The sequence below is a fragment of the Vigna radiata genome, chromosome 10 (assembly GCF_000741045.1).
Source record: "Vigna radiata var. radiata cultivar VC1973A chromosome 10, Vradiata_ver6, whole genome shotgun sequence".
Taxonomy (NCBI): domain Eukaryota; kingdom Viridiplantae; phylum Streptophyta; class Magnoliopsida; order Fabales; family Fabaceae; genus Vigna; species Vigna radiata.
The window spans coordinates 17,659,033-17,802,880 of record NC_028360.1 but is presented as its reverse complement, the minus strand read 5'-3'; the positions used below and the strand labels follow the sequence as shown (position 1 = coordinate 17,802,880).

General features: G+C 31.4%; 16 protein-coding genes and 1 pseudogene across 32 annotated transcripts in view; 8 read left to right on the top strand and 9 right to left on the bottom strand.

Annotated features, from left to right (window-relative positions):
- The window catches only part of LOC106775556 (cyclic dof factor 4), a 1,845-nt gene extending 353 nt beyond the window's left edge, over nt 1-1,492 (bottom strand). The window contains exons 1-2 of one of the 2 annotated variants that reach the window (XM_014662700.2): nt 841-1,485; nt 1-140 (exon numbers count right to left, since the gene is read on the bottom strand). The exon at nt 1-140 is cut by the window's left edge and continues 353 nt beyond it. In XM_014662700.2, coding sequence (XP_014518186.1) covers nt 121-140; nt 841-1,285 — 465 coding nt within the window. In that variant the 5' untranslated portion in view covers nt 1,286-1,485 and the 3' untranslated portion in view covers nt 1-120. Of the gene's footprint in view, nt 141-450; nt 519-840 lie in introns of those variants that run through there. The other variant, XM_022787228.1, reaches the window with a different exon arrangement.
- Nucleotides 1,493-8,244: 6,752 nt separating this feature from the next.
- LOC106774948 (protein trichome birefringence-like 19) lies at nt 8,245-10,412 on the bottom strand. The gene is made up of 2 exons (XM_014661972.1): nt 9,954-10,412; nt 8,245-9,278 (listed from the first exon to the last, which is right to left on the bottom strand). The coding sequence occupies exons 1-2, from the start codon at nt 10,410-10,412 to the stop codon at nt 8,496-8,498; spliced, it is 1,242 nt and encodes a 413-aa protein (XP_014517458.1). The 3' UTR covers nt 8,245-8,495.
- Nucleotides 10,413-15,622: 5,210 nt separating this feature from the next.
- LOC106775450 (protein trichome birefringence-like 19) lies at nt 15,623-17,197 on the bottom strand. Its single transcript, XM_014662574.2, has 2 exons — nt 16,535-17,197; nt 15,623-16,408 (listed from the first exon to the last, which is right to left on the bottom strand). Exons 1-2 carry the CDS (start codon nt 16,958-16,960, stop codon nt 15,632-15,634), a joined length of 1,203 nt encoding a protein of 400 aa, XP_014518060.1. The 5' UTR covers nt 16,961-17,197; the 3' UTR covers nt 15,623-15,631.
- An 18,307-nt stretch (nt 17,198-35,504) lies between these two features.
- On the top strand, nt 35,505-41,792 carry LOC106774454 (protein LIGHT-DEPENDENT SHORT HYPOCOTYLS 10). 2 transcript variants are annotated; one of them, XM_014661453.2, is made up of 2 exons: nt 35,505-36,559; nt 41,448-41,792. In XM_014661453.2, exon 1 carries the CDS (start codon nt 35,994-35,996, stop codon nt 36,543-36,545), a length of 552 nt encoding a protein of 183 aa, XP_014516939.1. In that variant the 5' UTR covers nt 35,505-35,993; the 3' UTR covers nt 36,546-36,559; nt 41,448-41,792. The 2 variants fall into 2 exon arrangements, with proteins under 2 accessions (XP_014516939.1, XP_014516938.1); XM_014661452.2 differs by having other exon boundaries at nt 35,508-36,559; nt 41,460-41,792.
- Nucleotides 41,793-43,322: 1,530 nt separating this feature from the next.
- Nucleotides 43,323-48,750, bottom strand: LOC106776106 (trihelix transcription factor ASIL2). Of its 11 annotated transcripts, XR_002669792.1 has the most exons (6): nt 47,565-48,750; nt 46,649-46,735; nt 45,452-45,588; nt 45,253-45,379; nt 44,798-44,855; nt 43,323-43,628 (listed from the first exon to the last, which is right to left on the bottom strand). XR_002669792.1 is itself a non-coding variant. In XM_022786549.1 (4 exons), the coding sequence occupies exons 1-2, from the start codon at nt 48,454-48,456 to the stop codon at nt 44,809-44,811; spliced, it is 939 nt and encodes a 312-aa protein (XP_022642270.1). In that variant the 5' UTR covers nt 48,457-48,750; the 3' UTR covers nt 43,323-43,628; nt 44,671-44,706; nt 44,798-44,808. The 11 variants fall into 11 exon arrangements, 6 of the variants coding, with proteins under 6 accessions (XP_022642270.1, XP_022642267.1, XP_022642268.1 ...); XR_002669789.1 differs by having other exon boundaries at nt 45,253-45,588; XR_002669790.1 differs by having other exon boundaries at nt 44,818-44,855; nt 45,253-45,588.
- An 11,023-nt stretch (nt 48,751-59,773) lies between these two features.
- On the bottom strand, nt 59,774-61,999 carry LOC106775429. Its single transcript, XM_014662552.2, has one exon. The coding sequence runs from the start codon at nt 61,867-61,869 to the stop codon at nt 61,282-61,284; it is 588 nt and encodes a 195-aa protein (XP_014518038.1). The 5' UTR covers nt 61,870-61,999; the 3' UTR covers nt 59,774-61,281.
- A 6,114-nt stretch (nt 62,000-68,113) lies between these two features.
- On the top strand, nt 68,114-69,761 carry LOC106775972 (peroxisome biogenesis protein 7). Its single transcript, XM_014663241.2, has 2 exons — nt 68,114-69,301; nt 69,528-69,761. Exon 1 carries the CDS (start codon nt 68,337-68,339, stop codon nt 69,291-69,293), a length of 957 nt encoding a protein of 318 aa, XP_014518727.1. The 5' UTR covers nt 68,114-68,336; the 3' UTR covers nt 69,294-69,301; nt 69,528-69,761.
- Nucleotides 69,762-75,587: 5,826 nt separating this feature from the next.
- Nucleotides 75,588-77,144, top strand: LOC106775974 (abscisic acid receptor PYL12-like). Of its 2 annotated transcripts, none has more exons than XM_014663242.2 (2): nt 75,588-76,204; nt 76,801-77,144. In XM_014663242.2, the coding sequence occupies exon 1, from the start codon at nt 75,658-75,660 to the stop codon at nt 76,201-76,203; it is 546 nt and encodes a 181-aa protein (XP_014518728.1). In that variant the 5' UTR covers nt 75,588-75,657; the 3' UTR covers nt 76,204; nt 76,801-77,144. The 2 variants fall into 2 exon arrangements, with proteins under 2 accessions (XP_014518728.1, XP_022642553.1); XM_022786832.1 differs by having other exon boundaries at nt 76,737-77,144.
- A 702-nt stretch (nt 77,145-77,846) lies between these two features.
- On the bottom strand, nt 77,847-82,072 carry LOC106775636 (splicing factor 3B subunit 1). Its single transcript, XM_014662777.2, has 2 exons — nt 81,163-82,072; nt 77,847-81,077 (listed from the first exon to the last, which is right to left on the bottom strand). The coding sequence occupies exons 1-2, from the start codon at nt 81,908-81,910 to the stop codon at nt 78,049-78,051; spliced, it is 3,777 nt and encodes a 1,258-aa protein (XP_014518263.1). The 5' UTR covers nt 81,911-82,072; the 3' UTR covers nt 77,847-78,048.
- Nucleotides 82,073-86,320: 4,248 nt separating this feature from the next.
- On the top strand, nt 86,321-88,452 carry LOC106775638 (P34 probable thiol protease). The gene is made up of 5 exons (XM_014662779.2): nt 86,321-86,832; nt 87,022-87,254; nt 87,334-87,471; nt 87,566-88,084; nt 88,176-88,452. Exons 1-5 carry the CDS (start codon nt 86,358-86,360, stop codon nt 88,311-88,313), a joined length of 1,503 nt encoding a protein of 500 aa, XP_014518265.1. The 5' UTR covers nt 86,321-86,357; the 3' UTR covers nt 88,314-88,452.
- A 5,409-nt stretch (nt 88,453-93,861) lies between these two features.
- On the top strand, nt 93,862-97,932 carry LOC106775637. The gene is made up of 5 exons (XM_014662778.2): nt 93,862-94,193; nt 94,538-95,704; nt 95,809-96,804; nt 96,893-96,996; nt 97,411-97,932. The coding sequence occupies exons 2-4, from the start codon at nt 94,670-94,672 to the stop codon at nt 96,920-96,922; spliced, it is 2,061 nt and encodes a 686-aa protein (XP_014518264.1). The 5' UTR covers nt 93,862-94,193; nt 94,538-94,669; the 3' UTR covers nt 96,923-96,996; nt 97,411-97,932.
- A 1,882-nt stretch (nt 97,933-99,814) lies between these two features.
- LOC106774946 lies at nt 99,815-104,351 on the bottom strand. Its single transcript, XM_014661971.2, has 7 exons — nt 103,590-104,351; nt 102,043-102,441; nt 101,803-101,879; nt 101,625-101,661; nt 101,186-101,393; nt 100,274-100,604; nt 99,815-100,181 (listed from the first exon to the last, which is right to left on the bottom strand). Exons 2-7 carry the CDS (start codon nt 102,374-102,376, stop codon nt 100,059-100,061), a joined length of 1,110 nt encoding a protein of 369 aa, XP_014517457.1. The 5' UTR covers nt 102,377-102,441; nt 103,590-104,351; the 3' UTR covers nt 99,815-100,058.
- A 6,392-nt stretch (nt 104,352-110,743) lies between these two features.
- On the bottom strand, nt 110,744-115,586 carry LOC106774586 (plant cysteine oxidase 5). Of its 3 annotated transcripts, none has more exons than XM_014661623.2 (6): nt 115,440-115,586; nt 114,915-115,244; nt 114,592-114,755; nt 114,331-114,478; nt 111,254-111,457; nt 110,744-111,151 (listed from the first exon to the last, which is right to left on the bottom strand). In XM_014661623.2, exons 2-6 carry the CDS (start codon nt 115,012-115,014, stop codon nt 111,027-111,029), a joined length of 741 nt encoding a protein of 246 aa, XP_014517109.1. In that variant the 5' UTR covers nt 115,015-115,244; nt 115,440-115,586; the 3' UTR covers nt 110,744-111,026. The 3 variants fall into 3 exon arrangements, with proteins under 3 accessions (XP_014517109.1, XP_022642665.1, XP_022642664.1); XM_022786944.1 differs by having other exon boundaries at nt 114,915-115,188; XM_022786943.1 differs by lacking the exon at nt 115,440-115,586 and adding an exon at nt 115,305-115,426 and having other exon boundaries at nt 114,915-115,188.
- Nucleotides 115,587-118,943: 3,357 nt separating this feature from the next.
- On the top strand, nt 118,944-124,599 carry LOC106775007 (protein MALE DISCOVERER 1). Its single transcript, XM_014662027.2, has 13 exons — nt 118,944-119,391; nt 119,599-120,016; nt 120,126-120,258; nt 120,424-120,495; nt 121,288-121,431; nt 121,929-122,030; nt 122,129-122,190; nt 122,280-122,732; nt 122,949-123,142; nt 123,259-123,391; nt 123,489-123,646; nt 123,737-123,919; nt 124,010-124,599. Exons 2-13 carry the CDS (start codon nt 119,917-119,919, stop codon nt 124,268-124,270), a joined length of 1,995 nt encoding a protein of 664 aa, XP_014517513.1. The 5' UTR covers nt 118,944-119,391; nt 119,599-119,916; the 3' UTR covers nt 124,271-124,599.
- A 2,160-nt stretch (nt 124,600-126,759) lies between these two features.
- LOC106775013 (protein DOG1-like 4) lies at nt 126,760-127,909 on the bottom strand. The gene has a single exon (XM_014662035.2). It carries the CDS (start codon nt 127,863-127,865, stop codon nt 126,960-126,962), a length of 906 nt encoding a protein of 301 aa, XP_014517521.1. The 5' UTR covers nt 127,866-127,909; the 3' UTR covers nt 126,760-126,959.
- A 3,838-nt stretch (nt 127,910-131,747) lies between these two features.
- On the top strand, nt 131,748-136,621 carry LOC106775011 (CBL-interacting protein kinase 5-like). 2 transcript variants are annotated; one of them, XM_022786592.1, is made up of 2 exons: nt 131,748-131,870; nt 134,840-136,621. In XM_022786592.1, exon 2 carries the CDS (start codon nt 134,852-134,854, stop codon nt 136,163-136,165), a length of 1,314 nt encoding a protein of 437 aa, XP_022642313.1. In that variant the 5' UTR covers nt 131,748-131,870; nt 134,840-134,851; the 3' UTR covers nt 136,166-136,621. The 2 variants fall into 2 exon arrangements, with proteins under 2 accessions (XP_022642313.1, XP_014517519.1); XM_014662033.2 differs by lacking the exon at nt 131,748-131,870 and adding an exon at nt 133,965-134,090.
- Nucleotides 136,622-140,500: 3,879 nt separating this feature from the next.
- LOC106774945 lies at nt 140,501-141,300 on the top strand (annotated as a pseudogene).
- Nucleotides 141,301-143,848: the final 2,548 nt, after the last annotated feature.

Sequence of the window (143,848 nt, the reverse complement as noted above, 5' to 3'; positions counted from 1 at the left end):
CACCGAATATTTTTGAGGTGTTCACATCTTCACCACACGCTTTTCTCTCTAGTTTTTGAATTCTTCTTCTTGTTCCTACTTAAGTCCACCATGTTCTCTGCTTTCAATTCGTAGATCATTTTATTCACCTTCATGCTCACCTGCACAAACAAACACTTCCTTTACAATTTATCATCAAAGTGAATTTTAATTTTAATTTATTTCTATAAAATTGATTTGTAAAATAAAATATACATTTATTTATATATTATAAATTGATTTTGTGGATGTAGACTTTTCATACAATATTTTCGACCATTCACAACACTTTTTAAAGGACAAAAAAAAACTTATAATTAGTCACATTCATAATATGTGAATAGGGCAAACCAATAAAGGTTCACTAATTTTATACTATTTGAACTGGATAGTGATGTACATATGCCAGAAGATGAAAGAAAAATTGAAAAAAAAAAAAAATCGATGTCATTGGTTATACCTATTGGATCTCTGAATATAATTACTTCTCCAAATTTTATCTATATGAGATAAAAGAAAAAAAAAATGTTATTATTCATATCCAACAGCTTATTTCACTCTTATGAAATAAATAAATAAAAATTCTTCTTAATCTTGTAACTTTTACCAAATATGGTGAACGCGTGTGTGTATTTAATTTCCAACTGTGTATGTTTAATTATTTTTAACATGGAAAATATGATGAATTTTAGAGTGAAAAAACAAATTTACATATTTTCTAAATTCATGTACAGGAATGCATAAGAATCTTCCGCCGCTTGGCCGCCGCCGGAGAAAAAGTACAGATAAGATAAGAAGAGCGTGAGACGGATAACCACCCACCTGATGGAGTCCTCCGCCGCTTGGGCGCCGGGAAAATTGGGCGGAAATCAGCGTGAACCTCTTCCGAAAGCAACCTATTTCCCATCTCAAACTTGTTCTCATCTTCGGAACTTTCATAGACAGCCCCATCGGGGAACTCAGCGGCAGCATGAGACGGCGGCTTGCCCTTCCGACGGCCGGCTCCGACAGCGACGTTTCGGAGGGCGCCACCAGCAGTCCAATACCTCTGGCAGCTCTTACAAAAATGCCTTGGCTGATTAACGTTGTAGTTATTGAAGTAGCAGAATTTAGTTTCCATGCTCTTGCATCTAGGACACGGTATTATCTTCTCTGTTCTCTTCTCCTCCCTCTTGTATTCCCTTCCTTTTTCTCCCTTCTTGACCTCCTCAGTGTTGAGTCTAATCATTGCGCCAAACAGCTTAATCCCTTGAGATTCCTCAGCCATTTGTAACAGAGAGAGAGAAAGAGATAGAGTTTTTCTTTCTTAACTGAGAAGGTTTTTGTTGTCGCTGAGGGAAGAATTATTATGTAAGTGCTTAGGGTGATATATAAAGCGAAAAGTGTTTGTTAGTTAGTACAATGATAAAAGCAGGGCATGAAATCCACGTGGTACGCGCCAAAAACTAAACTTAGGTGGGGTGTAAAGTTCTTTGTCAGAAGAACAACTAAATGCAGCAGAAAGCTTAGCACTATCTTTATTTTCTTCACATAAGCTTCTATAAATAAATAAATAAATAAATAAATAAATAAAAATAAAATTATTATTACGTAATAGACTTAATTAGCACATATGTTCTGTTGAGAATTGTATATTTAACTGAAAAAGAAGGTGTGGAGGTCAAAGTATTTTTAGGTAAGAAAATACATCCAAAAGTGTTTTTTATTTATCCCCTGGAGTTAGTCTACGTTATGATCATGCAGTGCTAAAATGTCTACAAGGTGGGGCCAGTCCAGATAGATCGCTTGCAAAGTGTCAAAAGGCAGTGGAAAGGGGATGCATGTACTCGCATATATATAATATGAAAGAAAGAAGAAACTTGTTGTAGCGAAATTCTTCAAGTATTCTATTTCAAAAAGTAAGGTAGCTCAAAGATCTTACTAGCTGAAAAGTATTGCCTTTTCTCTTTCCTATTAGTTTTCCTAAAATAATTCAAGAACAAGATTATAAAGGCATGTCCAATATTAAGTTTGCTTTTAGACATCAATGGTTTAATGCAATGGTACCATTCTACTATTTGCGTACAGTGCCACATGTATGTAGAAAAGTTCCAAAAGGAAATGTCTAGGTGAACCTTTGAACAAATGGATGTTTGCCGGAAAAGGATATTGCTAATTAACACCATCTTCTTAAAACTAATACACTATTTTTTTTCTTTCTTTACATAATTAAGATACTTAGATATGCCATCTGGATGTGACATTTCGGTTCGTTGGTTCTCCTTGCCCCATCACTCTATTCTAATCTTAGTAATAACTGATTTTCACTTAATCTTCTAAACCTTAGTTTCAATGCCAATATTTCCTTTAGGGTTATGAGACAGACCAATACGACATCGTCTTTATTGTCCATTTGGTTCAAGAATAATGAATTGAAAACAAAAAATTTCAAAAAATTAGCCTCCTTTTATTCTCTTCTCTTCTTTTAAATTATACAAACTTTTTTCCCAATCAATTTCTTATCAGAAGCAAAGATGTTTTCTTATCTTTTGTACATTTCATACTTTCACTTTGAAAAGCTGCTTTAAATTTGGAATTCTTCACTCTCTCCGAAATCAAATATATTTAAACTTCTATCCCTCCTTTAATATAGAGATTTGGTATTTTTCTTTTCTTCCTTTCCTTCAACATCACCTATATAAAACTAAAATGGAGGGAAATAATTATCGGGAAAAAATAGACAAAAATAGGACGACTTTAACTAACTACATGATTTCTACTGTTTTATTAATTTGACTCTACCCGGTGTTAATTTTTCTTTGTTTAGCTTTATAATTTAGATCGATGTATTTTGAAGAAACGATCAAGTTGTTTCAATTTACCTTAATTTATATAATTTTTTTTACAGTACAATAGATAAGGATTAGCTATTTATCATTCAGACTGACATTGACCCTGACTGCATATTAATACTAAATTTGAAATTATGGATTAAACTAAAAGAATCCCACTTCAATTCATAAAAGGTTGATATTGTCTAATAGAATATAAAGTAGTAATCAGATCGAGATTTTAAATTCATATAAAAATAAATTATTTTTGAAATGTTTAAATGAAGTAAAAATATTAGAGATAAAATGATCGCAATCGGGTTAAAGATACGATAGTGATTAATATGAAATCTGTAGGAATTGACGTGAGATTCCAGCATTGCATATCTCATACGATTTTCCTGCCTTTCTTAAAAGTTGAAACCACTTTTATATGTAAGGTCAATTAAAATTCTTCATATTTTTCAAACAATAGAGATAGTGCATCCTTTTAACTATATTGAAATGGAAGTATTTAGTAATTTTGTCTTTGATGATAACTTAAACTTTCTATTTCTAAAGTTAAATCTAAAATCTTACTTAAAGGATTAATTCACTTTCATGCAAAGAGTATGGAAAATTAAAGTTAAGAAAAAAGCAATTGTACATAATAAACTAAAAATAAATAAATAAATACAAGTTTGGTAAGGAGAAAGAAAATGACATTTTAGAAGGACAATTCACATGGCTTGGGATAAAGATAATGTGTTTATCTATCTCTCATGTGAGTTGGGAAAATAAGTAAGCTAGATATGACTTTTTGAGGCTTTTGAAAAGGCAGAAAACATCATAAGAAATGATGCAATTGATTGAATGAAGATGCATGCTCCTGATGGTATTTGGTATGTACATATATTATTACACAGTAACACTGTTACATATCACACCAAACACAACTTTTTCAGGTTCCGACGGTCCCTTTTTCCATCAAATACTAAAATTTAGTGTCTGTGGGTCAAGTTCCCTTTTGGTACGCAACACTTTTTTTTTAAAATCATTTCTTCACTAAAGGAATCTTTATATTATCAATCAAAAGTTATCTCATTTCCAACTCATTAATCTGTTTTCTAATTGCAATGCAGACAAAGAACCACCAAGTTGCTTTATTCTAATCAAAATAATCAAACGTACTTTTTCTTTCCGAATGCTTTCTAAGTCTTTATATATTTCAAAGACTAATAAACTTTGATTGCGTTTTCTTCTTAAATCAAAGAACCTTTAAAAAACCCAATGCCAAAACCAAAATTTTAAAAACCAAATCCTTTATCATTTAATCATCGTAAAAGGGTTTTTCTTTTAAAAAAAAAAAGAAAAATAACAAAACAAATTCAATTTAAAAAAAAATTGATATGTTTATCGAGAAAGATTTATTGAGTAAATACAGTATCAATACGACGTGAATCTAATTCATATAAAATATTAACATTACTTTTCAATCCAAAATTCAAAGATAATAAATTTGTGGGTCTTCTATCTTGTAAATAAAATTTACTTTCTAACATTTACCAAATGTGAAACTTCCATCAGTTTTTTTCACATTGTTACACTTAGTGTCAATAATAAAACAAAAATAAAAAATTGAATTATTTGCATCATACTTATGAATAGGTGAATGAATATCATCTTCTCATTGTGACTTTTCTTTTATCACATAGGTTGGCATGTTTAGACCAATTTTAATTGTAAGAATTTAAAAAATTATTAAAGAACATAAGTGATATACCTGAAACCAAGTACGAATATTATATTATTAAAACATAAATACTATAAATACAAAAGGTTAATAATTCAAATTTGATTTCAGAAAAATCATAATCTCTCTTTCAACATTTTTTCTTCACCTTCTATGAATTTTCTTTGGATTATTTATGAGAAATTCCCTAATCTTTTGTATATCAGAGTTCATCATAAGAATCATGGTGAAAAACTAATTAAATTTATCTGATTAAAATTTCTCTTTAAGTGCATGTTTTTCATGAGAATAATGGGTTTTAGGAGCTTAAGCTTGAGCTAAGAAACCTCATTAAGTAAGGAACAATCATTTAGTTTTTTATAGTACCCTAAATTGGATGATATGAAAGTGGAAGTTACTTGGTCATTATATTTTTTATTTATGTGTATGTTTTGTGTATATTTAGTAATTTGTTTTAGGTTGGGTATTGGAATATCAAAACAAATTAACCAAATCAAGTTGGTTCATATTGATGCTATTTTTTAACCAATATGAACTACTTTGTTCGAATATGTTTTCTTAATTTTTTGAATTATGTACATGTTATAGCATTATTTTAAATATAAAATAAATATTATAACATTTTTACTTCTTATTTTTAAGGAAAATAAAGTGGTTCATTAAGTCATAATTTTTATTTTTTAACTGCATATGGAGCAGTTTTCAATTTTGTTTAAATAAAAGGCCTATTTATTTTGAAAGTTGTGATGACTATACTTTATATAAGAGAATGGGTTACTCTTAGTTTTGATCACTAAACCTACTCCTCTATTCAAAATACACTCCATTTTTTTCATTTTTACTTCTACTGTTTTTGATCTGAATGTGTTACTGTGATGTTAATATAACATGTTTAGATCAATTTTACACTCTGCTATTTTATCACGTTGGATAAACTTTTAAACATAAAAATTTCTAATAGTTTAGACGTTGGGCAAGCCAAATTCCTGCTATGTAAAATTCATGTAATTAAAATTCCAATAGGTGTAGACATTAGACAAGCCGGAAAAATAATATTTTCAAAACTTTATAAGAAAATAAGTTTTTAAATGTTTCTAAATGTTAAGTTTAGTTATTTTTCTTTGTTTTGTTATCAGTGAAAAATTATGTTTATGATGACAAAGTTGTGATATGAGATGTGGTGTGCTGTGAACATAACTACTTCTAGTGAGAAAATATTATACTAAGATGATTATGTTATATATTGAAATTGGTGAGACTTAGAAGGAGATAATCCTAATTATATATTAACATTGAACTCACTTAGAGAAAAACATAAGTGATGAAATTCGAGAGAGGATTCGATAACCTAGTATGTAATATGAAAATGAACCGTGTCTCACAGGTCATAGGAATTTATACTATTATAGCAATAAAACAAGTTCTTATTATTTTAATTTAGTTTGCGATGACAACTTAGTAAAAATAATATGGCAAATGTTAATTCAACACATAAATCTTTTGGAAAAAGAGATAAGTGTTGTGAAATATAATGTCTGGAGTTTACTATATATCTAATTAGGTTGAGAGATTAAACATTTTATTTCTTAATGTTAAATGAATTTCAAAGTATATGTCCATTTCAAATAAATATAATGTGTATGAATTTCATATGTATAAAGGTTTTTAAAAACTTTAACTTACCATGTTTGTAATATCGCATATAACATATGAATAAAGAATATTCCAGACAAGTAGTCTTAATAGTGACGACCTTATCATCAAGAAAATAAATTTATGTTTGTAGATTTGTTTACTTTTTTTTTGAGAAAATTGTATATTTATATATGTTCTGATTTCTTATTAAAAATAATAAAGTTTTATTTTAAAGAACTTTAAAGGAAAATACATAAATATATGTCAATTAATTTGGTTTTGAAAATTAAAAAAAAAAACTCTTTTATATCTTCTTTATTATAGTTATGTGTGTTACATGCTGGAAATTCTTTTTTAAAACACACATACATACGTGTATATATATATATATATATATATATATATATATATATATATATATATNTATATATATATATATATATATATATATATATATATATATATATATAATTAAATTTTCTGAAATAGTTATTTGTGATAGATAATTTTTAAATAATAATTTAATCTAACAAAGTTATTGCTTGTTAAGTAATTCTAATTGTTTATTATGATAACCTTTTTCCTAGACAAAATTTTATTTTGTAAATTGTTTAAATAACTCGTGGGACAAGTTTGGCATGATTCTAAATTAGAGAACGATTTATTACAATAAAAAAATTGTTAGAGTAATTAAAATAGAACATTTTTTTCTTATTGAAAATAACTATAGAGATTAAATTTATGAGCTCTAATTACACAATGCAAAAATTAAAACAAACCACCTATATTTTTTTTACCTTTAATCAATTACAATTCGAGCAAATTTGTTTCTTTTAAACCTTAAAAATTAACAACTCTCTCATCACTTGTTTATTTTTCTCATATTTCTTCATCACTCATTCATTTTCTCTTTCTTATTACACAAAGACAACTTTTCCCCCTCCTAACTTCCTTTTCTCATCTTCAACATTAGTTGTAATTGCTATTTTTGGCATTTTGTGTTTTTCTCTCTTTCACACACACATAAATGCATATACGCATGACCACATTAATTAAAAATTTTCATCCGTATTTTAAAGTAGCAAGAAAAGTAATGGAAGATAACATAAACACTGATGGATAATGCAACGTAATAAATTTAGTGGAAGTGACCATGAACTCGGAAAAGGTGCGAAGTCTAAGAAAAATCCATATATAGTTAAAGTTAGATGAATTATGTGTGAATGTGGAATGTTTACAAAACATTACTTATTGTATTCACACATAATTCTTAGATCTAAATACCTTTACTACAAACATATGCATCAATATGAAATATAAATTTGAACAAGTTTTATGGTTTTGTGCAAATTATTTGGATTATTCTAAATATTATAGGACCACCAATGTGTCCCATTCCAAAAACATGAAAAAAAAATACATGGATTATTCTAAATCCAGAAAAAATACAAATGAAAAAGGACATATAAAAACAAGGTGGACCAAAATATTTCTATTTTTATTTACACATTTAATCTCACTAAATAAAATAAAATCCTAATGATCATTGGGTATGAAGCTGAACCTATTTGTAAAAGTAAGTAGCTTAGCTCTTTTCGGCACTATTTGATCATTTAAATTTTCAAATTTTTAAATATCAAGATGTGAAAATGGTACCTTAAGGATATGTTCGTTTGAAGGAATTGTCCTCTTCACATAGAATGATGAGGATCGATTAAAAAAAAGTTGTATTCACTTCTAAAGAAATGAAATAGAATGATTCTATTTTTTTTCAATCACCATAACAATGCGAAGATTTGGAAAGAATATGAGTGAATTTCATCTTTAACCTTTGATACATAATTTTCATACTTTAATAATAATAATAATAGTATAAATAATAATAGTAATAATATAAATAATAACAATTATCATTTTATATTACTTAATAACTAAGATAATTTCATAATCTTTAATTTTTACTAATTAAATAATTTTTTTTATTTCTCACATTAGTCAAATTCTACACTAATTTTCATAAATTTTACTTCCAAATCCACTCAAATAAAAATGAATTAATCCACCTTTAAATTCATCCATTCACTCTCTCTCAAATCATTTCTCAAACACACTCTAAATGTTGATCAACAAAATACAAGATTAAAAACAACTATATTTTAAGAAAATCTATTCAAAGATACTTTTATAAAAAAATAAAAGTATATAGATTTTTTTTTTTCAAATTTAAGAGAAATTTTACTTTGAATTTATTTACGACGAAAATAAAAGTATACCCGGCGAGGCAATGAAATAGAGAAGATTTAGAAGGTTGAGATTGTGATGAGACGGAGCAAGAACTGATTCCAGGTGTCAATAGGGCCAGGCATGCACCAATGAACGCAGTCGTTGATTCTGACATTCGCATCCAAATTATGTCCATACTTATCAGGATGTCCATCGGCTCTCATAACCATCACTCCAGTTATGTTCATCAAACCAAAACGTAACCCTTTCTCTCTCCCTTCGTTTTCGGCAACCCTAAACTCCTCCACTTGAATCTCGTAAATCTCCTCAAGACCGTATGGTTTCACCGACGCACTTTCTTCCTTTGTGATGGGCTTTGTTCTGTTACAACCCCCACCTTTGTTCCACGCCCCGTTCTCAAAATGGTTCGGCGAATGAGTCACCAAAATCACCATCCCCTCGAACCCTTTTAGGTTCACCACCGTTCTAAAAGCCGTTCGCAATGCGTTTCTGTAACCGTACAAGTTTAGCGGGTCTGTCGTCACGTTATGGCACTTTTGACACCCCACAACCCTGCCCTTTTCGTAGAACGTTAATGGTCGAAAGAACCATTGTCCTCCTGAGAAAATAACGTAGTCGAAATTTGCAATGTGGGTGGTCCAAGCTTCATCAGCTTCATCCAAGTAAAGGTTCTCGGCGTTGGAGAAAGAAGTGTCGTTCAGGTATTTTTCACTGGACTTCACCAGAAAGGGGGACCACAGTATTGCAACAGTGAAGTTATAGTGTGCGTAGAACCACCATTTGAAATATTTGTCATCGTTCAAAGTGTATCTGTCTGTAATGTCTTCTGGCCGAGCAACCTGAAAGAGTAGCTTCGCCGTTAGTCCCACACCGAGAATAAAGAATTTGAAAAAAAAAATATATAATTAAGCCATCAAACTAGCCCTACGTGTATATTTTGTACTCACAAAAGTAAATAAAATTAAAGTTTTAGCATTAAAACGTATGACTTATTTTTTAGGTGACTTGTTGTAAAGTTTTATGTTCAATTATTACGACGGATAGAAGAAGGCTTTCAAATAAAATACTAAAATTTAAATTTATATCCCAATTATAAATTGATTTGTAACATCAGCCATTAAATTGTAAATGCACGTTTTAAAGGACTTAATCAATGAAATTCGATGATCTTACGAATAAGTCAAATTTCACATTAACTCGTTGATTAATGTGTAATTATATCTAATAAAATGTTAATACTAAACATTAACATGATTTAATAATATTTTAATTAGTTAATAATATAAATTTATTACAATGAAAATACATGGTAACCATCTGTTTTAGAAAAGAAGGAAATCAAACCCATCAAAACTAAATGTTCATTCTTTTTTTTTCCTCTTTCTGATTAAGCACTGACAATTCATAAAAAGAAAAAATCCACAACTATTGAATTTTTGCATGGAATTACCAAGTTAGAGAAGGAAATGTTTGAATCCGAAGGAAGATGGTTGAGAATTTAAAAAGAAACTTACACTATTTAAGAGGCACAACAATGACTCCATCTGGTTCCTCCCAACGGAGTCTCCAACAAAAGCCATGGACTTTCCGCGAACAAGCTTGAGAAACTTTTTGGCATCAAACAGTGGAAGCTCACATTGGTCAGGTTTCCACCTCCATTTGAGGAAGTCCCTGTCGGGTCTCCCATTCATGAAGCAGTTTTGCTTGTACGTTATGAAAGGGCAGCTTTCATTGTCATAGTAAGGCCCTCCAGAATAAGCCACCCAGTTTCCCGAAAATACGTTGCAGGTCAAATTTTCTGTGCTTTCCAAACTGCCATCATGATAAAGATTAGAATATGATTCATGCAAGTTCATGATCAGAGGAACGAACAGCACCACCAATAGCAGGGTCAGTGGTAGTGCCAACGCTCCTTTCGGAATGCCTTTTGCTGCATAATTGCTTTTCAATACCTCCAATACCTCAATTTTCATGCTTCTCATAAAAACTAATAAACTTCTATCAAACTGATTATATATAGTTGTTAGCATACTGTCGGTCCTTGTTCCTTAAACCATGTTCCTATTGAAATGGTGCAATTAGAATTAATGTACATAATAATAAATTTGTGACAGGTTTGTTGGAACCGTCTTGGTGATTACATATTACATGGCCCTCTCTACCGAACTACTTGGTTAAGAGGGAAATAATAATAAGATACTTTGACACTTGTAAAGGGAGAATATTGATGATTTTGCTTCTACTTTTTTATTACTGTGCTTTATTTTATTAGATTAGGTTCTCTGTCGTGACCGTATATTAAACTCTAATAATATACCCAGCCAACAAAGAATCGACGGAATTTTAAATTTTAATTTTTTTGTTTCTAAACAATCTTTAAAGTAATTTAATTATTTAATTATTAAATAGTAAACAGACATCCATTTAATATTTGAGATGTTTTATAAATTATTTCAATATTTGAAAACTATTTAGTTTTATTTTTTATATTTGAAATATTATTGTACTATACCTAATCAGAGTTAATTGTCATTCACCGATAATTATTAGATATTAATGGATCAGACTGTCTTTCCTTTTACAAATATACATATTAATTATTGATTATTGGGTTTGATTGTCTAAAAATATACTGCATTAATGGTTAATCAATGGACTTAGTTGTCACAAGCCTTACAAACTTGAGTATGAGAGTGTCTTCTATAAGTCAACAATTTAAGTTCTGGAATTGAAGATCAAAAGAAAACATAACAAAGAAGGACGAAACTGGACAAATGTAACCGAAACAATTAAGTATATAATCCGTTTACTTTAGATTTCCTATTTAGAGTCATAGAAACATTAGCAAAACGTGAAGATAACGCGATTAACATGGTGAGGAGTTTATTTGTAGTGTGGATTAAATTGATTTTTTTTTTTAATTCTGTCTTTAAAGTCAAAATATATTGTTACCTTTTTTTTTATTATTTCAAATTTTTACGATGCTTTTGACGCAGAAGCCATTCTGTTATCCAAACACTGTCAATGGTTGAGTGTGGGACTCTGGAAAAGGAAATAAATTAGAGGTCAGAATCAGCCCAACAGTTCACGTACTAATGTGATTTAATTAGGCTTAATTTGATGTTAAGTCAATTAAAAAAGCTTTTGGTAAGAAGTCTATTCGGTTGATTAAGAATCTAAGTCATGCTTTATTTTTTTTTATCAAGGTCCTTTCAAAATTATTTCTTAAGAAACAATCTTATAAGATTTATTTTTTAGCATTGTCTAACTATTGCCTCAATTAAGGTGGTTATGAATAAGTTCATGGACAAACTTGAAGTGAGTTTGGATTGGAAAACGATTTCAGATAAAGTAAGCGAGTTTGGGCAAACTATTGTCTAACTATTAATTATTAACTATTAATTAATAATCATTAATTATTAACTATTAATTATTAGCCGTTAACTATCAATTATTAATTATTAACTATTAATTTTTAATTATTAATTATTAACTATATATAAACCACATTAACCTATTTTATCTATGAGTAATAATATCATGACATATTTATACATTCATTCGATACATAATATAAGGATAAAATGATCTAAAAAGTATACAGTTTTGTAGTTTTTCAAAAAATAAAAGAGTAAAAAATAAATAAAGATAGTATCAAATAAATTTAAAATATTTAAATATGTCAAATAATCATTTCTCTTTACCCATAGTATCTAACTATATATTAAGCTATTGATAAATGAAAAACAATGACTCAACCACCCTTTCACACACCTCCTTACAATTCCCCCCTAATCTTCTCTCTTCAATTCTAATTTTATTTATGATATTGTTTACAAACATGTCATACCAGCTAGATGAAAGTACAATATATAATTTTGGTACAAAGTAAGTTTATTTTTATTTTATAACTATGTTATTCCTTATAATTCAAACTAATTAGTGTTCAATTTACTTTTTTTATTATGTTCCTTAAGAATGACAACATATTTGAAGACAGGTATAAAACTTTCACAAATACTAGATATACTTTGATTAGAAAAACAATGATACATATACATATAAATTTATTATTTTTAAATATTCCATCAACGTCTATCATTTTATTTTATTTTATTTTTCTTCCTTTTATATCATGACTTTTATAATATAGTATTTTTTTTCCTGTAGCAATTATTTAGTATTTTTTATGTTTATGTATTTTGGTAAAGTATCATTGTGGAATACCATCCCAGTCCCAATCTATGAGTTGCTTTGAAATTTATTGAATTTTTTATACTTTGCTATTTGAGATTAAATTTTCTTTGAGTTGAGGTGCAAAATTGTATGGTAAGTCGGTCTGCGTAACACATACGGTTTTACTTCCGTTGCAAATTTTATTCTCTTACTCATTTTAAAAATTTGAACATTGAAGTAAGTTAAATAACAAAAATTCCTAATGTAATCATTTTAATATCAAGGATGAAATTAAGATAGAGATTTTAAATCTGATTATCTTCCAAATAAAAAAATTAATTATGATTAATTACTTGCACTCTATATGAAGAGTAGGAAAAAGGATTGTTCCCTAACAAATTACAATATGAGATGCACCAAAGATAGGAAGAAATGACAATAGGAAGAAATGACAATAGATCAAGTACATATAATGGGTTTTTTTTTCAGTCAATTTGTAATAAAAAAATCTATCCCGATGAATATATGTTTAAAAGGTATACTTTTAAGTTTTAAAAAATCAAAGAATATTCATGAATACTCACATATATTTAAAACATAAAATTTAGAAACTTTTAAAATATTATGTAGGAACATCTTTTGACCCCTTCTGTGTGTTAGAAGTGGGTCTAACCATAACTCTGATAAGATGTTAAAAACTGGGTTTAAGATCTAACTCAACTGTACAAAATCGGCTTGTAAGATGGGTCTACACTCTACTTATATATTATAAATTGGACTTATCTATCGATGTGAGACTTCCAACACTGTGTATGTATATTCATTAATATTTAAAAAGTATTTATTTTAACTTCATATTTATGAATAAAAATATAAAATAGTTGCTATATTTTTTATATTAAACATGAATCAACTACTAATTTTCTCGCAAACATTATAATACCTCCATGCAATTTTAAAACTTCTAAGCATTAATTAAGAAAAACAAAAAATGAATGCTTGTATATAATTACATTAAAATAATCTCATATTTTTAATATATTTATTAAATAAAATGGGTGAAGAAATAGTATATTTATTTATTATAAATAAAAATATAATTTCTTTTAAGAAAAATTTAAAAGATAATTTTGTAAGTAATTTAGAGAAAATTATTCTAAAATAGCATTGCTACAAAAAAATTATTTAGATAAAATCTATTTATAATTTTTATCCAAATAACATTGAGATAAAATTTAGTTACTGAAAAAATCAAATTTTAAGTTTTAGTCCATCATAAAAAAGTTAGAATTTGGTTTCGTGAGAAATAAACTCTTTCCAAATTTTTCATTTTTTTTTAAAAGTAAAATTGTATGAAATTTTTAAAATTAAAAATATAATAATTAAAATAGTTACTATTTTACAACGTTTCTATTTAAATAGTTTTTTAAAATGTAATTAATATTTAATTTTTTAAAAAAATATCAGAAAGTAAAACTAGATATTTCAATATTTATTTAAATTAATATTATAGTGGCATGTTACAATTATCTATTTTTAAGGTGTCTTATTCATTAAATATAAATTTTTATGCAATGAAATTTTTTGATTTAAAATAAGCAACATTTTAAGTTGTTTTATGAATAAAAAGTACTTAATAATAAATACAAAAATTAAGTCATAATCTAAATTAATGATTTAATGTAATATTATGAGTATGTATTTAATGTTTCAAGTATATTATAAACACAAATATCTTTTATTAAGACGATAAGAAGAAGTCATAGACCTAAATTAGCAAAACGAGTAAAAAGTAATACAAACCAAGACATGGAGATTTTATTGAAAGGAAAGAAAAATATTGGCGATTACGTTAAATTATGATAAAATTACATGGCTAAAAAATAGTTATTCTGAAAAAACTTCATGATTTTTTTTATGAAAATAATTTTATGCTCTTAGTTTTTATTAAGTATATTAAGAGTACAGAACATATATAACCTTGTAGAGCAAAAGAGAAAAATTGAAAATAATCAAATCTAAATTCAATTTACAATGAAAACTAATTTCCTAATATGTCCTAATACCTAACCTTCCCTCTTTTTTACCCTCTCTTGATGGGTAGTGAATGTGACAAAGACCCAATCTGATACAAAATTATCAAAAATTATTTAATGAAAGGTCTTGGAAGATGAAACTGAAAGAAGATAAATGAGTAATAACATATTTGAACTAAATAAAACACCATCATATGCTCTGCCACAGATTTTACCACACAAAACTAGACATGTATATTTATAAATTTATTATTATTAAAATATATTTTATTTATTTATTTAAATTTAATATTTTAAATGGAATTTATCAAAAATAATAATTTAGAAAACTAAAATTTTATAAAATGCTATACATATATGGTGAATAGTATGTTATTTTGGTAAAAAAATAAAAATAAACAGTTTTCAGTTGGAAAAAATTCAAAATCCCTATGTCGGTATTCATTGCCTCGGTAATTGCGTTGCAACACTCTATTCTATGCTCTGTTCAAGCAGTGACTCAGTGATCTCACAATATAATAATAGAGTTAGCACGTGTTGGACGAAGAATATCGAGGATCTTGTGCTCCATAATGATTGAATGACTCATTTAATTTCTCATCGCAAAATGCGCTTCTTTACTTCAAAAACAGTACCACCATTTTTCTACACCCATAGTTGGAACTATACTTGTTTCACCACATCAGGCTTTTTGGGGCAGTTGAGGTTATTAGGTTATCTGTCTTTCATAATATATTCAGCCAACTAAAAGTTCGAAGGATTAAATTAAGACATCAGGGATTTAGTGGAAAATGTTCAATGTTTATTTCGGACCAAACAAAAATGTATTTTCTAAAAACAAAACCTGAACATTATACTCTCTCCATTTTAGACCACTGCTATGAGAAAATGACAAATACAGTATTGTTAGAAATGGTACGCAGCCTGATTTGAGAGCGAAACAAAAATGGTATTAAACAGCCAGACCAAGCAACTATGAATCACAACATGTTATTGCGTTTTTCACCTTCCAATTTCATCAAATACAGCAAAAACTCATTCCAAGTGTCAACAGCACCTGGTAAGCACCAGTGAACACAGTCATTAACCTTCTTATTCCCAGGCTTAAACTTGCTGGGGTGTCCATCGGCCCTCATAACCATTGCATCAGTTACATCTATCAAACCAAACCTCAAACCCTTTTCTCTTGCTGCATTCAATTCCTCCACTTGTATCTCATGCAAGGCCTTCACAATGTCTCCACTCTCATACACCCCTCTTTCTTCCAAGCTAAAAGGCTTTGTCCTGTTACAACTTCCTCCTTCATTCCACGCGCCGTTCTCAAAGTGCTCCGGAGAGTGACTCACCAAAAACGCCACCCCTTTGAACCCTTCAACGTTTCTCAGCGTTCTAAAAGCCGTTTGGAACGCCTTCTTGTAACCGTAGTAGTTCAGCTCTGTCGAGTTCTGGCACTTTTGACACCCCACAACTTGCCCTTTTTCGTAGAATGTTAATGGTCGGAAGAACCATTGTCCTGTTGAGAAAACCACATAGTCAAAATTCTTGATTTTGCTGCTCCATGCTTCGTCTGCCTCGTCTAGATAAAGCTTGGTGGCGCTGTAGTAAGCACGACCACTGGGATCGGAGTCATTGAACTTTACTAAAAAGGGCGACCACAGTGTTGTGACAGTGAAATTGTAATCAGCCACAAACCACCATCTGAAAAATATGTCATCATATGATGTATGCTTCGCTGTAATATCCTCAGGATGTGCAACCTGACAGAGTAGGTGAAGAAATAACCACGTCTATGAAGCTAAAGTTACCGATAATCACAATCCAAAAAATCAATAAAGCGGAAAAATAATCTAATTGTGATTCCAAGTATAGAATTGCTTACTTACAGTATTTATTAGGCACAGTAAAGACTCGAGTTGATTTCTTCCCATTGAGTCTCCGACAAAGGCGATAGACTTTCCTCGTACTAGCTCCAGGAACTGTGTTGCATCAAATGGTGGAAGCTCACACTCATGAGGTTTCCACCTTAGTTTGAGAAAATCTCTGTCTGGTCTTCCATTCTTGATGCAATTAAGCTGGTCTAGTATGAAAGGGCAGGTTTGATTAGAGTAGTAAGGTTGCTGGGGATATGGGACCCAATCTCCGGAAAAAATGTTGCACTTTTTTGTTTGGTTTGTTTCCAAGTTGGTGGTGGCATAAGTGTTTGAAGATGGTTGCATGAAGTTTCTGAGCAGAGGAAGGAGTAGCACGATGAGAAACAGAGTGAGGGGTAACAAGAACGCACCTTTGGGAATGTTTCCGGAGGCGTACATCTCCGATGTCTCTGTCAAGCTCTTGATTAATGAAGAAACGCTTTGCTAAATAGCTTCTAACCCCTTTCTACCTTTTGGAATGTAGTGATCTACTCTGAAGCTGTTGGTAGTAGTTAACTGCTTATTTTATTGCAGATATTTCTTCTATCTGTCTCTTGATTTGCAGCTGGAACCAACATTGGAAGCTTCACCTTCTTCAAACTTAAGCTTCTGTGTAGAAGCAAGTTACAAGTTACATTGGTTTTCTTCTACTCTTTTTAATTACAGAAGACAAGAGTTTATCAACTGGTAAAGAATTTATTTATAATTTTTTAAAAAATATATTCATAATAATGACAGTTTTAATAAAATTAAATAAATTTAAGACAGTAAATCTTTATTTTATAGAAAATTATTCGATTTTTAATTTTTAGGATTTAAGTATTTTGTAAAAAAAAAATAAAAAACATCCTTTTAATTAAGTGTGTGCTTTTAATTCTTCATATGCACTAACCATGAAAACAATTCTTTTAATTAGCGTAATCTAATTCCAGTGCACCAATTCCATTTGAAATCTTTTAATCATAGAACTCACTTATTTTTTCATTTTTTTATTTATTTTATATCATTGAACAACTTTCCTTTGACTTTTTCACCTTACTTTTGGCTCTTTCTTTTCAATTTTTCATATTGAAAAGAGTCTAAAGGAAAATGGTAAATGATAATATCTTTAAAAATATTATAGTAAGTTACACAACTTTTACATTACTTTTGGCTCTTGCTTTTCAAATTTTCATATACTTCACTTTTATTAAAAAAAAAGTAAGGGAAAATGGTCAAATAATACATATCTTTATAACACTATAGTAAATTACAGACATAACGAGATTTTCTTGAATTATCCTGATATTTTAGTGTTAAAAAATTATTATACACAAAGTTTTGTTTTGTTTTAAAAGTATTATATTATCATATCATACATGTGTGTGTGGTTTAAAAATCTAAAAAATGTAGTCCAACTTACTCTTTTTACTAGCGTATTTGTTAACACGCTCTTTTTGAGTAATTATAAGTGAAAAACAATTTTAAATGCAAAAAACATATAATTATTTGACATTTAAGAATTTTCTTTCATGGTTATATAATTTAAAAAACAACTAATTTAAAAATATTTGTTAACGAGATTGATTTGTAGAGTATTTATTTATGAAAAGTTCGACAATATTTTGGACCGGACTGAATATTTTCGGACCACTTAGACTAAGAAATGTTTAATGTTATATACTATTGTTTCTTTTTAGCAAATATTAGTATTTTAGTTATTACTTTATTTTAAAGCAATTGATGTTTTAGAAATTTAAAATCTTATTAATTATTTTTTATTATTTCCTTATTATTACCCATCATAAGTGATAAAAACGTCAAAAATCATTTTTCTTTCAAAATTAAGATCAAAACATTTAATAAAGATATTTTTAGTTCAAATATACATATTTTTTATACGATGAAATATTCCTTCGTATATGTAAAATTCATTTTAAACATTCATAGCTATAGTAAATAAGTAATGCAGATACCGATTTTGCTATATTCTTTATTATTAGTAGTTAAATAAAAAGTGGGAGAATTAAGTTGGCTTCATTTTGATTTAATGATTTTATAATTTTTAACAAAATTTAATTATTAAAAATACGTTAAAAGAGTTTGATAGTAACATTGACTCATGATTTTTTTAGGTGTAATCATGTTAGCTTTTGCATAAAAAAAAATGTAGATTGGCAATTGCTTTCATTCAAAATTACAAAATAAAAAAATGTGTCGTAAGCCATTTTTTATGCCGATAAAAAATAATAATGATAAGCCATTTTTTATATACAAAACGAGAATATGTTTAGGAAGGAAATTAAGAGAAATTAAGTGAGAATAAATCATTTTTTCTTGATAACTAATTATAGTCAGGGCTCTTTTTCCAAACTGTTGAGCAGCGTAAAAAAATGATTAAGAGAGAGATTAGTTTTAATAGTATTTTATTTGGCACGTGACACAACTTACATGGCCAAAAATATTGGATCTTGATTTAGTTGGATTAGGTATTTTCTGGCCGAATCCTTGCATCACTGTACCCAATTTTCTCTTTTATTTTTTTTTAATTTTATATGCAAAATAAAAACATATAATAAATTATTATTTATCTTATTTAAACGGAAACAAAATTTCATTTTTATATCATAAAAAATATACATGTCAATTAATTAAAAGATAGAAAAAATGAGTAAGAATATAACAAAGGGAAATTAACAATAATTAATAATATCTTGAATTTTGAAAACAGCAGACAGACATAAATACAAATTTTCTAAAAAGAAATGAAAAATAGAAGGAAATAAATGTGGATACGCATTTCAATATCAAAACATTACTCATTTCGACGTCGCTGCTGCCAAACCACAGAATAATGTTTAGAACAGTTGATTGGTACTGCATCACTGCCTCATTAGCTTCTTCATTCTTTCACATTCAATCAAACATATTCAAACTTAATCCACACATCTTTTCACGAATCCATGATTTCCTAACAGTAAATTCTGCTCTTGTTGGGCCTCTCCCAATGGGTCCATTTAGAATACATGGACCTTTCAGTTGGGGAGCGTTTAGAGCAAATTCACTGCTAATAAGTTGGGCCTTGGTTAATTTCCAAAATTTGTATAGAGATGCAAAATCAAAAAACCTACACACCAGTATCAACCAATACTATGATCATTGTATGTTCTTATTCATCCTAGTCACATAACATTAAATAAATAGTAAGTTTGATATGTGATTACTAACATTAAACTAGTATTCTAGCAAGCTATGGTAATTCCTAGCCTTTAGAAAACAAGAAAGATATATCTGTAATAGGCAATGAGTTTGGTTGCATGGTTTGGATTTTGTAATTAGCATTTTCTTTTTGAGGATAAAGAAAGCAGGTAATAGGTATAGGTATATATATAAATATAGATATATAGAAAGAGATATGGTATGATGATGATGATGGGAGAAGAGACATTCTTCTGAAAAGACAAAGCAGTGGGAGATTTGAGTGAGTATGAGCTTTCCCTTTTCTCTTTTGAAGTTAAAAACGAAAATTAAGGGGGCCATAGAAGGAATCAGTTGAAATTTATTTTTACACATTGACCTTAAACCCTTTTGCTTTTGGCTCATACCCCAGTTGTGTTTTCTGTTTCAATGATTGATGAAAGAATGCAGTAGAGTTTTGAGATGCTTGAATTATCAGAAGATGGGAAATTGGTTATTGGAAAAGCTGACGGACGACTTTAGGAAGAATAAAAGAGTGCAGCATAGGATAGCATAGCATAGCATAGCATAATATAATATAGGATAACATGTGGGGTCTGAAATTTCAGCAATTAATTGGAGACAGGTCAGAAGATGGTGGGACCCACTTCATGTGGTCTTGCTATTCTCTCATCAATTAAAAGCATTCTTCTGATAGAGACTGCGTCACTTCCCTTTTCCTCAGAATTTGAAATGGTAAAGCAAACTCATATTCAGTGCATCACGCATAACCTAACTTTTATTTTTCCATTTGCATGGCTACACATTACTAAATTAATAGCCCTTAAATATAAAGCACCCTAATCGGCGGCCAGAGATCTACCACCTAATTTAAAGTCTCCAATTTTGGTTTATATTGCTTTCAACTAGTCTTGTCTATCAATTATCTTATTATAACTAAATCCTAATCTTTCAACATTTCATTTTTATTTTTATTTTTTTAAAACGAATTCACCATGATTGCTGAGACTTTTCCTTCCCATCATATATTAAATCTATATCATCTAGTAATGATCAATATATACTAAATAAATCATTTTTAAAAGTAGCATTTCATACCTAGATTAACTTCTTCATTGCAAGAAAAACTATTCAATAAATCTACATGATTCAACATTCTAATCAGATGACAAACATCCAACTATAGTGAAACAAATAACCCAAAGTTCAATGATTTCTATAAATTATAACACAATTTCTATAAAGTTAACTTCTCTTACTAGAGTTAACTTACTGTTCATTGAGTTAAACACTTTAACAGATAAAAAAAATTCGATTCTAAGAAGTTAAACTATAAATTAAACACTCAAAATAACCTCAAATTTGCTTGAATGCTTGTTTTCTCTGTGAACTTTACATGCAAACTAGATTTGTAGATTTAACCTTTCAGCTTTTATTTCTTTCAATTTGAAAAATAGTACTTTTACCATGGATATGTTAAGATATGTCAAATATTCTATTAAAGGATATTAGGTAATCAAACATTATGTTAATTATATTTTAGATATTATTATAATTTGTGCAGATTTGTGCACATGTTTTTCCTTTAATAGATGAAGGATTATAGGATCCTTGTATGTATATATATGGTACTCTATTCTTTGAAATAATACATCAGAATTATTTTTTAAAAAAAAAAAAGCCGGTTTTGTGGGGTTGAGTTAGGCCTAGAACCCACTTCTAACATGGTATCATAGCTATGGTTAGAGCCTATCTTAGCGATATTTGTTGGGCAGATTGTTCCACCCAATATTGGGCCGTTATCGGACCACCCATTAATATCTAGTCTCATGCTCGATATGTATATACATCGGCGTGAGGGGGGTGTGTTGAAAGTCCTACATCGGATAGAGATAAGGCCAATTTATAATATATAAGTGGGATGCAGACCTCACTTTACAAGCCGGTTTTGTAGGATGAGTTAGGCCTAAAACCCACTTCTAACCGGATTAGTAGGAATGAACTATATTCAAACCTGAAAAACTATATCTGTGCTAAATAATGTGATTGCAAACTCGTGATTAGTATGTAATCTTCAGTTCTGGTGAGATTTCATATGTTTTTATGAAAATAATGATAGTGATTTCACATATATGTATTTATGAGGATAGTACTATCTGCAGTGTTTTCTTGATTACAAATACGCATCTTTGAGATGAGACGAGGCATGTGTTCTTTTACTTATTTCCTCATATATTATTGAATGGCCTTTGCAGGAATTGTGCAACATGATGCGCTTTTGCTGTCAAAACACTTGATGACACGTTGGAAATTTTGTAGCTACACCAAAAACAACATAAAAAGAAAAGTTCAAACACATTTTTAAATTATATTATTAATTAGTTTGAACAAGATGAATTCATACCCAAATAACTAATATTTACCAGTAACGATTTGAGTAATAAAGAACATAAAAAGAAAAAATAAATTCAAATATGGAGTTTTGAATATTAAGATAACAACATACAGGTTTTTTCATATAAAGTTTAAATATGTATGAAAAAAAAAACAAATTTAGTGGGTAGAGTTTTAAAATTGTCATTAAAAAAATACTTTTAAGACGGGTATATATAATATAGGAGAGTTTAAGCTCTAAGCAAAAGAGACATTATATTATATTAATAAGTAACTAAAACTAATTAATTAATATATATTTACTTCTGAGTAGAATTGATAACTGATGTTAAAAGTTTATATTTTAGACTCATCGTATTTAATATTAATTTTAAAATTTATTTTATAGTGTGTAATTTTCACTGCATACGTAAAACCAATTCTCCCTACATTTTGTTATGTAATTGTTTTTCCATCTGAATGTTTTGTTTGATAAGGGAGGTACAAAACTTAGTGTTGAGGATAAAGCACCCATGTTATTATTATTAAATATAATGAGACTAGCAACAGGAATGAAATTGGTAATGGAGACTTGGAGTCACACTTCTCCATACTATAATAATATAATGTAACAAAAACATATTTTTACACAGATTTTTTTTTTTTACAATATTTTAATATAATATATTTGTTATTTTTTTATTGGTTCATTATTTATTTATTATTATATTCTAACGTATTTTAAATCTATAAAAAAACACCTGTGTTTCAAAAATCTATATTAATATATCATTGTTCTACGATTTTACGTTTTTATTATATATTTACAATTCGTACTTTTTATAAGAAAATTTATAATTTATAAGATATTTAGATTTATTAAATTTGAATTAAGCTTTTTAAATTATTTTATTTTTTAAATATTTTGTTTACATAAGATAATTTAAATTTAAAATTTTTTAATATTTGTTGTTTGGATTAAGTATTTCAATTTATTAGTAAGGTCATATGCATATAAAATTGGGTCACATCACCTTATACCAAAGTAAAGTCTAATCGACTTAAGTTCATATCAACTCAATTTGGTTTGAGCCTAACTGAAACCAAGTAAATTTATGTATTAATCAAGTCATGTTGGTTTTGGTCTAAATTGAGTCAAGTTTGTTTGGGTGCAAGTTGAGCAAAGTAAACCTAGGTTCAATTCGAATCAGTTTATCTCAAACTAAGATCAAGTTTAGTTGGTTTGGATCCAACTCGAGCCAAGTCAATTTTAGTACAGGTCGAGCCAAGTTTATCCAGACTCATATTAAGCTTAATTGAGGTAGACTTGCATCCAATCGAGTCAGGGTGAGTACATGTTTATTTGTGTTAGGACTAAGCCATGCTCAATCAAATTAGATTAGACCTAGGTTAGTCTTACTCCATCAAGATCGGTTTAGGCCAAGCCAATTAAAATCTAGTTAAGCAAGGTCAAGTCAAAGTTACTTGGTCTAAGTTCGATCTAGTTGACCCGAGTGAGCGAAGTCAAGTGAAGTTAATACGGATATAAATCAAGTTAAGTCAATCTAAGTAGAATTAGGATGACTTCATGTTAATATGAGACTAGAACAAGCAACATTTAGTTGTGGTGACCTAGGCTCAAGCAGGACCTTGTTCGATCACAACCAGGTCGAACCTAAAGTTGACTTGAATTTAAGTTAAGTTAACACAAAATCACGTTCAATCAAATTGGGATAGACTCATGTCAAGCCAAGTTTAATTGGGTCTAGATAGTGTTAGATTAAACCCAAATTAAACCAAGACAAATAAAGTCAAATTTACCCAAACCAAATTGGACTCATATTAGATTGTAACATTACTTGAGACCATATAAAACGAAATTAAGTCATTTTTATGTTACAAATTATATTTACCTTAGTCGAATTAGATCTACTTGGTTTTAAGTTAACTCAAATTATAAATATTAAAATTTTCAAATTCTTGCCTTTTTATTAAATTTGAAATTATTTAATTTTATGTAATTCAATTACTAATGAATTTCTAGAATTTTTTTTTTCATAATTTCTTACCAAACCATAAAACATTTAAATCCTCTAAAAAAAATAGTTACTTTCAAAAATACATTATTTTTAAAAAAAAGTTATCTCATTCAAAGAACTTATCCTTGAAATAAATAAAGTCAATACATTTGGTCGAGTACTAGTACACTCATCTCAAACACAAATGATACCATAAGATCCAACGTACTGTAATATGTAGGGAACACGATTCTTCTGATTGTGTATTTATTTCATGAGCAATGAAGCATGACGTACACATGATTATATCCTTTTAATGTCAATAAAATGTTTTATGCCTCCGGTAAATGGAAACATATAATCTCTCAAATCATCTTAAATACTTGTCCTTATATCACATTAATCAATATTTATAACATATATCATATTAATATATAACTTTTTCGTCATACCAAGATAATTTTTGATATTATTAAAAGCCAGCTTCCATTATAGAGGTAATAACCATGTGAGTAGATTTTGTAGGTCTTTTAATGGTTGTTGAAAAACTGGTAAGGGCATACTTGTTATGATTCATTTCACTCTAAAGGCCAACCATGAAGACTTTTTCCATTGTTTGGTACAACGAAGACACATAATCCTGTAGAAAAAGGTTCACGGACACATTTTGTCCACATAGAAAAGGATCATCTGATTGGACCCTCTTCATACAGACACCTCCACGAAGCAAAATGATCATACCATTCAAAAGGCTGCATCTTGTCATCATCTTTAAATTAGCAAGGAGAGAACAAACACTCCTACCAAATTAAGAATCTTTCATGCTCTTTTTTTAACATCCAGGTCAGAAAACAATTTTACAAATATATTTTTAAGAAAATAAATAAATAATTTTACCCATAAATTAGAGTTATCTTACCTATAACTATTTTATAAAATCCTTACTTTTAACTTGGTGAAATAAAAAATCCTATAAAAATATTGTTCAAACATAATTTTGTATTGAAATTAATCGATCATAAAAAACTATTATACAACCCATTATTATTTTGATCTATCTTCAAAAAAATTTACTAAAGGGATACAATATTAATGAAATTGAAGTCCAGTCTATATAAAATATTGATACTATTTTAAACTAAAACATTAATGTAATAAATTTTAAGACAATTTTTAGGATTACTATTATTATGGGCATTGAGATTCAAAGAATTAGCTTAACCTCAAGAATGAAACCTAGTTTCTTGGACCATTTTTGTACTATAAAAGACTTCATCTTGAAAAACAACAATTTTTTTTCTCATTTCAAATAATTCAAATGACTGCAAAGCACATTATTTCTCATTCGAATGTCTTAATTCTCCACTCCCAAGGACAGTACTCATATCATCCATTTGTTGCAAAGAAACCAAACACTATAAGCTTTTTTAAAAAATATGTTTAACAGACTATTCACCAAAAGGGACATATGTGAACTACAATGACAACATTTTGGTTTTTAGGTTATCTTCAATTGGAAGCCTATTCCCGAAGAGGAGATTCCAAGTAAGCACAACACCTTTGGTGAGACTTTCCAGTTCCACAACTTCTGAAAAGTTGCTTGAGACAACTGTTATCCATTTTTAAGGGATTGAATACACGGTAGCCAAATCTTTTTTTTTTTTTATCCACATTTTTAATTGACATTGTTAATTGTTAGTAATTGGTTGGAGTTCAATTCACAACCTCTCTCACTCAACTTTCTAGAAAAATAACTTCTACCTTATATCTCCTAAATATTAATAAAAGAGTTTAAGAGATAACTTCTCTTACCATCTCTTCTAACTTTATCATCAAAGCAACCTTATATTTCCACGCAATATATAGCTTTCATGAACATCCTCCCCTCGTATCCATATATATTTGTAATGATGTATTGACAATTTCTAACTTAAGATCCTCTAACACTAAATTCAGAGTTCTCATCTTCAAAATAAAGTTCACTCTCGTGCCCTTTTACCCAAATTCCCATACTGCTAAGATAGTGTGATTGTTGTTTTGAAATTTAAATAACCTGTAGAGTTTCTCCGTCATTGTTTTTCTCTCTAAACTATTATATTTTATCCATCTCTTATCCTTCCGTGAAGATAATTCATCTAAATGGATTATATATATCTATAGAGAAAGTGTTACAGAACAATAAATAACGTAAATACAACAATATTCAATGGAAGAATCATATTACAAAATCTTATTTAAAAAAAAAAAACTCAAAAGTGGTCGGAAGCTAGGGATCAATTTATAATTTGTTGTAGTATAAAAAATAAGAAAGAAAAATACGAAAGGAAATAAGGTTGAATTTGTGAATGTAAAAAAAGCGATGTCTATATTCTTTGAGTAGTCTGGTACTATATATTCTTTCTGTCAATACTAATAAAGAAAAAAGAAGAAAGGGGTGGACATATTCTTTGAGTGGCTCTGGTTTTCTTTGTTCAATGTATTCTTTTTGGTTAAAGAAAGAGAGAGAGAGAGAGAGTGGTGTCTAAGGTTGTATGATGAAGCCAAAATTTGTCAATGCTAATAATTGATTTTACTATGTATATGTGGTGCACGTGGGCCAATTTACAGAATGTTGTGTGCTTTTTCTATTCTTATAGGTGCCGCCTTAAGGTCTAAGTTTTTTAATGTTGTAATTGTAATTTGAATATGGAAGGTTGGCTGGCGGGAATTGAAAATCCAGTAGGAGCACCTCCACCAAATCTCATTAAACCCAACTCGTTGTTATTGTTCAACATTAAGTGAATTTTCTTTTTTCCTCATTTCATTTGTTTTCTGCATTTTATGTTGAGTTTGTGTTTTTCGTTCACATTCCACAGCGGCGAAGTCTTCATTGGGATATTTAGTTGTCCTCATTTTTGCTGATTGAAATTTTTGGTTGGATTGATATTTTTGCAACATGAACTGAGTCCTTAGTGTAGAGATGAAGATGATGGACTTCTGCCTCTATATTTTTGTATGAGGGTGAAAATATGATGAAGAAAACAAAGGTTAATAATGATAAGAAAAAACTAAATAAAAAATGGAAGAGGATAAAGAAAAAAAACGAGAACCAAAGGTTAATGTGAATGTTTAAGTTTAGATTCATAACTAAAATAATGGTAAATCTCTATCATACATTAGTGTGGATTAATAAACTAAATCTATTAAAAAATTTAAAACAAAAAATGTTAATATTTGGTCAAAAAAATTTAAGAATTAAAGATATAATTAACCATATTTATTTTTGAAAATTTTTAAATTATGTTAACTCTATTATAAGTTAATTGCCACACACTCTCTTTACCGTAGCAGAAGAAACGGGAGAGAGAAAAATAAGGTAGAGAAAGTGAAGGTGGTACCCGAAAGTCAAGAATTTGCTTAATTTAACCAATATTTAGTGGCAAATGTGGTGGGCCTCGCTTGTTTTATATATTTCTTTTCTCCTCTCAACTATACGCTGATAAGACATTGGGTGATAGAGGACTCAAAATCTAGATTTCCCCGTCTACCCTTCTCCATTCTTAAATGTCTCGTAAAATTAAACAATTTATAAGAAAAACAGTCATAAAATTATCTAATCTGAAACTATCATATTACAGTAAATTTCCTGACTTATAATAATTTTATTAAAAGTTATATAGAAAATTTCACTACATTAATGATACTATATTTTATAAGTTCTAAATATATTTTATAAGTTCTAAATGTTAAATGTTACTTTATAAGATATTTTAAATATAATGAATAAAATAAAAGGAAATATTAAATTGGTGGATAGACAAAAAGAAAATCATTAGTGTTAGAAACCAGATAAATAGAGAAATAAACAAAAATTTAAGGTGATTCGATTTATAATGTGTATATTTATATTATACTAAAAAATATATTTATTTTAGTGTGTTTTTTAAGTTTTACATGAGATTATTTATATATATAGCAAAACATCTGATGTTATTAAGAGATGGAAACTAAATCTAGCTACAAATATAGAGGCTCCAACATGACCTATTATATGTCCTTATCACGAATAATCCTTCATCTCAGTGTCTTGAACTTCGCGAGCACTGTTGTTGGTGTAATAGTGTGCTTGTGAGACAAAACAAATACGTAAGAGGAGCTTCTTTTGGCAGCAGAACATTGACATGTATGTGACTTCGACAAGAAGCTATGGAAGTGAAGGCAAAGGTGAAAGAAGAAGGAAAGAGACAATTGATGAGGGAAAAGTGTGTGTCCAAGAGGAAATTCCTAGCGGCTTCTCCGACAATGCAATTTCTGTGGGTAGAATTCTTAACGATGCCACCTCGTAAGACAGTGATGGTTGTAATGCTTTTTGATCTGTCCAAAAAAACCCTAATTCACAATGAAGACCTTAGGGTTCTGAATAATTCACAATCAAGTTTGAATGTATGTATGCATTTAACATGCTCTGTTATGACAATGAAGTTTGAATGCTTGTTCAACTTTGAAGATGGAAATGGTGGTCTTGGAGACGGAGAGAGACGTCAGAACTTTTTATTAATCCTCGCAACAACATCTCCCAGGTCAGGTATATTCACATCTTTTTTTTATTAAAATAATATAATTTTGAATGAAACTTTATTTCTCATCTCAAAAAAACAGATTTTTAAAGAGACATAATTCTCCTGAAACTTTATTGTTTAGCATTATAAAATTTAAAGGCGAAAATTCATGGAGAATTGAAAGTCTCTTTTATTTGGTTATTTTAATATTTAGTATTAAGTAGGGTAGAACAGGGTGAATTGCATAAATGATAGAAATGAAGGAGAGAAAAGCATTTAAAGCTTATAATTTGATTTTAGATAGTGTCAAAGGTGGTCCTAGCTAGGTGGTGATTAATTTTGGCTTACATAATAGAGTTGTGGGTCCTAACCAAACGTGTGAAATCATGCATCGCCATAAAGTCTCACAACAATCGCCCCCACAAAAGATCTCCTCAATATATATATTGACTAAGTGGAAACATTTTTTTTCTTTTATACAATTTTATATTTTAATTTCAAGGTATAATCAATTGCCTTTGCTCAATTATTCAAAACCCATATTAAGTTATAACACCTTCCTACAGTAAAAGAATATATTTTTTTCTTTCCATTTTTAATAACGCAACTACTACATTTCATTGTTTAATGAGACATCTAAGAACCTATTTATTACTTAATATCGTTCACGAGTATGTTTGTTCAATTGAACGAATCCTGTAAAAATACGTAGTTACCGTGGGAAGATACGGACAAACAATAGTATTCTTTAGATAAAACTTAAAAAAAAGAAGTTAGTGTAAAACATGACATCAGACAGTGATAATCATTATATCTTTATACATGAATTTGTAAAAAGTGATATATTTAATAATTATTATTGGGGGATTATAAAAATATGATAGTGTATAAACTATTTACTCATTTATTAAGCATTTGACTTCAAATAACATCATTAAAGCTCGTGTTTTATAGTACGGTATAGGTTTCAAATAAATTTCAAAGCACAAAAACTTGAGTTTCAATGAAATGAGATGAGAAGGAGGAGAACAAGGGACAACAATGCAGAAGGAAGAAGACCTTGTGACAGTAGTGGAGGATAACAAAACATGATACGTGGTATCTCAACGACGATGGAGGAGAACTAAAGAAGAGATATGCTGAAAGAGATGAATAACAAAAGAAAGATACGTCATAGATTTAAAACATATATATATATATATATATATATATATATATATATATATATATATATATATATATATAGTATTAATTATCATCCAAAAACTTATATAATATCTTACCATAAATTATATCGATTGTTAGAATAATTGATGTAGTATGTGATACTATATACCTCACAAAAGTAAGTTTATTTTATAATACTACAATACTAATCTAACAATTCATATAATAAATAAATTTTTATTTATAAAAATCTCATTTATTTCTTTCGACAACAATTTTCTTTAACTTGATATTGTTTTTAGATGTAAAACAAGAAAAAAAAATGAAACAGTATCCGTTAATCAGTGTTAAAATCTTATAATAAAAATAGATATATAACCAGTTTCTACTTATAATAATGTAAAACTTAAAGAAAGACAGTAATTAGATAAGAAAAACGCGCTACTATTTTTAATAAAGTCTCACATAATTTTACGAGATAATAATGTGCTTTTAAAATAATAATAACAATAATTAATATACATGAAGACGTCACTCTGATATATAAGAGAAAAATTAATTAATTAATTATTATATTGACTAGTTTAGAATCAATGAAAATAAGAAACTAATTTAGAGTTTAATTCAAAAATAAATTATTTTTTTATTTATTACAAAAGTTATTTTAGATAATATAAATTTTATTTTATAAAGTAATATTTAATTTAATTAATATATCTAATAATTTTCTTGTGATATATATATATATATATATATATATATATATATATATATATATATATTCCTCCCTCTTTTCTATTAAATTAACGAAAAAAAATTAATAAATAACAAAAATATATTTGGCATGAAGGTTCTGGTTGGCTTCGAACAAACGGTTGTCATATCTTGTTAATTTACATCCCATACTTATAACATTAGACTTATTGACATAAATTGACTCCGTATTTGTAGTTACTGAGAAAAGTATTTTGCTTCTTATAAACAGTTTGTTTACACAATAAATTATTAGCATTTAAAATAAATTATTAACATTCAACAAACAAATCATATCTTCTTTAGGTGGAATGATTAGGCACCACTAATAGTAGATATTGATATATTCTCAAGGATTTTTTTATTCTGAGATTGTTGGGTTATTAGTTATTAGTGTAAAAAAAATACAAATATTAGAACATGATATTAAAGAATTTGTAGTGAAACTAATATAATAAAAAAATATTTAAAAATTACAAATACCAGAAAATATATTAAATTATTTGTGTAAAGAACATACAAATATTATTAGATCAGTTTTGGTTATAGGAAAAACTGATTTTAAGATGTAATATGTCGATTTTAAGAAAAAAACTGATTTATTATGTGTCTTTTTCTAAACCTAACGTCAAACTCTTTTCATTTTCTTTTTTTTTTTCTTCTGTGATGTGCACCCATTTGTTGTAAGAGTCGGTTTGTTGATTGTCGAAGTTTCCATTTCACTCCATTGAACTTTGTTGATGATAGAATGCACGAAAACTCTTGTATTGTGTTGTGTTGCACAGCACTTCAGGTTTATATTTTCCTTCCAGCAATGCAGACTGTGTGCAGGTGTAGCAGACCTTTCTTGTGGAACCTTTTTAAGAGTTTTTCTCTTTTAAAAAAAGTTAAGCTATAGTTGTCAAATTACCTACCTTGAGAATTTCACTTTCTTCTCTAGTTCATTTTTCAGGTTCACTTTGTAACATTCATTCAAATCCAATTCACACTTGTTTTTTGCTGTCATGTGTTCTTTCAGCTGATGAACTTGGATTTAAAGTTTCATTTTCTTCATCAAAACAAAGCTCCATACAAATATGCTGTTAATTGTTTAGTTTATGTGAAATAAACTAATTTGTTAAGAAAAACTATGATTTCATTTGCACTGTAGATTTCATACACCTGAGATATTATATAAATGGTTTTCTTGTAGAGTAGCAATCAATAATTTATATTGTAATTCATGAAATCTTTAGCTTTCAACATCCAATTTATCGATCAATCTATCTAAAATAAAATTATTAATAATGTATTAACGATAAAATTTATTAGTAAATGATTTGGTAATAAATTTTATCGATAAATAAAAAATTAATTAATAATTACTAATAATTAAAAATTTATTCATACTTATATGTCAATAATAAAAAAATATCTTTTTATCAATAAATATCAAGATCTTCTCCTTTTCTTACATTTCTTCTTTTTCTATTTTTTTTATTTCAGTAGTAATTTGTTTCGTGCATTTAAGTTTTTATAATTTTTTTATTCAATGTAGTTTATTTCATTAATTTGACATTAACATGGTTTGAAAGTTTTACTTATCAAGATTTAAGTTTATCACATTGTAAAATTTAGGTTAATTTCTATTAAAAAGTGTTACATGTCAAAATTAAAAAAGAAAACAGTAAAAATTGAAATAAATTTTAATATTTGATATACATTTAGATTTTGACATGTGACATTTTTAAGTGATATTAATATCAAGATAGCAAAAAGAAACTATATTGAGTTCTTTTACAAAAATATGGATTAAATTGAGTTGAAAATAAATGTAAAGATAAAAAAAATCAAACACCTAAATATAAAAATAAAATTAATAATTAAAGTTTTTCCTTTATCATGGTCATGTTTAATATTGTGCGTGTCATCTTTTATTCTTCTTTCTCGTTCTTCTTCTCGATTCCACCTTAATGATTGTCATTGACACTACCATCATAAAAATTGTTATTACATTCTTTTTCTTGTTTTTCTATTCTTCTTCTTCTCAATTTAATATATAACAAATATTTTATAAAATTTTAACGAAAAAATTAATACATATTTTATTGATAGATTTATCAAGAAATTTTAAAAAACATAATTACTAACGAGTTTATCCATAAATAAAAAATAATTACTAACAAAATAAAAAATTTATTAATAAAAAAACGATGATATTTATTTTACTGATAAAAATTTATATTATTAACAAAAATTATTTTGACAATAAAATTTATTTTTTCGGTAAATTTATTTTTTATCGATAAAATATCATCTTAAGACAATTTGATCTTAAATTTGTCAAAGTGGCTCTTCATCGCATAAATCTCTTTATCGCATTTTCCCATTCTCACCTTCTCGCATATGAATAAATACAAACAAAAATGACTCTCTCAATTCATCTGCATAAACATTACTCATCCAAATACAAATATAATAATAAAGTAGCTTTTAAATTTCTTCATATGTTTTTTATTTTTAAATTTGAAAACATTGAAAGAAGTGCTGACTGAGGTTCCCACCATCAGAAGCACCAACCACAAGCAATTAATATTTTATTGAAAATACAAAAAAGTTAAATTAATATAAGCTTTACAAATTATATATTTCTCTCTATAGAATTAAACAAGCATCTTAATATAATATAATATTATATAATATAATATAAATAATATAATAAATATAACATCGTATAATATAATAAGAGACTAAAAACACAATTAATAAAAATAATTAATTTCTAACTAACTGATTGAAAAAGAATTTAGTATTCATTGGATGAATTTAGTCATTGAGAACATTTAAAGTATGAAAAAGGTTCTAAAGTTCAATATATTTTTAGTTTGATTTGAGTAGTTTTCTAAATTAATGTCTATACACATTACTATGCTTGATCTATTTTTTTCATATAGTTGACCTTTAATCAAACTAATTACATTAAGTCTATAGTATAAAATAATAATTTTTTTTTTTACTGATAAACCTAAATCAGTTCTGAGATCTGTCTGGTAAATTGTCAGATTCTCTTTTCAGTGGCCTCCATATATTTTGTTTCAACATTAAGATATATGTTTTGTGACTATTAAATGACATATTGAAGCTAGTTCGATTAGTACACAAATAAAAATATTCATTTTCTCTCCAAATAAAATATTTAATATTCTATATAATGTAATTGCATTAATAAAATATTTGCCTAGATACACAGAAAATAATGAAGTATTAAAAATATAGTGTTTTTTATCAGAGATATCATCACATCCTTTTCTTAGCTCTTTGATAAAGAAATTCATTAAATTGTTCAAATTTTGGGAGTTCATTTATCTCTTTTTTTCTTTAACATTAAGACTCTTCCTTAAAGAGAAGGTTCAAAAATTTCCTTTAAACAATAAGGTATACATTCACATGAAAGATACATAAAGTTATAAGTAACTTTTGACTTGCAAGGTTATAGTACATATATTCATTTTAAAAATAAGAGTAGTCAACAAAAGTACATTGTTATATGCACATGTAATAAGTTCACTTCCTTAATTCGTAGGAATGTGGACCCAAATAGAGCAACTAAAAATCTTATGGCTCAAGATTTAAGAAATAAAGAATCAATTATATAGACGTTATATCCATAGAAAATAGCATAATGCTCATTTAACAACTTTAGCAATTAATTATGTCCAACACTATTACATATATACTAAATATATTACTTGAAAATATTTCTCAAAACATTACTTATAATATATATGACTCAAAATACTATTAGGATTGCCATAGTCAAAATGTTTATTTTTAATTAATTTTTCAATTACTAAAACGGGTAAGATGAATTAGTTATGAATTGTCAATTGAAACATGTTAGAAATACAGGTACATAAAAGTAAATTCAAAAAACTATAATGTTTAAGTAACTTTTTAAAAAACAATTAACTAATATGAAAAGTTTGGTTTCACTAAAGCTAACATTTCACTATAATTAGTTATGCGATTTGTCTGTTAAAAATGGGGTTTTATTTTCTCTAGATAATGACCATGTGAATATGAACTTGACTTGAAAAGTGAAAAACCTATAAAATTTATTAGGTTAGATTAATATTTTTTTGAATATAAATCAAGTCATTTTTTACTTAGTCTATTTAATCTAAATAATCATATATAGATCCAATTCGTCCATACAATTTCAGAAACATTATTTTAGAAAATGATAATTACTTTTGAAGAAATTATAAAATACGTTATTAAAACATGTCTATTATAATTTATATATTTAAAATTAAAATTAATTTTATTATTATAACTCAAATTTTAAAAGATATATTTTATTTTTAGTTTTTTTATATGACGTTTTAAAAAAATTGTTTTACCTTTTAAAGTTGGACTAAATGGTCCATTCACCCAAGAAAAGACTAATAAAATGTATCCATTTAATGACATCTGATGACCATACTCACAAATTTATTAGGTGATATTTTGGAGCAAATCATAATAGGCTACTTATTTTATGACCTTTAAGTTGTTTGCTAAAAAGTATCCCACACAATTTACATTTGTATTTATATAAATCGCAGCAAAGACATATAACGTATGACCGTGATTTTGATATATATATTGAAAAGTGTCATGGATTGGGATAGAAATTATAGTGGTTATTAATTTCCGTTATTTTTTTGTATATAAATTTTTGACTAAAACGTCATATTTGTTCCAGTAATATATTTTTTTGCTGATAAAAAAAATCTCATAATTGTTTTGAATTGCAGGAACGAAAGCAAAGTTGCAATTACTGTGTAAGTGAAAGAAATTCCAAAGCAATTAATATTTGAACACTTGAAGCATAGCATATAGGAGTGATATAGTAACCTTTGCATATGAGCAGAAATAAAAAGATAAAAAATAAGAGATGTAATGTTATTAGCTCAGAAAGCACTGATGGTTATGGATAACCAAGTTGATTAGTAGTGGACTAAATCAAATCAGACATAGTTGGACTACAAGCACCAAACCACACCGACTACGCGGTAACACACTAATTCTAATTGCCATCTTTCAATTACACAAAAACAATAAAATAATTATATAAAATATCATGAATAATAATAATAAAAAAAAAGAAATTATGATTGATGGTTAAAAAATGAAGATAGATATATATAAAAGTTAGTGCAAATAGGTAAAAAGTGGAAATAGAAATATGAGAGAGGAAAAGGGGAACAAAAGCACCTTGAAATAGGGCCCATAACATGTCCTCTCAAAAGACCCCAAGATGTGATTTTCATCTTTCTCCACTGCACTAACACATTCTTTTCTTTCACCTCTTCTTCTTCTTCTTCTTCTTCTTCTTCTTCTTCCACCTCTCCTGTCTCATACCTATTCCAATTTTCACTCACCATGTCCACCCAAATGCACAACCAAGCACCCTCATCGTCAAGGGCTGTCGTCGCCGTCGCCTCTGATCAGCGCCATCAGCAGCAGGTCCCCGCCCCTCTCAGCCGCTACGAATCGCAGAAGCGCCGAGACTGGAACACCTTTGGACAGTACCTCAAGAACCAGACACCGCCAGTTTCTCTTTCCCAGTGTAACTTCAACCACGTCCTCGAGTTCCTTCGTTATCTGGACCAGTTCGGAAAAACGAAGGTTCACCTCCACGGTTGCATCTTCTTTGGGCAGCCCGATCCGCCGGCGCCATGCACCTGTCCTCTGAGACAGGCATGGGGGAGTCTTGATGCGCTCATCGGACGGCTTCGGGCGGCCTACGAAGAGCACGGAGGGTCGCCGGAGACCAACCCCTTTGGCAGCGGAGCTATTCGCGTGTACCTTCGTGAGGTGAAGGAGTGTCAAGCAAAGGCAAGAGGCATCCCTTACACCAAGAAAAAGAAGAAGAAGAACCAACTTAAGGGCCCTCATCACCCTCCCAAGTCCCTCAAGCAATTGGCTACTTGAGATCGATATCGATGGTAATTTCTAATATCAATCATTCATTTCTTTCTTGATTTTTGCTATGTTTTGAATTTATATGCCACAATTCCCTTCTCTCTGTAGATAGGACAAACACTCATTACCTGTGGGTCGGTAGGTAGATTAACAAACCTCATCACTATATATATATATATATATATATATATATATATATATATATATATATAAGATAGACTCATACTACAATAATTGCAAAATTTCAAGCTTTTAATAAAATAAACTATGTTAGCCATGGAAATACTATGGAGTATACAACTATACATAAAAGAAACCCTAGAAGCATGAGACAAAGAAACCCTAAATTCCCATGGTGGATTGAGAAATTGTTTGAGTAGAGTAACATAGCAGCTAAAGACGGAAAAGAATAATAATTAGTCTAGAAAGGAAACCCTCTCTCTCTCTCTCTCTCTCCATTGTATCCTTTTCACTCTCTCTTTCTCTCTCCTATCATTCAAAACACTGTTATTGCAGTTTCCTAATTAAATAATTCTCAGGTAGGCACTTTATGCTGATTTTGGCCCTATTTCTGATTATGCTTGATGTTTTTGCTCCCCATGGCCATGCCAGCTTCACATATACGTTGCATGTTATTCATACAAACTAACGTAGAACCTGAAACGTACTTCAATTCGGTTATTTATTTTAATCCAATACATGCTTTATAATTAATAAAACCGAATCCTTCTCTAAGACCATTTGTACGGTAGTGTGGTCCATAAAAAAATTGTGTCACATTACAAACAAGGTAGACAAAAGTTCATTTTTATCTCTTTGTCTCTCTCACCATCCACACAAACGTTGATGGACATCTCTGTGCTTATAATGTGTGTAGTTATTCCTGAAGAGAGATTATACGAAAATGACCTAGGACTTTTCTTTTTGTCTGTCTCTCTACCGTATATACATGTTGTCTCTTCCAAAATACCATCCACAAGTATATTCACAAATATTCTCTAAAAAGTAGAAAGGAAAGTTAAAATGTGAATCTTTGACTTACAAATAATAGTAAAAGTACATAATTTATATAAAGAGAAATAGATTAATCATAAACTCAACTTACAAGATTGTTCTGTCGGAAAGATATCTCCCTGTCTGTCATTACTATGTGATTGTGCATTAATATGTCTGCTTCTGAGAGTTTTAAAACTATTAGCACATATACTAACTTAAATTTTCATTGGGACACATTGGTTGGTATAGTGTCTCTCCCTCTCTGCCTCTCTATTGGAACTTCTCTTCGAACATCTTGAAAAACAATGTTTTCTTAATTACCGTTAATTTCAATTTCTTACAAGAACATAGAGGAACTTTTCTTCAATTTTTATCTTACTATAATTATGACATAGAGTCAGAGAAGTAATAGAGTATAAAGAAACAAATATTTGGTTGAAATGACCTCCACTATTCATCGTTGTTGTCCCATCACGTAGTTGAATGTTGGGTTCCTATAAACTCTGTCTCATGGTTGGTAGAAAATTGTGTTCATGGCAAAGCATAACAAGATAGATGATGATTGAATGATATTCCATCATGGGTTGATTTTCAGCCTAGAAAGGGGGAACATTTACATACACTAATTTTCTTATCTTCTACCTCATTTTTTCTCGTATTTCTTTACTTTCTTTTACCTTACTCATTTCTCATTTCTCTTTCTACATTTTTTTATTTGTCTGAATTGGTCTGAATGCAGTGTAAAACCGAACCTGAACTTATATTTTAACTTATTTTGTTTGGAATTACAAAAAAAAAAAATAGTCAATTTGAAAGAAATAAAAGAAATTAAAACCATAGTTATAAATATTTATTTTTATATTAATGAGGTAAAATATTAATATTTAATCATTTGTTGCTTGTTTTATTTGATATTTATCTTTTTATAATTCGTTCGTGTCTATGTATATGTATGTATTATATGTGTGTATCATTAATTTATTCACCTAAAATATAAAAATACTTATAATTAAAACCCTTATTAACACTAGATAACACTATAATAAAATGACTGAAAAAGAAGGAAAGGATAAAAGTAGTAAAAAAAATAAGTTTTTAAAGTCTAAAGTATATTAATCTAAGAGTTAAAAAAATATCAGTTTGATTGAATTGACTTGATTTTGAAAAATAGTTTATGAGAATTATGGTTCCCATTTGAAGTGATTAAAAAGACAAATCAATTTAATGAGTTTATCAAGTCAATCTATTCAAGACATAATGGGAGACTATGTTGATGAGATATATGTTTGCTTATGAAGTAATAGTTCTTATTTATATTTTCTATATACTTGATAGGTAAATTCCTTTTCTCTTAGTCGGGAAATAAATATATGTGTGAACTTGTGTTCATATTTATATTTGTATCCGTATCTGTTTAAATATTTATTAAATACTGCTTTTATAAAACATTCAAATAAAAATAAAAAATACTTAATTAAATATATCTTATGTACTAATAAAGAATTATATTATGTAAATTTTAAATAAAATAGTAAGCAAATTAAAAAATATAGTAACTTAAATCTAAAATAGATATAATGAATATATATATATATATATATATATATATATATATATAATCAAAAAATTTGAATATACTTATATTTAAACTATGTCACTTCAATCTAAACAATGTTTGTCAGTATAAAAATATATTGAAACAATATTTATAAATATAAATTTATTTGTCATCATACCACAACCCATCTCAAAATAGTGTGATAAATGTTAATGGAGACAATAGTTGATTAAAATAATACTGCAAAGTTTAAATTTAATAAGTTAAACAATCTTAAATTGCTATATGATTATTAAAAAACATTAATATTTGTAATATCTTAAAAATGTTCTTTTTACCTATAGATGATAGTAAACTGAAGATGTAGTAAAATAACAAAAAGATTATTTTTTACTATGCCAATACAGATATTTGAAAACTTACAAAATTGAAATAAATATGGTTAAATATATATTTTATTCCTCATATTATTCCTCATATTTGTTCTCTATTCTAAATTAGGTCTTCATGTTTTTTTTGTCCCAATTGTATTTTAATATTTGTAAATTTGAGGCAATTAAGCCCTCTATGTTAACTGGCCACTAACGTCGTAGGCCAATTGAGAGGGCTTAATTGTCTCAAATTTACAAATATTAAGATGCAATTGGGAAAAAAAAAACGGAGAGGACTTAATTGTCTCAAATTACAAATACTAGAATGCAATTGGGACAAAAAAAACATACAGACCTAATTGAGAATGAGAAATAAATATGAGGATTAAAACATATATTTAACCAATAAATATCGGTTTTTATTATTTATGACTATGAGAAATTAAAATAAAAAAACAATAAATTGTCATTATCCATATGAATAGTATTATTAATTATTGCTAAAGGTTTCTCTTCCCATAAATTCGTTTTCCATTTTAAACGTTAAATTTTTTTATAGGGAACAACTTCCTATAAATATTAAATTTAATATGCTGTGTTTGGAAATTATGTTATTACTAATGTTTGATGTTATAATTAATGCCTTGAATGAACAGTATGTGTGAGATATTCTAAGTACATACATTCTTTGTTGGACACTGAACATATTCTAAAAATAAATTATATTTATTAACAGGTTTTCATTTTGGTTAGCCCTTATTAATAGATGTTAACTGTTGGTTTAACTATTACTATCATATACTTGTAATAAATTGCAGGCTTTAATCTATTTTTAAATATAAACAATGTTAGTGTACGGATATATCATTTAATTATGAATTAAAAACGTTAATATATATAACTTCATGAACAAATCTTTTATTTAATTTTATTTTAAAAATATATCTTATTACTAAGTAATGTCAATGCTAATATAGAGTATTTTTTTATTATTAGAATATTACATCTTAACAATTGGCTATAATTGTTTAATCTTAAAAAACCGAGAGACCGGATTCGTTATTATATTTGTATAGAAATTTATAAGACAGTCGATATATATATATATATATATATATATATATATATATATATATTATGTATGCATAAATAAATTTCCTACACATATAAACTATTTATGAAAGTTATGCATCATACCGTTAATTAGCATCTATAAATATGCTTACAGTTTATTTATTTTTGGTTGAATGACAAAAACAAACTGTTAGTATATAACTTTTTGTTTAGATCACTAAAGTCATGTAAATTTTGGATTAAGAAAATTACAGAGTCGGTTAGAATTGTGATTAGTGGGTTTAATAAATTAAATAAAAATCATGAAGTGTTGCAAAATGAATAAATAAGAAGAGGTTGTAACTATAAAGTAGTGGATTGTTTCTATTAAAGGAATAGGTTTACTAAAAAAATACAAACAATGATATCTAAATCTAATCATATAAGGAATTAACATTATTCTATATCCAAAATATGAAGACAGAAAATTAACGAGTCTTTCATCTTTATATAATGTTTTACTTTATTATTTTTATTTAATGTGAAATTTGCATTTATACTTGAATATTTAACAAGAAGTTATTATGTAAAAGTATAAGAAATTAGAATCAAAAGTATTCTGAAAACAAACTGCATTATACATAATGATGAAACTTCTTTTGACACCAAAGAAGTTGGACGACATGCACCATAATGTCTGATTTCACCTAAACGTAAATTACTTTTGCATGTTTTTGTGCATATTTGCAGAAACAAAGATTTAGTTTTTTCGAAAATGCTTCTATGTATTGCAATGAAATGTTTATAGTGACTTCTCACTGAGATCATGTGGGTAGAGAACTATATATATAGATAGATAGATACTATAATATGAAAAGGGGTGTGATTGCGTATTTGTATAATATTATTGTAACAAGTGACTTTGCTAAGCAGTGTTGCATGCAGGGGCCTGAGGAAGACTTACTCGAACTGGGGATGTAATATGCGAAAGTGAAAGAAGATGTCCTAAAAGTATCATCATTTTGCTGCTTCGACTAAAAATTATGACAGGAAAATATTGAAATCCCATTACTTAATTAGTACGTAGTTCTGAACATAATAATCCTTTTGGAGCAAGTTTGGTCTGAGTAGGTCTGAAATATATATATATATATGTTCTATCTTGTAAGTTGTTATCACATATTAGACCTCTTCCCCAAAATAGAAACGTTGAGGATCGAATGGATAGATTTACAGATGTTTACTATTTCATACGGATCTTATATATCCTTTCTCACACATCTGAAAGCTGCCGTCCCAATATTATTCAATAATTAAAATCTTCATCACAATCTCATAACAAAACATGCACTTGTCCGTCCCTTATATAATTCTGAAGCAGCAGTCAAAAATGAGATCTCTCATATGTTTCTGCATTTCAGGCATTGCATTGGAAGAATTATAATTAAAGATTAAGGAAAATTATAGGCACTGAAGTTTTCAACCATTCCCCCCCTCCCCCGTTAATTTTGGCTATTCAATTTGCCTACAAACAAAGTGTATTAAACGGTTCTTCATGCATATATGTTAAAATCACTCAATTCCCTTTCGAGTTTATTAAATTTCAAGTTTGAATTTTAGTTAAATTGTTGGGCTTGTTATTATCTTATTTCATCGTCGTACTTGTCTCTATATTCTAAAAAAAATGAAATTATGTAATTGAAGAATCATCATGCTTATCTACACAATATTTTAATAGTGATAGGAAAGACCCACTCTACTTGTACGCAATGACATAGATGTTATTAAAAAGCATGTGTATTTCATTGTCACCAAAATTTCAGTAAGATTTAAAACTTTACTAAACATGAATTTTTAAATTAAAAGTATGATTTTAGTTATTTAACTTTTACACAAGTTCAACTTTTAACTTATGCAAATCTTTATCCATGGGAAAGAAAGATCAATCAATTAATAAATAAAGACAAAAGTTTAGGGTTATCAATCATCACCTTCAATGAAACACAACTCATATCCTAAGAAACTTAACTAATTAAAAATAAGAGGATTCAAACCCACAAAAAAATTTAAACTAAGTTTTCTAATTAAAGAATTTTCTACACTTTTAGCTTGCATGTCTCCCGAAAGGATTAAAAAAAAGACTATAATCCTATATACTAGTATGCACGAAAAAATAAAAAAAAAAAAAGCCCTTGCGTAATATATGCATATATGGAGATGTCGTACTTTTGAGTACACGAGATCGGAAATGCAAGCATGCACCAAGGTGTTTATGGCTTGTTTGTATAATTATTTAATTCTTAAGCTTTTGAAAACTATTTAGTTTTTTAAATATGTAAACTACTAAAAAAAGTAGTGACCAAACAAATTTCGTTTCATTATTTAGCATTCCCAACTCGAGTTTTTTGTAAGGATGACGAACGAGCTTTTCCAAAATCCAAACAACCCATGTAGGCCACGAACAAGTGGAATAGTAGATGAACTTTGAGAAACACCAATTTTGACTTGGACTAAGGTGACAAATGGTTATTCAACAATTAATATACATTGCCTATGTCGGAGTAAGTTTTTTAAATAAGGGCTTATATATCAAACATGAGCAGAATAAATGAGAAATTTTTGGTAGAGTTCGAACAAAGTACACGCATACCGAGTTTGTTTTTGTTAATATTAGCTATCTTTAAAATAAACATGCAAGAAACTTTTTATACTTCTTGTTTATTTTCACTTATAAATGACAATGGACACTATGTTGTTTTGTTAATTACCTGTCTAACTTATCACAGCGCTTTGAAAAAAGAAACCAGGTAGTGAAAAGGGAAATGGGAGGGCATTTGGCATAAGAGTGTTATACATTGGAGCAAATTCTATATCGGAGCCAAATTAGGCCTAGCACAGTCGCTGATTTAATTTATAAGGACTAATAACAACAAATAAAAGGCTAGCTAAAAGAATCCAAAATTACTCCAGGATAAATTTCTATAGGAGATATTCCCTCATGACAGTATATCAGCTGAAGATATGTACTTTTCCCACGACTAGACCCAAACCAAGACAGCTTTTCGAGCACCATCATCCAACCATCGCCCACTTCACCAGGCTAGCTATACATATCTGCAGCAATGAACAATTTTGTCAAAATAGTTCAGCAGAGCTGTGAGAAGTGTATATTAAGATATGTTCAATCTGAAATTATCAATACTTCTTTATATACAAAAGGTTTAGAATGAAAGAATAATTCATAACTACAATTATGGTATTATGGCACTAGTTAGATAGATCAGATCGTAGATCACCAAGATTCCAACAACCACAAAATAATTCCTGTATGTTTCAAGTCAAAAGAAACGGACACATTTACATAATTGTATTGAAACAGCAAAAAATAAATTATTTCTAAACTGACACCTTATCTAGAGCACCTCGATAGGGATGCATGCAATCAATTGAAAGTAAAAAACCCAAATGCCTTTGAGTGGTAATATTTATCCACAGGTAATAATCAAAGAGTATAAAATGAGATTGGATAAGAATTTCAGATTTTTGTAACTAAAGATATCCATGAAATGACACTTATTCCTGAATGACTAAAACCAAACAAACTTGGATTGATTAGTAATCTGAAGCCGTTGTCTCGCTGAGCTCAGCAATATAAATATGAAGTGAAGCAAGGTTACAAATGTTTGGTTTTCTACTGTTGGAAAGGAACCTAACGCACATTTTACCAATATGCAACTAGTTCTTGGTTTTCCATTTACATGCTTAGAAATGAAAATGAAAAACACACTGGTAATCATCCCACCGAAACCATGGATCACGCTGTCCTTGCTACTCTTAGAGAAAAAGTAACTAAACCCGCAAAGATCATCTGTAACTCCTTATTTGTTGAAATCGCATTACTACAAATCATGCAAACATTAAAAACGGAACATCTTATTGGCATTTTTCTTAAACCCATAACTCCTAGAAAGTTGACATTTAGTAGCACTGGCCTGAAAACGAATCGAGTGAATTTAAAAAAATTACCATTTCTCAAGCAAAAAAACAAAAAAGTCCTTACGTCGTCGTATTAGTGATATAAGTTATAATCCTAACACATACAATAAGAAACAGGGTAGAAAAATAAGACAACCTCGATAATCAAAGGAATCTTTACCATTTTCCTCACTGTTGATTTTTATGAATATGACGACTGAAAACAACATCAAAAGAAAAGTATTACTGGTTTCCAGTTCTCTTCTTTTTCTCCTACAAGAAAATCAAACTTGGACAAAACCCCATACCTTCCAAACCATTAACTCACCGTTATCCTCCTTTCTTCAAGCAAATAATGTGTCGTACCTATTCATTGTTCAACAGGAAGATATGTCCAAATTATATATTTAATATAAGAAAACTGGAGTGGTAAAAAGGATAAAATTGGGGAAAAACAATTGACCAGAAGCCAATCCAACTGAGGGGGTTCAAAGCCATCAGCAAGCCACAGTTAGCATCAAACTTTCATCTACACACTTACTGTTCTCAGCATAGGACCATACTAAGGATCTAGGTCATCATTACTTCAGTACAGGACAAATGGAATCTAGCTGAGTTTTAATTCATCGATATTAGAAGCTTCTCTAAAATAGTCTCCTGACTTTTCTAGTATGAAGATTAGCAAGCAATAATCAGAGGACAAAGAAAAGAGCTGCACCATGCAGAAATAAGAAACAAAACAACCAAGCTACAGATTGGATACCTTGATCCTAACCTAGCTTTGCACGTCCGTACCAATAGGGATCATGTAGCAACTGGAGTCATTAACTCATCATCGACCCATATTTAAATGAAATCTATCAACTTGAACCATAGTAGTATCTATCGAACTGAGTCAATGGGATTAGTTTTAATTAAAGTAGTTTTAATTAAAGGACATTTGGTAAATCAACCTCCCAAACCTTTTATCTGTGTCTCAAGCCCATTCTTTAAAAAATCCGGCTCACTTCATACAGATAGAAAACCTGGGACATGTTACAGTGCTTGTAGTTGCACCTTTCTTGAAGATTTGAACAGAGCACATAATAGATGCCGCTTCCTGCCAGACTCCACCATTACCTACCTATGTTGAGAACAGATGACAAGTACAAATAACTAGAGAGGACACTGAAGGTTTTCCTTTGAGAATTCAAACCACATGGACAGCTTGGGAGCTGTATGACATAAAACATAACTCATAACTGAGTTGGAATGGAACTGGACTGAGATAGGTTTGTGGTGAGCACATAAGAAATACTCAGAGTTCATATCAAGTTCCTCAGTTCCGTAAGATCACCCAAATACAACATTTAAAATGGCTAATTTTTAAATTAAAATAAGTGACTGTATTAAGCTAGAAAAAAAAAATCCATGTTGTAGGTAACAAAGATATAGAAAAAAAAAAATCAAAACAATAAATTGAGCTAAATTTGGAAAGGGTTGTGCCTGCTTCAAGATCGAACAAGTGGCACATTCACTAACCAACACATCGCTTTGGTTTTAGACAACACAGGCTACATTTTCAAATTCAAACTAGTACCTATATCCCTATATTGCACGGCTATAGGTACTAGTTTAGACATTCTTAACCCGTTGTAAATAGATGACCAGGCAAACCAGAGAGCAATTTGTACAAGTTCAGTGTTCACTGTCAATAATAGCAGACAATTACTCCTCAGTTGCTAAAGAATATACAGGAGAAAGTTAAATTCATTATGACATTTGTGCCTTAACTTTGCAAAACCACGAGTTCAAATAACAACAGATTCAAGAATCACAAGGGACCTTAAATTTATAAAGTTAACTCATTAAAGTCGTTTTGTAAAAATGGAGACAAAATTGGAAATCCATTTTTAGTTATACTAAATAAGATTAGTAAATAACATTCATAAAGCCTTTCTTGGTGTAGAAGGTATGGCATAGACAATATTTCTCAATTTGGCCGAGAAATCATGTGTCACCAATTGTGTTATTTTTAGTCAACATATAATTGTCATCATATTCCTAATATCCATCTGCTAAAGCTACTGCATGGTAGCGGTTTCCTATCCCCTAAATCAACATCAGTGTGCCACAAAATATCCAGGAGTTCGATCATCAACATGTTTCCCCCGATTTACCTTACATATTAGTACACAACTACCCAAAACCGCACCACATTTATGAAAGTTGAAATATAGCACACATGTACCACACATGGTTCAGCACTGCATTTATAAAAGCAGAAACACAGCATCAATTTACCAAGATTGGCTCTATTTCACTCAGATACAAAAGGAAAGGGAAATATAACATTAACAACAGCCACTGAATGCAGAACAAAGAAACAAAGCTTTGAATGTAAGAATCTTCCACACACTACTAACACAAAGAAAAAGTATGCAGACCTAAACGCATCTGTATACAGAAGTTAATGAGCAATACATGTGATTTGTAAGGTTTGAACACCATTTTAGTCCACCAAACACTAATGAGTCCTTGGGTTTATAAAAAATTCAAGCTAACTTACAGATTAAGAGAAGCCATACAAAAAGAATAACGTTGGACCCTTCAGTCAAAAGCTTTAATAGACCACCCACATTAATGTCAATGTCACCATAAGCTTTAAAAAGTTATTATAATACTAAACCAACATCAGAACTCAGATAAAAATGTATAGCCATGAAGACAACCTCAACTCAATGCTTCAACCATTTATATAGAAAAACAGTTCATAAAAAAATATCTCAACATAAACTATGATAACCTGCCAAAACGAAGTACTAAAGTGAACCACTTGCTAGTATATTTAATTGCAGAACTACAAGAAACAACCAATTCAGAGCATTCAGTGAACCCCTAGAGTCTAAAACCATCATACAAAACCTATTTTTCTTTTCCCAAAAAAAAAAATGTAATTCACTGAAGAATCCCCTGGCGACCCACAACCCTCAAGTTCAAAACATAATTGGTTCGTTGAAAAACCATACACTAAAACGTACAACGCGGATCAAATCAAGCCAAAAGGAAAAAAGGTAGAAAGAAATTGTATCTCACCGTTAGAGCCAGATCGTTTCCCGCGCTTAATTCTCTCGAGCTGAACCTGTGTGTCCATAAACATCTGCATCCTCTGAACTTCGAGATCTTTAGCAAACTGCATCCTCTGTTTCTCCAAATCCACCATCTGCCTCAGCTTCTGACCCTCCACTCTCTCATACACTTCACCAAACCTCTCTATCGCCTTCGCCAGCCTCCTCATCCCTTCCCTCTCCTTCTCCCCTTCCTCCACCTCGCTCCCCCTCCCTTCATCTTCGTCCTCCTCCTCCTCCACATCGTCCGCCTCCTCCTCTTCCTCTTCCTCCTCGTCTTCGTCAGCCTCCGCAGCCGCCGCAGCCGCAGCAACAGCGGAGTAATTCCTTCTGAAATAACCCTCGTCCATCGCCGCCGCAGCGGCGGAGCGCTTCTGAGGCAGCGCGACGGCCGTCGGTGTCACCGCAATCGCAGGCGAGGAGGAAGGGTTCTTCCGATGCGGAAGCAGCGGAAGAGCCACAGGCGGCGAAGGAGACGGCGAGGAGGAAGGAGGTTTCTTGGCGTTGAAATTAGGGCCAATCAGAGCATCCAATCGTTCGTAGAATGGCCAGGAGGAAGAGAGAGTACCGTTGGAGGACGAAACCCTAGCCTTCTCGATCTTGTACTTCTTCTTTATGGTATCGATGCGGTTCTTGCACTGGACGTCTGTGCGGTGCGTCTTCTTGGTGTGTCCGTGGAGCGCGTTGACAGCATCGGCAACATCCTGCCAATCCTTCTGGCGGAGGTTGCCGCGGTTGAGCTCGAGGTAGCGTCGGCCCCAGGCGTCAACAAGCGTGGAAGAGGCCTCCTCGGACCAGCAGTCCTCGCGAACGGGGACGGGGCGCGACGGCGGCGCGATGGAGTCGTTAAAGTCGGGCATCGGAAAACGGAAATTAGGGTTCGGGGAAGAAGAGAGAGAAAGAGAGAGGGAATGCGGAAAGAGAAAGAAGAGAGAGAAAGCGAAACGGCAAGGCGAAAGAGTGGGAAGGGTGGGGGATAATACGGTACGGTCGCCGGGGAGGGGCGCGTGTTGTTGGGGGAACCCCCAGTGTGTGAGTGGCTCGCGTCATCGGATCGGCTCGGCTTGACCGCTACAACTACTATCGGAAACACCCAATTATTTTTCTGTTTTTTAAATTTCAAATTTATTAATTAATCAATCAATTCATATAATGTTATTGTTTATATTATTATAGATTATAATTTATAAATGTGTGGGCAAATACATATTATTCTAATTTTTCAATGTGTTTTGAATTTTTAGAGGGTGAAGGTTGGAGAGGAAGGCCAACGCGCGTTGTTGCCGACTTGACTTGCGGTGTCAGCTTCAAATTCCGTTTGGCATTTTTCTTCTTTTTTAGATTTTATTTTCATATTAGTAATAATTTTGAAACAAATAATTATAATTAAGGAGAGAGATAGAGTTTGAGATTAAGAAGATAATTAAGATTAAGATCAAGGCCTTAAGCTGCCAGTGGATTGGTGAAGATTGAAGATTAAGATTCAGTGGATGCAATATATACCTTGCGTTGTCTCTACACTCTCTTTTTTCGATTTTCTTTTGTTTTCTTTTCTTAAATAAACATGTCAGCTGTCCGTGACCACTCCGATTTCACAGCAATTATTTATTTTTAATTAATAATTAGTATTATTTAATTTTATATATTTTTCTTAAAGAATACCTGAATTAATCAAGTAATTCATTTTTTAGTCAAAATTTAAATCAAATATTAAATTAAAATAATATTTGTATAGTAGTGCAAAATGTTAAATTTAGTTATGAATGATCTTATATAACTAGAATTTCTTTTTAAATAAAGTTATACTCGTTCACAAAGCAGAAAGTTAAGACAAAAACCATGTAACTCATTTTTGTTTTACTACTTTACAATTTCAACTTATTGGGTCATACTCTTATTTTTATATATTTTTTAAATAAAAAAATTATTTTAAATTTTAAAGTGAATTTTTGTCTAAAAAAAGAAATAATTAGTTATTTTAACTATTTAACAACACAATAATTATAAATGTATTAATAATAATTAAGACATTTTACTATAATATTAAAAGTATTATTTTAATCAATATTTAAAATATTGATTAATAAAAGTGTTACTTAAGATTATATAATCAAGCCTATATACTTACAATTATTTTCTTAAGTTTGTTTTAAAAAAATTGTAAAAAAAAAGAATATTTATAAACATTTAACTTTGTTTTAAAAGCAGTTAGAAATTATTTTAATTAGTTCCAATTATTTAAAATTGTTAAAAGTACTTTATTAAAGTTAATAGAATACGAAAAACAGGCCTATTAATGGCTATATGTCATGTCATTATTTACTATATTCACCACTCTGAAGGTCTGAAATTTCTTGAGTTTCCAACTCAGTTGCACAAAAGAAAAAAATGTGAATTCTAGATAGAAAGGAGTTTTCATAGATGAAATAGACTATTGGGCATGAGATAAACATCAAGTACAATCATGTGCTATTAGTGACTTCTCGTTTTTAAGTTGAAGGAGAGACATTTTTGGAAACAATGGCAATACCTCAACTTGTGGGGTTGGATCCTCATCAATATGAATCTATGACAAAAAGGCCTGTGTTAAAAAAGGTAATATAAAAAAAGTCTACCTAATTAAAATGATAACAAAAGTCTCATAAATTAATAATTATGATTAATTCATAGATAAAATCAAATTCAGATAAAAATAAAGAAAGTTCATTCCTACTCAACTCAAAATATTTGGAGTCTAGAGTCAAGTATACTTTAATTTATGTTTATTCAAACTATCAAGTTCATCTCAAACAATATTGAATTGGTGGAATCCAAATTAAATTGAATCGATTCAATTTCATAAGTTATGTCAAATCTAAACTCTTTTTTTTTATTAAATTACAAAAGATGCATCTTCAAAAGATCCATACAACGAAGATGTGTACAAAGGGACAACTGTCTTAAACAAGATTGGTTTCAAACTTGAAGGAAAAAAATTCGGAACACTAAAGACCTAGACAATCCTAGGAGTATATTTCGAGAAGAGAGAGGAAAAGAATGAGAAGAATAATAAGGAAAAGAGGTCTGAAAGCAGAAATCGAGAATAAAGGAAGAATTTAAGTTTATACAATTTTAATTAACGTCATTACTTCTTAATGTGCAACTTCTTTATTAAATCGGATCTAAATTCTAAATTAATAATTAAATATCCTATCTTAGTAGTCAATCTCTTAGTAGTTCATATATTTAGATTGCATTGCTTGAAATTAGATACCTCAACCAGTGTGCTGTAAAACTTGTAGCTAACAAAGTAACAAGTTCTTTATAATGTGAATATGACAAGTAATATATAACATGGATTACTTTTCTACTAAAATTTAGTTGTCTCACTTTTATATAACTTTCTTTGGAAAAAAAACTAAAACTAAAATCAAACTGTTATAGTTTAATGTAATCAATTATTATTTAAATTTTAATAATAAACAAGTAGTTCAAAACTTTCATAAGAGAAAAAAATGAACAATTAATTTTGACATAATGTTAAATTTCAAACTCGACTTACATTTACGGAATAAAATTATGTTGGTGCGTGGTAAAAGTGGAGGAAAAAAAAATTACTTTGGTTATTTTGTATCTTGTTATGTTAGGTTATTGAATTGGATTTAAAAGATATTATTTTTAAAAAAAATATTGTATTTTTACAATAATGAAATATTTTTTATAGAATTTTTAAATTAAGCTTTTGTCACTTGAATTTTAAAATATTTATAAAATATGAAATGATTAAATGTATTGCAAGAATTTAAAGGATTTTATAAATTAAAAATCATAAAAAATTTGCATAGTTACATTTTTTGCAATGAAATCTTTGCGTATTATGTTATCATGCAAAGTAGAGATTGTAGACGAGTCTATAAGATAGCAAAAGATGCATCTTTAAAAGACGCGTACAAAGAAGACGCGTAAAAGGAAGACACGTACAAAAGGGACAACTGTCTTAAGCAAGATTGGTTTCAAACTTGAAGGAGAGAAGTTCAGAACATTCAAGGCCTAAACAATCCTGAAGCATATTTAGAGAAGGAAGAGAAGAAGAATAAGGAGAAGAGGTCTGCCAACAAAAGTGGAGAATAAAGGAAGAATTTAAATTTATACAATTTCAATTAATGTCATTGTTTCTTAATATGTAGCTTCTTTATTAAATCCCATCTAAATTCTAAATTAACAATTAAATACCCTATCTTAGTAGTTTATATATTTAGATTGCATTACTTGAAATTAGACACTTCAACCAATGTGCTGTAAAACTTGTCTCTAACAAAATAACAATTTCTTTATAATGTGAATATGACAAGTAATATATAACATGGATTAGTTTTATACTAAAATTTAGTTGTCTCACTTTTATATAATTTTCTTTGAAAAAAAAAAACTAAAACTAAAATCAAACTGCCCTAGTTTAATGTAATTAATTATTATTTAAATTTTAATAATAAACAACCACTGGTGTATGAACAATTAACTTTGACATCATGTGAAATTTCAAATTCAACTTACATATACAGAAAGAAATTATGTTGGTGCGTGGTAAAAGTGGAGAGAAAAAAATTACTTTGGTTATTTTGTATCTTGTTATGTTAGGTTATTGAATTGGATTTAAAAGATATTATTTTTAAAAAAAATATTGTATTTTTACAAGAATGAATTTTTTTATAAAATTTTTAATATATTCTATATTAAGTTTTTTGTCACTTGAATTTTAAAATATTTATAAAATATGAAATGATTAAATGTATTGCAAGAATTTAAAGGATTTTATAAATTAAACACAACAAATTTTGAATTTTTTACCGAAGGCCGATAACAGTCGGTAATAAAAAACAGCCGCCGGTAAACACTGATTTTCGACGCTTCAGATTTTTTTTTCCTCCCAACGTTTTCTAATGGCTAGTAATGTTCATGTTTAAGACAGAGGGGATTGACATTACAGAAATCTTCTAGCTATCACTCCAAGACAAGATATATGAGAGGAAAAAGAAGATGTATTTTGTATTATCATCAATGTGAGTGCATCACAATGTGGTGTCCACAATTCTTGTTGTAAACGAGGAACATTTAGCTAATAAAGTGTCCGACTCTACAATATACAATGCTTTGGTAAGGTCTATTTTGTAGATTCTAAAAGGTTCAAATATAGACCGAAGGCTTGCCCTTGCCTTCTAAACCAAGAACAAAACAAGTTTTAGTTTCTGAAGCAAAAAGAAAAAAGAGAAAAACTCCAAATAGAGATGAAAACCAAATCCAAAAAACATAAGAGGCATTGGAAAGCATAATGGCAGGAAGTGGAAATGGAAGAAGTGTCACATGATCAGCAGGATTCAAATTCCATTGCAAAAAAATTGTTTTCGTCCTTAATAATATCTAACCTCGTTCGATCTGCAGACAACCAGATGGCTTATTCGTCCAAGTCTAGAGCTGTACCAAATCTCCACCTTGTTGAACGAACCAAGGAGTCCTTCTTCAGCACCGTCGCCTCCTGCTGCCAACATTGACAAACCACGAAGCCTTCACCGACCACCAAACCCTATAGTCCTACCACAATTGAACTCTAATGGAGCCTCCTATCCACAACGACGTCATTAAACCACAAAGAATTCCAGGCATGGGTCAGATTGGGGGAAAACAAAAATTAAGAAAGGGATTCGTGCAAGGAATTGAGAGAAAATGAGAACGCAAATACTCACCTCTTCCTCACAAAGCTCACTGCGAAGCACTCCTCCAACAATTTGCTGGCCAAGATTGATGCAAAAACCATGTCTTTCAAGTTTCAATGGAGAAGGGTTTAGGGTTTTCGTTTCCTTCANAAAGGGACACACATTAATTAGGTTTGGTGTTTACTGATGTTGCAATGAATGAATATCTAAGTTGGGTAAAAATTAATCGAACACATTACCGAAGGCTCCTTGGCCCTCGATATAAAAATGAATCGAACACATTGAAAAATCATAAAAACTTTGCATAGTTACATTTTTTTGCAATGAAATCTTTGTGTATTATGTTATTATGCAAAGTAGAGATTGTAGACGAGTCCACGATGGTGAGAAGATAGCAAACGATGCATCTTTAAAAGACGCGTACAAGGGAGACGAGTACAACACGTATAAAGGAGACACGTACAAAGGAGACGCGTGCAAAGGGACAACTCAAGGGGAGAAGTTTGGAACACTCAAGGCCTACTTTATTTCAGCTAAATAACCTCTCCTTTCTAAAATTATATATATATATATATATATATATATATATATATATATATATATATATATATATATATATATATATATTTCCTATTCACTTTTCTTCTTTACTTTTAAGTTCATTCTCTTCTTTTAATCAAAGCATAAATATTTCCTTTAATACCATGCTCAGAAAAATACAAGAATCATATTACGTATATAGGAATCAAGCATTATATCTAAAAGCAAATTTTAAGGTAGAACTAAGACAAGTTACTTAAGTATCCATGAAAAAGTCAAAAACTAGAAGACAAGTAATTAACTTGAGAAATTGGTTACTAGGATAAGAACTTTTGTTAAAAATAAAAATAAACTCGGTTTCACTATATATCTCTCTCTTCCACTTATTCACTTATAATGAATGTAGTGTACCTACACATATATTTCGAATTTTGTATATATATAGACAAATTTGAACAAAAAATTACGGATGTACACAAAAAAAATTCAAAATTACAGATCTAGACAAGTTGTGAAAGGTTCAGACGACTTCACCTTGACACATGAGTCAGAAGTGAAGTCGTGCACTCCTAAAACAATTCCAGACCTTGATAATCTATCAGCAAACCTTGTAATCGATTATAGAATGTTGAACTCCTGTGTAATAAACAAAATCTCTCTTGTAATTGATTAAAGGTAATTGATTACCAGATAGTTTTAATGTTAAAACAAAGAGTATTTTTGGTTTTATGAACTATTTTTTTGTTAATTATTATTTATTAGTAGAGTTTCCATTTAAATTAACATTTTCATTATTACATTATTACCATTTAAATTAACATTATCAGAGCTTTTATTTAAATTGTTAATTATATACAAATTAATATTTTTATTATTACATTTAAATAGAAACGGTAATAATTACTAATTATATATAAATTAATATTTTTATTATTACATTTAAATGAAAACTGTAACAATTACAAATTATATATAAATTAAAATTTATATTATTACATTTAAATTAAAATTATAATAATTACTAATTATATACAAATTAACATTTTTATTATTATATTTAAATTGAAATTGTAATAATTACAAATTTAAATGGCAACCATTTAAAAGAATAAAACTCTAATAATTACTAATAATTAACAAACATACTTTCTAACAAAAAACTCTTTGCTATTAAAATAAATATGGTTAAATATGCTTTTAGTCCCTCTTCGTTGATTTTTAGTTATAGTCCCTGCATGAAACATTGATGGCATTTCATCCTCTTAGTATGAAAACTCGTATTTTTAATCCCTAAAAACAGACGCCGTTAGTTTTTTTGTGATGTGGCTAACGGCACAGCCACGTCTTCTCACAGTTTCAATGTTCTCTGTCTGCCACGTTTCTTCTTTAACTTGTGAGATGATACAGACACAATCAATCTGCACGCGTCGTCGTCACTTCCTACCTCACTTCCCCCAACCCTCTCCCTGCCGTTGTCACACCCATCGATTCCGAAGACATTGTTGTCCATTTCCTCCACCAACCCATCTGCTCCAACGTGGAAACACAAAATCACTTCTTCTTCTTTGTCTTGAATTTGGTTTTCTGCATTATAGATTTGGAAATCCTGGTTCTGCGCATTCTCTGGTTGAATTTGGTTTTTTGCAGGTTTATTGTGGTTGCAGGTGGTGGCTTTTCACGAAGAAGGAGAAGACACAATTCTTCAACTTGGTTAAAGATGAAATTTTTATAGGGAATTACCGGGAAATTTATTTTATTTTTTTTAGGTTTAATTTGGGTGGCTGAAGAAAAATGGAGTTTATCTGATATGTGGTTGGGTCTGTGTGTTAAAGTAAAAGTGTCAGGGGAAATTTATGTGTTTATATAATTTTTTTTATTAATTTGGGTGTTTGGGGTTGAAATGTTCATGTAGTGTTTTTGAATCTGCATAGGTGAAAGCTTTTTTTTTTGGGTTGCAGGTTGTGCTAAGTTTGGAATGCAGCTTTACTTGCCTGAAGTGAAATAGTTATTGTAGTGAACATCGATTGAATCTTTTCTTTTTATTTTTTATTTTGCTTGTGTTCTCCTTCTGTTTTACTCTTACTACTACTGTTTTTGCTCATGGCGGTTTCAAAATTTTTGGCAGAAGAGTGTGAAGCTTTTTTTTTCTTTAGAAATCGGTTTCCCCTCGCAATTTCACATACCCTCTTCCCCTTTTTGCGATTGAACTTCCACACAACCCTCCGAAGAATCCACATCCATATCGACCTCCAAAAGTTTTTATTTTTTCGCCGGTGACGGCCTGAATGAGACAGCTCCCCATCGGAAAAAGAGTTGTTGGTGGTTTTGGTTTTAGTTTAAGTTTAGGTTATGGTGGCCATGAGGGTGGCACCGTTGGTTGGCCTGTGAGCGTTTGATGGCGGCCATGAGGGAGTCAGAGATGGGGGATCATGGTCGGAAGAGAGATGGCAGACGCGGTTAGTTAATCCAAATGCTAAAGAACACCAACGTGGCAAGCAATGGTCAATGAATGTGGAAGAATACTTAGCTGTGTCGTTAGCCACATCACAAAAAAACTAACGGCGTCTGTTTTTAGGGATTAAAAATGAGTTTTTATACTAAGAGAATGAAATGCCATCAATGTTTCATGCAGGGACTAAACCAAAAATCAGTGAAACTTGAGGGATTAAAAGCATATTTAACCCAAATATATAAGTATTTTTTATAATTTTTGAAGATGATTTTTGTTTATTTTATAAATAATAATTTTATTGGAAATAATTATTTTACTTTAAAATAATATTAGAACGGTTAAATTTAAAAAGTTGTGACTTGAAAAATAAAACTCGTAAGATAATTATTTTAATTTTAAAAAATAATATTTTTAGTAAAATTTAAAAAAAATGTGTAATTATATATTGTTAATTATTAATAATGATTAGAATTTCTATTTAAATTGTTACCATTTAAATTAGTAATTATTACAATTTCAATTTAAATATAAAAATAAAAATGTTAATATGTATATAATTAGTAATTATTACAATTTTCATTTAAATGTAATAATAAAAATCTTAATTTATATAAAACAATGTTAATTTGTATATAACTTAAATGGTTATAATTTAAACCGTAACAATTTAAATGAAAATTCTAATAATGTTAATTTAAATGGGAATTTTAATAATTACTAGTACTTGTCCACAAAACAAAGAATATTCTTTATTTTAACACTAAAACCCTTGGTAATAGATTATTATAGGTATGTAATCGATTACAAGAGAGATTTTGTTCTATCATATATGAGTTCGGCCTTTTCCAATCGATTAAAAGGCTTGACAACCAATTATCATGGCCTGAAATCGTTTTAGGAATACACGACTTGACCTCTAACTCATGTGTCGGGTTCATTTGAAGTCGTTTGCATCTCTCATAACTTGCCTAGATTCGTAATTTCGAAATTTTTTTGCATACATTCGTAATTTTTTTGTTTAAATTTGCCTATACGTACAAAAACCCATATATTCCCAACATATATTTGTGTTAATTATTTTTGGTTGGAATAAATTCATAATATTTGTGGCATACAAATGAAATTGCGACAAAGTAACACGTTTGAACTGTAAGGCACTAGCTATGGTCTGCATTACGCTTACCAATCTCCAACAATATTATAAAGTACGTGTTATATTTGCATAACTATCTCATCAACTATTATTCTATATTATACATTTCCAACAGGGAGACATGAAAATTTTCATGAAGTGCTAAAATAATAGTATGGTACTATTGTACCATTGCTTTTATAATAGTCTATAATATTGAAATGAATTCAAGTGAAAGGTGGAGACATAGATCTTTGTAACTCTCAGCTTAATTATGCGCAAGTGAGGCGCCGCTAGCACATATGATGATGATACACGATTCCACATTTTCGTATTTCCCATTCTTATATATCATCATCCACTAACAATAGGAAGAGGGAAGAAAAACTATATATTTTTTGATAAATGTAAATGACTTGGGGACCAATGGGTAACCCACATACCAGAGCTTTCTAATCGTAAAATCAATTTAGTTAAAAAACAACTTTTTACGGTAATAAAGGTGTTAAACTTAGACATAGGAGCTTATGAATAGTTACTCATACGGTGAGTAAGTGATCACTAATACAATCACAATCATTACACTAGTGTAGAAAGGGTTTTACATGTCTGTTATTTTAGGTTTTTAACGTCTTTTTCACAACTGACGTCATTATGGGTACGTTAATGGGACGTCAAATTTCCATATAACAGACATCTATACAGACGTCAGTTAGTGCCATGTACGACATCAATAAACGTCGGTTAAGACCTACTCTAACGTCTAATAGTATCATATAGACGTCGGTTGGTGGTGTGGGAACCAACCGACGTCTAAGAGCACTATAAAGACTTCAAAGATGTCACTAACCGACGTCTAAGGTCAATATAGACGTCGGTGTATGCATTAACCGATATCTAACATAATCGTTGTGTTTTAGTGCAGTTTTGTTCTTGTCTTTGGATAGCTTAGTAGCACACTCTATCTTTGCTAGTTTCCCCCAAGAAAAAACTTGTGTCTTTTGAATTTCTCATGACATTTCAACCCAAAACCGAACCTGGGTTCTTACAGTTCCATTTTCAATCGCAAGAGAGAAAAATTACGGTGAAACGATAACTAGGCAACGACCCAAAGTCGTTTTTGGGTCGAAACGCCATAAGAAATCCAAAAGACGCCGCTTGTTCTGGGAGACCGCTAGCAAAACATGCACCAAAACACAACACAAGGAAAACAAATTTTAATCAGTTGAATCAAAAGATAATCGATGAAAGACTAATATAATCGGCTGAACAAAGTTTAAACGGTTTAAATAAAAAAAGACGCACCTGGAATGCAATGCCGCAAGAGAGAAAAAGGAGAGGAGGAAGACGATGATGTTTGCGAAACTGCGAGTCTGCGGTTTATTTAACATGAATTGAGGCGTCGGTTGCTACAGAAACCGATGTCTATAGTCAGCTAGACGTTGGTTATCTCACTAATATGACGTTCAAGATAACTTTTAATCTGCTTTTTGCATACACCTTAGACGTCAGACACAAGGGACGCCGACGTTTACGACACTGATCGAGATGACTTTTCAATTTCGATCAGGGAAGTAGACGACGGTTGTCCTGGGGTGCCGACGTCTATAACATTTTAGACGTAGGTCCCCTACTACTGGACGTCGAAGTGTCTGCGAGTTTGGTGAGTAGCATTAATTACAACCACATAGACGTCGTTTCCCCAGAAACCAGACATCTATATGGCAGAAATTGACTGTCTTCCCGCCTTCCTGACAGACCCATTGATGTCAAGTTAAGGGAACACAGACGTCTATAGCATTATAGACGTCAGTTATTTGTTACGTGACGTCTAAGCATCTGGGAATCAGGTGAAGAACATTAATTGCAGCCAGATAGAAGTCTGCCCCCCTCACAACCGACATCAATGGGATAGAAAAGACTGTCTTCTCGCCTACCTCAGGCCCTTAGACATCTGGTTAGGGCAAAATAGACGTCTATTGTATTATAGACGTCGTTTGTCCTAGAAACCGACGTCTTGTTTACCAACTTATTTACGGTAATGTCATCGTCCATTAATATATGTCGAACTATCCTTTAACCGACGTCTTATGAGTGACATTAAACAGCGTTTTTGCACTTGTGTTAACAGTTATTTTTGTCATTATCACACTAAATATCATCTTTGATAGTAATTTTCAAAATCAAACGTTGGTGTTCCTAAAATTTATGAAAATAAAGATGACTATATGTTTTATGTGATTTATGGTGCTAAAGATATGGTGGAAGGTGCATAGAAATGAAGTAAAGTAAAGAAGAGACAGAGAGAGGAAGTACAGAGAAGATTCAGACAAGGAGGTTAGTGAGTTCACCTGATCCACTCGCAACACTGACATCCCATGAGACCATCACATTTCAATGATTCATTCATTGTTTTATTGTTACATGGAGCAGACCCTCATTGAGTCGCTTACTCTGTGCCAACTTTTTTGTTGGCCCCAAACATATGGTGGGGCTTCTGAGTAAAAACCGCATATATGCGTTCGAATCAGAAAAAAGAATCTGAAATAAATCAGAATCAGAACCAAACAGAAAACAGAACGCGGAACACAACACAAGCTTCCCTCAAGGCTCAATGATCTGCCGTCCAGTCAATCCACCACCCCAGAACTCCACTGTGTAATCAATCACCTTTACAGGATGCCACACCCACTAACCTTATTGCTAACTCATACTCAAAAACAAAATGCTTAAAGACACACATTACAATACATATATCCACTAATTACTTTACCAACGCAACATTATTAGATATTACAATTTTGGTGGAAAGCACACTCTCAAAGTGATTTCCTAGCATGCTTTGCTCTTTTCATGATCCAACCCACCCTTTTCTTTTTCATTTTTTTGCCCTTAGTTTCTGCCCAAGTACACCGTGGCTTTATACCTGCTTGCTTACACATCCATGAATCTCAGGGACCCCAAAGATTTTTTTTCTCTCTCATCAAACATAAAATAAATGAAAAGCTTTCTCCTTGAATTTATTCATTAGCATTATTATACGTTATATTTATATATTTATGTTTAAAGGGTGATGCAAGCATTACGTCACCATCTCGCTAGCGTTGGAGAATGACTGACACCGTCGAACACTACAAAATTGAACGAGGGGAATAAACGTGAATGGATTACTCCGTTGTTAGCAATGGCATAAATTCTACCATACGTCTCAATCACCTTCCATTATGATCTAATACAGAACGACGAATGCCCCGAAAACCAGACACAACAGGAGTGGGATCCTTTTCTCCCGTGTTTCAATCATACACTTGCTGTGTCTACTTTTCCATCTGCAGTACTTCAATTCCAACTCCAACCCTTCATCGTAATTCATCAAAAGCTAAAACAAAGTCACATAATTCCTTCTTATCATCCCTTCCTGAAAATTACAAAATTATAGCACACCTCCATCGCTCATGCACCCTGCCAACTAAACACCAGCAACACCCCCCTTCAAAATCATGATAAGCTGATAACGAAAGCTTAAAAAAATGTCAATCAGTAAAGTTGAACACTTGTGATCGGAGACTTTTATTCAAAACGATCTCACTCCTCAAAATCACAACGTATTATCATCTCATTACTTCATATACCAATATCGTCAGCTACTCAGATACAAACTGACCTCTTTCAACAGACACGTATTCCTATATATTTAACCCTATACGATTAAGAAAATTGAAACGAAATTGTTTAGCCGAATTTAGAAAAAAAAAACGGGTTTTTGAAGTTTGGAAGATGGAAATATATATGTTGGTATAGCATGATATAATATAGGGAGAGGCTTAATTAAGATATTGAATAATTAAGGATGAAGAAGCTTTTACAGTAGTTATATATCAGGGGGTGACTCGGAAATGCTCTCCAAGTGAGGCCTCCAAACGGCGACCCGACCTCGTCTTCTGTCTCTCTGCGTAGAAAGCTTCTCGGAGAGTATTTCAGTCAAGTAGCGATCGTTCGAGACGAGCAAGTTGGCCACGGAGATGGCGTCACTGTTGTTGTTGTTGTTGTGATTGCGGTTGTGGTGGATTCTCTCGGCGTGGTGGTCCTTCCTTTTCTTCTTCCCGGAGGAGTGTCTCTGGCTGTGGTTCTTGTCGGAGGGGGGAGAGGGGAGGGGCATGAGGAAGTAAATCTTGCCGCGCTGGAGGTCAGCGTCGGGAGGGACCACGACGATCTTGGGAACGACGCCATCTTGGGCGGAGGGCGAGGATGGTTTCTTGAGCACGTGTTTGGGGTGCGCCTTCATGATCTCGCTGGCCTTGACGGAGCCGCTGATTTCCTCGACGCGGCCGTTGGAGTGCACTATGCGGATTACGTCGAGTGCTCCACATGGAAGAATGCAAGAGATGCAACACCGTAAGGTGTTTCTCATTATTTCCTGTTCTGCTCTCTCTATTTCCGTTGGTAACGCTACTATCATAGAAAGAAGAGAAGAACAAGTGGCGGGAAGACTAGAGAGTAAGAGGGTGGTGGAGGAAGAGATGGAGAAGAGAGTGAAGAGAGAGAAAACTTTGTTTTGAGATTGTGTGGTTTTATGTTTTAGTAATGCAGTGGGAATAAGTCACATAAAAGAATTTTGAAGGAGACGATGATGCCTTTTATTTTCGTTATTATCTGAAATATATTTTTTATTAAAAATTATTTGAGATGTGTTAACCATCACTTCAAACACAGTTTAGTGTGTGCTTATTGAAGTTATATAATTTGATCTTTAGGATAATGATTGTTTGACAATTTTTTAATAATAGAGCATCGTTTAAATTTATTTTTAAAAGTACCAGGTATATGTGTTGTAAAAAATAGTTTGTTAAAATAACTTTTTTCCTTATTTTTATCCATGGTAGCTGGGTGCGGGATGAAATTGATGGTGTGAATAATTGCAGAAGAGTGTGGTGTTAGGAGACGAAAGTCCTTGGTTTTGTGTGGTGTTGTGAAATGAATAGTATTAGGTTAGGAATGGAAGGTTGGTATAGTGATATGAGTGGACACATGGCACAGTGAATGATGGGACTGCTTAGGAAGCAAAAGCTTATAAGCTTTTGATAGGGCCATTGGTGGATGTGCGTGTATCAATCAAAGGTTGACACTTGTCGGCCAATAATGAATATTTACACTAAGTTTAGGTGAGTGTGGGGTCAAGGAGAGAATGGGAAATCAAATGAATTAAAAGGGTAAAAGGGTAAATGAAGGCCTTTTAGCTTAGTGAGTGAACTGCTTCTACTATCCAAATCCCTTTCACATATTTCCTACATATATATAATATATATTTTCCCTTGGTTAATATATTATTATGTTTATTATTTGTACCTGCCACAATAATCTATAGTATATTATAAGGGAAAGTCAATTAATTACTCCAACCCCGTTGTTCTGCATCGCTTCTATATCCTCCAACAAATATTCTCCTTCTCCTTACCTTACCTATGTCGTTAGTTAGATCCCTTAGCTCGTCTTTCCTTTCACACCACCAATTGTCAATATTATTATTTTATTTTATTTTAAAGCATAATATATGTATATATAATTTATTTAGTATTTGTATAGGTTATACAACAACGATTCATAATTAGATGGCATTGTAAAAACTTTTGAATATCTAATCTAACTTTTATCTACTGTCTATATAATTTGAAGATTATTGATCTGATTTAAACTATAAGAACTTGATTAAGACCCTGAAATTAAGATGATGTATACGTTGATTTGACATATGTTTATTATTAAGTGAATTTTGAATGATCTCATTAAAACTGAATTTGATTCAGGGTTATTTTACATGAATTCTACACAATAATAAAATGTGCCCCAAAAAAAAAAATCTCTTGACAATATTCTTCTTACATGTGATGAAAAGTGATTCATCTGGTTATAAAATAAAAATTAATATAAATTTTTATTAACCAGAAAAGTCAACTAAGATTGCGCATGACCTCAAATCTCACTTTACAATGTGTTTATAGACATGTTTGGTAGATTATATATATTTATATATTTGTATACATAACTTAATATAGTCAAACTGTATCTTTGCTTTCTGTCGATTCTTTTCTATTTTCACAACTCTGACCATTTTATAAGCCTTTATGAATGAAGGAAGGAAATCAGATTGTAGATTTCCTGGAAGGCTTTTTATTTATGCCTTTGAAATTAAAGTTTAAAAAATAACTGTCTTAATATTTATCTAGAAAATATTATGGACAATTTATTTTTGATTTATATATATTTTGAATTGAATTCATAAATGCTTTTTTGTCCATTTTTCTATTCATTTGCTTGACTTTTTAAATTTTAAAGATGTTTTCCACCCATTTTATCTCATATTTTTCTTTTAATTATTTCTCCATCCATTTGGATTATTTTTTGTACGATTTTCAGCTCTTTTTGTATGTTTTTTCTCATGAAAATGTTTTCTTCCCTCCATTCTTGGCTATTTTCACTATTTTGTCCTTTTGGTTTGAGAAAATTTTCTCACTACGTTTTGTTCACGATTTTATTCTTGAAGCGATATTGGAATTGTGTGAAAATGAGAACATATTATTCTTATAATATATACAAATAATTCTTTGATTTAAAAATAAAAGATGAAAGGAAATGGGAGTTGAGAAAATAATATCTTTGCTTAGTTTGATCAAAATAAAAGAGAGAAAATGACACCTTATTTAATTTGGACTATGAAAGAGAAGGAAAATACAAAGGATTTATAACTTTGATATTATAATTTGTAGAATAAAATATAATTTTAGAAAAAATTAATTTGCGCAAACATAAAAGCTTTTTATATTTATTCTTTCGTTCGGATGATATGAAAGAAAGTAAGGAAGTGAAAAATAAATAAAATTAAAATGAAAATGAGATTCTTTGAATTACCTAAGAAGGAATATACATAAATAAAAAACAAGACAAATTTGTTTGCTATTAATATAATAGAAAAAACAAAAATGATCGAAAATTCATTATAAATAACACATAGTCTTTCAAAAACACCTATTATCAAAACAATATAATCCATCATATCACATCTTCACTTTTATGTTACAAATCAACCTAAGCTTTTTCTTATTTCTCATTATCACAAAACTTTCTCTTCAACTCAACGCATCACAAAACTATCTCTTCAATCAATGCATATTACATCATATAATATAATCATGTACTATTTTTTTTGGTACATTATATATTAGTCAAGAGCAAATTGCGCGATCATTATTGAAATAGAGACTGCTTTCATAAAAAAAAGTACAAGTTAGTGGAGTTATGTAAATATAAAATATTTATACATAAAAATTCATCAAATAGCCAGTTATACTAACTAATTAAACGATAGGCAAGAAAGTTTATATGATTGAGGGTTCATTAAAATAAATTAAGGAATAATAATAATAATAATAGAGTGAGTAAACTAATCACGTAATAGCGAACTTTAGTCTTTATATTTTATGAACAAACGAGAGAGTCCCAAAAAAGAAAAACAAAACGATCTAATAATAGTGAGTGTGAAGAATTGAAAAGGCAGTGCATGAATTATTGATTGGGTAATTTGAAATATGGTTCGAAAATGGTGGAAGAGTGAGTGGATATTAAGTTGTATAGATAGAGTGTTTGAATTGTGTGAAAGGACATGTTTTAGTGTTTAGCAATTTGGAACGTGGAGCATTATTAATGAGTCTAATTAGAAACACTCCAAATCCAGCCAACTAAATCAATCAAAGTGTTTCAGAAATCAGGGGATTTTGCTTAGTCACTGCCCCACAAGCAGCTCCTGACAAATTAACCACTTTTTATTTCATGCTCATCAAATTATACATATGTTCTTTGCTTTTCATATAACAGTTGAATCTATCTCAGAGGAAGTTCATCAAATAAACTGATATTTGAGTTTAACTACATAAAATATTAACATCACCTTTTATTTAAAACCTTAAGATAATAAATTAATAGATCTTTCATCTTAATATAATATTTTACTTGAATTCCTAATAAACATAAGGTTTAATAGCCAATTTAGTCCTCACTTTGGTTGAAAAATCTCAATTTAGTCTCTCGTTATAAAAGTGTTTTAAATTAGTCTTAACTTTTAAAATAGTGGATCAGATAGGTTCCTTCTGTTAAATATAAGTTAATGAAATTAATGGATGATGATGTGACACAACTTAAAGCTAAGGAGGGATCAATCTAACACATCAGTTTTAAGCTGTGTTACATCATCATCCATTAATTTCGTTAACTTATATTTAACGAAAGGAACCAATCTGACTCACTATTTTAAAAATTAAGACTAATGTAAAACAGTTTTATAACGAGAGACTAAATTGAGATCTTTCCATCAAAATGGAAACTAAATTGACTATTAAGCCTAAACATTCCTAAGAGAAAAATGGACAAAAATGCAAGCAGTGGTATAATTGAAGTTAACAATGACACGAGAATCTTCTCCATTAAACCAATCTGCACTTGCTGATTAAGTTCTTGAATTAATTCATGATATTGTCATATTGAGATTTTGGAATTGTTGAGACCCCACGCCAGAAACAATGGGATGGGGGTCTTGTCAGTTTGGCCCAATGCTCTTAAATGTTGACCGTTGTTGTTATTATTATTATTCCTTTTGGTACAAATTGGCGGATAATGAAAATTACATGGAAAGAATAGAAAGGAAAAATGATACCTTCTGTTCTCCAAGTAGTTTGTTTTAATCCAATAAAAATAAAGAGTGGTCCTTAAATTAGTTGGACATCATTTTAAGCATTCATTCGGATATTATTTTAACCTTTGTTATTATAAATTCTTCTTCCATTATTGTTCATTCAATAAAGAAAACCAAGTTGCAAGCACCAGGAACATACTTGGTCACAAAAATTGAAGGCTTGATGCGTATGCTGGTGTTCAAATGAGCTTAAAAATCCATTGAAAACTTTAAAGTTGGCTGTCTTAATTATATGTTATTTTATTTGGTTTTAATCTATCAATGTGACCTCTATTCTCAGGTGAATCTTCAGCTTATATAATTGTCTTCACTTAATCATTTCTAACTAATGTGAATCACATTCAAATGATTTTCCATATTTTGACTCGTAAGCCACCTTATCATTATCAAGATGAAAAAGTTATCCCACTCTTTCCATCCAAGATATGAAAAACCTACCCTACTTGGCGTACTTCCTCTCACTTTATTTTACGCAGGCAGAAAATTGGACGTATTTATCAATCTTATCTATGGTGGAAATTATTATTTCAGTTTACTCAAACTAGGCCGAATCATGGCACAGATGATACCTAGGTGGATGATTTTATTGTTTTTTATAAATGATGTCCAATTGTTATAAAAAGTTATTACTAATATAATAATAATTTTAATTTCATTCATGATTACTAATTTGTTAGGAATGATGTAGATATTAATTTTTTTGAAACATTAAACATGAATACAAATAACAAATCTTATAAAAAGAAAAAAAATCAGTGACATTTTTAAATAATATTTTATAATTATGAGTTAAATTAAATACTTGGTAACTGAAGTTAATTTAGTATTTAATAATAAAAAAGTATTCCTAAGTACTTTTAATTTATTTTTGTTAGAATGATTATTCGGATTGAAAGATTTAAATATAATTTTGCATGACAGTAGGAAGATGGTGTTAAAAAGGAGAACTTGGGATGGAGGGAGAGAGACACAGGAATGGGATTCAAAGTGGGGTGATAATTTTACTCGATTGGAGTGCTAATAGAAACTCTCTTAAATTCATTTGCTAAGGCTTCTTCAGTTCAAAACCCGAAACTAAAAAACAAAATTATAGCCCAAAAGAATTACTAGTCTCCGTTTACAAATACAGAACTTAGGCTTACATCTTCTCCCTCTTTCTGGTTTCTTCTTACATTCCACGATTTTCTTCTTGCACCCCAAATTTCAAAGTAATGTCCATTATAATTCTACATATATAAATTATTAAATTGATTGTGTAAATAGTAATAACATTCTTCTTCTTCAACTGATTTTGTTTTCAACAGATCTCGTTTTTGTTTGTTTTGGTTGAAGCAATAAAGATATGTATGTATTTACTTCATTCTTCTTCATACATTATTGTTTCTCAAGTTTTTTCCGTTAATCAACCAAATTTTGGAGATTCGGTTTAAGAGTAAATACCATAAAGTTTGGTTTAGGAGTGTATTGAATTTTGAAGTCCAATTTTATAATTTCTTAAATTTTAAAATCTCCCTCGATTTTCAAATCTGATTTTGTAATCTTTTAGATTTAAAAATTCAGTTTTGTAATCTCTTAGATTTTAAAATCCAATTTCTTTTGTTTTTTCATTTCATGTGTTCTGATTTTGTTATTTTTTTAATTCTAGTTATTTAGTATGAATTTGTTGTTGATTTTTATTTTAATTATTATTCAATAATATGAGATATTATTAAACTCATCTGTGTGGAGAGAGGTAAAACTACGATAGAGGTGAGTATGACCATGAAAGTGATAGTGTGTGAGAGGAGAAGATGAAAAGGTAAGGTGAGAGAGTATTCATTGACTTTAGACAAATTTGGGAGTGCATAAAGAAAAAATGTAGGTGCAGGAAGAAATCTCCTCCTCTTAATTGTTTTTTTATTCTATACTTTTTTTTTAAAAACCAAAAATGTAAGTTAAATTCACAAGAAGGATTGATTATATCTTTTTCTTGAAAACAAATTAGAAAAAAACTGGAAAAAGGAGAAGAAGGAGAGAGGCGTCTGAAGGGATGAACCTACCCAAAACCAGAAGTGGCTCTTGGATCTTGTACTGCACTTCTTTACAAATCACAAACTAGTCAATTCATCAAAAAAGTGCAAAATCTCACAAATCCAATTTCACTAATCACACTCTTAGTTCATCAGTTCATTCTCACTGGAACCATGCCGGTTTTCAAAACCCCCTTCAATGGCTACTCCGTCAAGTTCAGCCCCTTCTACGAGAACCGCCTCGCCGTCGCCACCGCCCAGAACTTTGGTATCCTCGGCAACGGCCGCCTCCACGTTCTCGTCCTCTCCCCGGACCCCTCCCTCCCCATCGCGGAGCTTGCCTCCTACGACACCGCCGATGGTGTGTACGACGTAGCCTGGTCGGAGTCACACGACTCCATCGTCATCGCCGCCGTGGCCGACGGCTCCGTGAAGCTCTACGACCTGGCCTTGCCCCCCACTTCCAACCCGATCCGCTCCTTCCAGGAACACACCCGCGAGGTCCACTCCGCCGACTACAACCCCGTCCGCCGCGACTCTTTCCTCTCCTCCTCCTGGGATGACACCGTCAAGCTCTGGACCCTCGACCGCCCCACCAGCGTCCGCACCTTCAAGGAGCACGCCTACTGCGTCTACTCCGCCGTCTGGAACCCCCGTCACGCTGACGTCTTTGCCTCTGCCTCTGGCGACTGTACCGTCCGCATCTGGGACGTCCGCGAGCCCGGGTCCACCATGATCCTCCCCGCCCACGACTACGAGGTTCTCGCTTGCGACTGGAACAAGTACGACGAGTGTGTCATCGCCACCGCATCCGTAGACAAGAGCCTGAAGGTCTGGGATGTCAGGAACTATAGGGTTCCGGTGAGTGTGCTTAATGGGCACGGGTATGCCGTGAGGAAGGTGAAGTTCTCACCGCACGTGCGGAATTTGTTGGTGTCTTGCTCATATGATATGACGGTGTGCGTTTGGGACTTCATGGTGGAGGATGCTCTTGTGAGTAGGTATGATCACCATACGGAATTTGCGGTTGGGGTGGACATGAGTGTGCTTGTTGAGGGGCTCATGGCTAGCACTGGCTGGGATGAGCTTGTTTATGTGTGGCCGCATGGCACTGACCCTAGGGCACCTTAACATTATAGGTACTTTTCTTCTTCTATCAGGAGCAGCATGTTTGAAAGTTAGTTTTAAAAACTTTGATTTTCTGATGTTATTCTTTGATTTCATATTTCGTGTGACTTGAATTGTCTTACTGTTTTTACCATGGTCCATAATGTGCTGGCTGGAATTTTATATTTGTCCTTTTTAGGAATTTCGTTATGTTTGTATTATATCTTGGTTAAAGTCCTCCACCCCTTTGTTTGACAGAGTGAAAAATGAATAGAGTGTTGGATAGATCTTTTGCACATTCAAACGAGCTACAAGTTACAGAGTACGCAAGATTCACCAGTGAGGTGCTCTGAAAAGTTGAATAGTCTGGTACAGTGGTGAATTACGGATGCCAACAGGTGGATATGCAACTTTGTTACTATCTATATTCTTTTTAAAATCTTTGATAAAATTATGTTTCTTATCATGTTTGAAAGAAAAATGTAAACTCCACATGTCCGTGTCAAGCCTCCTATCTGAAACATCAAACAACCAAGATTTCTAAATAACGGGTATTGTAATGAAAATGTTGGTATACGATTGAAATATAAGGCGAATCTTTAAAGAAAAAAAAAATCATAAAGCTAAGAGATTTTTCATCTGACTTTATATAGACTAACATGCTGGCTTGCCAATAGTTTGTGGAAACATTTAATACGTTCAACCATTGAAGATGACAATTTATCTTATCACATTGATAATTGTATTATCTTATTTTAGAAATATCAGTATAGGGGAAAATTGGTAATAAAATTATCAAATAGGTAATTGTATACAGGGGACTTAGGATTCTTGATTAGGTCTTCTTATTAGTGTTAATGACAAGATTTCAAATGTATATTCAATTGAAAAGTTATTTCTCATAAAGGAGAATGTATTTACCAGACAATTAAGTTTTCTCTGGGGTGCATACTTGGGTTAGCATATTTTCTCTCAAAAATAATTTATAATATAGAGAACTGTTGTAAGACAGTCTCAATATATTATTCTTAACATGTACTCCATCATCGGTGAAAATTTAATGCAAAATACCAAACCCGGATTAAGACCCTAAAAGAGAAGTGAGAGTTATCAAAATTTGTAGTTTTTAATAAATTTTAATCAATAGTTGAGAATGTGTTAAAAAAAATGTGTATTAACAAGTGTTTAATGATTTGTCTATGATCAAAATCTTTCTGAAAGAGCTTTTGAAAAATAGGAACTTTTCTTCCTAAATGATGTTATTAAGTAGGTTTAAAGTCATGTGTATGCTTTAAAAAATCTATCATCAATCTTTTTTCCTTAGAAACAAATACTTCAAGTATCAGCTCAATGATGAAAGATATCCGCTTCATTACAATAAGAGAAGGAAAAAGGACCATACAGAAGCTTTTAATCATGAGTTGTCCAAATTTCAGGTAATTAGTTATCAAAATTCAAAATACGAATATTCTCTTTGTTATAGTTGCTATATTACCCACAAGGGTAATATATTTATGTGAGATGTCAAACATGATCAGCATGCTATAGAGGATTGGTAAATGGCAACTCACTTTGGCTACTGGAACCCTTGATAAAAGAGAGATGGGTACTAGACTAACCTCCATATACTTACGATTGGTTGGCTTATGAATTCCCAAATCTCAAAATATTACACAGGAGATTGTAATTCTGCATAATTGGAAGTTAAAAGTTGAAAACAAGACATTTAATAAAGAAATAATTATGTTTAAGAGATTAGGAATATTTTAATATTGTGTAGTGTAATTGTGGCCCCAGAAAAAAAAAAAGACTATTGGATGGTGAAAATAATCGATCCTCCATATATTGGAAAATAAACAAATTTAGCCCTCGACTTTCGGCTTCTATTACTTACTGTTAGTTTATCTGCTTTTGTTACTACTAAACTTTGCTTGATTAGTGGTTCGCCATTCTTATTGATTCCTCACTCCTCAGTGAAGAATTTGTGGTGAGAAGCCTAAATTGGCTAAACTAGCCACCCAAGGTTAACAAACAGTGTTTACCTCATTTATTAGTTATTTGTCACAATTGTGACTAGAAGACCCTCCCATCAATTGCTTCTCTAGTTTGAACTTTGGTTCTCCTTATGATACTTTTGCTTGCTTACACAACCCTGGGTAATAAAGGCTATCTATGTTGCAGACTAAAGAGACCATTTGAGAAAAATATTTTCTGATTTCATTTCAGTTACATAATCAAGAATGTTCCACTCTCTAAAGAACATATTAATCCCGAAGTACACTTAAGGTGGGGGCAACATTTTTTTGTGCCTTCACCTCGTGATTCTTTGATGTAATCTTGCATTAATTTTTGCAATGTCCAGTCTTTCAATAATTCCAACACTCAATAGTCTTCGAGATGATTGTTGGAGTTAGACCTTGTATCTTTTGATTTGCCATATCTTTAACCTCTGGTCGAATTCCTCTTGGTTTTGTATGGAAAATTTTAGATGTTGACAATTCACATGACTCTCGCTGTTGTATTTCTTCGCTAAGAACTAGATCAATGACATCGTTATTGCTTCCCAACAAGCTACTCACTACTGAACTCAATTAGGTTGTGACTTTATTGATTTAGATGTTGCGATGTTGATGCACCTTGAAACAGCTGTCTCATCAGATAAACTTTGTTTGAGATTGGCAACTTTTCATACATACTTTATATCATCAGATAAACTTTGTTTGAGATTGACAACTTTTCGTACATGCTTTATAGAGTTTCGATAAGACCTGTCGTAGTAGTTTCTCTACCAATATTGGAAGCAACTGTACAATGTCAAACGATTTCTTGTTTAAGAAAAGTCCAATCTTCATCGGCATGTCCTGTAATTTATTTCCTGATAGAGGCAGATGCATTTTTGTATGCAAATAATGAAATCTTCTATTTGCATATTCCAAAAACTTTTCTCAATTTTTACATTTTCTTTTATAGTCTTCATTCCTATTCAAAACTGACTTCATTATTATAGTTAACGTAAATGACCAAAACTCTTATACCAGTGGTAAAGAAATTACACAAATTTGCTATAGTCATATTTTAAAAAAAAAAATACATGTTAAATTATAACATAGAAATTACCGACATAGTTTAGTTAATTTGGTTACATGTCCAAGCTGTTGCAAGTCTTTCATTGAAGAAAGAAACGTATACCCGTATATAAGAGAAATAAACACATTTGTGAAAAATGATAAATAAGCATTCTATTATTAATTTTATGGAAAATAAATTCTTGTAATTTCTTTATTTCTCTTTTTTTAAGAGAAACTTAAGAAATTGAAGTTACCTTGTGTGATTTAAGATGGTAGTTGCAACAATCTATTGATTATGTAATCTATATTATTGATGAAGTTAGCACATAGTGCATTTGTCAATTCTGGACTCCTTGGCATTGTGCGTGCACTAAGTAATGTTCACATAGTGTAAGTCTAGACTAAGTTGTGTGGAACTTGCACTGTCTGATATGTGCTCCAGTACTACTTCCTTGAACTTCTATATTTTTGTATTGTGTTTATGGTGAAAACTTCTTATACTGAGAAAAATGAAAATGTTGATGAGTAGATATTTTCCAAATTCACACAAGACTTTCCTTGTGACTTTTATGCTTGCTATCATACTTTCATCTACTATAGGAGAATAAATTATGGTTGTGATAGTTGACGTGCTAATTGTTTTTGGAAACTTGTTACCTTCACAATTGATGTAATAGTGTACTGCCTTGCTTTGAAATTCTCATTTATGGCAAAACTTTGTCATATGATTAGTTTTTGTAAGAGATTTAGGGTCCTTGATTAGTCCTTCTGTTGGATGTAAGGTAAGACAGATAATTTCAGAACTAAAAGGTTACTTCTGACGAAAATGCAGCCACCAATGAACGGAAATCTTTCCGAGAGAGATTTTGAAAATAGTTGATTTTTTTTTTCCTAATCCTCTCATTATAAAACTTGGTTTTTGACAGTTTATCAAATCCAAAGAGTTAACCTCAAAATTTCAGCAAGTAATTTATTGATTTGGATGTCTTCTTGATAAAATGGGGTTTCCTTGTCACTGCAGAGATTTGCAGCTGACAAGAGAATGAGCGATTACCCGTAGCAGGCATAGCTTGTAGGATTGAGATGGTATCCATCATTATTAATTTTTCTTGGAAACAAATACTTCAACTATCAACCCAGTCACAAAGCTATTGAGCAAGTAAGTGTTTTGTTTCTATTTTGGGTAGTTGTCAAAATTCAAAGTACGAACGAATATAGGAGTTGGCATAGTATTAGTACCCACAAGGTTAATGTACCAATTAAGTTACCAAATATGATCTGCAAATTTAGACTATTGACAAACAGCACTTTCTTTCAGTTCGGTTAGGAAAAAAGAGAAATACTTGCCAGGATAATTCCCATAAACTTATGGTTATGTCGCTTTTGATTCTCACTTTGAAATCTTTTGGGAAAAGATTGTGAATTTATGTGTGTCACTGTAATTAAAAGTTGGGGACTACTAAGCATATTTAGTAAATATCGGAAAACATTGTGAATTTTTTTTTTATTATTTGCAGCGTATACAACAAATAATAGCTCTGAAAAAAAATCTTTGGGGAGGAATTCAACGAAACATTCACTCCTTGAGATATTAGGGTTCCAACAAACGTACCACAGCTGGCACTGTCAAATGGGTTGACTTAACCCACTTAATAAAAACAGAAAATAATATACTCTGATGGGACCTACACGACTTGACTAAATAGAGTAATTCACCTAAATTTAAAAATGCAGAAGCACTATTCCACTGATCATGAGTTGAGTTCTTTATATTGGAACATATAAAATCAAAGTATCAAAAACCAAAGTTAGTGAACATGAACAACCATCAATGACTCGAAACATGTATATACCAGCCATCAATGTCAGTCACTTATAGATATTTCAGCAAGATTAGTGGCCGTAATAATAATAATGAAATCAATGTACTTCAACCAAGATCTTGTTATGGCAACCATGGGAGAAGGAAAGGTTGTCGCAGACATGTTTAGGATTTTTCAAGGATACTTAGGAAAAGTTTAACACAGTACCCCCGTTAATATAAAATTTTAAAATGATAATTTGTGCGTTTTTTTATAGATATTTTATCCAACTTTCTTAATGTTATTCAATAAAAATAATACTCGCAGTAGTTTCTAATATCAGAATGGGCGTTGGGGTTCATCTTCACGACGTGAGAGTGACCTTGCGTGACTGATCGATGCAAGAAAAAAATGGTTTCACATTAAATATTTCTTCGGATATTGTTTATAATCCCATATTCAATATACATTATATATTGACAATTTCTCATATGACGTATACAGTTTTCTTCAAAATTAATTTTAAATATAATTATTTATTTTACATATATAAAACACGGCTATTTTCCCAAGTATCGTTTCATTAAACTTTTATTTTCATACCATTGTATAAATAAAAAAAACAATTTTTAATTACAAGATGTAATGTTTTTAAAATTTTGAAAACAGACCACGAAAGTGTGTTTTCTCCAACATGTGGATTATGGAATTGATATGTTTAATCTATTGCTGAAAGTAAATGATTGTGTAGACAGGTACTTTAAAGCACATTGCTTGAGTCTAAACTATGGACTCTCTTGGAATGTCCTCCAAACCTACTACAGAACTTTTTAGAACATGCTGCTCCTTTTTTATTCACAAAATCAAATCCTCCCAATAAGATAAAACCAACAACCTTAAGCTTATCTCATCACACCTTACATCACCTGAATAATGTCATCTTCTGTCTGCAATTCTAAGCACAAACCTTTCTGTTAGTTCCTATCTCATTTTTTTCACAGAAACTATACATTTCAGTATGAAGTAGTCAGACTTTATAATAGAAATGAGAAATAATGAAGTTGTGGATTTTCCTTATCTACAGTAGGTGTTGCAGTAATAGGCTTTGTTTATAGATTCTTAAATAACTTTAAAGACATTATCCAAGGGGCAATTGAAAGGAAGAGTGATTTAAATTTAATGATGATAAATGAAGATAAATGACAGTATTCTATTCCTAACCGACAGGCAGAACAAAGGATAACTATCACACCAAAATATCTACTCCAAAGCACTTATAAGTAAAAGCACCCAACCGACCACACCGCAGAACAATCCAAGCCTCGATCTTAGAACCTTCAACTTACTCAAAAATAAAGAGTTAAAACTCCTCCTTACTCAGCTAAAAACCTAAAGTTTTGTCATTTAGTGACGTCACAATCTGCAAACAGATATATAAATGCGCACACGCAAAGGGTCTTTCAGAAACCCCCAAAGAGAATCAAAAGCTACTTCTTGCAGTGAGAACCGTGGATGTAGATGCTTTGCAAGCCAGATTTACAGACTCCAACCATAAAAGATATGCTTAAAACTTACCATAACTCCAAACTCTGTTCAAACCAGTGTGGTTCTAGCCTTATGCAAACAATCGACGCACCTTTACCTCTGGTATGGTCCCTTATCAGGCGCTTTGAGAACCCACAAGGTTACAAACTTTTTGTCAAGAAGTGCACCATGGTTGCCGGAGATGGTGGCATTGGAAGTGTACGTGAGGTGATGGTCACATCCGGGTTACCGGCTGGTGTTAGTGTGGAGAGGTTAGACAAGCTTGATGATGAGAAACATGTTTTAAAGTTTAGCATCATTGGCGGTGATCACAGGCTTGTGAATTACAGTTCCACGATTACTTTGCATGAAGAAGAAGAGAAATATGGGGGGAGGACGGTGGCGATTGAGTCGTACGTGGTGGATGTTCCGGCAGGAAGTAGTGAGGAAGACACGTGCTGCTTTGCGAATACCATCATAGCTTGCAATCTTAGGTCCTTGGCTAAGATCACAGAACAAATGGTTCGTAAGGCTAAGTAAAGTAAGTCCTTAGCCTACCTTTATTTGTTGTGTTATTATGTTGAGTGTTGCTGTTAATGATGTTAGTCTATTTAAGGATTTATCAGTTCTTATGTGGGCTAAGGTTACTAATAGATGCTTAATTGTATATATATGTTAACTCAAATGAAATAAACATTTGATTTTATTTCGGATTATAAATTCTAATTCATTTTGCATTTCTAATTCATGTTGTATCATTCAGAACTACTTTAAAATACTAACTAGGTAAATATTTATATCTTCGATTCCATATCAAAGAAATAATTATGAATTTTGAATTCAAACAACTTGATTTAATTTTTAGTTGAAAAAAATAATAATTATGAAGTAGTATTACTAAAATGTTAAGAATTTTTTCAATAAATATTAATAATAAAAATATTACTGACACTACTCTATGAAATAACACTTAAAATCCATTTTGGTCCTAATTTTTGTTTTTTTTGATAAATTTTATTCATTTTTTATGATGTCATTTAAATTATTAACAGAATAATTTAAATTGTTAACAGAATAGCGTAAAACTATTTGCTTGACGTGTGTGCTATGTTTTGCTTATGTGACTTATTAATAAAGGAAAAGTTCGATTGAGAAGCTTGGCTAATATAAGAGAAGTTTGAAAGTTCAATCAGCAAAGGAGAAGCTCGACTAAAAAGCTCAGCCTGCATACTAGCAACGTCAACCACCAAAGCTTATTTCGTTTACAACTATAGATTTAGAAGATTGAACTTTCGTAAAAGAGAAGGAAGAAAGAGAAAACATTATAAAGTGTCAGCTGGCTATGGCTACATTTACGAGGGTCTCAAGCTTCTCTTCTACTAACAAATCATGTAAGCAAAAACAACACTCGTCATGTAAACAGTATCACAATGTACACTCTTTCATTAATAATGTAAAAGCTGTCATGAAAAAGAATTAAATTAAATAAAATTTATCAAAATAAAAATCTAATTAAACACGTACAACAAATGAGAACCACATTTGTTAACTATAATTAAATAAACATATTTGAGGGTAAATAAAAACACGAAAAGAAATTTAAAAGAACAAGCAGGCAAGCCATATTTTTGCTAAAAAATTATGTTTCATAGGTACGATTGTACCGTCATGTCACCATAATGCATGCAAAAATTTATACGAAAACCCGATCATATACCCAATTAACCAGATAAGCCTGATAAACTGGGAATTTCAGTCATTCACGCTACGCTACACTGCGTAAAACACGTTTAATGGACATGCACAATTGCACATAGGCTTAGTATCTAACACTAATGCAACACTTAGCCACAAATGCATGTAAGAAGATTTCTAAGATTCTGAATGACAATTCACGGTTGGGATTCACGACCTTCCTTTTAGAGACCATGTCTATAAGTTACAACAACAGAGGCCCATTCAATGGTTTATATACCTCATCACAGACCAATCTTGGATTTGAATGCAAAATATTGAGTATTACGCAAATACATGCCTAACACGATAGGTAATTCGACAGCCTTTAAATTGACCCATCCAACTCACCATAATTTTAGCAGAATGCAGACATGGATTCATTATCTAAGACTGACAAAAAGCTAACCATCGAAACCGAAGAAACCATATCTAACCAATAAACCCTATTTGAAAATAGAAAGTAATGACTACATATCAAAGGCTTTCATTTCACCTCAGTTAGCTACTATAACAGATCATCTGGTGAGACGCAATATCTCAAACAAAATAATGTCCGGACAACAACGCTTTACATGGCTTCGAGGAAGTATGGAAACCTACCAAATACATTGGGGATAGAAATTATTGAACTAAACAATCAAAATCCAACTAGATGAACATCATCAACTCTGGCCTACAGTATACATTGTTGTGCTCATCCTCCAAGGCAGGGTATGATGCTACAAGAGCATCTTGAGCTCCAATATATAAAGAGTTGTAAATCTTCCAATATACCTCCCTAACTTTCCGGGCAGGATGGAACAGCCCTTGCAGACAATAATTCAGAACTACGGCCGCTCCCAAGGCTACTCTCATTCCTTCAATTGCTTCCATCACAGCATTAATCACATGCGGAGATGTTTCAAAAATGTTTGGCCACACATAATTCAGCAAATGCACCAGTGCATCCTCACAACCCAAACCAGCCACTCCCAATGCCATGTGCTTCACAGCAGATGCAGCAGTCTGCCTGTGAACCAAATCCCTGTCCATAAGAGCATCCTCAAGCAACGGAGTAACAGCATAGATGTAGTCTTTTCCCATTTCACCAATGTACTCAAATAGGAAAGACAGGGACTTCAGCACACCGTTTTGCACATTAAGTTCTGGGACACGATACTCATTCATCAAAGCCGGTAAAACTGTGAAGGGTGAACATGTTTCTGCAACAATTGCAATAGCTACAGTCGTGCAGACACGGTTCTGCCTCTCCTGAACCTTGAGGTTATTTAACAGAGTTGCTAGGACATCTTGTGGACCAATGGCCTTTGCTATATAACCAAAAGTGTTCACTGTAGCTCTACGGATTCCCTTCTTGTGTGCTTTAAGCATCTCAAGCAGCTCAAAACAAATTCTCATCCATTCTCTTGCAGGTACAAACTCAGCACCACGATCAGCAATTCTTCCCACAAGGTCAATACAATTCTCCTGGACTTTCTCATGTCTATTCTTCAAAATCGGGGTCAACCTTGGAAGTAAATCCTTAATAGGTGGAGTCATCTTTGTCATACCGATAACATTGACAATAGACTTGAGAGCTCCCAGAATTGATCCCAAAACCTCGGGATACTCTTCTCCCAAATACTCATATAAGACAACACCAAGATGACCCATCAAATTTTCCTCGTGGCACTGCTTCATGACAACAGCAATCCTTGAAATGAGATCTGCTGCTTGCTGCCTCACCTTTGCACTCTTGTTGTTCAATCTCCACTTGATGGTACCACAAATCTGTGGAAGATATGATTTCACTCTCTGCCCAAGTGAGTTTACAACTGCACCAAACCCATTGAGCATCACATTGGCATCATCACTGGTCTGCTCTTGGAAGGCATAAAGAATACCATCAATCAGAAGCTCTTCCAGCCGTGCATCGATATCTGAAGCCCCTAAGTTAGTAACCACCTTCTCAATAGTTTCCATCACCATTCGCCTATATGGTTCACTCTCATCTTTAAGATCCTCAACAATTCTACCAACAATATCGGCAACGCCGACCTTGTTTGCTATCTCTACAGTAGTCTCCACCAGTTGCTTATAGTTTCTTCTATCCAAAGCCATCCTCCTAACCCAGAAATTCCTGAAAAATTCAGGGAGGATATCATTTCTAATATATTCAGCTTCCACACCCTCAGTACTCACACATTGCTTCACCACTTTCAAAACAATTTTCTTCATTTCTTCATCGGGTGACTGGAATTCACGAATCAGAATGAGCATGACTTCCTTAGTATAGTAACTGGCATACAGAGCTTCCATCAATGGAATAATAAATCCAATTGCCTTCAGAAACGCAGCCAACACCTTCCCACGGTGTTGCCTAATACCTTTCCACAGCGGTTTCAAGACAGAGTCAAAACTTTCAATACCATAAGGAGCCGCTGCCTCAGCAAGGGCGGCAAGAGACAATGCAGTGATTGTTCTCACCTTCTGATTCTCATCATTCAGACCATGTTCAATAATTTCCACAAGAGATCTAAGATGTGGCAACACAGCGCAACCAATTAAAATGGCAATCTGCTGCACAATTTTAATCCCTGTGTGCCTAGCTTGCCATGATTTCTTACTCTGACAAACTGCCTTCAAGAATGGCAACAGTGCAGGTATACCCAGAGCAGATGCAACAACACTAAAAGCCCTAGCAGTAGTGTTCCTAACATATTCATCAATGTTATCTATATCAGGCCGCATGGCAGCAATCATTGTAGCCAGCCCAGCAGCTTTACTGAGATTAGATATTATTTCTCTCCCCTCAACACGGGCATAGTAGTCCTCATCAATCAACAAGGGTTCAATAACAACAAGAATCTTATGCACAAAAGGCCGAACCAATTCATCTAATTTATACAAAACCCTGTCTATCACCTTAACCAAAAGATGTCTCTCCTGATCCTCAAGTGTAGGCTGCATCAGCAACGGCAGGATCCGGTTAAACAAAGGTCCGGCACCAAACTCACGAGCCTTATCAGTAAGCTGCCTTAATGCTGTCTTCCTCTGCGGTGGTGTCCCATTCTTTACTTTAAGCAGAAGCTTCATAATCTTCCTTTCCTTCTGCTCATCTGGGGACAACTCCTCCTCGTTCTCTTCATTCAACAGTGCCCCAAAGTACTGATAATCCTCAGGCTTCATAAAGGGCAATCCACCAGGCACCTCCTTTGGAACATCAAACTGTTGCCCACGATTCTCTTCAGGAATTTGATAGAGAGGGGTCCCCAACGGAGTAGGAGTGGCAAGAAGCTTCCTAGCAGGCGTCCTAATGGGCACATACGAAGCAGGGGGCTCCAAAATCTTATACCCCTCTTGGGGAAACATAGCATCAAGCTCCTCATCCGTCAAGGGACGATTCCTCTCCTCAATATCCCTCTCCCACCTCAACAAATTGTACTGCTCCGGTGTGATGGAACCTTGTAAAGCCCCAGGAGTTGGAGTAGCAAGTTCAATACCACCAACGGGGGTAACACCAGGAGTATAAGCAACAGCAGGAGTAGCACCAGGCAATGGAGTAGCGCTTCCCATAGTAGCAGGGGTTTCATCCCATCTTGATCTTTGCCTCTTAGGAGTTGGGGTAGCCATCCCAGAAAGCTTAGGAGTAGCATCCCAAGTCATACCAGCAGGTGTAGCACCAGGTGTAACACCGCCTGCAAAGGGACGAAACCAGAAAAAAATTATGAGTAAAAAATTTAACACCTAATAAAAGAGGACTTAAGAGGGTTGTAAACCAACCTGCAGGTGTTGCATCAGAATCCGCAACTCTACCAGGGGTAGGAGTCTCATCCCATCGGTTCCTCCTCCCAGGGGTCGCATCAGAAACCCTTCCTGGCGTCGGGGTAGCATCCCACCGCCCCGGGGTTGTGTCCGGCATATCCCAATCAGAAGTTTTGGCTTTCTTCACAGGGGCAGCACCAGCACCATCCTGAGACTGGTCCCACCGGTTCCTCCTCTTCTGCTGTTGCTGCGGCGGGGCAGCCTTTGCAGCCTCTTCCTCTTCCTTCTTTTTCTTGGAGATGGCCTTCAGAGTTTCTTCCTTCTCCCTCTTGAGGGCCTCCTCGCGCATGATATCACCGTAGGTCCTCACCGAGGGGTCGGGGGTCTTCTCTCCGGCGGCAAAGGGATCGTGGCGCTCAGGGGAGATGATCTGGTTGAGGCGACGGCGGCGGTAATCGTCTTCACGGTCGATAATTCGCTGAGGCTTTCGGAACCCGATGTCGGCGTCAGATTCGGGGGCGGAGGGCATGTCCTTAAGGAGAGACTTAGGGGCGGTGTAGGAAGCGAGCTTGCGCGCAACCTCGTTGTCCATGGCGTCCAGATTCTCGTCATCCTCGTTGGCGGGGATAGAAGTAAGGTAAGAGTCCTTATCACTTCCGCCGTAGAGATCGGTATCGAAGGTGACAGAGTTGAGCGACGCCAGTTGCTGTTCCATTCGCTTGCGTTCTTCCTGCGTTTTCGCGATCTCGGGGTCCACGGAAGCCATGATTATGATTGGAACTCCTAAAACCCTAACCCTAAACAGAGAAGGGAGATGAAGAGCGAGAGAAGATAGGGTTAAAGATGGATAGATTTAGATTCGCGAAATGGATAGGAATTGAGGGTGAAAGAAACCCTATGCAGGTTGATTAGTGAGTGAAGGTTGAAGAAACACATTCAGATACAACATAAGTGGAACCGACATAGCCTGTTGGGCCAAGACCGGCCCAATTCAGTTATATCTACCAGGGCCTTTTCCTTCCTGCACTCTATTTTTCAAAGTTCCAATTTTGCCCTTAACATTTTTGACATGGCAAATATACCAGTCCAGAATATTTTTAATTTTGACATGTTTTATCAGAAATTGTAATAATGGTGATTCTTTTGAAAATTTTAATTTTCCAATATGTCAAAATAGTTAATATGAAAGATATTCAATGCTATAATAAAATGTATAATCTTTTACATTATTATCCGGAATGTAATTACCAAAGTGTTTTAATATAACTTGTATAACATTTTGAAAGGTGTCAAAAAATTTAAAATGCGAGCTGCAAGAATATAAATGAGAAGTGCATGAAGAAAATGAAGCCCAACTTTAGTCCAAAATTGAAAAATAAGAGTAGAGATGACAAAAACATCCATGAGCACGGGTATTCACGGGTAAAATTCGTCGCGAGTAATTTTTATCTAGAGATAAATGGGTAATGGTAGTGGCAGAATGTACTATAATATTTGTTTTTAAACGGGTCGAATATGGGTAGTATACTACTCGACCTGTGATTATCATTATCCGAAAAAATAATAAAAAAATTAATTTATATATATTTTTAATTAAATTTAATAAAAATTAAATTAAATTATATTTTATTAGATTAAATTTAATTAAGATTAAACTTAATTTATATTTAATTTAATTTAATTTATATTATATATATATATTGTAATTTTATTTAAATTTTATTTTAAAATTTTTTTGGCGGATATTTATCTGTATCTGTGGATTTTAAAATACTCACAGATATCTTTTAAACTGATATCCGACAAATAACAAGTCGGATAAAAAATAAAAATTATCTGACAGATCGAATTGCAGGTAGACACTATCTTTATCCGACCCATTACCATCTCTAGACAGTAGCCTTCTTGATATAGTATTGTTGTACCACCTTTGGAGAGTATTGGCTAGGAATTCCTTTAATGCAATATACATTCTCAACTACCATATCATATCTATCATAATAGAAAACTTTAAGTTGCAGGAAAATTAGGTTTCCATTTGAACCTTGTTTTACAGCCTGGTCATACGTACATTCTTATTGCAATGTTTTGCTTTTTTTCTTATAATACATGAAGTACTGATTTTTTTACATACATTCTTTTTGCAATGGTCATTAAATGTTAAATATTAAAGTAATAATTCCTTTTTAAGCAATTCCAGTGCGTGTTCTTTTTCTATTATATTTCATTATTATATATATATATATATATATATATATATATATATATATATATATATATATATATATATTTAAAATGACGTATAGTTAAACGTATATTATATATATAATATTTTATTTTTAATAATATTAAACTATTATAGAAAGCATCATACGTTTAATATGAAAAAAAAATGGATTACTCAAATAAATATATAGATAATGTTATTATAGTTTTTTCAACAAATTAAAAATATTATATGACTAAAAGTATTATTACAGTGACTTAAAAAATATAACAAGGTTTTTAAAAATATAACGTATTCAGAAACAAACATTCTATGTCTATATTTCAGAACCACTCTCCTTTCACACAAAATCTGCTGGAAAATATTAATCTACTCATACTATAAAGGTAATATATAATTGCAAACAAGAATAAATAGTAACAAATATATTAACATACATAGACTTCATATCAACAAATTTTAAAACATGCAATCATTTATTCTAGACTTGACCATCCGGATATATGTATTGATATCAGATTCTAGCGAATTATGCACTTGTGGTGACTTTTATTACTTTACAAAGTCATTGTCAATGAATTTCACTCTATCACATACAATATCAGTCCGTTAATGTCCTTGACCAAGGTAAAAGCCCTTAGACTAAGAGTTCCTACTCCTCTCATCACATATCTCACCATTCTCTACTTGAGATTGGATGTTAGCACTTCAAAATAACACCAAATATAAAATTCATATATCAATACACACATTATTTTAACCACCATCAATCCTCCTTTGATTAGTACTAAGCATTCACATATCATATTATGAACCAACAATTGTTTTAACATTCACATAATCACACACATCATAAGAGATATACGCAAATTTAGTTAAAATCATGATATTTTCATTCAATCACCAAATATGCTCGCTCAACGAATAATGTTTGACAAACTTGCTCAGCCACCAGATTTGCTCACTCAGTGAGTAGTGTCTAACAACACACTTGCCCAACGACTAAATAACTCGCTCAACGAGAATACCAATGGAACTTACAAATTTAAATTCTTTCAAAAGTCAACCAACGAATATATTCTCATCCAATGACTGTCAAATTAATGAACTCTTTGAATTTGGTCTCGTCTAGCGACTACAAAGTCAGTAGCTCTTTGATTTTAACTTCCCTCAACAAGTATATGCTCTCCTAAAAAGTCTGCATAAACAGAATTATGCAGATTTATGTCATTCTAGTCCTTCAAAATCAGTTTAACTTTAACCACATATGTCAAATCAACCAACCATCAGATAATACATAATTCAATGACTTAATTTACCTCAAATGCAATCTCAACCATACAACATATCAACATTTCAACCTACGATCACTAAAGATGATTCAAAATTTAACCTCAATTCAGCCGGTTATAATTGAAAAAACAACTCAATTTTACAAACGAATTATCATACAAGCCTACAACCAGTAATTATAAGCTGTCTATTAGTTAAAATTAACATAATTAATTAACTTCTCTTACCCAACAAATAATCAAACAACTATAGAACCCTCGAAACACCTTTAGATGCACAAGAAGTCTTATCTGTCCTATGAACCAACACAAACACGATCATGACATGTCATTATGACCACTACTGTAACAATATACATGAAAAAAAAAAACGCACAAACTAAAGAAAAGGAGCAAAAACCAACTTACTCCACTGTAAAAATTAATTAGACAAAATTGAAGATCTTACCTCAAATATTACTTTAACTGTCTTCGATCTTCAAACAAACGAAGGAATTATTAAAAAATCTAGAGAGAAAGAATAACTCTAGAGAAAGGGATTTTTTTTTTGAGAAATAGTATGATATATAGTATCATAAAACTCATTTATAAAAACTCTATTTATACTTTAAAATTTTATTATTAAAATAATCGACTTTTCTCATTCTAAATACACCATTAATTTTAAAACACAAATTTATAAACCCTTACATTATACCTTTACAAGATATTTATATAAACTTTTGCATTATTTAATATTTTAAATTTTTTTCATCGTCTAAAAGTTTCCATTATAAAATATCAAAATCAAGAATAATGATAAGATGATATACATTTACATCCATTTAACATCTACTCTAAAAATAAATGATCATAAAAAATATAAATAAAAATTTATAATTTTAAAAAAGAAAAGAAGAATAAAAAGTAAAAAAAGTGTTCTCAAATGAATTGAAGAGATTTAAACGTGTCAAAATATATTTTTCTAAAATCAATACTAAAGTAGTTTCAATAATCACTTTGACACTAAAAAAAAAAAGAAAAAAAAACAAATCTTTCAGCACGTGTTTATATTTCAGTTTCAATAAATCTTACTCATTTTTTTTTTTAAAAAAAGAAGCAACGTTTCTTTATAAAAAAAATATTAATTTTACTTTTGAAAAAAGTTCTTGAGTTGCATTTAAGCTAAATACAAAATGCACTAAATTTGTTAGTAAATTAATATGAACAAAAGGCATGGGTATGGGAAGTAGTACTATAAGCAAGTTAGTCACTGTCCACTCGGCTTCACTCTCTCGTCCATGCCATGTGCTTGTGCCATGCCTCAGCAACCAGTCTAATAGCCTAGTCAGAACACGTACACGTTTGAATGTTAGATTACCCAACCCTTTTTTCTTAGTACAATCCCAAAATTTTCACTAGTTTTTTAGGTAGAAAAAAAATCCAACTACTAAAACAAATATTTCACACTCATTACCAATTACAAACGTGAAGTTGACACTGGAATTCATTCATACATTACTACCAAATCACCCCTTTACTTTACAGTGCTATTTGATCTTCTTTTCTTTTCTTTTACCTTTCTGATTTTCTATCTAAGCCAAAGAAGTAAAAGTCCAAAGGACCAAGATGCTGACTGGCAGATTGGTAATGTTGTATAAATATGGAATACAAAGATGATGGTGGATCAAATCATCAAGTAAACAAGGAAGAAAATGGTCTACCAACTGAAAACTCAACTGGTTTTTCTCTTCCTTCTCTGGGGTTCATGGGCATTTCTGTGCTATGGTCTCCCAAGTGAGTACTCCATATTGGCCATCGACCTTGACAAGTTTCCTTCAGAGGAAGGGGTGGTGGAGCTGTTTCAACGATGGAAGGAGGAGCACCGAAAGTCTTACGAACACCCTGAAGAAGCAAAGTTAAGGTTGGAGAATTTCAAGAGGAACTTGAAATACATCGTAGAGAAGAACGCAAAGCGAAATTATCCTTACGGGCACAGTCTAGGATTGAACAGGTTTGCTGACATGAGCAATGAAGAGTTCAAGCATAAGTTTAATTCAAAGGTAAAGAAGCCATTAGGCAAAAGACACGACTTGCCTAATAAGGATGACTCATGCGAAGATGCACCTTACACTTTGGATTGGAGGAAGAAGGGTGTTGTGACTGGTGTCAAGGACCAAGGACACTGTGGTAAGCTTCTATACAGTCTATACACACCTATACATTTATTTCGAAACATTGATGAGTATCTTATTGTTCTATCATGGTTGTGACTTATGTAAAAATCCTGCTGCTGTCAAAACTCACTGCTGTAAAAACCCTTCTTTTTTTGCTCATCGTTTTTGCACATAGTAAAAGTATTTCTCACTGTATTTTTAGGTAGTTGTTGGGCATTCTCTTCTACTGGAGCCATGGAAGGAATAAATGCAATTGCGACAGGGGACCTTGTTAGCCTTTCAGAACAGGAACTTGTGGACTGTGATAGTACTAATGATGGATGTTATGGAGGCTACATGGACTATGCTTTTGAATGGGTCATGCACAATGGTGGAATCGACTCAGAAACTGAATATCCATACACTGGTGTAGAGGGTAGATGCAATGTCACCAAGGTCTTCTTTCCCAAACCCTGCATTTTCCTTCTCATACTATTCTCAATATCTAATTTACAATTTTTTTTTTCTTGTTCAGGAGAAAACAAAGGTTGTTAGCATTGATGGCTACTCCGATGTGGGACAATCAGATAATTCCCTGTTGTGTGCTACAGTGAAGCAACCTATCAGTGTTGCTATAGATGGTTCTTCATGGGATTTTCAGCTATACACTGGCGTAAGTGTTATTTGACCTTTCACTATTGTAGAAGAAAAATCCAGAAAATGGAATTTGCATTCGTAAACTAGTCATTTTCACTTTTCTTGAACAGGGTATCTATGATGGACATTGCTCAAGTGATCCAGATGATATTAATCATGCAGTTCTAATTGTTGGTTATGGCTCAGAGGATGATGAAGATTACTGGATTGTAAAGAATTCATGGGGAACCTCATGGGGAATGGAAGGGTACATTTATATTAAAAGGAATACTCACTTAAAATACGGAGTGTGTGCAATCAATTACATGGCTTCTTACCCTACCAAAGAGCCTACTGCTCCATCCCCAAGTAGTCCTCCATCACCGACTTCACCACCGCCACCGCAACCACTACCACCTCCGCCGCCACCTCCACCTCCACCACCACCACCACCAGCTCCACCGATTAGATGTGGAGATTTCTCATATTGTTCAGCTCATGAGACATGTTGTTGCCTTCATAGGTTTTATCATTTCTGCCTCGTTTATGGTTGCTGTGAATATGAGAATGGTGTGTGTTGCCGTGGAACCGAGTATTGCTGTCCTAGTGATTTCCCCATCTGTGTTACTGAACACAGACTCTGTCTTAAGGTATGAGAAATCATATCTATGTTCTAGCCCTCTTTCATTTGGTAGCATTCTGAATGTTTTCTGAATATACTCGTAAATTTGTGTTATGTAGCACCACAAAGATTCGATTGGAGTTCCTGCAAAGAAGATGAAATCCGGAAGTCACAAGTTACCATGGACTAAATTAGAACAAACAGAAAACACATTTCAACCCCTTGTGATGAGGAATGTTTTCGCTGCAGTGCTTTGAATTTACTTCTTTCCCTCTTCTCTTTTTATGTTTGGATTTGCTCAAGAAAAATAATATGTTAACACCGCCAATCATTAGGTATGTCTATTATATAATTACTTTTCTTAATAAAATATTATATTTGAAGCACGTATATTAAGTTCCCACGTGTCGTTCATCTCAAATCAACAATAAAACATGCTTCAAATGCTTTCATTTGTTCTATGTATAAGTATTATCATAAGTTACTTGAGTTTTTATCTACATCCAACTATCTTTTTCTTTTGGGTAACAAAGAAAAGTTCTCAAATGGCATTTTATTGTAGGGTCTCCAATTATTCATACATGCCATTTTTTTAACTTTAGATAAGTCAATGCATCATTGGATAAACTATTAATTAACGGTAAGTGCATATGATTACTAGAAAAAAAAAATTAATCGTTGAAAATTTTCTAATTTGATCTTTATGCTATGTGAATGTGTGTTTCACGATAGTTGTCCCAAAATAGAAATTGAGATTAGCTATAAAAGGTGATTTGTTGTTGAATCCACGATTGGTGACATTGGTATGGACAACTTCAAGGACATAGGCTATGAATAATAAGTGCAGTTGACACATTTTCAGGAGATGCCAAAAAATGACCTTAATTTTTTTAACATTCTCATAACCTCTTTCAGTTCTTTGATAAAAAAATTTATTCAATTTATTCAATTTCTTTCTCTTTTTCCTTTCACATATCATTTTCGTTATAATTTTCTCGATGAAGAGAAGATATAGAAGTAGCGAACAAAAGATACATTGTTTTATACATAGACGATGTTTATTTAGCTAATTCTTAGGAATTTGGACATAATCAATACAACTGAAGATTCGTGTTTCAAGATTTGAAAGATAAGGAATCAACAATAAGAATTTTATATTTGTATAGATAAGTCTCAAGGTTTAGCACTCAAGAAGGGAGTTGATTCATAAGATAGGCAATCATTTTCACCATTTCTCCCCAATAAAATAAAATAAAAGTAACTATAGATAATTGATATGAGAACTTTGATAACGTCGTACTAAAAGTATCGTGCTCTCGTACGTTATATTATAGAACTCATGAAATAGTGTAACAAAATTTTGAATTTAAGGTGACAATAATTTTAAAAAAAAAAAACTAAAAAGTTTTAAAAACGAAAAAGAATAGACTCTTGAAAACACAAATAATAATGAACACTCAATTTTATCATTCTTATCTTTAATTTACACATAAATATGAATAGTTTAAATTAATATTTTTAAATACTTTGTCTATAGCAATATTAATTTAAAGAGCAAAATATGATTTTTGTCCCAAATTATCATGAGAAATTAGTAAACATCATTTTCAACAAATAACACGTAGAGATTATATTTTAATTCAGTGTAAAACTCTGTTTATCACGTAAAATACACTTTACATGTTGTTTATTAAGAATAATGCTTTACATTGACTTTTGTAAATTACAATACTAATATTTTATAATTTAGTTTAGAAATAAAACACAATTTTTTTATAATAGTTTCATATGAAAATTATATTTAACTCTAATTTAAAATGCTATATTTTCTTTTATTTTATTTAAGTTTGTTTGCTATAATTAAGATTTTTTTTTCTAATTAGATAAATAAATTTGTTTTTATGTGAATTAAAAGCTCTTTTAAAAATAAATTTGTTTTTATGTTATTAAAACTAAACGTTTTAAATTAAAGAAAAACAAAAGTTATATTGCTTATTGGAATTATGGGCCAATGCTAGCCCATTTGGTTTTCTCACCAAGCCTTGTGTTCTCTTTTAGTTTTCTTTTTCTTTTTTTTACATATAAAAAGTAAATAGTAAGGATACATACTATACGGGCACTGATCTGTATCTTCTTTTTTCCATGCCTCTATATCCCTATGCATTAATATTTTATTATAATATAATATTTTATTAGAAAAATAGTTTTGTAGTAGTGAATGTTATTTAGAAAAGGTGGTGTCAAATACTTTTTTTTTTCTCATAGTTTTTTCACAATTTTTCTTTTATTCTTCCCCAGACAGTTGCTTCTCAATCAATAATAGAAACTCGACCCACCCTATTGTACAATGCATTCTGTGTTAGTCTCCACAGATTGCACCAATTTTTCATGTTAACTGTTGCCTTTCCAATATTTCAATCTTCCTTATTCGATCGAATATTTTTATAGGAGTACCTTTACAATTTATTACAGGTCCGCTTAGATAATTCTAAATATTATTAATCAATACCTTTATTTGTGAATCAAAATTGTTTGAAGTACATGGGAAAGACACTATGATATTTTAGGTAAGTAATTAGTTTGATTGGAATTATAATAAAATCTTAAATTTGTAATAAATATAATTACTTACCTTTTTTTGAAAGACCTATATTTATAGTTATTTAAATGAATATATAATTAGCGAAATCTTGATCAAAGTTTAATTATGATCATTATTTACTAAGTAACATTTATTAGTCATCTTGATTTAAAATGATGTTTAGAAATGTTTATCATTTAAGAATATTTCTTCTATTTCTGATCGTGTCTATCTGGATTTCTATACGACCAATCATCTTCTCAAGTATTCTTATCCGATCATATAGACATAAATTTGTATTTGTTAATTGTTGCAAAGAAAGACAATTAGCAAAGGATTCCACCAAGCTTGTCAACATTAGACGTGCACATATTAAATACGGAGAAAACCACACACTTTATCTTTTTGACTAAAGAGCAAGATTTCCTAAATTTATGCTCAAATAGTGTATAAAATATTTAGATTTCCCTATTTTTATATTCAACGTTCATTCATAGGTTTCTTTATAATGCTAGAAACACTTTCAGACAGACGGAAGGAAATTTCTTCAAAGTTCAATGGCCTAACGCGTGTTTTTTTTCTTCCGCTAGAATGTGATTTTACTTTTACACGCTTCCATTTTTTTTTTTTTAGTTGGAAAGAGTTAACTTATTTTATGGAGGTGCTCATGGAGCCATTTGGCTGGAAAATTGTTTTAATTATTTTCAAGTTTATATATCTATTTATTGTATGTGTTTTATAAATTTTAATTTCATATTAATATAAACTAAAAAATATTTTTATTTTTTACTGACTGTTATTTATTTTTTAATATGTTTAGGCTTTAAAAAACTTTCCTCCTTAATTATATATGCCTCCTTATTATTTTTCTTAATATATATGATAACAATTCTATCTGAATGTTATAAATTTAACTTTCCAGCCTTTGGTGAAAATATGTTTTAATAACTATTTGTGATTCATAGCATTTTCTACAAAATATTTTTGTTCAAACAATAGTAGTTTTAAGAGTCATCCACTTTGAATCACATATATTAAATTATATATTGAAAATTTACTTTCATTTTTAATAGTTAATCCTTTCAATTACATATCTTAATTTCAATTTTAAACTTAATTTGATTTAGCAAAAATTCAATCATCTCATGCAATTATCGTTTTTATTTTATCCGAATGCTTATTTTTTTTACTAGTTATTTCTTTAAACTTGTCCTTTTAACACTTATGCCTAAATTAAATTTTAAAATTTTTAAACATTAAAAAAACATGAGATCACGATATAAATTATTCATCATAAATTCAAAAATAATTTTCATATTAAAAATATATATTTATTATAAATTTTAATTATAATACAAATTGAATATTAAAAATGTTAATTTATTTTCAATTTCAATTATATGAAAGTAGGGAGATTGGAAAAAAAATAAAGGAATATAAGTAAAAGAAAATCTTAATCTTGATCATGAAAGGTGTAACACACACAAAGTTTACTTAAATTATACCTAACAAGTGATTTACACAAACAAATCTTAAAATGAAAAGAAGATCTTAAATTAATTTATTTTTTAAAAAAGTATAGTGAATAAATAAATTCTAATTAATTTAGTTCAAAACCTGAAACAAAAATAATAATCAAATTAACCCAAAAAAATAATTTATACTATATTATATGATTTATGGGATTACCATTGATGCTGCATGGGCTTTATTTTGATTTTTAAAGAAGACTAGGTATTTGCTCTATCACGTAAGAGTACAGAAAACTCCTTTTGTGCTACCTTTTTCATCTGCCCCTTTTACATCTCACCGTCGTCGTGGTTGGCTTACCATTGTATAATAAAGCAAAATAAAATTATTAATAAAATATATGAAATTATTTTTAATATTTTTCAGCTAACGTTGAATTGATTTGAGGGAGCTTAATTCCTTATTTCTTCTAAATGGATAATTCTTTCTATGATTGCTAAATTAGTCTGTGATTGTCAGGGCATTATCGGCATCTTGCTACATAAGTTTAGAACAACGAAAAATTAAACTCAAAATTTCGCATCTTATTAAAAGTCTTAGCCTTAAGTTACGAGTGTACTAATTGTCAACTTATTAATGAAAGACAACCAACAAAAAATGAATGGTTAGATATTGTAGTTAATGTATTTTGCAACTCGCCGAATTTGACAAGTTTAAATAGTGTCATAAATATACTTAACAGAATTAAAGTTGTCATTAATATATTTGACAAAATTCAACTTTATTTTCTTAGGAAATTCTGTTCATGAGAAGTAATCTATGGACAATCAATATAAATGCGAACACTTACTTCAACTGAAATTTAAACCATATTTTATTATTTTGCAGTGAAAGTATTTGAAATAGCGGAATTGAAGGAAATGAAGAACAAGTAGATGATTAAGCGGTAATTAGGGACATAATTGGATTTAAATTCCAGAATGTGTGCATTGTAGAATTTGAAATGTTTGGCATGTGTGGTGCACATGGATGAGTGAATCGTTTTCTTGACTGATTAAAAAGGGGAAAGTAGTTGGATTAAAGAAGAAAGAGAGGCGTAAGGCACGTGGTGAGTCAAGAATGGCAGACAGAAACCCTAAAATGACCCCATCTTCGTGGGACGCAAGAACCCTTTTTCTAACATATTCATGTTCCCAACCCAATCTGTGTCCCGTGATCTAAGCTCTCTCACCACTCTTTTTCTTCTTCTTTTTAATAAACGCCTCTACTTTAGTCAATGCTGAGGGATTTAATTTCACCCCATTCTGGAATTCCATCGACTTTACGTTACTACAAGTCAACGTGTTTGTTACCTTATGATATTATACCCAGCAACTGCAACTCATTCTTTCATATCCTACTAAAACCACAGATTCAATCAAGAATTCTGCTGCTAGTTTATGCAGGATTTTTTATGAGATTAACTTATCAACTATGAAATTCGAATCAAATCAATTAAATAACTTAATATTTATCTGGTGGATAATGATTAAAAGGAACGTGGACTCAGACAGTCACAGAGAGGAGTTGTCTATTTTAAATATGGTTGGTCCACAACCTACTTTATTAGAGTTACTACTCTTTCTTACTGCTAACTGTTCTTCGCCATTGCCATGGCAAAATGTGCACTGTGAAATTAGTCACTTGGATTAAAATAAAAAAGCCATATACATATAGGAGGATTATAGAGATATTGAAGCAATCGAAAAAGTGCAGTGGGTATTACCAAGTCATTTGGGAGTTGAGAGTCCAATAACTATCCACTATTTTCGTTAATGTTTCACGGGTCAGACACAGCCATCCCGTTAACTGATGAAATACTATGAAACAAAAGCAATAGAAGAAATACTAAAAGCTCGTGTCTCTATCTATCACCTTCAATCTTCTCTGATTTCACCATTTCCACAATTTCGCAACCAACCATTATTATTGCCTTTCATCTTTCTCACCTCCTCATTCTCACTCCTTCCCCCTTTCACTATTTTCTCAATTTCTGTATCGCCATCTTCACAAAACCTTATCCTACTTCCCGAGTAGTGCTCAAGAGGTTTCTTCTTTAGTTTGTTGTCACTTTAACTTAATTATTTTCTCTTTTCAGTACTATTATTAGGGTCATTAAATTTTACGGATAAAGGAACTTCCCGCTGCTCTTGCGCCGTTAAATTCATTCACTATATGATACTAATGTTTCTGCAATTATTATCTGTTTGGATCATAGAGGAGACAAAATGGACATTTTCGTGATCTCTTGACTTCCATCTGAATTTACCTGTAATCGTGTGTGTGTGTGTGTGTGAAACGATTCTCTTTTCTCATTTTAAGTCCTGTTGAGTTGAAGTGTATATACTTATTCTGCAGTAATCTCAATCGGTATCTGTGTCTTGTTTTCAGGTTTTCATGATTGCTAGGAGGTTTATTATCTAATCGTTTTGGTCTGCTGCTGAAGATTAGTGTATGATATTCGTCCTGACTCGTGAACTTGTGATTGAGAGGGTCTGAACTGTTGTTCAATTTCGGAACAATATGGCTGAAAGGAAATTGAATATTAATGCCCCTCTCATGTCTGTGAGACGTGCTTCTGCCACATCACCGTCCTTGACGGAAGCAAGGAAAAAGATTCTAGACAAACGTCACAGTCTTCCATACCACAAATCAGACACGACCTTGGATCAGGTAACAAAACCAGTTGCAGTTCCTTTCAATTGGGAGCATATCCCTGGAAGACGCAAGGGCAATGGTGGATCTGAGCCTCATCCTCCCAAGGCCACTTCAATCACTCCAAGCCCAAGGCTTCCTCCAGGAAATTCAACCAATGCTACCAAACAACCATCGGAAAGGGAAAATAAAGCTGCTAATAAATTCAAGTCCTCAAATAAGTCCAAGTCGTTCAACGTCAGTGTGGCAAAAGTAGACACTGAGAAAGAGAGAAAAACAGAGAAAATAGTTGAGAACAGAAGGTCCAATGTGAAGTATGATGAGGATGATGACAATGATGCATTTTCTGATGCTCTTGAAACACTGTCACATACAGAATCATTCTCTATGAACTGTAGTGTGAGTGGTGTAAGCGGGTTAGGGAGTATGGGCGCAAACAAGTCTGGAACCTTTTCCACAGATCAACAAACTATAGACTTCATGATGAGCCGATTCTTGCCTGCTGCAAAGGCTATGACTCTACAGCCTCCTCAATATTCTTCAAAAAAGCAATCTGTACTAGTAGAACAACAACCTAGAGATATTAGCAAATTGATTCGCGAGGAAAAGAAGCAATTGTCTAATAAGCACAATACTGCTATTATACCATACACTGGCCAAGATCAAGAGGAAGAAAGTGAAGACGAAGGTGATGGTAACGAATATGACAACTCTTCTAATATTGCAGCTAAAGGCTGTGGGTTGTTACCTCAATTACATATCAGGAATTCATTGTGCTTAATGAATCCTGTGGCTGCGATGAAAATGAAAAACCAGGTTTCCTTGCCTTCAGCCAGTGAGGTTGTGAAACCTAACAAAACTTCTCATATTAGATCTTTTAGCCCAATTCCAGCTGTAAAGAAGGTAAGAAAATGGACCAATTTTTCACTCTTCAACCCTGAATCAGCAAGCTCAAGTGGTTTTTTTTTTTTGACATATTTACTTACAATCATGAATATTTTCTGCAGGCTTGGGATGCAATTCACAGGAACAAATCAAGCTCCAGGGCACCGTCACCTGACAAGCAAGAGGGTAAGAAGAAATTGAATAGTGAATCAAATAGATTTACCTATTCTGGTGAATTACTTCCAGGTAGACTCTCTCCCTTCCGTCGCTCAAGAGCAGCTGCTACTGGTATATCTCCCTCTCGAAGACCTCAATCTCCCTTTCGTGGCGTCAAGTTGCTTGGTGATTCTAGAGAAGCTGAAAATTACAAGTTTGGCAAGGTGAAATTCCACAGCGGTGTGCTTGGAAATGTTCAAGATGTGCAGTCCCAAGGAAACAAAAAAACTTCGTATTCAGGTAGTCTCACACTTGAAAAGACATTGTACATAGATACAGTCAGTACAGCGAATTTACCATCTTCAAATGTAAGTTCTTTGGATAACAAACGGAGGGTAGATACCATGGTTGCAGACTTAGAGAGAAGAAGGGGGAAAGAAAGTAATTCCTCCATAGGATCTTCTGGAGATATAAAACAAGTACAATATGCTGTGGAAGAAAAGGTCACGTTCGATACTGAAGTGTTAAACTCTTTAGATTCCATTCCACCGAGTTTGTATAGAATTTTGAATCTGACAGCCAAAGAAGGCAAAACTGAAGGATTGACAACTGATGAAAATATTAACCAAGAACCCGAGTCGTCCTTGCCACTTTGGCAAGGGACATTAGTTGAAGATTCAAAGATCAATGCTCAGCAAATTGTTTTAGTTAATGATTCCGGAAATCATAGTTCTGATTCTGTCGTGTCTCCTCTTCCCCCACCATTACCAAAATCACCTTCCGAGTCCTGGCTTTGGCGTGCCCTGCCTTTAGTTTCTGTGAAGAATTCTTTCCTGCACTCGACTCAAGGTACTCAATCCCAAGCTAAGAGGCATGATTCTAATGCAACATCTGGTAATCTCAAGTGGGAAACAATAGTGAAAACTTCAAATTTACATCACGATCATGTACGCTATTCTCAGGTAACCTTGTAAATCATTTTGACCAAATTTATGTACCTCAACTCCGGCAGCGCAAAGATGAAAAGTTCACATTTAACTTTCTCTGCAGGAACTTCCGACGCATAAATCTAAGCACTAAATCTTTGACATAAACTTATTATCATGTTATATAGTTCAAGCTCTACGCGCCCTGAATTTTCAGCTATGCTTGTGGTATGATGTTCTCACCTTATGTATGGCATTATAGCGTTAGTAAAAACATTTGGGGTGTTTTAGATTTTCACCTAGGTCAATGTTTTCATCCAAAAATGGTGGATTTACATCAGTTTGGACCTTCGAACTTCTTTAGGTCAATTAATCACGTCAACCTTTTAATTTCACTCTATATTTACATCAATCCCTTAAAAAGAGTACATTCGCATCAATTTTTGAAAGATTATGTTTAGTTCTTGGTTGAACCAAATATAAATTACTAAAGTCAAGAACTGGTGTAGGTTTCATTTACAGGACTAGAAACTATGTAAATACAATGCTGAAGAGCCAAACATCAGTTCTCTTTTTTACTTCATATAAGTTATCCTGTCTTTATTATTAATTTTTTTCCTTTCTATTGAATTTTATTTCCAGCTATTGGCTTGAAGTCCTGCACCCTGTTGATTTTGGTGATACTGTATTGATTAGAGAGAAATCAAAGCCATTTTTTGTGATCAATAAAAGTAAAGCCTCTTCTGGATTAGTGGCGCTTTCGGTGGAATCAAGATTTCCTAACCTGCCCAACAGAAGTGTATATCGGCTATTACTGTGTGTCTGTCTTTCTTAATGTTCGTTTATTTGCAACTTTTTTCCGCTGGATCCGAGGAAATGATCCTCATGATACCAGCATTTTTTTTCAATGTTAAGTGATTACTATCATCCATGATCTCTTGATCTTTTCCTTTTTAATACTCAGAGAAAAGAATCCTTCAAATATTTTAGTTTCGCATTCCTCAGTACTTTGAGGACAAGTATGTACATCAGATGAATTCTGGATAGAGATAAATTTCAGACTTTCTTTTTTGTTTGGGGTATTTCTTATGTAATGCTGTTTGCAAAATCTGGCACGGCAACAAGACAAAGATATTTTAATCAATTGCTTCATTGATGTATTCATGTAAATTGTGAACTATATACATACTATGAAATTTGAACCGTTTATTGATTAGAGTTACTTCGCAAGCATAATCATGCGAAAGATGGATGAGTCAGTGTCTTTTATCTATCACTATCCTAATGTTTGTCCTTACAGTTTTGGCTTGATATTCAGTAGTAACCTGACATACACGGACATTCCGAAATTACATGAGAAGGGACGGAGTAAAAACAAGGTTTTGAAAATGACAAACGCTGCTGAATAACACAGGTATCTTGTAAAATGATGTACGAACACGTAAGAGTGATTTCTATTTAAGAATCTAAAAAAGCTACCCCAGATATCTAATTATTCTTGAGCAATTAAACCAACCATATTTTAACATTGAACAAAGGTTTTGGCATACGTCTAATCAATCCACTTGGTTCAATATAGGATTGGGTCACTTTCCATTGCTAGTCACCGATGCTTGTGTTGTTACTGTTGCATACATATGGCAAAGTAAGAACTTTCCCCACGTTAATATATATGGTGTTATAGTATCGTTTATATGGTCAATCAAATTTCAAGATTTAATTTAATTTAATCGTAATCTCATTCAAGATTTAATTTAATTATAATCATGCCCTTAGCAGTTAAAGTCTAATTCACTGTCACCAAATCTATCATGAAAGTAAGAAAGTAAAACCTTTGATCAATTGCAGTGGAGTCTAACTTTTCCAAACAGGGGAAAAAAGTTCTGATATCTCTTCGTTAGCTCCTTCTCTGCAAATGAACTTGAGATGTTCTTCCAGATAGCTCAATGATTTTTGAGAATAATGAAGCCGTGAAAAAGAGGTAGTTGAGGTTGGATTTGAATTTGAATTGGGGACAGCATCTTGGAATGCTACATATTAATAATAGTAATGAATATGCTAAAAGTGAAACATCTGCCCTACATTTGGCACACGTGGTTGGTCCAAGATGATAAGAATTGATTAAAAAAGAAGAAGAAAGAATTGAGTCCACATGTGATAATGTGAAATGTGATATGAGTGATTCTGGTAAGAGAACAAAAATTAAAATTGAGTAATTCTGCGCCAGGTAATTAATGTTAAATGTAATATGGTTTGAGAACTTAAGATGTGGACATGAGAGATAATGGGTAAGGTAGTGAAGATGATGAAGTTTATTACTATTTCTGCCAGCCCAAGACATTCCCGCCTCATGCTGTTCTCCACCTCCTTATCCAAAAGAGCCACCTTTAAAAGTTGTAGTTTGAAATTTAATGCCTCCTTATCAGGAGATTTAAGGGAAATATTTAACAACAATAAAAGAATAATATTATTTTTAATTCAAAATCTTAAAATATAAGAATGTATGAGTTTATATATATATATATATATATATATATATATTATTCAACTTTTTTACCTGTGTGAACAGTAAAACTTAGACTTAAATTCTTAACAATTCCGAATACAAGGAAATAGAATATTAGCTTCATAAAGTCAATTTGTAAAAATTATAATCTAAATTCACTATATTTTTTATCCGAATAATAATTATTTCATGGAAACTTATATAAAGTGGATATATGTGGTATCTTATAAATATTTCATGGAAATTGAAAGAGGAAGAACAATGAGATGTTGGATAAACGATGGGAAACAAAAGAAGAAATGAGAGAAGAAGAATAAATTAAGTGTGGTGGAAAAAAAAAGTGCAGTTGAGGAGTGAAAAAAAAAAGGAGGATGGAGGAAAAAGATAGGAAATAGAATGGAGAGGGTTGATTTGTTAATGGAATTAAATTAGTGAAATCAACATTTTAAAGCATTATAAAAACATAAAAGATTTAAATAATTTATTTTTAAAGATAAAAAGTTAAACCACCATATTCTCACTGTTTGTTCCATCCTTTTATCATGCAGCTTCACATTCTAAGCAATCATTTGCACACAAAAATGGATAATTCTAACTCACGGTCAATCCTGAAACAATTCCTTTTACAATCAGATCCTATGTAGAATCAAATTAAAAAGCACTAGCATGTCGCCTATGTCTTGTACAGACATTGATCGATCTTGTGAATCTATTCTTTTTTGGATATATGGTCTCTCTATTTATATAATTAGCTAGCTAGGCTACGATATCTGGGTTATTAACATTAAGAAAGTGAAAGCTTGGTGCTGATTTCTTGGTTTTCTCTATAATGATCCATCTTGCCACCATCGCTTGCAACTGTGTAACTCAAACCCAGTTGCAAATTAGGTACTTCTTGTTCGTCTTTCTGCATAACAAATCAAACAATTCCGCGTTATGTTGAAGAAAACAAGGTGCACAATGTTCTTATTTTTGTTAAAACCTAGTTAGTTAATTTACCTTAATCCGAAATGGTGGATCAAAATCTAGCTTTAAATTGTTGGAATAGTTGCGAGGTTCATTGGATTTGTTCGATAAATATTCTCTGACGCTTGTTTTGTTCACGAAGCTCCATTCAGCTAGCTGAACTGCTTGTGATCCATTATTTTTCGGAGCTACATTGGCAGCTAATTTCTGGAACTTGGATTGATGATTGCTTTTAATTTCTAACGGAATCCAGCTTTTCTCTTCAAGCAATTTGCTTGGTCTCGTAGTTGTATCCTTTGCCTGAATATGGCCAGAAGCTATTGATTTTCTAAAACTTTGATGATTGATGTACCATTGCTGCTGCCTAGAGAGAATTGCAGACAAGGGTTACTATACAATAATTTTGTTAAATTTTCTGTTTTGTAAGATCTTGAAAGCAACAAGATCAAGAACTTGAACATGAATTGCAATTATCTGACCATGTTTTGTTTTTGTAATAACTTTTTGAAAGGGTCCCCATCTTAAATTTATAGTTAGTGCAAATAAATTAATAAATATTTAACTATTATCATATTTTTTATTAAATAACCGTAACAATATAAACTAATAATAGTTTATAAAGAGAGAATATTAATTAATAGAAGTGAAGAGTTAAACTAGAGATAATAATAAAAAAAAAAATTAAAATAGCAAAATTTTTGGCAAAGAGTATTAGTTTTAAGACGAAAGAAGTTATTTACAATAATTGGTGAGAAAAGGGTAATTAATACAACATTGTTATTAAATTGTATTTGATTATAAAAAATAACAGCTTGTACATAAATAGTAATCAAACGAAAAAATGAAAAATATTTTATATAATGTAGATATATAATATAACCCTTTTGTCTTTTGAACAAATCCGATATGCAAATGAAGAAGTTATTTAAAAGTTTGTTCTGTTACCTTGAATCAGTGTCATTTGTATGGGAAGATGACAAGGGAAAAGGGGTGTCCATGAGACTTGGGAAATGACAATGTTTGTTGAATTGAGTTGCCAGAATGATTCCACCATTCCCCATCTTAAGATGTTGTTGAGGACTCATGGACTCATGGAGTATCACAGATCTACGTAACTTTTGGTTTTGGTTCCACCTATACGTTTGACTTAGTACTGCAAAGTAAACATAACTGAATTGTAAAATGTTCAAGGTATGTTTTTCACTAACACAAACAAACCCTAACCCTAAATCCTTACTAGCTACATCATTTTCATTAATTCAGTATTCGATATTGGAAAAACCCCTTCCGTCGATATCCCTTGTTAAGTTTAAGTTTAACAAAACTAAATAGCAAGTTAGAACTCATTACCATTGCAAATTATAAGAAATTAGTATAGTAGTACCTTGCCCAGCCTCGTCAAGTTTCTTGCTTCGATACATCTGAAAAAAGTTAAATATTGATTATAATATATGCATCAATAACAGATGCTTTTGAATAAAAAAAACATTCAATTTAGTAACATTCAATAAGAAAAAAGATAATTCAAAAGAGCATTTATCTGAAACTTGAATTTGGGCTACCTGCAAGTGGCTCTTGACGTGAGCAATGCTGAGTCCTTGCACATTCATTAGCTGAAGCACCAACTTGGGTGTTGCTCCTGCACCAAGTAAATGCAGAGTTCAATGAAACGTGTTAACTCTTTCATAAAGAGGCTTCATTTCACAAAAACAATTCGTAAAACTAGTCGGATAAATATATATATATATATATATATGTGTGCAGTGATGCTTTGGAAGATACAGAAAGTAACAAGTACTTACTCTCTTGACCACCAAGTCTTTCAACAACATGAACAAATGAATGATGAAGTTCAGGAGTCCAACGAAGCCGAGGCATCTTGGATCTAACATATTGTCTCACAGTTCCTCTTCTGGCATTGCCTTCTCTTGAAATGCTACTTCCATTTGCTGAAGTTCCCTCGTCGTTGACTTTCTCAATATTATTCTCGTTTGTTGTGAGCTCATACCCATCTCCTGTAGTACCATTAGTGTTATCGTCACTGCAAGCTTCTGCATTCAAGTCAAATGAAGAGCACTTCTGGGAACATCCTGATGAACTTTCCTCATTGTTATGAATCTCATGTCCTTCTGACATGTTTACTTGTCGTTGCACGGGTTTTTGCGTCCAACCAATCGACTTTTCTCGTTGGAATTTCAGGTCTGAAACAAACAGGAAATATTTTAATGTGCAGCATATTAAAGTAACGTGAACAAGAATGTGTGAGCCTGTGAGGACAGGCTGTAATTTCTCAACAACAATTACTATGCTTTAATTATGTTCAAGTAACTGCACGGAAATGCTATGAATTGATGGTAAAGTAACTAAAGTGACAAATTTATGGCAAAAAAACATTTATTATACTGGATGGATCCCCATTACAGACAAATATTATACATGCATGTGTATGTACTATTGATTAAATCGAAGTGGTTCGAAAGTCAGGACTCTAGTAAATAATGCAACCAAACTTCTCTACCGCTTAATAGGTGAGAAATAAAATCTAATGAATGCCAGGTTTAGATGAACATATTTAAAGAATTTTATCTTGTAAGTGCCTTTTTATATGAAACTAAAAAATTCACCGAGTTATGGAATACTCAAGACTCGTGTAGAAAGGGGTTAGAAATTAATTGAAGGCTTGAAGAAGAAATCCGAACAATAAGACAGATGAAAATTGTGTGGGAATACGAATTCGTTTACGTATCATTTAACTTTTTAAGTCAATAAACTCAATGATTTTCTTTTAACCACTGATAACACCAGGTTCCATCCAAGTTCAGATGATTTGAAAAATACCAAGTTCATAAACCAACGCAAGTTCTTAGTTGTCAACTAAGTATGTATGTGCTTTTTGTGAAATGGACAGTCTGGACAAGAACAAGGTGTCCATCAGACACAACCCTTGTATATAACAGCAAGATAATGATCACACAAAATGATGAGTAAATCAGAGATTTTCAAAGTACAGTCGCACTCATCTTACACAAAACGCATGTTGCATGATTGGATAAAAAGCTCTATAAGAAAGAAAATGAAAAATTATCTTTGGGGCAGAAGTTGGCAAGTGATTATGAAATCTTCAACAACCTGCAGCGACTGGAGGAGAAGAGCTATATGTAAGAAAAGAAAAAGAAATTAAGAACATCCATGGTCCTAAGAATATCCTCAAAGGTAGATGGGAAGGAAAGTGGGAAGAATTTATAGATTAAATCACTACTAAAAGGATAAAGAAACAAAAATAAGCATAGAAAACTGCATAATCTTTAGGTGTTTATCCAAATTTTCTCCCCTAAATTGTAATACTAACCATCTAAGAAGATGATGTCTTTCTCTCCCAAGTCTAAGAAGAAGATGATGATGCATATCCAAACATATCTTGAAATCAGTCATCTCCAGAAAGCTCCATCGCCCAGCTAGACTAAGGAATAATTCATGAAGGGATTGAAGTGGATTAGTCCTGGATCATATGGGTGTAGGGTGTGAAAGAAAGAGATAGGAGATGAAAATTGATGCCTGGTTTTTGCTAGGGATGTCTTTGTGGTAAATCATTGATTCAACAACATAATTAATTAAGACTGAACAAATTGAAGATGGTAGAAAGAAAAGACTAATTGGTTTGGAAAGGAAAACTGGAAATATTGAGAATAACAAAATTCAGACAGACTACTTGTTCCCTTTAAATTGCAATAAACCTACATAATGGATGCAGACGCGGCTGGTCCCTTTTGAACTGTTGGAAATCATGTGACAACTACCACCTTCTCTCTATCTCTCTCTGCTTCAGACTCTTTTCTTGACAGTTGTTACAATCTACCACACCCTTCTCTCTTCTGGCTCGTGATTATCTTAATTGTTTGACCTGTGTTAAAGACCTTGCTTTGTTAGCTAGGTGAAATATTTTGTCAAACATTCACCATGATAGCTATAACATCAATATTCCTGCAAGTATAGTGGGGCCCAATCTTCACCAACATATTTCAATTTTTTTCTCACCTAAACTTAGACTTTTCCCTTATTTCAGAACCACTGTTTTAATTTTACTTTATTTTTCTTCAAATATAACACATGTTTCCACAGGCCCCTTCCAATGTATGTGTAACTACGACGTCCGACTTTTGGCAAAGAATTAGCAATTGAACAGCCAAAATAATGCAGTGGTTTGGGGATGCGTGGATTATAAAACAGAAAATTTTGGTGGGAAATGTGCATAAACAAGGACGTGTAAAATTTAGTGTTTTGTAGCACTTTCAACCACAGCTGATGATTGCAATATAATATCATTGATGCACATTCGACAATTTAATAATCTCAGTGCATGAGCTATGACTAGAATCTTGACTCTACAACTTTTAGACTTCCATGCACGGGGAGGGAACATGAGAGATTATTATATCAACTCATCCAATAATGAAGAAAATTAATCCTATACAAGCATTATTGGTCAAAATATACCTTTCTTTACATAACTTGGTAACCAATTACATGATTTATCCACGTCATATCACTTCACTTTTTAACCTATTGTAGTAAGAAGGATGAATTATAGAAGGGAGAGAAATAGGATTCGTTAACAATTGTTTGACAATTGAATTAACTTTGTTCCAAAAGCAATCTAAAAAAGGGTAGAAAGTTGAAATTTTCATCCGCTTTATTGACTTCTGATAATGCACTCAGCTCTTTCAATCGTTATTACACACCCTCGACTATGTATGGTTTAATCTATCACTGTCTTTGTCAATCTCAGATTCCATACACGCCCTGTTAAAACTGAGAATTAATGTTTAAAAGCTTCAGAAAGGACACAACCCATCACTATAACTGAGAGATTAAACAGTACTAGTTCTTATTTGCCTATTGTGTGATGTCCATATTTGAGCCCAGCAACAAAGTATATGTAGCATATGATTTGATTCAGATACCTATTATGCCAGTGTTACAAAAGTGAGGTAAACATTTATGCATACAAGTTGGTTAATTAAAAATGAAGATGTATATATTATATAAAGAAAGAAGGAAAACTTGTCTCTCTCGTAACATGTGGTGATGAGATAGGTATATTATAATGGTTTTTCTGTTAAAAAAGTGTTGTATCGATTAAAAATAAAACTAATTTATAATATATAAGTGAGATAAAAACTTTTTCTCTCTAAAAAACCACGAAAATATATAATGGCCTATTATGGGGGATTAAATAACTGAAAAATGCAAGTTTTGTTTTCTCTTTCATGTGCCATAGAGTTGACATTCTTCGTTATATTATATTATCACACCTTCCTATACCGCATGACAATTGTCTAAAAATACACAACCATTTACTCTTCGTCTATTTATTTTGTTTTCTACAAAGTCTACAACGTCTTAGCATAAAATGTAAAATAATATTAACATTTTTTTAATTTTCATTCTAATTTTTTATTTCTTATGATGTTTGAAGATTTCACGTTATGTTAAAAAAACGACGAATTTATAACGTGTAAATTTCACTTTATAAATTAATTTTATATAACTAAATTGTTTAAAATTATTTTTTAAGGATAATGATATTTAGACAACATTTTTTTGACAACATTTGAATATTGATTACGTGTCAATCTGTGATTGGTCAAAAATTACTTCACAATAATGTTTATGATTATTATTATTGATTGTGAAGTAATTTTTGACCAATCACAAATTGACACGTAATCAATGTTCAAATGTTGTCTAAATATCATTATCTATTTTTTAATATGATTTTAGAGTTATCTTAAACTTATTTTAATAAAATTTATTGTTTATTATTATTATGTTATTTGTTAGTGAAGCATTATTAATACCTAATCTTACGTTATGTAATTTTAGTTTCATATTTCTCTTGCAAAAAATAATATATTACTAGTGATTATAAATTCACAAATAAAAGTTACATTTGTACACACAGTACTTCCCACCTTACTGGTTCTTAACCTGAACAATCTCCCTCGGCTAACATAAAAAAAAAAAATACAAAAGGACTATCATTAAATTTTTTAAAGTATTATTAATGTTAGCAATTAAATATATCAAATTATAGAGTTGTTGGTAAGTAACTATAGTCACCGTTGTACATCAATAATGCTAAAGATTCAAGGACTCGGGCTAAGTATAACTAGCCAACAACAAATAAAATAATAGTTTTCTTTAAGCATATGCAACTATTTTTAAATTTAAATAAATTAATGAATATATCATTGAAGAGATTTTGTTAACTGTGGGTAATATTTAATTAGATAAAAATAAATTTAAAATAAAAGAATATGAAAATGAAATATTTTTGAATCATAATATTAAGGATGTTATTTTAAAATTTTTATTGGTATGATTTGTCAACATTCAAATTCAACGTCAAGTTAAGATGATGTAAATATACAAGTTAGTTTAGGACTTATTCTAACATTCAAAATTTTCTTATTAAAATCTATAATTAAAAAAAATTACATTATATAAAATAAAATTTAATTCCTATTTTATTGAAAATTTCAATAATTAAAATATTGTTTTACAATCATAAACTTTATTAAAAAGGAAAATTTTAAGATTAAAAAACTAAAATATTATCTTAAATGTCTTTCGATATTAATCCTCAGTATTGTACATCTTTTTCAACACTTTACAATTATCTATTCCCGTATAAAGTGATCATAATAAGTGTGAGCTAATATACAAACATTAAACATTTAAACATCGTAATAATATACACATTCACCGTAATATAAACAACTCACTTAAATATTACATATTTACAATCTTTCGCAACATCATACAATTGCACAAATTATTTCATACAACCATATAAAATATGTCATCATCGTAATTTATACATAATGAACTCAATATCAAAAGTCGATTTGTAACTCTGACGCTTTGTTCGCTTGAACAGATTGTATTGTTCAAGCGAATTTGCGAGCGAAGAAAGTTTTGAAAGTTGCGTTCGCTTGTACTGATTTGAGGCGATGGAAAAGCGAGGATTTACGTTGATTTTGAGTGGATTGCACTGTGCTCACCATCTCACAAAAATGAGACGATTTGCGATGATTTACAACGAAAAGACTCATATACCCTGTATCATTCTGAAAATTCCAACTGAATAAAACATTATAATATTAATGTTTCTCGCACACACATTATCGTTATTTTTTGCAAGTCGAAGACGTGTGGTTGTGGAGAGGGGATGATGAAGAAGAAGGAGGCGGATGACGACAACGGATGAAGAAAACGAAGGTTGAAGCTGAAGATGCCGAGCACATGTATTCCAATCCAGACAAAGCGTATCCGGATGGAGGTATTTCGAAGATGACGGGCAGGTATTCGGATAAACTCTTGCTGTATCCGAATCCAGGTTTTTGCAGAATTTGCTTAGGAAGACTATCCGGATAAACCATCTTGTATCTGGTTCCAGCCGTTTTGTATCGAATTCTTTGCATGGCAGGATTGTTTCCAGTTCCTTGCATGGCAGCGATGGGTTCTTTTCGGTAGCAGTCACCGGTTGGCTAGACCTTCCTTCCTTGGCCCATCGCCACAGCTAGCTTAGGTGAAATGTCTTTAGCCTCGTGCATGGGTGATGCTACCAATAATTTTCCCTTATCCGAATTCATTCCCCCTCTCTCCCTCTGAAGGTATATATGAATAAATAAAAATGAATAGTATGTTGGCGATTTGGTGAGAAGGAAGAAGCTGGGAATTTAGGTTTGATTTGGGAACAGAGAAGAAAAAAGAAAGAAAGAAGGAAGAGAGGGTTTGGAGGTTGAGGGCTTCCAATAAATGAATGGGAGAGTGTGTTGGGTTTTTGTAATGTAGTAAAATTGCTTCTCAGGAATTACTCCCTTTTAAAAGCTCATATTTCCCTGATTCAATTTCCTCACACGTGTACCCCATGCCAATTTTATTCCTTCCACTGATAATACAAACAAATACTACATTTTAAAAAATATTTATTTTACTTTATTATAATTTTTTAAATATTTTAAAAATTAATTTTACTTATTATTAATTAATTTCCTTTCTTTATTAACATTTATACATTTAAATATAACGTTAAAAAATAACATTTTATATTACTAAAATAACTAGGGGCATTTTAGTAATCTTTCATTTCTACCAATTAAACAAATTTTTTAATTCTATCACATCAATCAAATCCTACACTAATTCTCACAAACTTTACCCTCAAATCCACTCTCAATTACACACAAATCTGCTCAAAAAAACAACAACAAAATTACCTTCAAATTCACTCAAATCATCTCTCTCAAATTATCTCTCCCAAATCATCTCCCTCAAATCCATTAATAATAACACAGCCTGAGACATAATTTATTAGTTCACCATTAAAGCCTACTTTCCTCAAGACTTACACACAAGACATCCTTCCCACTTCCCTCAAGTCTTAAAGGGCCAATTTCTGGTCGAGAATTTTCTTGGCAAAGCATACAATTGATCTACTACTTTGTTTTAAAATCAACACATTATTATCTTTAAATTTTAATCATATATTTTATGAAGTGTGGTTGAATTTAATTTTTTTTAAAGAAAAGAATACTATATCTTATTAACACTGAAAACATTACCTGGGTTGTACATCTCCACAATATTATACTAAACATCTTTCGTTTTATTTTATGTTAAATATTTATTTTATTTAATACAAAATCCTTCTACTCAACCCACCAGTTATCCAAATTTTATAATTTTGTATGCTTATATTACTTTATATTCAAATTTAAATATTGATGAAGTTTTAGAGAAATACATTTGACGTTTTCAACTGACCTGTTCCTGACATTTTGTGGACGAAAAGATAAGTGGATATAGGAGTTTGAGGAAATCCTTAAATGAAGACTTTTATGGTTGTCATGTTTGAATATTTAAAATTTTATAAATGCTGAATTGATGTCTTTGAATGTAGTCAATCAATTATACCTTAAAAAGGTAACCACAGTTTGATCCATCCGATAAGAAAGAAATAACAAATTCTAAAAGTATCTAAACAGCACAATAATGTCATAATCTAAGCATTACAAGATAGGGATAAAAATGTAAAATATGATTAGTGAAGAAAACATATTTTTTAAGTAGTCAAGAATAGCTGTATTTATGGTTTTTTTTTAAAAAAAAGTAAAAATACACAGGAAATGCAAGGAAAAAAAAAATTAAGCATCAAATTCCATCCTCTTTTGTTACTTTACACCTCTATTTTAATGTAACATGATGATGATATTATTAATTTTATAATAATTATTAGCAAAACATGTTCTTATATTATTATATCGTAACAAAATTATTACTACATTTATAGTAATTTCTTATTAATTGATTACACTAAGAGTTTAACTATGTTAAACTCGTTTTCATGTCTTAAATGTTATTAATATATGTAGTTGTCATCAAAAGGAATGAAATTCTTTTTCTATCACTACAAGAAGAATCTGGATCTGTGATCTGCAACCACATAAAAATAACTAATAGCCTTTGCGATTTATATACTTTCCAATTTATTAAGTATACCTCCTTTAATTATCCTTTTTTTCTTATTTATTTATTTATTTGTTGGGCTAGTTCATACTTATTCAACCTTTTTTCTTCTGTAAACACTATCTTCCTTTACTTATGTTTATACCATTTCTTTTTCTGAATGTGCTTGTTTTGTCTTTCAATTCATCTATTTGTCAAACATTTTAGAAATTTTATTTCTCAAAATTTCTTGTTCTTTTTGGAAATTCTCTCAATTATGTACTATCTTAATAAATGATTTTCGTATTAGTATTTATTTTTAGGTCATGCATACATTATTAAGCAACTAAAAATAAGTAATGTTGTACATGTGACTGTGGAATATGCATTATTAATATCGAATTTGGTGAGAAACACTGTAATCAAAGAATGGAATAAGGTTTAAAAATATACAATCAAGTACGAAAAAAAATTATTATATTTATATGAAAACATATCTTTATAATAAAAACAAAAAGGTAGGAAAACGTATTTCATGAATTGAAATGTGTAAATTGAAAAAGCCTTAACCAATATATCATCAATGCAGAGTAAAATGGCCCAGTAGCACACGCGTCCCTGCATCCCCATCCAACATCTCTCAAACACTAAAAAAAAATAAAAAAAATTCTCATTATAAACAAGGTTTATTTTATAATCATCACTTCAAATTCTCAGCTGAAGTTTGTAGCATATCTTTAACTTGTAACAAGACAGACTTTCCTCTTTTTAATTTTTCATTTACTAAGATCTTCACTTCATTCTCCTTACGTCTTAATTTTCAATCTTATCAAATAATGAAGATGAAAAATCATAATGAGTAGGTGATGACGAGATTATTAGTTCTATCCTCGTATATTAATTAATTCTTAAGACATGAAGTATTTATCCCTTGTTAGTAAGAGGGTTTAGTTGATAGAATCTCTTCACACAAGATAAATAAAGGTTGGGAACTGTTTTCAATCCCTTAAAGCATGTCTAAGCAAATTCGTATTTTCACCAATGATTCTCATGTTGGTGCTATTCCTCTAATCCAAAAAAAAAAAAGTTATAACAAGGATACATAGGTTTAGCCAACATTAACTGTCACCGTTTATCATAGTATGTACAGTTATCAACCATACAGATGAGATGGTTAATTATTTCCAAGATGTACCATCTGCAATTTATATCCCATCATACTTAGTTTCTAGTCATGCCTGACTAAAGTTATATAAATACAAATTAGTTATATCCTTCATCGTCTGATAGTAGGGCCTCTGTACAGACCTCTCCTGACAACCAGGTTTTCAGGCGCTTGAATCTCTTCTAACCAGGTCACTTCAGATGCTTTTACCCCACAACACTCATCCAGGTCAACACCTTTAACAGTAACACATGTAAGAACACGTAAATGCTTCAGAAATTATTGCAATATTGAAACATGGGGTGGGAAGAAGACGATAGTAGAAGGAAGATAAGTACCTGGAAGTTCTTTCCTAGGTGACTTCCTGAAATATGAGCAGTGTCTTCCATCTTCTGATGAATAAGGAGGAGAAAGAATGTCAAAGAGAGCACATGGGGTTAAGGCTTTAAAGCAATGAATGTTGCCACCCTTGTTTGGATGTAGAATTGTTGTGTTACAGGGTGCACTCATCTGACAATCTTTCACAAGTTTTGCTGGTCTTGCTGCAAAAGGAAAAAAATCTTGAATCTCTTTTCTAGTTTAGCAAATACTTTAAGAACATGAATCAAGCAAAAAAAAAAAATTGTTTCTTGAACTAACATAATGGGTATCTTGGGATCAAAGACATCACCAATTAAACCATCTAAGCAGCAGCAAAGTAAACGAAACATCTATATTAAATTAGCATGCATCAATATGGAAATTCATAATCCTCTATGATAGCATGCATCTTTACATGCCAACCAAATAACTCAGTCACAATTTTTTTTACTGAAAACCTCAAAATAACATCCACCAATGGAACTCTGGAAACAGGTTTCCTAGATAAAATTATCTTGTGGACATTCAAATACCATGCATCGGTCTCTCATCCACCTACTAAACCTTAAGAGCCCAAATCAATCTATGATGCTTACATAACCATGCCCACGGGTATGCAGCCGACCCACTCTTAGAGCTCCTGGGGAGTTTGACTACCTATATAAGCACTGAAAAAGGTTTAACCCCAAGTATGTTTTCTTTTTTCTGCTTACACTCCTATCCCCATCATTGCTCTTATAGATTAACAAGAATGTCAGAATGTTCTTAGGGTATCCTGTTCTGATCCAGTCTATGGCTAGTGTCCACCGTTGCATATCAGCATGAAGCTGTCCAATCTCATCCAGAAGTCTCAAGATCATCCCATCAAATATGCAAAGTCAGGAAAAATTGTAATTTTAAAAATTTTAGAAACTCTATGTTCAACTCTAAAGCCAAAATCAAACCCATCAAAAAAATGCAGCAAAATTAAAAACATATTTCAGAAACAAAGTTTGCTCATGACATTTATATAGTCCACTCCAACCATGCCACATGATTTCTCCTAATATATAGCAATGTCAGGGAAAATTATAGAGCAGATAATCTGCTACAGTATTAATGACAATACTAGCCTTCAATTGCCATAAAAAAGTGAAGGGTATGGATACCCCGAGAGTTAACTACGGTTTGCGGCTGTCTTCAACAGTTTGTCTGGTAGGGACATGTTAAACAACTGAAATTATGACAGCGAAGAACTTTCACCATTTGAGAATAATAAATTCCAATCAAATAAAATTCACCATAGATTAACAAAGGCAGTTTTATAATAATTCAGAAAAAGATGTTCTAAACTTTGATCAACCTAATGGTGGCTCAAGTGCAATGCCTAGGCTCTTAAAAATCTTTAATTCACACCATAAATCATAAAAAACATGTTATTATGTCACCAGATCTGAACAGGAAAACATTATAAAATAGAAAAATAGTAATGTGATTGAGAATTGTAATATAGAAAAGGGTCCAGTTAGTGAAATCAAATTATATAGCTGAAGTGCAATGATTGTTCAACTTGTACTTCCTAAGATAAGTGTGAGAATGAAGATATTCAAACATTTATCCTTAGGTTGTGCACAATGCTATACCTCATTCTTTAGCCCAAGGATATTTACAATGCACAGTTACAGATAACATTTATCCTTAGGTTATGCACAATTTTATAATGTAATATTGCCAAACAATTTCAAATAAATATATATAGCAAAAACTACATAAAAAAAACACCATCATATATTTACCTTCTAATGTTTACAATTATTTAAAATACATTTATTAAAATTATGAAATCGTAGTTAGACTACAATTAATGTGTGGATCAACATTTCAGAGATTAACTTCACCAAAAGGATAGGCCAAATTTATAAATGATGTAAGTTGAAAACATAGTAAACACTGGAAAAAGAAATAAGGAAATAGATTACAGATAAAAGGTCTATAATCAACTTCAAATGAAAACTAACATTTTCTGAATCGTAAAATATATTCATTTGAAGAATAGAACTAAGTTTGAGTATCAAAAGTTCCAAGACTTGGTTTTTATTTAAATATAGCCAACCTCTTAAGTGAGGCTTTGACACTCATGGTATCATTGAACCATCTTCTTAGATGATATTGATGGTAGTAATGAATGACTAGTGGGAGAAATGGGAGATGGCAAGGATACCAAAGAGGTTTTGATTTTTTGATGATGACATGACAACAACTGGACTTGTCGAGATATTGCCAATTTAGCTGATGTGCATGAGTCTTTGGTTTAGAGTAGGCTGTGAGAAAGACAAGGGATAGGTGCTGCTTCACTTTCAAGCCAAGCATTGTAAGTTGATCAAACTGTCCAGAGCAAGAAAGAGGAAACAATCTACAGATGTCACGGTAGCTATGATGTTAATGAAGAAGATTTGGATTTAGAAGATGATTGACTATTTCTATTTCTCATTTGTCATCTAGTGTCTAGGAGACTCGGACACTTGTATTTCGTTGGTATTACTTACTTCTATGTTCTATTTAAGACATCTATCATGTAGGGACACTCATGACTTTTTGTTGATATACATTGGCTAAAATAGAGTTGCTGACTTGCTGCTTTATATGTGTAATTATGTATGAATCTGTTTCTGCTAAGGGAGTTTTGCTGACTGTCAGTCTCATATCTATGATTCTGTTTCTGTTAAAGGGAGTTGCTGACTTGCTGTGATATTTGTATGATTCTGTGAATAACGTTGCTACACATTTGATTCATCCAATGTATACTATATGAAGATTTCCTGCTATATAGGATTATATTAAAAGAATTAAGAACAGACAGTCGATGTCCCGCTATATATATATTGCACGCTTTAGCTATTCCATGGTCTGCTGCTATCTAGAATTTAAAGCATTGGGTTGAACACATAACAGATAGCAAAACCTATTCAGCCAAATCATTGAAAGATGATATTTAACCAAAACTTTTCTAATGCAACTACATCTTAGGCCAAGAATTGCTATTGCTTTATAAAAATCTGAAGCATGTGTTCATCACCTTGAGATGGATCATCTGACCCAGGTAAATCCAGCCAGTCATATGACCTTACATGTAAAGAACCATAAAGAAGCTTGCTCAAAACAGTCATTCCAGGATGATTATGAAGCGGGATAATAGAACCTGGAGCCATACAAAATATTCCCATCTGCAAAAGAAAAACTCTACCCATATTATCCAACCTCCACATCTAAATTCAGAAAGGAAGACTCCAAACAGATTAATAAGAAGACTGTCAAAAGATCTAAATAAAAAGCTTACAGAGAATTTGTCACATTCGTGCAAGTGGATGTACTTAATAGGAGGTGGATACAGATAACTTCCGTTACGCCCCTTTTTGCCATTAGTACCATTCAAAGAACCTTTCCATCCACGCACCAGTTGTGCCTCTTGTTCAAGACCCACATTAGAAGGTTTCAAGTCATCTGGCATGGAAGTGAAATTAACGAGAAAGGTTAACACAAGGACACACCCTTCACTGTGGAACAGATAGCAATTTAACAAGCATCTAAAATCAGACACTGCATTATACATTTCAGAGAAGATTATAATGGAACATTATCTAGGGTAGATAGTCATTGTACCTAAAAGGGCTCGAACTTTTTCGAGAGCTTCTTCTGAGATGGGTCCCTCAGGAGACAAAGATGCCTTGCAAGTATCATATAATTTCTGAACAATTGGCATTATGTAGCAACCAAGTAACAGCCAATGCTTCTAAACCAATCTGAATATGCAGTGTTTGATGAATTTTAAGAATCCAATGAACCAAGATGAGGTGGATGTAATGCTAACTTGGATCCAAAGGGGCACTTGGTCACTTGACTTTATATCGAAAAAGTAAAAGAAACAGCTTCCTTTCTACGCAACAAAAATACATTTGCGTAACTGATCAGCTCAACTCCATTCCCAAACACCTTGACAAGGGAAAAATTTACCACAAAATTAGAATAAAAGGAGTTCAAAGCATATCATACAACGCCTGTGATGAAGTGCAAGGGGAGAATGTAAAGAGGTACAATACAACATAGAAAGAGAGAAAACCCATTTGGGAAAGATGGGTTTGATGAGAAAATAGAGATGGGAGAAGAAGGTTTGAATGACTGTCATACATGAAACAGCTCTCCCTCGGCCTGACGACAACATGGGGGTGGGCACTGAAGAGGGACCAGAACAGAACAGAGCAGACAACAAAAGACACTTGCACAAAACCAGATGTCGCTTTTAGAATACCACCAGCTATGTTTTGATGGTTTTCCTTTTTTTCAAGGAAAAAGATAAAATGATAGAAAGTGAAAGAAGTATATAAGGTTAGAGAGCAAAAAAACAACATTATTATTAATATTGTAAGCAAAATGACTTTTTTTTTAATCTTACATCTAATTATTTGAAATATAATAGTGTGAAATTAAGGTGATACTAAATCGAAAATCACAATAGGAATATATTGATAATATTTTATATAAAAATTATTCTTTTAATTGTTTATTGATAACTTAAATATGTCTAGTCAGGAAATCAATCAGCAATATGATTTTATTAGTAGCATTAAAATTAACGAAAGAGTGTATTATTCCACTTTTCATAAAAAATACTTCTATTTTTGTGTCATAATTCTTTTATCTGCGGGAATTAAGGAATATAATAAATTAATATTATAGAAATGTATTTCTTTTGTTATGTTTTCACTCGTATGTATTAATAATGAACAGTGAATTGTAGGAAATAATTTGCAAAATCTACCATTAAAGATAAAGTAGAGAAGTAGGTTTTAAATTACAAATATTGTTTTTCTTGGATTTGATTTGTAGAAAATACTGGCAAGACATTAGAAACAATAGAAGATGCCCTTATAAAAGAAAAATAGAAAATTTGTCAATCAATGCCTAAATCCAATAACTGGATCGTGTTGGAAATTTCAAATGGAAGTAATGGTAGAGTTGGAAATGACCATTTTGAAGTAAGGTTTTGCAAATTGAACCATCACTTTAGCCAGCATTGGAAACATTGTATGGTACACTGCTTTGCATGGCCTTTGAACATTATTTAATTTGAGCCTCAAAACTTTTAAACAAATAAATTTTATTTTATCTTATTATAATTTGAAAAAAAAAGAGAGTTATCATCATTTTTATTTTATTTTTTACATTTTCTCAATGCAAATTATTTTGTTATACAATAGTTCATGTTATTACACAATAGTTCATTTTTGTGAGATATACATCCAACTTGTTAATTTACTTCTTATTTAAATGGTATGCATTTCTAATATATATCATTTCTAGTATCTCTTGATGATTTAACATTGAAAAAAAAAAGAAAAAAATTATGTTTTATCTATCATATTTATTATTATTAACATTAGACACAAAATATATTATAAAAACTAGTTTAAAATTTTTAGTTGGATATTTAGATAGTACAACTTTTAAATAATTTCATGATAGCGTTTTGCTTATATTTTCAAGATTGTATTTAGATTCAATCTCATAAAACATCTAAAAAAAAAAGTAAAATCGGGGACAGAAACAGAAATATAATAGAGTGAGTGAAAGAAAAACTAAAAGATACAATACTCTGATTGATACATATCACTTTAAAATTGGTGTTGAGATCGTTTTTATAAGTAATTAGTTTGATACAATATCTTTTTATTTTTAAATTAGGATCAACTTAGATTAAAAAAAATCTCATTGAAGGCTAAAATTGGTGAACATATCTCATTATGTGTGCCTTGTTTTCCATTTGAAGGTTATTTCATGGTAGAAATGGGTGACATATCCTCCATTATCTTGAATTGTTTAAATTTTGAAATAATGGGTGTGTCTATTACTTTATCTTTTAAAGGTGTGTTGAAAGTTTTGTAATAAAATACTTGTAAAAGAGAATATCCCAATAATGGTAAGAAAGAGTGACATTAGATTCTTGTCACTTACAGTAGCATCGAAAATGATTTTTGGCAGCGTTTAAGATTTTGGTTCATGAACTGAACATGTTTGGTCATTCAATGAGGCAGGTTCATGAACACAGCAGAAATAAGCGAATGACTATGTACTGGACTGCAATAATGAATGAGGATAGAAAAATACCACTAACCAATGCCACTATTACTTTATCTTTTATCTTGGGTTGTGCAAGTAACCTTTTCAGATGTTATAAGATTTGTTTTGTTTTAGGACACCAAGAAAGACATCAGTTCCTAATGTATTTTCTCCACATTTTAGTTTTAGTTGCTTCAGAATTTCGTAGTAACAATTAATTTAATCAAGTATTATTTTATTTGATAGAACCTATATCTATATATATATATATATATATATATATATATATATATATATATATATATATATATATATATAGATAGATAACAATATTTTTTTATGTAATTTTTATTCCTATTTTATCTTTTATGATATAATTATTAACTGATTTTTTTAAATATAATTTTTAACTAATTTTTTTAAATAACCACTTTGAAATATTTTATATAAAATTGTATTTTTTTTATTTTTTATTTTTATTATATTTATAGTTTTTACATTTAATGTTTAATTACTTTTTTCTTATTTTCATTGTTTTTCTCTTATATATTACTTTAATTGATTTGCATATATTATTAAGTTATTATTTATGATGAAACACAAATATTTAAAAATACTGAGAAAAACTATTACACCTATATTTATATTTATGCTAGTAAGAGTAATGTTCTTTAAAAGTTTAGATTCTTAAATAATGAATTTATGTCTACAAAAGTTAATTTGAAACGTTAGTTTAAGTTATTAAATCCTGTACTTATTAAACTACTTGTTAACTGTTAGTAAAATTTTATTCATTGTGTTTTCTATGATCATATCAATATCAATAGATTTTGCAAAGTTAATTATTACTAAATTACATAAACCTGGGTCATGCATTATTATAATAGATATACTAGTTACTTTTCTATTGATCTCTTATCCTTACATCAAATGGTTTAAAAATTGTTAAAATTTTAAATAATAAACAATCTAATTAATTGTAAAATAATATAATTATTATTGTCAAAGGTTATAGATTCATACATAACTGAATATCATGAACGGAGAATAAATTATTTAGATATGTAGAATTTCTGACTGAAAAAATAATTAATTATTATTAGTGAATAATTTAATAATCATATAACTAATAATTATAATTATTTAATCAATCATTTCCGTTTCAAAAATTTTATAAATTTTATACTAAAAACTCTTTTAAAGAGTTTTAATTGTATAAAGTAAATTTATTTTTTAAAATAATTACATTATATTTAAAAATTAAAAATGATAATTGTGATTGCATATATGATAACAATTATCCACTCAAGTGACATATTCATGCGTACAAACAAAGGCATAACGAAATATAACGTGTAGAAACTACACATGCATACATTATATTTGAAAAAAACAGTTGGAAGTTAAAATTTCTTTCTATAAGTATAAGATGTTGAGAAACCTCAATCTTCACGGACCTGTCTAGTAACAAAATAAAACCGTATCCTATTTTATTCAATGTGGGAGCCAACAGGACCTAAAGCTCCTCAAAGATAATTTTAGAAACATCAAAATAATAATAATAACAAAATAATATAATGATAAGAAAAACAATAATAATTTGGAGAAAGAAGAAAATTTGGATGGGAGGTTGGTGGTGGAGATGATGAGAGAGGGACCAGAGGTGAAAGAGAGAGAAACTAAGAAACGAGACAGAAAAAAAGAAAAATTCTGACATCGAGAGAAGAGAGAGAAAGGAAAAAAGCGTCTCACGAAGAAGATGGTCGAAGAGAGGGTCCTCTGAGATCATCCAGAAAAGGCAGCAATAGAAGAACAATATAGAAGAAAAAAAGAAGAAGAGGAAAACAAAATAAGAACTTCAAATTTTAATTTGTTTTGAACTTTTGCTGCCTTTTTATCTGTGTCTCAATTTGCCCCTACCCGTCACCCCTTCTCAACCAACATTGTATTTCCTTCCTATGCACAACAAAATTATCGCAAGAAGGAGTGTTCTTTTCTTGCACCTTTTTGTCTCTTTTGCATGGTAATTTGCTGTCTCTGTTAATGCTTCATTGATGCTACCTTTTTCTTTATCTTTTATTGTTCATTAACTCGCCAGAAAAGTTCGCTTGCTAGTGGTATAATTCCTATTTTTTTTTTTTATTGCTGCGACGTTTATCGTTTTAATTATTTTAATCTTTTTGAAATTCTAATCATTCTATTAATTTCATATGGATAAAATTTCTTTCAGCTCCACCCAGAGATATTGAGCTAAGCCGGTTATGTATTATGTGGAGAAGAGACTTGTAACAAAGGGATAGCATCACAAAAGAAATGAGAGATCCTGATCTGATATTCAGACCCAAACCTTAGTTTTTCATGACTTCACCTTAACGTAAAATTTTCCCTAGTTAGTGAGTTTCTTTTGCTACATCGCAATCCTTGCAGATCGAAGGGTTTCTCTGCATAAAATACCTGGAAATTGTGGATATTATATAATATAGCGTCCTGGCTACCGAGGAATATAGATACTACCTTAATCAAATTTTGGCATCGGCTTCACCAAGAAATGGAACTAAGATGGAACACATTTGGATTTTGTCTAAGAATTTATATTTTCTTGTTCTCACTGTGGGGAATCCGAGATTGTTGGTCCGTTAACGATGAAGGTTTTTTCTTGAATTTGTTCTTTTTAAGTTTTCGTTCTTTACAAAAGCCTGTCTTTTTCCTTTTATCTTGATTCTGTTTTGTTGGTTTTGTTGCGAATGGAAAATGCAGGACTGGCTTTGTTAGCGTTTCAAGCGAGAATAACCAGTGATCCCTTTAATGCGTTGGTGAATTGGAATCCCAATGATTGTGACCCTTGCGGGTGGTTGGGTGTTCATTGTGTAGATGGTAAAGTGCAAGTCTTGTAAGTTATTCTTTTCCATTTCCTTTCAAGTATTGTAATAATTCCTTTTTCTCATTTTTATCTGCAAATATTTTTTTATTGCCCCGTATTAAATAAATGAAAACTCTATTAAATCAATGTGCTGCATAATTTTGTTTTGAAATTTATGCCTTTCTATTTTTATAGGGACTTAAAAGGGTTATCATTGGAAGGGACGCTGGCTCCTGAGCTTGGCAAACTTAATCATCTAAATTCTATGTAATGGATCTTCACAATCTCTCATGTATTTTTTTTATTGTAACTCTTGGTATTTTCTTTCCCTTTTTCATTAGGTGTCCAATAAATCTTCTTATTTAAACAAAAAATATTACATTTGACTCTATTACACTTTCGAAAATATTTAGTATTCTTTACCACCGGAATCTATTTACATTAACTAAAAGTTGATCTCCTTTGCTGGTGAATAGCTATTTTATAATATAAATTACCATTAATTAGTATTGACAAGATGATGAAAGGATGAGTTTTGCATGATCCACCGAGTTATAATCACCAAATTTTCTATACCTGCTAGTGTTTACAGTGTTTGATCCTAATCTATCTTATTAAAGTGTTTGTATCGTTTTCGCAGTCCTTGATCAGGAGTTGTCTTCTTATTTCTTAATGTCAAAAAATAGATGCCTTTCGTAGTGCAATAATTTTAAGCATTGGGTTGGCGAAGATTGGTTGTAATTGTTTTGTATTTGTCCTCTTCAATCTTCTATAGGTGATGTCGTTTTCAAACTTGCACATAGCATCTTTTATCTCATCAAACAAGCCAAAATTTAATTAAAAGGCAAATCTTTTAAATTAGTTTTTATAAAAAAAAATGAAGGCCTACAAGGTTACTTTGTTTTCAATGACATTATTGTGAAGCATTTCTATTTGATTAGTCTAATTCCTTACTTGGTTTCACTTCATTTTGATGTTAATTACCTAATAAAATATATCTGACTTTGCATTTTGTTATCTTTCTGATACGGATAAGCTTACTTTGTTCCTTTAAAATAGTGTTTTATGCAAGAATAACTTTTCTGGTGCCATTCCCAAAGAACTTGGAGATTTACCCAAGCTAGAGTTATTAGATTTAAGGGAAAATAATTTGTCAGGAAACATCCCAGCAGAAATTGGCAACATGTCGTTATTAAAACACTTGTAAGTTAATTCTCTATTTTGTGTACATATTTTATTAGGTTTATAGTATTCTTCAATGAAAATTTATTTTACCCTAGGTTGCTTTGTGACAATAAAATCGAAGGCGATGGTGATCCTCAATATTGGGGAAAATTCAAATTTCCTTCGAAATCTGTACTTGCTGAAAGTTGTTCATCACATCTGTCAACTTTATTTTCCTGCATCAATAGGAAATTTGGACACTGGCAAGCATTTCTCCAAGATTTTTTTTTTCTAACCAGTGGCATTAGTAGTTTCATTACATGTTTTCCTTCCATCTGTATCAATAATGTAGAGCAGTCAATGAGAGACAACAACCGTTCTCTCTTTTAAATCTTGTCCTTTTGTAGAACCAAAAATTTTTACATTCTCATTTACCTGAGTAACATGAGTCCGAATTACTTAAATTTTGTTCGTTAACAAATTCTGTAGATGGTTTTAATTTATAACTCTGTTGTTTTTATGGATGACATATGCAGTGTGTGGCAACGTAACTTCAACCAATGGTACAAATCAGATTCATTGATTATTCTAACCAAAGCAAAACTTAAGAAATTCGCCAATGCCTTTGCTTGGCCACTGTACGTAGATAACTTGTGGCAACATCTTAACCTTAGTAAACAAACCTTTTGTTTATCATGTTCGACTCACTAATTAAATATTTTTTGTTTCTTTTTAGATTCAAACTAGGGAAGACTGCCTCTCATGGCAATGAAAAAGATTATTGTGACATTCTGCCCAGTGAGTGGAGAACCTTCCAAATTTTTGCCAATGTTAAGAATTTGAAAATGCTCCTTATTGACATTCAAAGTATGTCTTCAACAATGTAGGTTCTGATGTGCCAAAGATAGCCCAAAATGTACCAGAAATTGTTAGTTCTACACGTCGTAAGTTACTTCAGTCTAGTGGTAATAACCTTGCAGCTGTACCTTTCGATGACAAAACACCAATAGAGTTTAGCACTGCTCCAACTACCTTCAGTACTGGAGCTATTCCTGCTGTTCCGGATGCCACTGAGAAACAAAATCAGCCTGCACCCTCAGATCCTAATGCTCCTGATGATGCTTCTGATAAAAATCAATCACAAGATGCTTCCGATGGAAATCAAGAAAGTCAAGATGTAAATAATGGTGCTTCTGTGTGGAAGTGGATAATTATTATTCTTCTTCTGCTGGCCATTATTATCATAATTCTTTTATACATTTGGCGAAAACGAGCCGCAAAAGTAATAGGCCCCTGGAAGACAGGAATAAGTGGACAGTTGCGGAAAGCATTTATAACAGGTAAATAGTTTTTTTTTTTAATTCAAAGTATAACTCTTACTTGAATAATTACCTTCTTCTTCTTTTGTATATCATAACCTTCATGATTAAAAAAGTAGCAATTTGTATTATGCCGTATGAAGTTTTTTTCCATAAAAAAAAAATTGAACTTTCTTAAGTGAGTTATTAGTTCAATCAAGGACTGACAACATTGTAATGTCTTGTCATGAAATGTAGGGGTTCCCAAGTTGAATAGAGCAGAATTAGAGACAGCCTGTGAAGATTTTAGCAATATTGTTATTGATTCTTATGCCGAGTGCACCATCTACAAAGGAACATTGTCTAGTGGAGTTGAGATTGCTGTAGTTTCTACTCTAATTACTTCTTCTAAGAATTGGTCAAAGAGCATGGAGATAAGATATCGCAAAAAGGTTTTCTACTTCTCGAGTCCATAAAAATAAATGGGTTGCATTAACAATTCCATTGCAACGTTAAGAGGAATTTAGTTTTTATTTTTTTGTTATTTTTTTTTTCTTATGTGCTCCAGATTGATAATTTGTCTCGCATAAATCATAAGAACTTTATTAATCTTATTGGCTACTGCGAAGAAGAAGAACCATTCACTAGGATGTTGGTGTTTGAGTATGCTCCAAATGGAACCTTATTTGAGCATTTACATGGTACAACTATTTGTTTTAGTTTTGCTAGAGAAAAATGGATTTTATCTGTGCTGTTACAACTAAAAGTTATGTATGTTTTATGTGTTGTTATTTTTAGTTTCGCATTTGGAACGTATTGATTGGAGTGCAAGGGTAAAGATTATCATGGGGGTTGCGTATTGCCTTCAATACATGCACCATGACTTAAATCCACCTATGGCACAAAGCAAGCTAACTTCAAATATGATATTTTTAACAGATGATTTTTCTGCTAAGGTGCAAAGAAATGATCTTCTCTTCTTTTGTTTGTTTTCATTACACGTTAACATCCAAGTAACACATTTCTCCATTCCATTGTTCATTCAGGTTGCAGAGGTAACTTTTAAACAGATTGTGTCACCAGAGAGCGTGGGTGATTCAAATAAATCTGATGATGGGCCATCCCAAGAGAATATTGAAACCAATGTTTACAAATTTGGAGAGTTATTGCTGGAAATCATCTCAGGGAAATTACCTTACTCGGAAGAACATGGCAACCTAGTGGACTGGGTAAGTTTGAAACATACCTTCCTAATGTCTGCTAGCAGTTTAAACTGTAACATTGTTAATATTGATGCATTGTCATAAATAATATTATAGGCTGCTAAGTACTTAAACGAGAAAACAAACCTCAAAGATTTGGTGGATCCCACCCTACACTGTTTCAAGGAGAACGAACTTCATTGCATTTGTGATGTGATCCAAGATTGTACCAAACCTGATGTAAAGTCAAGACCAACAATGAGGGACGTGACTTCCAAATTAAGGGAAGTGCTTGGTTTGTCACCTGAGCAAGTGGTCCCAAGACTTTCTCCACTCTGGTGGGCTGAATTGGAGATCTTGTCTGTGGAGACGACTTAAGTTTCATTCTAACTCTCTTTTATGTGCTTCAAGTCTCTCTCTTTGACCTCCATCACCAACCAGAGTGGAAAGTTACGATATCTACTCAAACAATTTTTTACTTCCTTCATATCCTTCTTCTTCTTTTGTAAGTCTTCATCATTAACACCTTAGATACCCAAAGGAAAACTGTATTATGTTGTTTCGTAAGAAAGGTATAATAGATTCTATTTTTGTCCAAGGAGTTAATGTAAGGTGTAAAAATCCCAACATGTGTTGGCATAGTAGCCCCCAATGAACATACAAATTTATATATTAATGTTTATTCAGAAAGGAAAATAATATTTCACACCTCATGATCTTGTGCTAATTATTATAAGAAAAATTATTCAAATACACTAAAAAAGTTAACAAACTCTTGCTATACATTTAAACAGATAACAAAATTGATAGATTTATAGTATGTATGATATGATAAGTATTAACATATTCTAACTCTAATAAAAAATAGTAAGTGTAATAATAAAAAGTATATGCGAACATATAATTTTCATTTTAACAACAATCGCACCTCTATCCATGAACAGTTACAATAAGCAGACGTTGTTGTTTGTTGTATGAACATGGCATATGTGCAAAATGAACTTAACATCACTCCCTCCAAGCTACTCTACCTTCTAATTCAATAAAACGTTTTCCTATGACTCACTTTTCTCTCTAATTCTCAACAACACTTATATGTCACTTTTAATTCTTCAAGTTTTTACACTCTATTACATTTATATATCGATCGGAATATCGAAAAGTTATCTTTAGATATTTGTATCTAACCCAATCCGAGTATTATAATTTATATATATTATGGTTCCATAAGAAGTAAAAAATGAATTTGGAAAAATAAATGTTTATTTTATTTTATCATATTGAAAGAGTATTGATGATTGTTTACTCAACGGTGTACTTAAAATGTATAGAGGTTATCCATAAATCAATGACGTGATTATCACATTTCACAATACTGCAAGTGAAGTAATTTAATTAAATTGAAAGATATTTAATTTAAAAGAAAAATTGTTTGTATAAACTATTTATTTGATTAAAGAAATAAATATTAATAGATTTTTTTAATTTAAAGATAAAATTGTCTTTAAGTATATTTTTTAAATATAAATATTTTATAATTAAAAAAATTATTTAAAGACCGAAAATAAATTATTTCTTAAAAAATATTAAAAGTTTAAAAATTTATTTATTAATTTCAAATAATAATTATGAAAAACTCTAACAAGTAAAACCATTTTAAAAACCAAATATAAGATATAAAGAAAAATTGGTAATTTGTCATATTACTAACACAAACCTACTCTTTATGAACTATGTTGAGTTGGGAGAGGAACGACACACATAAAACTTTACACATGATAAGATATTGTCCACTTTGGATCAAATTCTCACGGGTTTGCTTTTGGTACTACTCCAAAAGACCTCTTACCATTGAAGATATCTATGTGTATATAAATCCTTGACCAGTCCTTCTTTCACTCAATGTGAGACTTTGTTTGTACTCCAACTAACTCTAATATATTATTTGGGGATAAAAGAATTGGGAAAAGTGAAAAAGAAAAACTATCCAGAATGGTTGCGATAGAGAAAAAGAAAACAAAATCTCAATATTCTATGAAAAGAAAAAAATATTATTTTGATACATCTAAATTTTTTATATTCACTTAGTATTATCTTTATTTATTTTTTTAAAAAAAATATAAAATTTTACATTTTTAAAATCAATTTTATTTTTATATTCTTTGTAAAATAAATGTAAAAATAACTTAGTAACTATTCAGATTTGTCATACACTTCCTCGGCCGTCAACGTAACCCTTTCCTGTCCAAAATCCAAAAACACTGTTCATGTAATAAAAGGTTTAGTGACATCACGTCGAGACGTCACTTTATCGGGAAGCTCTTTTCAACGTCCGTTTCTCGTGAAGGCAAGAGTAAGCATTACAAGGACTTATTTTTAGTGTAGAAACTGAAGAACGCTTGTTTGGTTCTATCATGTTTCAGAATGTTTATGTTTGCGTAGCTAGGCGTGGCTCCTCAATCTAGCACCACCTTGCACCGCCGCTCAAGCCATTTCCGTTTGCTGTGCTGCTCATGCACCCATCCAAATTTCACAACGCAAACAAATGTAATAAAAAAATGCCTCTACCACTCTCTCCCTTGAACACCTCTCTCACATGTCTATGCACCACTCTTCAACACTAACCATCCTACGCATCACTACGCTACCATTTGACAACCTAAGCAGGTGTTGTGCTGCTGCCTTCTCGTACCACATTCTTAAGAGGCACAGTCCATTATGAGTTCTCTAAGGATGTCTTTCATCTGAGATTCTGTTTTATTAATTGTTAATTATAAAAAAGAAAAAAAGAAAAAACTTATAAACAACAACCTGTTTTTTGGAACAGAAATAATATAATGATATATATTCATCAATCATCTCTCCTCCTTTTTTCTTACAACACTGAAAAGAAAACAACTTTGCTGCAAATACAAGAGTACTAGCAAGCACAAACTAGACAACAACATTTTTTTTGTTTCAACGATGAGGAAATTAACTAACTAACCAACCCTAAAGGAGAACCCTAAAGGAGAAGCCCACCTTAGTCTTATTCTTTCTTCGGATAGCTAGTTCGATGGATAACACTTCACTTGTCTTGATTCACATTGAGCACCGGCCCAGCGGTGTCCTTCTTCTTCGTCCCCCATTTCTTGAATCGCAGCTGCGTAGTTATATTCGCAGCCAGGAAGTCCACACTCTGCATTGGACTAAGCAAATCCAACACCCCTTTGAGTGTCTTGAGCCTCACGCAATCGGAAGCCTTCATGACCTTCTCTAACCCTTCAACAACCTCCTTCACTGCCACTTCGGCAACAGCACCCGCCGAACCATTGGCACTTGCGCGGCCAGTGATTTTGGCCAACTGCACCATCTTGCGGTCCGCCATGGCCACCTGCTGCCTCTCCATCTCCCTCTCCACCTTCTCCTCCTCCATCTTCACCCTCATCTTCAGCTCCTCTATCTTCTTATTCTGCTCCTCCGTCAGCACCAAAACATTCCTGTTTTTCAGATTCTCCACCTGCCTGAACACCGTGGACGGCTTCCACCCCGACAACCAAAGCTGAGCATGCTCCAAAGGGTTCAGCCAGGGCGGAGAAAAGAAAATCAGAACGTTTCCATGTGCAGCAGCCCATTTGGTAGTGTAGTATAACTTCAAATGGGTTGTGACTGTTGACACCAAAGCTTGCAGCTCTTGCTGAGTCTTGACCACCTCGGTTCTCTGGTTGGACACCTGCATAAGCTTTTGGAGAATATCCTCAAGCTTGGCAGTCCACTTCTCGTAGAACTCAGGGAATCTTTCCACTCCAGGGTTGGCCATTAGAAAGAAAAGTGAGTGAGCGAGTGAAGAGGTGAATAGAGAAAGAGTGAATGTGTGTATGTAAGGAGGGGAGAAGGGGTGTTTATAAGGTGGGAGAGGTGGGGTGAGGTGACCAGATGGAGAGAGGAGAGGAGGACACGCAAGGTAACAGTGTGGAGGGGTAATTGGGTGCATGGCTTACGCGCAGCAATTGCCTACTAGTGGTATCAAGGAGAGTTTGACGCTTTGCGAAGAGGGAGAGGGAAGGTATAAGGGTGTGGCGCAGCTTTCTGAGCCTTGGGTCTTTGACCGTCTTGGAGAGCCGTGGTTAAAAGTTTAACACACCTCAAGAGATATCGACGTGTCCTTTTCGGAGGGAATCTAGATTCTACGTGGAAGCTGAACGCTGATTCGGATTCCCTTTCTCTTCAAATTCACCCAGAGCTACTGTTGCATATGTTGGCCACATCCTTCACCATGCTACTTCTCTTCTCTGTAATTTTTCTGTTTTTCTTTTCTTTTTTACTTACAACTTATAAGCCTAGACAATGAGAGTGATGTGAATTTTTTTTTGAGAAGAATAAGATACATTTTTACCTTCATTTAAAAGTGTAAAGATACAGAATATAAAAAAATAGTCATAAAAAATTAATTTCTTATATTTTTTCTAAAAAAAAAAGAAAATAAAAGATAAAAAAATAATATAAAATAAATATAAAAATTTTATATATATCAAAGTATCATCCTTTGTATTTTCAAAGACAATGATATATAAACATGTATTTTTCCTATTTATAAATTGATCTTTTACTTCTATCTTTCATGTTTTGGATATGTTGATATATGAACATGTATCAATATTACTGGGTTGAGTGAATTGAGTTGATACAGATTAACGGGTTGAAATTTCTGTCTCAATCTATTTTTTTTTTTTTTTTGAGCTGATCTATTAAGATTGATTCATTTCTTAGATTCTCAAACATCTACATCTTGTTAATAGATAGAAAGAGTTGCATTTCTATCATCATAACATATGTCATTTTCTGGTTTGCAAAGTAAGGAGGTGAGAAAATTCACCATGAACATATCCTAATTAACTTCTCTATCACATTGGGAGTTCAAGAAACCTGCTGCTAGCCTGCTAGCCTGGACAAATATAATAAGTATACTTATACATATACAGATAATGCAATCTGATCCAAAGATTAGGACCATGCAATTGATGCTCTTCCTTTCAATTCATAAAAACTCAAAAACTCCCGCTTCTGAAAGCGGAAAATGACTTTTTCTAATTGTTCCAAACTGTGAAGGAAACTAGACTGTAGGGAAAATGGCCATATTCTCTGCACCTATAACATATAAATCCACAGACGCACCACCTCTTCCTCCAATGCTATGAAAAAGCTTAAGGAGTCTCGTGAAAAGAAAAAACAAAAAGAGAGGGAGAGGAGGATATGTAGCGTGGCAGAGTGATTGGGTGCATGGCTTACGCGCAGCAATCGCTTACTAGTGGTTTCAAAGAGAGTTTGACGCTTTGCGAAGAGGGAAGAGAAGGGTGTGGCTCAGCTTTCTGAGCTTGAACCTTTAATAGTGTTAGAGAGGTGTGATTAAAATTCAGACGTGTCCTTCTGCTGGCAACTCAGATTCAACGTGGAAGCTGAAGTCTGATTGAGATGCCTCTCTTTCAAATGGATTCAGGATCACTCTTCAATATATGCTGCCCATATCCTTCACCAACCTTTATACAAAGGACCAAATGCTTTTACATCTATTTAGTAAAACTAATTATCCCTTCAAGAATTTATGTTGTTTCCATAAATTAATTTTTATTAAAATAATATTTTTATTTATAAAAAGCTGATTAAAAACAACTCCAATTATACTAAAATTCCTTTAAATACACTGTGAAACAAACCACGATTCCTTTGAATACATTGTGAAGCAAACGACAATTCCTTTGAATACATTGTGAAGCAAACGACACACACTGTGAAGCAAACGACATATACTGTGAAGCAAACGACACACACTGTGAAGCAAACGACACGCTCATGCACATGCACAAAAATGTTTAAATCACAGAAAACTTTACGAATCTCGTGAAAAGAAAAAACAAAATAGTGATGTCTCGTGAAAAGAAAAACAAAAAAGTGAGAGGTGCTGATTGAGATTTCTCGCTTCAAATGGATCCAAGGAACACTGTTACATATGCAGCTCACCTACAGCTCACCTTCTTCGCTAAGTTAGCTATGTAGTCCTCTCTCCAATACAATTTTTTTACTTCGATCATATCGAAAGCTTATGTATCAAAAGTTATGGAGTTAAGATGATTTTTTATATTTAATGTATAAGATTTATATTAAAACACTTTTTTCATTTGTTAAATACTCCCATTCATAACAATTTTATTAGATTTACTTCTTAACAATGATGAGACTATTGATTGTATGTATGCTTAGTTTCAATTAAAAAGAAATTAAATCCACCTTTCTTTCTAAATTTTGATGTTTTGAGGCTGTTGAACTGTTATTATATAAACTGGTTTTAAACATCTGCAAGGGGTTAGGATATATAGGGAAGACATTTCTTCTTTTTATAGCTAGGGTTGGAAACCCTCTTGTTTATTTAGTGAGAAATATTTTCTGAAACATTTCCTATACTATTAGATATGTATACATATATTAAGAGTATTAACCACTACTTTTTATTAAATATTTTATTTTGCATTTTTTTTAATGATAAAAATATTTTTCAAATAAATATGATTTATTGCTGTTTTCTTTTCTTAAAAGTTTGTTGCTTATATACAGAGAGAATTTTATAGGCCTTTTGGCACAACACAATACAAATAGAATTCAATAAATGAACTGGGGAAAACACTACTGCCTAATGGTGAAATCAGAAATAATTGAAAAACAACATTTTATTTTACTGCATTCTAAAATGTTTCTAAACATTCCATCTTATATCCATTTATGCAGTAAAGAAGTATGAAGGATGAAGTGTGGAATTATAAAATAATAAAAGTAATTAGAAAGAGGAAAGATGAAAACAGTAGTCCCTCCATCATGAACACAAAAGATGAGTGAAAATTTACAAAAATCAGCCCTACCTCTATAATAAACATACCTCTATATCAAAATCATTAATATTTTTAGTCAGAAATTTTATTCACTTTCAGTTCTTTTATTTTAGTAGAAATAAAGTTATATTTATTGAAATATTAATTATTTTTATTTCTTAAAAATAAACATTTATATAAAAAACTAAAGTTATATATAGAAGTATAAAATTATATTTAAAAAATAATTTCCTTTAAATTTATGTAATGTTATAAAATGTGATTAATAAAATAAAATTTTTAAATTAATTACTATGTTTTATGATAATGCACATTATTGAAATTTTCTCTCATTTAGCAAAACAATATTTGGAGCAATTTATTGTAATTAATAATTTAAGTTCTCCAATTTGAACTGAATACATATCAATTGAAATTAAAATTGAAAGAATTTGATATAATTACTTGAGTTTAATTACATTAAATTTCGTGTTGCAATTTATAATTTCATAATTGTGGAAGGAAATATGATTATGGAAATAAAAAAAATTAGTTTGCTTTATTAGTGCATCTTAGAAAATAAATTAGGTAAATTTGAAATACTAAGTATGTTTCTGTATATAAGTTTAATTTAATATTTGATATGCATAATTCCTTGCACATAAGGCATCTTAAATAACTTTTTAAGCCTATAATTTCATCAAGAAGAAAATTAATGTATTAATCATCTTCTCTAAAGTACTTTTTATTTAAAATTACACAGGTTTTTCTAGAGTTATAGAGTTTCAGCTAACTAATTTTATATTCTGTTTTTTTTTTCAAATACATGAAACTTTTTTTCGATAAAGTAGAGTTCGGTAATAAAATAAAATCAATATCATAAAAGAGAAAATATAAATTTTAAACAGCTAATATAAAGAAGATAAACAAATGTATAAGAGAGGATGCATAGTCCATAAGTCCTATACATAATGTTTTTATATTCAATCACCTCATGACTGAAAAATTACCAACTTATGTCTTGATTGTTTTATGGGTTGAGAGTTGAAAGGTTATAGACTGTAGTGGTTGTGCTGCGTGTTGGTGGTGCTGTGGAGATTGGACGAGAAAGAAGGTGGTCAGAGAAAGCTCTTCGAGAGGTTAGTTTAATATTTAAACACTTGTAACTGCATTTCGAATTATGGTTCATTGGTGGCGCACTTCAATTAGCGGTTTTATTGTGTATTTTAAAAACCATATCCGCACTTCGAACTGTGGTTAAGTGGTGGCGACTTCCAACTGCAGTTTCATGTGCATCTTAAAAATCATAACCGCACTTCGAAGTGTGATTCAGTGGTGGCGCACTTCGAACTGCGATTTCACTGTGTATACTTTATCTTTACACACTTCAACCGCACTTTGAATTGTGGTTTATGAGTGCCTCATTTTCGTGTGCATAGTTTTTTTTAACCTCCCTGTGTATTTGATATGCTTGCTTATGATTAATGGAAGTTCTTTGCAAAGATTATTGCAATCTCCCCATTTTGTACTAAATTCAGATGTTCATTGCATAGTTCTCCTTTTTGTTGTCCCTTGCTCCCAGTGTTATTGTGATAGTGTGACTGTGATATAATGAATGGTTGTGGTGTAGAAATCTTTTAGGTTCTGTTTCTTATAGATTTGGATTTGCATTCATAATAAACTTTATCAAAGCATCTCTAAACCGAGAGTGATATTTGAGGAGTATATGCTGATACTGAGAGTGATATTTGAGGAGTATATGTTGATAAGATATTATTCGAGGTATTGGAAAAGCGGTAGGAGAAGGGAAGACAAAGTCTCGAGTTGCATGAGATGGCATTGTATAAATGAGTATTTGGGTGGAGAAATAAAGGGGTTGTTTTTGGGTTGGATGGTAGGAGAAAATTAAAATGAAGAATAAATAAGTTTAAAGGAGTAATAAAAGCAAAGAATGTGTATTTTATACTGGGTGGATAAAGTGAGTGGAGAGAGAAGAGAAGCCTTTGTATGGAATATTAGGGACGTTGGTTACCTTATTTTGGAGTTGCTATTGGAAATAAGTGGACGAAGGAAAAGAGAAAAAGAAATAACGTTGAAGTAAAGAAGATATGGGTGTAAAAGAATGGTGATGATGTTGTGCTTGTAACTAATTGGGAGAAAAGGAAGAATGAGGTATTGGTTTTCTAGTTAAAAAAGAAAAAGAAAATTAATTAAATAAAAGTAAAAAGAAAAGAAAGAAGAAAATTATATTTTTAATAAGTTAAGGATAAGTGTAGAACCACAACAAAGGTGTTTAATCCTTTAAATGGTGGCACATTGAATTTGTATGCAGATAATATTCCTCTTTCATTGTCTTATTTAATTTAGAATAAGTTTATTTTTTTATTTACTATTTAGTTTAGAATATTTTTTTTATTTATTTTATTGTATATATATTTTTTATGAGTTCATTTTTTTAAAATTTGATTTAATTTAGAAGATGTTTATATTTGGTAATTTTAATTTTAAAAGTTTTTCTTAATTTTTTATTTGTTATTTGTTAAATTTTAAAATTTTATTGTTTAATGTAGGTTGTATTTAACTATATAAAATGGATAACTATTCATTTGTGGATTCTCAAATGAATTTTGATTTCGGTGAAGGTGATTAGACAAATAAGTTTTCCACTTATCAAATATTTATGTGTCGATTTGATTGAATGGGTTCGAAAAATTACATTCGAGTTTAGCTTTGTTGTCATGATTATAAGATATAACACCGGAACCGATGAAGCTAGGAGAAAGAAGAAAGACTCCAAGAATATAGAGTTTCACGTGAGATACAAGAGAGAGGAAACTTTCAATTTTATTAGTAGATGGGTTAACTCTTTTAGAAAATTAAAATATGCTCACTACACTAACAAATATAGAGTTAGGAGTACAGTTGAAATTTAAAAAAAATTGAAAAGTGTAAGATGAACTTAGTGAGATACAGGAAAAATGACTCAAAGAGTAATGAGATATTCAAACTTAACAATAATAATGGAACAATAATTAATATGTTTTAGTTACCTGCTAGCTTCCAAATTCGGTTTATCTCCTACCCCGGGGTTAGATTTCCCTGAAAAAGGCCAGGTGGTTACTGAGTAAAAATAATGAAAGGGCTCCACATCGGTCATGTGTGTCTCATTAATTTCAGGTTGTTCTATATATTAATACAGAATACCTTGTCAAAACCATCTTTGCGCTTGGGGCAATGACGCAGCTAGTGAGGTACTAACCGAGGCGCGTCTATTGCTGGTTGAAAACTATTTCCAAACCCCCTCTTAGGCCTGAGCTTGTCTCCGGGCTTTGAGAATTTCTGGAAGGGCTTCCTCCGAGGTAAAGCCCTATAAGCTCAGTGAAAAGTTTTTTCTGCACTTTCGTTATATATTTGTAAAGTGTCTAATTATTTTGCAATTTTCATGTTGGGGAATCAATTTGAAATGTTGATGACCTTTGAAGGATATTTTGAAGTTTATTTCCTGTTAACTTGTTGCATGAATTCTTTCTAAATGAACTAAAGATTATTATTAACTTTTTATTAAAATAGAAGAAAAACTCGCACTTTTCCTGTTCTTAAGAAATTAATCACGAATTTTATAAATAAGTTATTTATTTTAAAGAATTCTCCAATCGGGTCCTATATAGTTCAGTCGTATTGGTAACAATTTTTTTTATAAAAAAAAAACATTTATTTACAATACCTGAGATGGTGCATTGGGGGAGCTGATGTTTTGATGGTATATATACTGAAATTAGAGTTTAAAATTCAGGTCACTATTTTTATACATTGCCACTACTCGTTGGGTCTTGATTTGGTGTTTTGTTAGCTTAAATTCCTCTCTAAGCATTTTGTGAGATCTTCATCTCTTTGCACCAAGAGGAACACCCCTAACGCTGCCAAAGGTGGTTCCTCCATTCAGCCTCCTAAGCCTTCACGTTTTCCCTACACCAGTCTTGGTTTTTCCAACTGTTCCACATTGACAAAATGGAGAGTGGGGACCATAAGAGCAAGAAAATCTTATGTGTTACTTCTTCTTGATCTCACTCCTTTTTCAGATCATTCCTTTTTGTTCCTCCACTTTCAGGAATCAGGAGGAATGGAGAAAAAAATTGTGATGCAAAAGTACGAGATTGGACGCTACCTTGGGCAAGGCAATTTCGCCAAAGTTTACCATGCAAGGAACTTGAAGACAGGCCAGAGCGTGGCCGTGAAAGTTATCAACAAAGAGATGATGATGATGAAGGAGGGTATGAAGGATCAAATCAAGCGCGAAATCTCAGTGATGCGCCTTGTGAGGCACCCCAACATTGTGCAGCTGTACGAGGTCATGGCAACCAAGACAAAGATATATTTTGCAATGGAATTGGTGAAAGGTGGCGAACTTTTTCATAAAGTGTCCCGAGGAAGGTTGAAGGAGGATGTGGCAAGAAAATATTTTCAGCAGCTCATTGATGCTGTTGATTACTGCCACAGCTTAGGGGTGTGTCATCGTGATCTCAAGCCAGAGAACCTTCTTCTTGATGAGAATGGGGATCTCAAAATTACGGATTTTGGTTTGAGCGCATTGGTTGAATCCAGAAAGAAGGATGGCCTTCTTCACACAATATGTGGAACTCCAGCCTACGTTGCTCCTGAGGTGATAAAGAATAAAGGATATGATGGAGCCAAGACAGATATATGGTCTTGTGGAGTGATTCTCTATGTTCTTTTGGCAGGTTTTGCTCCTTTCAACGACAGGAATTTGATGGAGCTGTATAAGAAGATTATCAAAGCAGATTGCCAATTCCCAAAATGGTTTTCTACAGATGTAAAAAGACTTATTTATAGGATCCTTGATCCGAATCCAACGAGTAGAATTAGTATTGCTAAGATTGTGCAAAGTCGTTGGTTTAGAAAGGGGTACGTGCAGAGTGTAGAATATCAGCTGCCACCGTTGTTCCCCAGAAATGGTGATGATATCTTGGATGTTCAGGTTGTATTTGATTCATCAGATTCAGATGGCAGTCCAATCTCAACTAAAAAAGAAAGCCCCTTGAAGCTATATCAATTCAATGCATTTGATTTGATATCACTATCATCAGGTCTTGATCTTTCTGGTTTGTTTGAAAATGATCAGAATGAAAGACGACTTACGAGATTTACTACCAGAGAAGGACCTTCTACTGTTGTATCAATGCTTGAAGAGATAGCACAGATAGATGATAAATTTAAAGCCTTGAAGAAAGATGGGATTGTTAGATTGGAGGGATGCAAATCAGGAATAAAAGGCCAACTCATCATAGATGCAGAAATTTTTGAAGTTACATCTTCCTTGCATGTTGTCGAGGTGACAAAAGTAGCTGGAAACACATTGGAATATTTAAAATTCAGGGAACAGTACCTCAAACCTTCTTTGAATGAAATTATTTAAGTCTGTCAAGGATATCAGCGGTAGCAATGGTAGCAATGGTAGCACAATGTTTGCTGGGAGACCTCTTTTTTATTGGATAGAAGGTGTTCTTTCACACATTTTTGCATGGGATTAATTTCCCAAGATGATATCAATGTTTTTGTCTATAGAAATATGGTTTCTACTGCTGCCTGAATTACTTTAATTGCTACCATGGTATTTATATGTTCAATGGGTATTGCAATTGACAACCTAGTTGATTGCTTCCAACATTATCAACAGACAAAACAAAATTCAGAAAACCGAAAAATAAGAACTAAGCATTGTATATCTAGGCCGACGACAACTCCTCTTAGGATAAGAAAACATTAAAAGATAAAAAGGATTTTTAGCCTAACCCAGCAACAAAAAAGCATTTTAATGTATCAAGAAACTCTTTCAGAGTGTTCCACTCCACATAATTATATTTTTTTAAGCCCAAAGCAAATTATATGAAGACTTTCCTACTTTAAACCTGAAGAAGCTTCCTTTACATCTATTCTTTATAATTTTGTAGTGTCCCACATTGTATATTTTATGAAACCAAAACATATAACATCAAGTACAATGGTAACACATTTTTTTTTTACAATATTTTAGTATAATATATATGTTATTTTTTTATTTTAATAAAACATATAAATCGTCTCTTCCTAACTTTTGTGTACATTTCCTTTTACAGGACACAAATTAAGAGATATTTGGTATAAATTCTCTTCAATAAAACAGGATATATGTATATTTAATAGATATGGATAATTATGGTCATCTTTCCCAGTTTGATTGTGCAATTTCATGCTAGTGTGAAATTTGTTCACCAAAATATGTTTTTGCTTTCTCAAACTAGTTTGTTCATAAAACTATTTAATATGATTTAGTCTCTTTCTATTGAGAGTAATGTGATTTTAATTTTTTTTATCAAGAACATAAAAACCTATTTTTTAAGATAAATAGAGACTAAAATTTCTTTTATAAAATTAAAATAATCATTCTGAAATATTTTGAATAGCGAAGATATATTTAATCCAAAATGTGATGTATAAGATAAGTAACCTAATAGGGCTTACATCTAGCAATGTGTGTATGCAGTTGTGGCTGGATTCCAGATCTGATATTAGTACACTTCTGTTGGGCCAATAGACACTGTACTCTATATATGGGAGGGTTACTCTCTACACCATCCCATGTTACTTCCTGCACCACCATATTTTAAAAAAATTATAAAACTATCTTTTATATTTTAAAAAGTTTTACAGTTCCACTTAATTATTTTAACGAATTTCAAAATCTGTTAAAAGAAAAAAAATTTCAACAAATTTTACTATTCATTAAAGGATTTTCAAACCTTCAACGAATTTTAAAACTGATTGAAATTTTTGTAAATTTCTTCACCAGATGTCGAAATTTGTTGAAATTTTTTTTCTTCAATAGATATCAAAATCCATTAAGGAATTTTTGAAAATGGATTTCGAAATCCGTTTGAGAAATTTTTGAAAATTTTAACAAATTTTAAAATTTTTTAAAAAAATGATATTTTTGATTTGTGGTGGTACAGAAAATAATGTGAAGTAGTGTAGAAAGTAACCCTCTTTATATGGTCTTGAAATTGAATGTGGTGAACCTTCTCTTTCAATATCTCAATAAAATTTGTGAACACAATGTTTTTATTCTAATAAACTTTTCTGAGTGCACTTTTTATATCCTGAAAAACCCATTCTAAAGGAGGAAGATGCTAAAAATTTTCATAGATGTTGAGAAAACAACCTTATTGTTGATGAATTGATAGATGACACATTTTCATTTCAACCAACTTCTTTATGTTTTGGAAAAATACAAAATAAAAGCAAAAAATAGTTAATTTCAAGGCATAATCCTTCTAAAAAATTTGAATGTGTTTTAGTGAGTTATTAATGAGATAGAATATCTTATTTTTACAAGTGATCAATATTGAAGATATAATAGAAAAATATCACAGTGGGTATGTTTAATCTTGAAATAATAAGACTTTTGAGTTGTTAACACCATTATCATGGTTTTTAGTATACGTCTTAAATGTTAGAATTTTAAATAAATTAAAAGTGCTACATTAGATAAAAATATTAAAAAAAATAATATATAAGAAGAAATATTTATAAGCATATTAATTTAAGACTTTAAATTAAAAATTGTGTCTTTATCTCGTACATAAATTTGTATGCAATAACAGTTTTTTCTAAATGTATGTCCTATACCAAGAATGAAGCAATTAAGTTTAAAATAATTTAAATATTAAAACCATTTATATTTTGTATTACATTGGATTTTTACATAAATGATAGTTGTAAATTAAAAAAAAAAAGTACATTTAAACATGACTTGAGAAAGAACTTGAGTATATAATTGAAAGTGTGCAACATTAGCAGGAGGTGACATTAGTAGGTTGCACGCCAAAGACTCTTTGTGTATGATTCATGATATGATTGACATTGTAAATTACTTGCTTATTTTGTATTCAGTTGAAAATCATCCCAACCACATACAACACAAAATAAACCCCAATAATATAAATTCTTGCTGGACCATTTTGTCGGCAAATAATATTATTAATATTAATTTATTCTTAAAAGGAGGAAAACGTTATTTGTTCCTCTAAAACATATTTTTAGTCAAATAAGTTATTTTCTGGGCTGATCATTCTATATTATCAATTAACTGCTAAGTTCAATTCATTGTTTCACTTTTTAATATTATATTTCTGAAACATATTATATTTTGATTATTGGTGTAAAATATTGGGAAACTTAAATGATGATAATGATGATGATATGTATAAAAAATATTATATGTATAACTTTAAAGTTAGATAGTGATTGTTGCTTCCTACAATGGATCTTATGAGTGATGTCACAGTCACACAACACCTGTAGGCCTCAACTCCAACAATCCAACGAATTTGAAGATGCTACCTAGGAGACACTTTTTTAAGGTGAGATTTATCTTGAAAGTAATAATGTATTTTATTTCTTGTCATGTTTCATAATGTTCGGCTTCTGTTTTCAAACTGGTTTAACCTAGATGGATGAGTAAGATGAATTTGTGTTCTCTGGCTTCTAACTACTCAATTAAGAAACGTAATTAGGGCAACGTGGAGGCTAAATATATGTAAGTGGAAGATTTGTTTAAGGTAATTTATTAGACTTTGGAAGAAACGCAGAAACAGAAAACGACTGCTTAAAATTAGGCAAGAAATGAACAAATGATAGGAAGACAGGTTTAGGTGAATCCAAGATAGCTTATCTACTTTTAAAGTTGAAGTTTGATTGGTGGTTTGTGTTATGATAACCACTTCTTTTTCCACACTTTAACAAGTTATCTGATTTTTATAATCGAGACATTCAACACTTGTTTTCACACCAAAATATTTTATTATTATTATTATGAGACGTGTTTATTTATTATTTAGTCACAAATATTAAATACACTGTGTTTTGTTTAACTACATCAATTTATTTTTATTTCTATTTTCAATAAGATTGTGTAAAAGTTATTATTCTTTAAAATATGAAATTGAATAAATGATTAATTTCAAAGAATAATTTAAATAAAATTACACCATAATATATGAATCAAATAAAGTTAATAAATTTTGGTTAAAAAGAACTAAATTCATACATTTTTAAAATTAAAAGACTAAATTAGGCCAAAGTTTTGAATATAGACTAATTCCAAATTTCATTGAAAATTAACGGATCAAAAACATATTTAACCCTTATTTTATTTATAAAATATATTTTGAAAGATGTTAAATATATATATTTAAATTATCTTAATATCTACTTCAAGAGTAATGTGAAATTATTTTCTATAAAAAATATCATAACTAACAGATAAATAATAAGAAACTTATATTAATTATAATTTAAATCTATACATAACACAAAATCACGTGAGTTACTTATAAAAAAAAAGTGTTTGTTGTCAATTTAAATTAGAATTATTGTTAATTTAAGTTAAAATTGACAGACAAAATAAAAATTTTACACTTATATGTTTTCAATTATTTAGTAAATATTTTATTTTATTTCCTATTTTAATATATTTTGAATTATTTATTATTGTAAGAATTAAAAATATTAACATTAATAAAAAAAATTGATTAAACTCCTTTAGTTGTTCCTATTTATGTGGGTTTTTCTCAGTTCGATCTCCGCTCTTTTAAAATCCCCAATTGAGTTCTTAAAAATGCGAGTTTAAATCAATTGGGTCCCTGCCGTTAAATTTACTTAACAGAGTTAAATTTTTCTGGGGTGGGAGCTTGAAGTGGTAAAATTCTAATACATGGCAGGAATTACGTGGAGGGATGTCGACCTTCTCCTCTCTTCCTCCTCTCGCTCTCCCTCCGTCATATTCACCCAAGATAGCCTCAAGAAAATCGCCGCCTACAAGGTCGTCGAGTACGTCGAATCCGACATGGTTCTCGGCCTTGGCATTAGCTCCCTGCCAAGCACGCCGTCAACTGCATCGACGAGCTTTTCCGCCAGGGCAAGCTCAAAGACATCGTTGGAATACTCACCTCCAAGATAACCCACGAACAGGCACTCTCCCTTAGATCCCTCTGTCCGATCTCGACTCCGACCCTGTTGTCGATCTGGCCATTGACGGTGCCGACGAGGTTGAACTCTTTCTAAACCTTGTTAAGGGTTGCGATGGCTCCCTCCTGAGGGAGAAGATGGTGGAGAGCACGTGCAAGAAGTTTATTGTGATTTTTTATGAGTCCAATCTTGTGAACTATGTATGGGGGAGTGGATTAGCCATGCCCATTGAGGTTATTCAATTTTGTTGGAAGTTCAGTGTTGAGAGGTTGCGCAAGCTGTTTGAGGACGTTGGGTGTGTTACCAAGCTTAGGACTTTTGGGGAGAAGGAGGAACCCTATGCAACGGATGATGGGAACTTCATTGTGGATTTTATTTCAAGAGGAGTAGGCGATTTGTAGGTTGCAGTGACGCAATTCTGCTGAAAATAAGAACATGGAATTGGTCTTGTTTACTATCAGAATAAGAACATCCACACCTTTAAGCCCTGGTGCTAGAGCTACTTGAGTGAATTCACTCTTTCATTGACCCAAATTCTCTTCTCCCTCCCCTGAAAAATTGATACAGACAAAAAAAAATTAACCAAATCACACCTATAAACAAAACAAAAACAAATGAAATTAAACAAAAACCTCTTGTCGCCTTCAATATTTTGCAGAACATCGTTACTTTTTAATAACAACATTAGTCTTATTTTTTTATTTTTTTTCAAGTAGATCTTCTAAATAACATTAAGCCCACTACGACCCAAAAGCTTATAATGAATCCAAATGGCATGCCGATATAAAATTCACGATTGAAAAAGGATAATCATCCTTGTGAATTTCATTTTTTGGCTCTTCTACTGGTATTTTACTAATACACAATTTATCAAGCGGTGGTCCACATAATTCATATTATCTTCATAGACCGAAGCATTAAAACTTTGTAACTGTGTGCTTTGAGGAATCATACCAACTAGATGGTTATGGAATAAATCTAACATATTCAGTCGATCAATTTGAGTGAGACTAATCCAAAATGCAAACATAGGGTATCCCAACTTTTCATTTCCGCAATCCTCATAGTAAAAAATTAGGAAATCCAACATGAAGCAAAAGTTGACACCAATTTTTGATCTTTCATTCCAAGTCTCAATCTTTCGACGATCCACAGCCAACCCATTACCGTTTTCAAAAGCGAGAACAAAGGACAAAACATAACTATTATAAGCTGAAATCGACCCAGTCGGACAAAAAGCTAAAACTGAGCTAAGAGACAATGACACAAGGAACACAAATCTTATTTCAGGTACAACTCACCAATCATTCAGATCGTTCTTATTGGGTTGATATGCTTTTGTTGTCTCAGCATGTTCAGTGTCCTCTCCGGCATGGGTGGCGGTGGCCAAGTCAACTCCACCGCTTCCAATAACGCCATGAGAGATGTTCATGTTTTTGTTCAGATTTTAGAAACCCTTCTTCTTTTAATTTTTTTTAATTACACAATTTCCACCTAAGTAGTCACGTTACTAAATTAATCACTCTCAGCATGTCACGTTTTAAAAAATTGATACATCAACCTCCCATCTCAACAAAAACTTAACTTCGTTAAGTAAATTTAACGACAAAAATCCAATTGATTCAAATTAGCACTTTTAAGAATTCAATTAGAGAGATTTTAAAACTGAAAAAAATTCACGTAAATAAAAACAATTAAAGGAGTTTAACCTAAAAAATTATGATATAACCAATTAAGCAAGACAAATTTACATTATATTTTAAATATATCTAACTTAAATATATATCATGTTTACCTTAGAAAATGAATGGTGTCGATTTCAAACACAAATTTCCTAATTTTAGTGTGAAAATAAGCTGTTTGAAAAGTTGCTTTAATTTTTTTTTTCCACACACGTCGACAAAGGCAAACAAGAGAGGGGAGCAACTTTCTTCCAACATCCATACTCTTTTCCTTTCTTAGATCTAGATTTAAACTTTGTAAATTAAAAAATGAAAATAAAATGTTTAATTATTTTGGTTAAGTATTTATACATGTAACATCTGATTTTTTTTTTAATAGTATCAAATACGTTTCTAAATTTTAAATTTGAACATAAAATAAGAATTAGTTTATATTTTAATTTACAAATTTTACAAAACTTTTGATTATTTTAAACTAATGATGTTAATTTTTTTTATAATATTTTAGTCTGACATTTGAACTAAAAAGTTAAGAGTATATTAATTCATTTTTTAAAATTTAAATCCAAACTATATCAAATTTATACAAATTTTAATTTTATGTCAAAGTTTAAAAATTAAAAACATTTAACGTATAAAAATATTATCATATTTTCATTTAATATTATTTGGATAAAATAACAAAAAATATTATTCGATGTATTATTGAAAATCATATTAGATCGGTTAGTTAAAAAATAAAATCAGTAAGATAATTGTTTTAATTTTAAAAATAAAAATTATAAAAAAAGTGTGTACATAAAAAGATGAATTTCGTTTACATAATGGTATAAATATTATAGAAATAAATGTGCAATTGATATTAAAGCTAACTAAAGAATAAAATGATATGAAGCTATATGGAAGAAGGATATTATTATTGAGAAAAGGGAAGTAATTTAAATCTTTTGGAATTTTTCTTTGGAGGAGACAGAAATAAATTATTTTGGGGGCACTGCTCCTGTTGGTTCCTTTAATTTGCCACTCTGCAATTCAATAAATGCTTCAACTTGTGGTGTGTGGGCCATATAAACCCACCGCAGAGAGGAACAAGCGAGGAAGGAGGGTTTCATCCTCCATCTCCAAATGCTTCATCCTACACCTCCAAATTTCTAAACAATGATTAAACTATCCCTAATTAAGAAGATTTTAATATTTTTTAAAAAAAAATAAAAGTAATCAAAGATGTCAGTGCACAGATATTAATGGCACGTTTATATTTGTTTATTTGTCTCTCACATTTAAAAATACTCCTGAAATTTCATTCTTACTTCTCTTCTTGTTAGTGTCTTCATTCTCCCTCTCTATTTGAATAAATTTTATTTATTTTAAATGAAATAATTTTAACTATTTTAAATTCTTTGTTTTAATAA

What these genes read in the sequence shown, in the direction of transcription:
- LOC106774948 (XM_014661972.1), bottom strand. Translation starts at nt 10,412, where the DNA reads ATGAAAATTGAGGTATTGGAGGTATTGAAAAGCAATTATGCAGCAAAA. An exon ending in TGTTGTGCCTCTTAAATAGT is followed by an intron (nt 9,279 to 9,953) that starts GTAAGTTTCTTT and finishes CTACTCTTTCAG; the next exon opens with GTTGCTCGGCCAGAAGACAT.
- LOC106775450 (XM_014662574.2), bottom strand. Translation starts at nt 16,960, where the DNA reads ATGTACGCCTCCGGAAACATTCCCAAAGGTGCGTTCTTGTTACCCCTC. An exon ending in TACTGTGCCTAATAAATACT is followed by an intron (nt 16,409 to 16,534) that starts GTAAGTAAGCAA and finishes CTACTCTGTCAG; the next exon opens with GTTGCACATCCTGAGGATAT.
- LOC106774454 (XM_014661453.2), top strand. Translation starts at nt 35,994, where the DNA reads ATGTCCACCCAAATGCACAACCAAGCACCCTCATCGTCAAGGGCTGTC.
- LOC106776106 (XM_022786545.1), bottom strand. Translation starts at nt 48,456, where the DNA reads ATGCCCGACTTTAACGACTCCATCGCGCCGCCGTCGCGCCCCGTCCCC. An exon ending in GAAACGATCTGGCTCTAACG is followed by an intron (nt 44,856 to 47,564) that starts GTGAGATACAAT and finishes AACAATGAATAG; the next exon opens with GTACGACACATTATTTGCTT. An exon ending in TTGAAGAAAGGAGGATAACG is followed by an intron (nt 43,629 to 44,817) that starts GTGAGTTAATGG and finishes TCATTGCTGCAG; the next exon opens with ATATGTATAGCTAGCCTGGT.
- LOC106775429 (XM_014662552.2), bottom strand. Translation starts at nt 61,869, where the DNA reads ATGATAGTAGCGTTACCAACGGAAATAGAGAGAGCAGAACAGGAAATA.
- LOC106775972 (XM_014663241.2), top strand. Translation starts at nt 68,337, where the DNA reads ATGCCGGTTTTCAAAACCCCCTTCAATGGCTACTCCGTCAAGTTCAGC.
- LOC106775974 (XM_014663242.2), top strand. Translation starts at nt 75,658, where the DNA reads ATGCTTTGCAAGCCAGATTTACAGACTCCAACCATAAAAGATATGCTT.
- LOC106775636 (XM_014662777.2), bottom strand. Translation starts at nt 81,910, where the DNA reads ATGGCTTCCGTGGACCCCGAGATCGCGAAAACGCAGGAAGAACGCAAG. An exon ending in TTCTGATGCAACACCTGCAG is followed by an intron (nt 81,078 to 81,162) that starts GTTGGTTTACAA and finishes GTCCCTTTGCAG; the next exon opens with GCGGTGTTACACCTGGTGCT.
- LOC106775638 (XM_014662779.2), top strand. Translation starts at nt 86,358, where the DNA reads ATGGTCTACCAACTGAAAACTCAACTGGTTTTTCTCTTCCTTCTCTGG. An exon ending in GTAGATGCAATGTCACCAAG is followed by an intron (nt 87,255 to 87,333) that starts GTCTTCTTTCCC and finishes TTTCTTGTTCAG; the next exon opens with GAGAAAACAAAGGTTGTTAG. An exon ending in ATTTTCAGCTATACACTGGC is followed by an intron (nt 87,472 to 87,565) that starts GTAAGTGTTATT and finishes TTTCTTGAACAG; the next exon opens with GGTATCTATGATGGACATTG.
- LOC106775637 (XM_014662778.2), top strand. Translation starts at nt 94,670, where the DNA reads ATGGCTGAAAGGAAATTGAATATTAATGCCCCTCTCATGTCTGTGAGA. An exon ending in CAATTCCAGCTGTAAAGAAG is followed by an intron (nt 95,705 to 95,808) that starts GTAAGAAAATGG and finishes TATTTTCTGCAG; the next exon opens with GCTTGGGATGCAATTCACAG. An exon ending in ATCATGTACGCTATTCTCAG is followed by an intron (nt 96,805 to 96,892) that starts GTAACCTTGTAA and finishes CTTTCTCTGCAG; the next exon opens with GAACTTCCGACGCATAAATC.
- LOC106774946 (XM_014661971.2), bottom strand. Translation starts at nt 102,376, where the DNA reads ATGTCAGAAGGACATGAGATTCATAACAATGAGGAAAGTTCATCAGGA. An exon ending in ACGTCAAGAGCCACTTGCAG is followed by an intron (nt 101,662 to 101,802) that starts GTAGCCCAAATT and finishes AACTTTTTTCAG; the next exon opens with ATGTATCGAAGCAAGAAACT. An exon ending in ATCCACCATTTCGGATTAAG is followed by an intron (nt 100,182 to 100,273) that starts GTAAATTAACTA and finishes TTTGTTATGCAG; the next exon opens with AAAGACGAACAAGAAGTACC.
- LOC106774586 (XM_014661623.2), bottom strand. Translation starts at nt 115,014, where the DNA reads ATGCCAATTGTTCAGAAATTATATGATACTTGCAAGGCATCTTTGTCT. An exon ending in AAAAGTTCGAGCCCTTTTAG is followed by an intron (nt 114,756 to 114,914) that starts GTACAATGACTA and finishes CTTCCATGCCAG; the next exon opens with ATGACTTGAAACCTTCTAAT. An exon ending in ACGAATGTGACAAATTCTCT is followed by an intron (nt 114,479 to 114,591) that starts GTAAGCTTTTTA and finishes TTTCTTTTGCAG; the next exon opens with ATGGGAATATTTTGTATGGC.
- LOC106775007 (XM_014662027.2), top strand. Translation starts at nt 119,917, where the DNA reads ATGGAACTAAGATGGAACACATTTGGATTTTGTCTAAGAATTTATATT. An exon ending in GATGGTAAAGTGCAAGTCTT is followed by an intron (nt 120,259 to 120,423) that starts GTAAGTTATTCT and finishes CTATTTTTATAG; the next exon opens with GGACTTAAAAGGGTTATCAT. An exon ending in ATGGCAACCTAGTGGACTGG is followed by an intron (nt 123,920 to 124,009) that starts GTAAGTTTGAAA and finishes ATAATATTATAG; the next exon opens with GCTGCTAAGTACTTAAACGA.
- LOC106775013 (XM_014662035.2), bottom strand. Translation starts at nt 127,865, where the DNA reads ATGCACCCAATTACCCCTCCACACTGTTACCTTGCGTGTCCTCCTCTC.
- LOC106775011 (XM_022786592.1), top strand. Translation starts at nt 134,852, where the DNA reads ATGGAGAAAAAAATTGTGATGCAAAAGTACGAGATTGGACGCTACCTT.